Genomic DNA, 144,179 nt, shown 5'->3' with positions numbered 1-144,179 from the left:
ATAGGTAGCTGAGCGAAGGGCGCTGAGTAGGCTACGGTCAATAATGGATAACTCTGAACATCCTCTACATAGCACCATCCAGAGACAGAGAAGCAGTTTCAGTGACAGGTTACTATCAATGCAATGCTCCTCAGACAGGATGAAGAGGTCAATACTCCCCAATGCCATTAGGCTTTAGAATTCTACCTCCAGGACTTAAGAACTTTTTAAAAGCTATTAAATGCTTTTTGAGACGGTGATTTAGATGCATATCATATTTTTTTACTGAGTTAAGTATTGTATGTAATTAGTTTTGCTACAGCAAGTGTATGGGACACTGGAAAAAAGTTGAATTTCCCCATGGGGATGAAAAAAGTATCTATCTATCTATCTATCTATCTATCTATCTATCTATCTATCTATCTATCTATCTATCTATCTAATTGCATCAGCAGCTTTTTTAGACAGGGTTCGGGCTACTGCGCATGTGAGGTTCACATCAGTATCTGTGCGTGTGTCGTCAGACACAAGCTTGCTTGTTAGCTGTATTGTTGAATAAACTTCACCCTGGATAGGTGCCAACCTAATATTTACCAAACCCAGCAACATTACTAAGCTTACGAAGATCATGTTTACATTATGAAAATTCCCAAACAACCCATCCATTCCGATCTTTCGACTTTCAGCTTTACTCGTCTCCATAGTAACCCAGTCAGGTGGTCTCTCAAAACCAAAACAATCCTTTCTCTCTATATTGCAATCGTGAAAAACAACTCCACAACCTTGAAGGTGTTTACTTCCTACTGCGAAAACAAAATTCAACAGAGATTCACATAATTTACAGGCCATTGTCCTGCAAGCAGGGACAAAGGTCGCGAAACCAGTCCAAACCTCCCAAGTTCTTTATTCAAAAATCCAGAAACAGCCATTCTACATATTTCCAATAAAATTCGCATCACCAACTTTCAACTCATCACCAACTTTTAGAACACCGTCCAACACAAATAACTGAGAATCCTCAATTTCCACCGGCACCTAGGTTAACCCTTTATTCACTGAACCAAGTCCATCCGGCTGAAAAAGACGGCATTTCTTTTCCACCGAGTCAGACAAAGTCAGACACCTCAGACGGGAGGCAGCAGGTATTGACGAGGTCGGTGAGCCCGAACTTGGAATACTGCCTTTGGGTTTGGACGCCTGTTACGTACCCCCTCACGGGTTAAAGAGCCAGCAGAAATGGGCCTACACGGAGTCTGAGTCTGCCGTTATAAACTCTATTTTATTAGTAAGTACGTGAATAAAGGAATATAAAACGAGATAAATTAAACATGTTAGCAGAGCTTATGCACATATACAGGTGAGTAAATAAGCTTCCCCAGCTCAGGTGATTGGGTGATACAGTCTCACGGTGGGATGGTAAGTAATCAGTTCATTTCAGGAATTTGGTTTGAGTAGAGTTGGAGAGAGAGAGTTAGGGTGTTGGTTTGTCTTCCAATGCCGATGTCGATCCTCACGTCCTCCTGCTCCCGAAGCTTACAGTCACCGACTGTGACCGCAAGAAAGGGTTGCCGTCTTCTGTGGTGAATTTATCAACCCCAGACCAGGGTTAAACACACTGATAGCTCCCGACCCGTCACCCCTCTGTCCACACTGCGAGCAAAAACCCCACCCTTGTCGTGGGCACACAAAGCTCACCAGCGTCCTCCTTGCCTCAGGGGTCGTGTGTCTCCTGTGGTGTGTCTTGTGTGTCTCTGGTGTGTGTCTCCTGTGGTGTGTCTTGTGTGTCTCTGGTGTGTGTCTCCTGTGGTGTGTCTTGTGTGTCTCTGGTGTGTGTCTGATTAAAAAGTCATCTGACCTTGTATATATCTCCAAGTGCTGAACACGAGCTGTCCATCACATAGTTCCGCCTTTCAGTTTCCAAGGCAACTCACAGACTTTCTGTCTCCCTGCTGCTGATTTAGCACACAAGCTGTTCGCTCCCCCCTCTCTCTTTTAAAGGAACAGTCCACTTTACAATAATCTTTCGGATCTCGTCACAATCTAAACATAGCTACAAGATCTGTGATATATTCGCATATTTTTAAGAAAGCTTTATTGATTGAATCTCAGCTGATGGCGGAAATTTCAAAACCTTGCAACATTTCATGGACGTACATGCATGTGTAAGTCACGTGAACCTTTTCCCCGCTCCCATTTTACCGCAGATCTGCCTTGTTTCCGAGGCTCCGCCCCCAGCTCTGATGACATGAAATACAGTCCTGCCTTCCTTCAGTTCTGTGTTGAAGCGGGTCGGCGGCGGCGGCGGATCGTCTGTAGGATCCGGATTGGGAGACGACCATCACCCCCAGAGTCGGGAATCCGGGGGAGGGTTCACCGTCCGGGCGTGAAAACAAGTTCTCATCGGTGAGTCCCGAGTGTGGACGTCTGATGTAAGGTAATGCACCAGGTTAACTTCCCCGATCTGGTGGCCTCCCTGCGCTTGCTGGACAGAATCTGCCGGGGTCGGTCACAACGTACCGACTGAGATGATCCACCGCTCGGCCCCTCTTGCCCTGGTCCTAGGACCGTGATAGGGTGGTGATATCGAGGCTGTACTCATTCATTGAGGTTTATCCCGGGAGCTTTACCTTCATCACCCGGCCCCACATCGGGTCCAAACTTCACCTGGATCGATAGCCAGTGTCTACAATTGTTTTACATCATTCCAGGGCGCGGGAAGCGGCCCTTCCACCTGTTGTGTTCTTCCAGACATAGAAGTTAAACCGAGTAATCGCCCCTTCGGGACACTGCTCCATCTGTCTGAGTAGATCCATCTTTCGCCCATTCAGACAAGGCAGTGAGATCCAGATCTCTCACGGCCTCTCGTTTTGGGTGGCCATCGTTGTGTTTATCTTTGTTGAATCCATGCCACTGTTCCGACTTGCTGAAGCGCAGCCAATAATTCCGGTTTTATAACCCCAATAAATGCAAGAAATAAGCCTTTTCCTGTGATCTGGGTTTCTCAAACTTGTACAGCACATTACAACAGCACATTGAGGTGATAACATATTGTTACAAATCCTTATGGTTACAGATAGAGTGCAGTGTATATCGAGTTAGACTGGGAGATCAAGAGTCCAACTTATCACGTGGGGAACATTCAATGTGCTTACAACAGCAGCCTGGAAGGTTTCCTGGAGCCTGGTGCTCTGTGTTTTCAATGTTATTTTAAATCTCCGACCCGGCTGAGAAGAGAGAATAGCGAGGGTTATGAGGATCTTTGATGCTGCCTGCTTTACTGATGCAATGGGAAGTGCAGTCACAGTCCAGGGAGGGGAGTCTGGTTTCTGTCATGTCCTCAGCTGTGCCCACAGTTTTCTGCAGTTCCTTGCAGTCAAGGGTAGAGCGGTAGCCTTATGAAGGCGTTATGTATCCGGATGGGATACTTTCTGTGGCGCTTTGATAAGGTTTGGGGTGGGGCAATGTGCCTAAGCCAAAGTTATTGTTGTTTGATCTAGGCTTGTCATTTTAGAATCTTTTTATAACGTTTTGTTCAGTGCCCGTGTATTGCTGAATGACCACCAGTGACTGTCCTTGATCCCTCACCCATATGGTTCCATCTCCTCATTCACTCACATCTTGTGCAACCTCTCTCCAGCCCGTGTGTACCCACCTCAATGATGTACAGTACATCAGTAAAGTTTCCTTGTAACATTTGACATCATTGTGAGTCTTCCAGGAATCGTTTTTTTTGTTTTTGTTAGTTAGAACTACCAGAGGTTTAGTTGAATGCAGCACCTGGTGAGGTAAGAGTTACAAGCTACGAGCCCAGGGTATGACGGGAAAGATTCCAGCATGTATAGAGCAGTAGTTGGTGATGGAATGTATACCTGCTTGTATACATTTTTTTATAACAGTGCACTTGATTGTATCCGCGGAAATTTGGTAAAATGAGGGGGAACTTCGATGAGACATAAAGTATGCCGCGGAGTTTGACAGTTGACAGTTTGATAGTTCCTGTTGTGTGAGGGTCTGAAACCAAGCACCGCCAGCTGAAGACAGCCGAGATGTTTTTCTCTCTCCCTCTCTGGGTCTCGTGTGTCATGGGAATGATCGTCCTCAATATTCAGCAGAAGGAGAGTCTTTCAGTTAATATTGCAATCCTGCAGTGTAGTGATACACAAATGAGTGAGATTTTACAGGTGAGATGCAGGAGTGATGAGCCGAGATCACAGTCAGATCTGCATTGGGCACAGTGAATACGGGATGCCAATTAAATTAAATATCCGCGGATACAATCCAGTGCATTGTTATTTTTTTAAAAAAACTGTACTGTATATAAGCAGGTCTCCCCTGTTGTCAAGATCACAACAGATTCCTCATAGAAAAACTTGCAGGGGCAGATATCTGTCTGGTAAACCTTCCTCTGGTTTCCCACCTACCCACTCTTATCTGACAGAAAGGAAACAACACTGCAGGCGGTGATCCACAACAGGTCTCACCAACCAACTATATAATGGAGCCATCAACTCCTTACACCGCCTTCCCCCACGACCACCCCCCGCCCCGGCTGTAATCTCCAATGTGGGTGGTTCCATACTTCTGACCACCAACCGAAATGCCGTCTAGGATGGGCAGATAGTATCAATCCCGCCAGTGAAGGAATAAACAAAGCGAATCCTCAGTTCCCTCGGTCGGGGATCGGTAAAGCCCCGAGTGTGGGCTGATCGGCTTCCTGTTACTGCAAGCAGTAGCCCGGGGACAGTTCCGAGATGCGGGAAGCTCGCACCTCCCGAGCCTTTGCTGATGATTCGGAGCTGGGTTGAAAGTGCGGCGATTCCAATAGCACTATCAGCTGCCCCGGTTCCCCGCGGGACCTGCACAGGAAGTCGATGCGTTCAATTCGATGAAGGGAATTATTAATTCACTTAAAAGCGATTCGCTACAGTTCTAATGTCGATCAACGTTATCAATTCCATTCGTGTTCATAAAAGTGTCTGACTGCCTTTGTGATGTTTATATTTCAGTATATAGAGCTTCTTACCGTGTACCGCGGCTCCAGGTTCTGTTACCACCCTGTCCCAGTAAGGCTGTGTTACGGGTTCTGTAAGTAATGAACACACGCTGGTTAATGTTCAGTCAGCTCCTGGTGGTAATTATTAACTAAACCCACAGCGTTACCAGCGGGTCACTCCGTGACCTGTTCCTTAGCACAGGGTACGTTCTGACTCCAAACAAACATCACCATGGAGATGAAATGTGATCTCAGTGATTTTGAGAGTGGAATGTTTGTCGGTGCCAGAGGGTGCAGTTTGAATATCGCAGGAACTGCTGAACTCCTGGGATTGTCAAGTTTAACAGTCTCAGTTTATGGAGAATTATGCTGTGATTAAAATCAGGTAGCGGCAATTCTGAGAGATAAAAATCGTCTTGGTAATGAGAGAGATCGGTGGGTAAAGGCGGACTGATTCAATCTGCCAGGAAGACGACAGTAACTCAAATAATCACGAACTACTGCACTGTGCAGAGAGGTATCACTGGACGCGAAACATGTCGAACATTGGACTGAATGGGCAACGGCAGTAGAAGACCACGGACATACAATCAGAGGCCGTATTAATAGGTACCGGAGGAGCATAACACAGTGCACATCGATATTTGTTATCAACAATGAGATTTAACTCATAAAGTTTAATTTTCAATATCACTGACACATACTTGTTGTCTTTGCTAAAATAGCACACTCACTCCTGCAAAAAAAAAAATCAGTGGGATCCGCAAAACCACACAATGTTAAAATCAGTATTGAAATGGTAGAAATGTCATAAGGGGACATGGAATGGACCCAAATGCAGGACGCAGGCACTGAAGTACTAGGGGCAGGACAGGGACAACTAAAGGATAGAACAAGGTGGAGTGACCATGGCGGGAGGAACGTGGCATTCAAAGGTGCTCCTGGGGTTCAGAGATAGTTCAGGCAAAGCAGGGTCTTGGAGTTCATGGCAAGGCAGGGTCCTCCGCCAGGTAACGGCAATCTGGCCTGACTTACCTGACGGAGGCGAGGGGTAGGAAAGGAGCAGAGACCTTCAGACGGGCCGCATGACTCCTTGGCCCTTCCGCCTCCCAGGCGTGAACACAGAGGCCTGGGCAAGACGCGGTAAAACTGGGCAGGTGCGGGGTACCACCCGTCGGGAGCGAGGGGTAGGAAACAGGCAGAGTCCTCCGCCAGGTAACGGCAATCCGGCCTGACCCCGACGAGGGGTGGGAGGGGTAGGAAAAGGGGCAGAGCCCTCCGCCAGGTAACGGCAATCCGGCCTGACCCCGACGAGGGGCGGGAGGGGTAGGAAAAGGGGCAGAGCCCTCCGCCAGGTAACGGCAATCCGGCCTGACCCCGACGAGGGGTGGGAGGGGTAGGAAAAGGGGCAGAGCCCTCCGCCAGGTAACGGCAATCTGGCCTGACCTACCCGACGGAAGCAAGGGATAGGAAGGGGACTAAGTCCAGGATGACTCCGAGACTGACTCACAGAACTAGTTGATTAGCGGTGGGTACTCCAAGACAAGGCGAACAGGAACGAAGATCGGCCGAACAGCACCAGCAGGACAAACATGGCGCACGGGTCTGCACAGGGAAAACAGGGCGACCAGCGCAACACAGGACGAGGAGGTCAATACGGGATTGGCAGTCGGACAGCGCGACAGCGCCAGCTGGGCAAACCGGACGGAACCGCGGGACCAGCGCCTACCAGGGAAGCAGGACAAAACAGGTTCAGAGCAGGACGACCCCCATCTAAACTCTCCCTCTCGCTCTCTCTCTCTGTCTTCTTTTACGCGGGTTGGCACCCAACTTAATGGTGCATTGCCGCCTCCTTCTGTTCCGGAGTATGCGATGGACTCGCATTCTAAATCCCTTCACCCAATCGCACACATACACATACCCTAACCTACACTTTATCCTCCCCATCCTAGTACCCTATTTCTGTTTATCCATCATATCCTATAAAAAAACCCTGTACCCCTTAAGCTAAAATTACCCTGACCTATGTTCTCTCACCCATGCCCAGCAACACTTTAATGTGAATTCCTGCACCTGCAGTTCCCTTAGATTAATTCTCATCATCTCTCTCTGTATCGCACCCCAACTAGACTCAGTCTCACAGCCCCTTCTATCCACCAACCAGCCGATCGGCATCAGGTGCACCTCCTTGAGTCCAAACAAGCCACAATGATCCACAGGTGTGACTTATTGACTCAAAGGGTGAAAGGAAGGACGGCTACAAGACCCGGAGTCCGGAGTCCGCGGTCCAGATCAAGACCCGGAATGGGGGGCCCGGACCATAAGAAGAAACACTAGAAAACCTGCCGTCACAAATGGACGTATTAACTCATCATAACGTCGCCCACCCAGTACAGTCTCTGTGTTTACTCTGTGCTGAGCTCCTGATTCTGTTAGCAGCGAATCCGAGCACCGGAATTCCGTGGGACCAAACAGTAAGTGAACACAATCAGAGTAATGTTCAGTTGACAACACACACATAAGCCTGCACTCACACTCATCAGCACGTAACTCCAGACCCTGCTCCACAGCGCAGGAACTAAACGACACAAAAACTCCTTCGAGCCAATGGTTCTGATGTGCTGTTCGATCCAGGCTTAATTTTGTACCTCAGTAGACGGTGACAATGATTACGTACAGTATCTCACGACAAATCGATCTGCTCCAGGAAGCAACCGCGACCTGCATCCTGGTTCAGATCGTGTGATGTCATCGCATGAAATTATTTTTTACTTTGGGACCAATTTACTGTCAGACTATAAACTTCAGTGACAGCTGAGGGCGGAAATCGCTGTGGGCTTATAGGAAAGACACAGTAGCAGGATGGGACATGTGAACTCTGGTGAAAAGTTATGATTTTGGAATAATCTTTTCTTTTGAACACAGGACATTCCCTTTCGCCAGATTTAACTCCACACTGCAATCTTAAATATTTGTCCACAATTGGGCCATTACAATGAAGGACAACAACTATGTGGAGATTACAAACTGGACATAACCACGTCCAAAAGAGTACAACATATTTCACCATCAGATTCGTGTTGACTTATTGGAAATAAATAACCTTATCAATCAGATGACTTTCCTGACTAACGGGTCTATTCACGTTACTCCCGTCGGTGTGTTACTCCGCTATCACCTTTACTTTACAAATACCTGAGCTGTTTAAAGAAGAGGAAGTACTGGCTCTATTAAGGGTTATACAAGTAGATAAGTCTCCGGGAACTGACAGGTTATTCGTTAGGACCTTAAGGGAAGTTAGTGTAGAAATAGCAGGGGCTCTGACAGAAATATTTCAAATATCATTAGAATAGGTGGTGGTGCCGGAGGATTGGCGTATATCTCATGTGGTTCCATTGTTGAAAAAAGGTTCTAAGAGTAAACCTAGAAATTATAGGCCTGTAATTGTAACGTCAGTGGTGGGTAAATTAATGGAAAGTAATCTTAGATATGGTATATATAATTATGTGGATAGACAGGGTCTGATTAGGAGCAGTCAGCATGGACTTGTGCCTGGAAGCTCATGTTTGACAGAACATTCAATTTTTTGAAGAGGTTAAAGGGAATGTTGACGAGGGTAAAGCAGTGGATGTTGTCTATATGGACTTCAGTGAGGCCTTTGACAAGGTTCCACACGGAAGGTTAGTTAGGAAGGTTCAATCGTCAGGTATTAATATTGAATAGTAAAATGGATTCAACATTGGCTAGATGGGAGATGCCAGAGTGTAGTGGTGGATAACTGTCAGGGTGGAGGCCGGTGACTAGTGGTGTGCCTCAGGGATCTGTACTTGGTCCAATATTGCTTGTCATATGCATCAATGATCTGGATGATGGGGTGGTAAATTGGATTAGTAAGCATGCAGATGATACGAAGGTAGGTGGCGTTGTGGATAATGAAGTAATGAAGTAGATCTTCAAAGCTTACAGAGAGATTTAGGCCAGTTAGAAGAGTGGGCTGAACGATGGCAGATGGAGTTTAATGCTGATAAGTGTGAGGTGCTACTTTTTGGTAGGACTAATCAAAATAGAACATACATGGTAAATGGTAGGGCATTGAAGAATGCAGTAGAACAGTGTGATCTAGGAATAATGGCGCATAGTTCTCTGACGGTGGAATCTCGTGGATATGGTGGTGAACAAAGCTTTTGGTTTGCTGGCCTTTATAAATCAGAGCATTGAGTATAGGAATTGGGATGTAATGTTTAAATTGTACAAGATATTGTTGAGGCCAAATTTGGAATACCGTGTACTTTTCTGGTCACCGAATTTTAGGGAAGTTGTCAACAAAATAGAGAGGGTACAGATGAGATTTATTAGAATGTTCCCTGGGTTTCAGCTCCTAAGTTACAGAGAAAAGTTGAACAAGTTAGATCTTTATTCTTTGGAGCTTAGAAGCTTGAGTGGGGACTTAATTGAGGTATTTAAAATTACGAGGGGGATAGATAGGGTTGACGTGGATAGGCTTTTTCCATTGAGAGTATGGGAGATTCAAGGTAAAGGACATGAGTTTAGAGTTAGGGGGTAAAAGCTTAATGGTAACAGGAGGGGGAACTTCTTTACTCGGAGAGTTGTAGCTGTGTGGAACAAGGTTCCAGTAGAAGTAGTAGAGACAGGTACAACTTTATCATTTAAAGTAAAATTGGATAGGTATATGGGCAGGAAAGGAATGGAGGGTTGTGGGCTGAGTGCGGGCCCGTGGGACTAGGTGAGAGCAAGCATTCGACACGGAGTAGAAGGGCTGAGATGGCCTGTTTCCGTGCTGTAATTGTTATATGGTGATATGTGGGATGACAGACATTCAAATGGAGTAGGATTTGTACAGTGAATGGCAAGGCACGAACAAATGCATAGTTCACTGAAAAGCAAGATGGTGAAAAATAGCGTTTAGCATGCTAGCCTTCATCAGTTATGGTGTAGAGTTTAAGGGCGGGGCATTATTTGCAGTTACATAAGTTTTTGTTGAGACCACTTTTGAAATATTATCTTCAATTTTGGTTACCCTGTTATAGGAAAGACGCCGCCAAGTTGGAGAGGGTGCAGACGGGATTTACGAGGATGTTTTTTGGACTAGAGGGCGTGAGTTACAGAGAGGCTGGCCATGCTGGACCTTTATTCCTTGGAGAATGAGAGGTGACCTCAGAAGTTTAAAATCATAAGGGGTATTGATAAGGTGGATTATCATTATTGGAAAGTTGGAGAGTCCAACATGAGAGGTCACAAATAGAAGAGAAGAGGGGAAAAATTGAAAACAGACCTTGGTGATAACTTCTGCACACGGAGGACAGTGAGTACCCGGAAGTAGCTACCAGTGGAAGTGGTTGAAGTGGGTTCAACTGCAACATTTAACAGGCATTCGGACGGGTACATGGAAGGGAGAGACTTGGAGAGTTATGGGCCAAACTAGACAACTGGGACTAGCAGGGAGGATGCTGTGGTTGGTATGGACCAGTTGGGCCGAAGGACCTGTTTAGATCGCATTACTCTAGGATTCCATAATTCTAAAGTGACACAAGTTGCATCCCAGTGCAAATAGTTTTACTTGTACACATCGTTCTGCTATCAGTCACTGGCGTCTTTTCAGGGCTCCTGGCATCCAAGGTTTTACTCACACACATTGTTGATCATGCTAACTATCTGCCCTGTTCTGCTATCAGTTATCTGTGCTTTCTCTGGGCTCCTGGAGTCCAAGGTTCACTGCTCTTCATGAAGCGTAAATTCCTGCCATCGGTGATGCTGGTGCCATTTTCCTTCAATAGATGTGGGCTTGCGATGGCTTCGCTGTCTTGTCACAATTGCTTACTACTGAATATCTGAGTGGAATTAGCCTTGCCTTTGGAACTAGTTATGCCTTAGTTGCAGCCTTTCATAAAGTGGCTTGACCAATGGATGGCAGGGTGGGTGGGCCACTGCTAATTTAACTTTGAAAACAATTCTCTGGTTAAAATAGAAGCAAAAAGCCAAGGTCCTTGAGTATACTTCACTTTGTTTCTCCTATTGTAGGCATACATAGACCAGGTTGAAATGCCATGAAAATCAGATGTTTTCAGTAGCTATGCTAACACGTTACCTTCCCTGCACTGCCATACATTCAGTTACTAATCAATGGTCAATAACACATCATCTTCCATAGTATCAGTAACCTGTGAACTCAACCTGAATGGTGAGCGAGCTGGGACCTTCCTCTTTAGAGCAAAGTTGGGGGTGGGGAGGTGGGCGAGGTGATTTGATAGAGGCGTATAAGCTGGTAAGAGGCTTAGGAAGAATGGAGAGCCAACAACATTTTCCCAGGGTAGAAATGACTAATATGAGGGGGCATAATGTTAAGGTGATTAGAGAAAAGTATAGGGGTTTGTCAGAAGTAGTATTTTTTTTAAAAAAGAAAATGGTGGCTGTATGGAATGCACAGCCTGGGTAGTGATAAGGGTAGATGCATCAGTGAGATTTAAGAGGCTTTTAGATAGACACATGGATGAAAGAAAAATGGACAGCTATTTGAGAGAGTAGGGATCAATTGATCTTGGAGCAGATTAAAAGTTCGGTGCAACATCATGGGCCAAAATGTCTGCATTGTGCTATATTGCTCTTTGTCTCAGTTCAGTTTAAGCCCCGGGAGGAGTGATGAGACCTGTGAAGCGAGGTGGAATAAACCCTTTGGAATCATATACCTTTAAGGCCCAGAAAAAAAACTATGCGATTTTCAGTTTAATGACAGAGATGGTATCCTATAGGTAGATTTCTTTTTCTGCTGGGATGGAATGCTTCAGGTTAATTAAACTTTCAACAGTATGTAGGGCCCTGCCTATTCCTTACCTTATCACCATTTTGAGGTCAATATTACAAAGCATTAGTGAAACTCATTACAGTTTAAACTTCCCATTCTTCTCAAGCATCATGTAAATGTAAAGTTTTCTTTGAATTAATCCATATTGTTTTCTCTATTTCAGGTGAAAGATGGGAGGACGTTGGCGATTCAATGAGAAAGTAGTGCTGGGTGTTTTGATTACTCTGGGATTGTTCTTCATGTTCTGGGATAATGACCAACGTCGAGAGACTGATGATGTTGCAGAAACTGTTCATCGCAAAGACCTGCCCAAGGTTGTTACTGCTGATGCAACTGAATCAGTGCTCAAGCCAAAGTGCCACGCGAACAGGACATTGCTGCACCTGTCCTCATTTCATCAAGAGAAAGAGCACATAAAAAACTTCTTGATGTATAAACACTGTCGAGAATTTAACATGATTCAAAACGTCCCAGACAAATGTGGTGGTCGAGAAGGATCTCAGAATGTCTTCCTGCTCCTGGTGATCAAATCTGACCCTTTCAACCAGGATCGGCGGGAAATGGTAAGGAAGACCTGGGGCAGAGAACGTGAATTCAATGGGGTCCAAATTAAGAGAGTCTTTATCTCTGGTGTCTCTCCTGACCAAAAAGAAAGTAGGAAATTGAATCAGCTGTTAGCCATGGAAAACATAGAACACAGAGATGTCCTACAATGGGATTTCTTGGATACCTTTTTCAACCTCACCCTCAAACAATACAAGTTGCTGCAGTGGATCAGTGAATTTTGCCCCAGTGCTAAATTCATCTTCAATGGAGATGATGATGTCTTTGCCAACACCGATAACATGGTTGATTACTTGCTAGGCATGAAGGTTCACCAACACCTATTTGTGGGCCATCTCGTTTATGGGTTTGGGCCCAATCGCCAGAAGTCGAGCAAGTATTATGTGCCAGAAATAGTGACCACCATCAAGTCGTACCCACCATATGTTAGTGGAGCGGGCATACTTATGTCTGTGTATACAGCTCACATCATTTACCACATAGCCCAAGACCTTGAACTATACCCCATTGATGATGTATTTTTGGGGATGTGTCTGGCCAAGGCTGGACTAGCCCCACATTCCCATAGCGGATTCAGGACAGCTGGAATCAGGGTTCCTTCAACCCAAGATGACTCTTTCAATCCTTGCTATTACCGTGAGTTGCTGCTAGTGCACCGTTTTCGGCCTTTCGAACTGCTATTGATGTGGGATGCGGTGCATGATGCTAATCTGAATTGTGCTCATGCTTCCCAGAAGTCTGCATCCACGAAAAGGACCGCATGAGTCATGAGAGAATGTAGCAACTGTTGGAATGTAATGCAGTTTGTGCACATGTGTTAATCAGTTGTTTATGCAATGTAAGATGGTTAATTCCTAAATTATATTGGAGGATACATTAATTCATAGAGTTGGTGCCTTTCTACATTCCACAAATGTTTGAAAAGCTGTCAGGTGTCATCACTCAGCCTAATTCTTACTGCACCCATAATGACATTACAATATTGACAGGAGCATCACAATTTAAGTCAATTGTAAAGTTATTCCAAGTGAGCAGTCCTTGTTGCATTGCGTGCAGATAGGTACAGCATCTTTACTTGGCGCATTTGTATAATAAGCCACCAATAAAATTTTTACTAACAGTTATATCTGTGTATTTTCTTCTTGCCGTTTCTTACTTGTCCCTTGCAAAATATGAAAGAGACAAATGTATTTCTTGGACTGGAACTGTGAGGACAACAAAGAATCTAGATCTAGAATTGTCTAAGGGTTGGAGGAATAGAGAAACTTATGGTCATCACTTCTGTACTCAAATGTCAACCTGCAGTGTGTCTGTGTAACTACATATCAAATAGAAGCACACACGCAGGAGATGGCTTTAACTGGAGTATTCACATTGCAGAGAGGGAAAGAGATCAATGAACATGTGGGGACAACAGATCAATATGCACACATAGGCAGCAGTCCATATGTAGTGCGAAGGGGAGTGGCATTAGATTTGGCAGGTGTCTTGTCTAAGATAATGTACTCGGTTGCCAGTGTCATGTTGCTGCTATTGACACGGTCATCACTGAGAGGTAAGTCCGGTAGCTTTGACTAGTGGCCAACCTGGACATCGGAAATCTGGAGAGGAGGGGACTTCAACAAGGCTCATTGTCCGAGGGGCAGCTCACGGCAGTGCAATAGAGCAATCGGTGACCAATCAACTAGTGGCCAATCGGCATTTGGGATTGATTAGTAAGAGCAAATTAAAGGAAGGTTGGACAATCCCAGTGGCCGTCTTCTGAGTTGAATCATAGAAAACCTACAGCACAATATGGGCCTCTCGGCCCACAGAGCTGTGCCGAACATGTCCCTACCTTAGACCTACCTAGGCTTTACCCATAGCCGTCTTTTTCTAAGCTCCATGTATCCATCCAGGAGTATCTTAACAGACCGTATCGTTTCCGCCTCCACCACCTCCGCCAGCAGCACATTCCACAAACTCACCTGTCTCTGTGTAAAAAAAAAACTTACCCCTGACATCTCCTCTGTACCTACTTCCAAGCACCTTAAACTATGCCATCTCGTGCTAGCCATTTCAGCCCTGGGGAAAGCCTCTGACTGTCCACACGATCAATGCCTCTCATTATCTTGTTCACCTCTATCAGGAGACCTCTCATCCTCCATCGCTCCAAGGAGAAGAAGGCCGAGGTCACTCAACCTATTCTCATAAGGCATGCTCCCGAATTCAGACAACATCCTTGTAAATCTCCTCTGCACCCTTTCTATGGTTTCCATGTCCTTCCTGTAGTGAGGCAACTATAACTGAGCACAGTACTCCAAGTGGGATCCGACCAGTGTCCTATATAGCTGCAACATTACCTCTCAGCTCTTAAACTCAATCCCACAATTGGTGAAGGCCAATGCACTATATGCCATCTTAACCACAGAGTCAACCTGTGTAGCAGCTTTGTGTGTTCTGGGGACTCGGACCCCAAGATCCCTCTGATCCTCCGCACTGTCAAAAGTTTTGCCTTTAATGCCATATTCTGCCATTATAGTGTAGGGACTGCGGTCTGCAGTCAGGTACTCAGGATCACTCAGCATAATGTTGCACGAACATTATTAGCAAAACACTCCGACACAAGACGGGTTTCATTTTGTTACAGACAGAAATGCCAGTTTGGTACTACAAGTAAACTGCATTTCCACATTGGTGGAGAAGTGTGCTGACAGCCCTCGCTATCTGTAAAAACTGTGACGAGATGCTAAGGTGTATTCAATATGGACTGTGCCTTTAAAAAGAGAGAGAGTTGGTGTACACCGATTCAGAGAGAGAGAGCACAGAGCAGCTCATGAGTCTCCATGGTTACGGAAGGGCGGGGCTATATAATGGACAGCTGGCGTTCAACATGTTTGGGATATATACAAGGTCAGCTGGCTTTTCAGACAGACACACAGGCACACGGAAGACACGGACAGAAATGCAGAAGAAATAGACACTGGATGAACTTTCAGAGCCCACGAAAGGGGGGGGTTTTGATCCGCAGTGTGGGAAAGGGGTGACCGGTGGAATGTTATCGGTGTGTTGAACCTTTGATAGCTTTACTGCATGAAGGCGGTACTCTTTTGTGAGATCACAAAACTTTAACAGGACTTCGGAAGACAACGGAAAGATCGACGAAATCAGCTTACTTGGAAAACAAATCACCTCTCTCTCTCTCTCTCTCTCTCTCTCTCTCTCTCTCTCTCTCTCTCTCTCTCTCTCTCTCTCTCTCTCTCTCTCTCTCTCTCTCTCTCTCTCTCTCTCACTCTCTCCTCAATTTTTCTCAACTTAATATCACGAACTGAACTGACGTCATTCCTATACCATTGTAAGACTGTATCATTTACCACATAAGCTTGAAGAAGTTTGGGGTTTTATATTTACACACTTATATATGCATAAACTCTGCTAACCTGCTTGATTTATCTGGTTTTATATTACTATATTACGTAGATACTAATAGAGTTTTGTTTGTAGCAATACCAGACTCCAGGTGTGTTCCATTTATGCTGATTATTTTAACCCGTTACGGGGTACGTAACAAAACCGTTCCAAACCCTACATCACACCGCATTTCTGTAAACCCCTTCGACCCCTACAGCGCTCGGCATCTCTGCAAAACCTCCATCATCCACCCTGGTGCATTCAGACGGCAGCAGACCCGAGAAAGATACCGTCGTGTCAGATTGAATGGCTCATAAAACACTGTTGGCCAGAAGAACTTACAGTCTGATCAAGGACAGGGGAAGCAGACAAACCAGCTTTCTCTGTTTTCCCCCATTTTGTGGACTATGAATTGATTCTTGCACTGGAATAATTCAATCAGAGGAACTGAATGTGGACACAGGAAGCTTCAGGTAATGATCTGCTAAACCTGAGCCCATTCTCAAACAAGTCGCCATTTGTTATGTGAAGGGCGTGGACTCCGAACTGATTCCTGACTCTGGGACAATCTAATCAGAGCAATAAACCTGAGACCATGCTCAGGGGAGCAGCTACTTGTTGTGTAAAATGCCAGACATATCAAAGAAGCAATCTGTAGTCTCGTTAGACTCTGTCTGGGTTGCCTCATTTAACTGGTTTGGACCAGTCAGGGTGTAAAGATACGAATACACAAAGCTGGGGTTGGCAGAGCCACGTAAAATATGTTGGTTGTAGCTCTGTACAATGATCAGTAACCATGTGACCCAGGTAGCTCAGGTGACCTTGAGCCAATGGTTTGGGGATCCAGTGGTTCAACTGATGAGGAACAATATAAGATTCCGGAGTTTCAGATATGCCGGGGTGATAACTCTCCAGCGGCCAGAGACCAACCATTGTCGAAAAGTAGGACCACACGGACACGTGGAGATCGGGAACATGAGGATCGGAAGATGATGAGAGGCATTGACCGTGTGGATATTCAGAGGCTTTTTCCCAGGGCTGAAATGGTTGCCACAAGAAGACACAGGTTGAAGGTGCTGGGGAGTCGGGACAGAGGAGATGTCAGGGGTAAGTTTTTTTTTACTCAGAGAGTAGTGAGTGCGTGGAATAAGCTGCCGGCAACAGTGGTGGAGGCGGATACGATTGGGTCTTTTCAAGAGACTTTTGGATAGGTATATGCAGCTTAGAAAAATAGAGGGCTATATGTAAGCCTAGTCATTTCTAAGGTAGGGACATGTTCGGCACAACTTTGTGGGCCGAAGGCCCTGTATTGTGCTGTAGATTTTCTGTTTTCTATGTTTCTATGGAATGCTTTGCCAGCGTAGACTCTTTTCCTGGATAATACCGATTCTCTTCATTGACTGTTCATGGAGTGTCAGGGTTTCCAGTTGGGTGCACACAGGAAGACAGTGTGTAAATCTATGTGCTTTTAGTAGAAATAATAAATAATACTTGTTGGTAAATACAGATTCTCTGCATCTCATTGATCATTGTTTCAAGGGATGATTCTTGTCACAGTGGCGTCCATCATTAACGTTGCCCACTAACAGGACGTGCCCTCTACACAGTGAGTCTCAGCGTGAGTTATTGATGGTGCATCAACAGTGTTACCGTCGGGAAGGAGATACAGAAACCTGAAAGCTCAGGCTCAGCGATTCAGGAACAGCTTTTATCCCCGCTGCCACCTGTATCTCAGTTTTGCTTTGTCTATATTTATTTATCCTGTATTTCATTGTACTGCTACCGTAAAGTTAACAATTTCGCGACGTATTTCTGTGATATTAAATCTGGTTCTGATTCTTTAAATGTACCTTTGAAACCTTTGATTCTGATTCAGATGCAGGGGAGATGTGTTAAATCGAACTTAAATTAGTTGAAAGCCTATCAGAACCTCATGTACTGTGCTGTAATATTCTATGTTCTGTGCTCGATCGAGCGTACCATATCTTGATATTGTTAAGTAAATCGATTAATTATTTAAAGCTATGACGTCTTGCTTTTCCAGACTACTCTCAATGCGTCGGATAATAAAGTGCAGGAGAATTAAAAAAAAAACAAAAGGCCATAAATATCAGTGCCTACCGCTTGATGACCTCGATAGCTTTGCTTGGAAGGGACTCATCCAGTATTATGTACTGATGAATTGTCCTCGGTGTTCAGACTACGCTGGTCATGGGGTATGAAGGGAAGTATCTGGACAAACAGGAACATTAACGATAGTCATTATGGGCCAGTGCGTAGTAGGTCATGTCTAACCAATCTCACAGAGCTTTACCAGGTAGTCACCAGGAATGGTGTGGAAGGCAAGACAGTGGATATCGTCTAACAGGGACTTCAGCCAGGAATTTCTCAAGGTTCCGTATGGGAGGATGCTCGAGAAGGTTCAGTCGCTTGGCTTTCGCAATGAACTATTAAATTGTAACAGTCATGATTGGCTTTCATGATGAACTATTAAAGTGTAGTCCTCATTGTCTACGTTGGGGAAGCTGGAGTGTGATAATAAATGATTGTCTCTCAGATTGGGGACCTGTGACGAGTGAAGTGCCGCACGGATCGTTGCTGTCATCGTTGTTTGTTGTTTGTCATCTATATCAACGATCTGGATAATGATAACTTTAATTGGATCAGCAGACTGCCGATGACAGCAGCATTACCTGTGTAGTTGACAGCGAGGAAGAGTCCCAGAGCATGGTACCAGAAACGGGATCTGGAGCAGCTGGAACAATGGGCTGAAAAAAAGCGGATCGGATTTAAAGCAGTCGAGTGTTAGATGTCGCACTTTGGGAGGACCAGCCAGGGTTGGTCTGACCCAATGAGAAACAGGGCACTGTGGAGTACGATAGAACAAATGAATCTGGAAATTCAGGTCCATAATTCAATGAAAGTTGCGCCACAGTTAGACAGGGTCGTGAAAACAGCTTTTTGCACTTTGTCCTTCATAGAGCAAAGTACTGAGTACAGGAGTTGGGATGTTATGTTGATGCTATTTACAACTTTATTGAGGCCTAATTTGGAAAGAAAATGTGTACTGTTTTGCTCAACTGCCGGCTATTGCCGGGACTGGACGTTTTGAATTAGAAGGAAATATTACATATGTTAACACTTTATTCCCGAGCGGGTAGGGCACTGAGTGGAGAATTGATAGAGGTATACAACATTATGAGGCGTATAGAGAGTGTAAATGCAAGCAGGATTTATCCACTGATGCCGGGCAAGAATACAACTAGAGATCATGGGTAAATTGTGAAATGTGAAATGTTTAAGGGAATCATGAGGGGAAACTCCTTCAGCCAGAGGGTGGTCAGAGTGTAGACAGTGCTGCCAACGCAAGTGGTTATTAAAATTCCGATGTCAATGTTTAAGAGATGTTTGGAGAAGTACAGCGATTAGAGGGACATGGATGGTCAGGGTCTGGGTGCAGGTCGATGGGAGTAGGCAGTGTAAATAATTCTTCACAGACCTGACGGACTGGAGACCCTGTTTCTGTGCAGTGGTTCCCTGTACCTGAGTGACTGCATGTCCGGGTTGCAACGTTAGTGTTTTCTAGCACCGACCAATCTAGAAAGTCGTTGATACTGTTCGATCCCTCTGTCCTCGCACACACTGAAGCATGTAGACTGAGTAAAATAGATGGGTACAGCGTGAACAGATGGAAGTGCAGATGTGAGATGATAAAGGGAGTTTCACCCTACAGGAATTTACCTTCACTCCTTCAGTAAAGACAGTAGTTCCGGGCTGGAGGTGGGTGTGACAGTGGTCCGGTACAGTGAATAAATCTGTTGCTTCGGCTGTGGTAATGGGGATCATTCGTCCCGATACTATACTATACTATACAACGAAGTGGTCATTTCATCCGAATCCTATCCTTAAAGAAATTGGAGGTGGGAAATTTTGACAGTCGTTGAGTGCTTGGAGTTGTGGAGACGACATATTTCAATTGTGTCGAATATTAATTGAATACAATACATTGCTTTCGGCGTCTCTTTGTCTTGAAGTCGAAAGGCTTTATTAAATGTTGTATGGTTGCTATTACAGATGTTTGTTAACTATTGAACAAACAAGGGCATGCTATTTTCTGCGATATTTTGCAAATATGAATGCATTGCGGATTTAAATTATAGCATACGGTTTGGACATAAGTGAGTGCAATTGAAAGAGAGAGCGAAAGATTACGGCCATAAATGGCTTTATGTGAGTCGTGTGTTCTTTAGTTTGTGTTGGGGGACGATTGAATTAATCTTCTTCTTCACCATACATGTGACAAAAAGTTTGCGTCACCTTGCGGGAAGTGATTTCCACGAACTGATGCGAAATTCGAAGGCTGCGTATCTTTCCGGAATTCTATGAAGCGTTAGTGTATGTGAGCCTCAGTCCTCCACATTTCACTCTCCTAAGTTCTGTAGAATACGTGCTGAGGCCTTTTGCTTTGGAAGTTGTTTATTCTGTATTCTCCACTTGCCTGCGATGGTTTTGAAGGAAGTCAAGTGTGAGCCCAGATATTCGCTTTGCTCTCGCCGCGTTTTCAGTTTGTGTCGTTTCGTATGTTTCATTTATTATTGATTTCAGAGGAAGACTCGGATTTCATACCGGCCATGTGGATTCAGGGTTAAATAGATCGATATATGAGCGCATCTACACCTGATATGATAAAACCACGATTCAAAAGTAAACTAGTATTGGGATAATCTGGTGTGTACTTGAATTGGGAATTTGGGATTGGCAGTTTGGAAGGATGGAGATTTTAATGAGCAGCAAAAGCTGCTGCTGAACACTTTGAAATGCTGGTTATAAGTTGCAGGGACCCATTGGAAAAGATGGCTTTGCGTTCATTGTAGCATCTGTCCTATAATATGTAAATGGCAGGTCAGTTTAGATAACGTGGCTGTGCAGTCAACAGCTCAGAGAGTTGCTTGCATCCTCAGCCCTTATTCCATAAATTAGAATATGCCCTGCAATATGTAAATAGCGGGTCAATTTAGATAACGAGGCAGTGCAGTCAATAGCTCAGTGATTTGCTTACGTCATCAGCCCTAATACCATAAATTATCCAGGTGCTGCTGCGTGATCAGATTAAATCGGTTATTTCCCTCAGCCCTGTTACTCGGAAATGCAGACTCCAAATATCGTAGTAAAGTGTGCCGAAATTTTGATCCTCGGTGCGGAAAATGGCTGCCCGCTGTCTTCCATCCAGAATTCACACTATCTACATCATCTATCTTCTGTTAGGAAGACACTTCTGATTCAACGCAGCTAGGTTTCCCTCGATCCCATGCCTCCTGACTTTCTGAATGAGTCTATTATGGAGAAACGCCTGACCAAAATTAATGCACCCACATCGACCGTTCTGATACTTCTGTTTGTTTTTCACTGTTACAAATAATTAAATCTAGCTAATAAAGTACAACATGCCCCTAAAAAACACTTGTTGAATCTCCTTAACCAGTTTACGATTCTCCAAATGCTCATAAGTTCCGTCTACAATAATCTTCTCCAATAGTGTTCCTATTACTGACGGAAGACTCCCTGGTCTATAATTCAAAGGAGTATCCCTATTATCTTTCGTCAACAAAGGAATAACATTTGCCACACTCCAGTCTTCTAGTTCTACTTCCGTAGCCAGTGAAGACCCAAATATCCTGTATAAAATCTCAGTAATCTCTTCTCTCGCGTTCCGAAATCACCTGGACTATATCTCTTCCGGTATCGGGGAATCATCTATTAGCTGGACTATATCCCTTTCGGCACCAGGCAATCATCTATCATAATGTTTTCCAAGTTTCCAGCGCATCCTCTTTCTCAGCGTCGGCATGATCGAGCATATCTGCCATTTTACGCGGTGTTCACAGTGATCAATGTATTCAGTGAGCAGCTTTACCGCCTCCTTGGACTCCAGACACAAGGTTTCCTCTTTTACCTCTGATCTGCCCAATCTCTCTCCAGTCTCCTCCTGTTCTTCACAGTGCAATTCGCCAAGGACTTCTCAAGTCTCCTTCTAAGTCTTCTAAGCCCATTATTAAATTCTTTCCTGTCTACATTTTGACTATCCATGTCCCTACCTGAGCCTTTCTTCAAAAATCTTAAGTATCTTTCTTTCTTCCTCTTGACCCGTTCCAATTTTCTTGTCACTCAGGGTTACATTACACTGTCATTCTTTCCCTGCCTGACTGAGACAAGCCTATACTAAACCCCATGTCAGTGCTCCCTAAACAATCTCCACATATCTGTGGCGCATTTCCCTGAGTACATCATTTCCCAATGTACGTTCCCAAGTTCCTGCCAGTTAGCACCATAATTCGCAGAACCCCAGTTAAATACATCCCATGCTCCCTGGTTCTAACATTTTGCTAGGTAAATGTCGGAAGTTCTGCCCTATCGTTCTGAAACGCTGACCCACCGAGAGATCTGTCACCTGATCCGTTCCCTTTTCTAATATTAAATCCGGACTGGACAGTTCACCAGTCTGCCTTTCTTCATATAGTGACATTTCTTCCTGGACACAACTGAGAAATTATGCCATACCTAAACCTTTTACCCTGGTGGAGATGCAAATAACATGGTACATGTCCAAGATCCGCTCCCGATCGGTTCCTCACTGTTCCCGTTGCAGTCTCTTTGTTAAACTGGTGGGCGGGTGTACAGAGCACTCCATACAGGGTGTTCGCGCCCTTCATGTTTCTGTGTTGGTCTCACAGACTATTAACAAACGAACGCTCCACGTTGTCCTCCCTTTCTGCAGCTGCGATACTATCCCTGGTTTCCCATCACACTCACTTTACACTCTGTTACCCGACCCTGTCCATTTTGAAAAATCTAAAACCCGGGAACGCCCTGAAGCCATTCCTGCCCTTGTGACAGTCGAGTGTCTGTGATTGTTTGGAACAAACTTCAACCAAAGTGACAATCACGCCAGCAGCAATGAGCGATTGTATTGCTACCGACCTGAACTGTATGAAGTCAGCAATCTTCCGCCAATTCTGAAAATCCCGGATGACCAGGCACATGAATGTTTAAATTTATGATATATTTGCCAAACCTGTTCATTGTAAAACGGCTTTATTTGAAAACTCCGCCACTTACCATTAGACACGGGTGTTATCTACACAAATGGCCATTTAATGTAAACACATACGTCATTCCATTCCTCAGCTCTTCTCTGAATTTCCTGTGTCAGTGTATAGATACAACTATTGGTACACATGCTGAGTACTTGCAACATGAACCCAAATTGCTGCAGGATGTATACTGGGGAACTCAAATATCTGTCCTCGAAAAAATAGTTTTGAACTTGCCATTTCAGGGAATGGGCTAAATAGGGCATCCAAAATAATATGAAATTAGCTGATATAGAAAACAACAAAACAATCGATTTTCTGCGGTTTTCCACCTCGGCATCTTTCTGATTGTCGCTGCTGTGCCGAAGCCTTCTGCGGACTCTATTTGCCACAACGATATGTCTTACGGTTAACCCGTTAAATACCAGGATTAAGCCGATGGGTAGCAATGGTGTTAAGATACTGTCCAGTAATTGGTACCCTTTCCACACAGGTGAAGTAGCGTATTCATATGTGGTGGTGCACCGCCATGGCATGTTGTCAATGATGACGTAAGGTTCAAGGGCAAAGTAAACCGGGGCACATCTCCCGCAGCTCACTATAACTACGATCACGATAACCACCATTGCTGTTCTCTCGGTGCAGTATCGCTCACGCAGCCTTCGGCAACATATTGCGATGAAGCGATCGAAGGTAAAACTGACCGTAAACCAAACAGAACAGTCCGTCGTTACAGTCCGAAATATAAGTGTCAGAGCGCATACCGGAGTGATGAGCAGGGATCTGGAATAAATGTAGATATTGTTGGTCTGTTCCACTAAAGCGACAATGACAACCGCCATCAGATCCGCTGTTGCCATTCCAACCAGGTAACGGGTGATGCATTTGGAGAGTCCGCATTTTCCCCGAGATAGGATCACAATCGCCGTTAAGTTAACTGCAAGAAATTTGGAAACAAAATAGAAATTTGGTCAGCTCCCTGAATACCCACATTCTACAGATGCTATGCAGGGTATGGTTTGTTTGGAAGTGGAAAGCGGGAATCCAGTGTGTGCGGTCTCGGTCGCTGCACTCAGGCTGGAGGACAATGACGGATGTGAGTGCCAGTGGATTGGCGATATTCCCACAGTTTAGAGGGAGGCATCCGAGATCCACGACTCACGTACCGGTGAGCGGTCGATCGCTCCTGTAAACAACACCGTTTCCATTATTAGAGGCGAAATAGCTGAAGGGATTGTTTGCAGTGGAGTCAATGAGATATACATCACGAGTTCTCATTTACTGACATAGAAGAACAGACCTATGTGTTGAAAATAGACTGGGCCGTCATTTAAATAAACAGCCACGTTGTTATAAAATCGAAGTTTCTGCACTGATAGAGAATCGGACCTAGAAAAGCAGAAACCAGCATCACTTCAGAAAGCCTAGCGAGGTGAAATTATAAAACAACGACAATATCGACACCAACTTAATTGACAAAAGAAGAAAACACTGCCATCATCGTACTGAAAATGGAAATAAAACCATTAGATGCCTGAATCCTCCATTCCGGAAACACGTTTCAGTCGACGGTAGCATCTGTGCTCAGTAACAGTGCGGATACCGCAGCAGAGTAACGATGGCACCATACATAAAGTAACCAGCTCCGGCATCTTACCGGGGACACCAACCGCTACAAGTGTGGGATAGAAAATGGCCGCAATGTAGTAAATCGCCGCATATCCCATATTCCGTCAGCTGCTCAGATGGACTGGTGATCGGTTTAGCAGACTTTTATGGAGCAGAGAGCAATTCCACTGAGGCAATTAGCGTGGTTGTCACGTCAGGGACATTAGTGACAACCAATTGCACAAACAATTACGTTAAACTATTTTCACTCACTGTTCCCGTGTCATTAATTTGACTCCTCAAGGGACATTGCAATCTATTTACTTTAAAACAAAGTATGATGTGAATTTTCCATGCTATTTTCCATGATACCTGGCTTTAGCAATTAAAATTGGATATTTTTATATCTGTGTTGCTTTTAGTGTCGGCATGCATATTGAAGTCGATTTATCTTGTAACATTTGACGGAGCACATTCGCTTCTGAAATTGAGGGAAGGAGTTTGTTCTGGCGGGTGAAATGGAGAGCACTTCTTTATTAAGGGGGAATATTCATTCATTCTTTTCGTCCGTTCGTTCCAGTCATTCCGGGCGGTGTGAGTGATGGAATAGATATGACAGCTGACATGTGTTACAATAAAATACACTGCACTTACATTCCTCCAAACAATTTAGAAGATCCACAGCGATATTCCAGAGACCTGTGATCAAAAAGGGAACGTGTCCTCGGGAGATTAGCGAGGTCTGTGGGCAGTTTGAAGAACAATGTTTTCCAGCGCAAGCATGGGGTGTTTGGCGGGACCCTGACCTCTTCCAGTGAATGACTTGAACACCCCATACCCGTGACCTGCGATGCAGTCTGTTTAACTTTAAAGATATTCTCAAACCAGCTGCAATTCTACCAGTATTTCGCCATTCATTCTATGTTTGAACAAAAGTAACAAGCAGGTTTTCAGGATATTATTTGCCACGAGGTTGTCTGTTTTTCTCCTGATTTGCTTTCAGGTATATTGTCGTTCATACGAACGTAGAAACATAGAAAACCTACAGCACAATATAGGCCTTTCGGCCCACAAAGTTGTGCCGAACATGCCCCTACCTAAGCAATCACTAGCGTTACACATAGCTCTCTATTTTTCTAAGCGCCATGTACCTATCAAAAAGTCTCTTAAAAGACCCTATCGTATCCACCTCCAGCACCGTTGCTGGCAGCCCATTCCACGCACTCACCACTCTCTGCGAGGAAGACATACCCCCGACATCTCATCTGTACCTACTCCCAAGCACCTTAATCCTTCTGCCCTCTCTGGCAACCATTTCAACCATGGGAAAAAGCCTCTGACTATCCACACGATCAATGCCTCTCATCATCTTATACAACTCTATCAGGTCACCTCTCATCTTCCGTCTCTCCAAGGAGAAAAGGCCAAGTTCACTCAACTGTTTCCATAAGGCAATCGCCACTATGAGTATGTTCAGAACAGCGGATGTGTTCAAGCTCACCTGTCAATCACACTTCCTTCTGCTCCTGCAGTGCACCGCTCCGTGCCGATTGTGGTTCTCGTACCGATGAGCGGCCCTCGGCATATTGGAGAAAGTCTCACCACTCTGATTCCATTGTGGAACCTCGTACTAATGTGCGGCCCTCGGTTGACTCGAGCAAGTAATACCTCTACCTTCAAATCCATTCTCCCAAAGAGAATCACTTCGTGCCTTTCCGGGTTGAAATCCATCTGTAACTTTCCGGCGATGCTCTGCGTCCTGTCACTGTCCTGTTGTAATCTGTGACAAATCTCTATACCAGGGGTGTCAAACTCAAATACACAGTGGGCCAAAATTTAAAAAATCGGTACAAGTCGAGGGCCGGACTGGTTCAGCGTTTATTGCAAAACTTATTGAAATGAATTTATTACACATATTAACCTGGAACTAACAAAGCTTGGGTTATTGCCTACAAAAACAACATTGAACATTAAATAAATAAATAAATAAATCAGTTGCATTTATTTATTATGGCTTTATCTGCAGCTTTTCCGGAGTAATTTCTAATGTAAACATTTTTCCACAGGCCAACACTCTGTGATTCACACTAGTCTAAGCCAGATACTTGGCATCTCATCTTGGATGCAAGTTCATCAATGTTTGGAGTCAGGCTCTGAGCTGAGGAAATCCTCAGAATTGAGTGAAGGTGTTCATCAGAAAGACGACTCCTGTGTGATGTTGTGTTTATCTTCATCGAAGAGAACAGTTGTTCACACAGATATGTGCTGCCAAACATAGAGAGCATTTGAGCAGCTTGAGTACGCAGCTGGGTCATTGTGTCAAGAATGAAACGTAGAAACTGTGCAGCGCCCACCGAGTCATACTTTGCCTTGAGTATGTCACTACATTGGAGTTCAATCAGCTCCATTTGTATGTTGGTTGGTGCGCTTTCCACGTCAGCTGCAATTGGATTACTGAGCAGTTCAAACCTGCTTTTTTGGGCTTCAAAGTCGGCAAATCGCCGTGTGAAGTCGGCACCAAGTATGCTAAGTTTTTCAGCAAACTTTGCACGTGGGAACACTGCGGTAGAAACCTGCTCTTTCATAGCTTGGCAACACGGAAAATGGCTCAAGTTTTCCTGCTGCATCTGCGTCTCCCACAGGCGCAGCTTGGTTTTAAAAGCCCTCACTGCAGCGTACATGTCTGTGATCACACGACCCCGCCCCTGAAGCTGCAGGTTGAGCGCATTGAGATGGCTCGTGATGTCACACAGAAACGCCATTTCACAAAGTAACTTTTTACCCCGGAGCTCTGTTGTGTCTTTCCCTTTGCTTTCCATGAACTGACAGATCTCCTCACGCAACTCGAAACATCTTTTCAGCACTTTTCCTTGGCTTAACCATCGCACCTCTGTGTGATAGGGCAAGTCATTATATTCTGAACCCAACTCCTCCAGAAACGTCTTGAACTCGCGGTGATTCAAACCTTTGCCTCTTATGAAGTTAACTGCTCGTCTTATGGTGCTCATTATATGTTCCATTTTCAAGGCTTTGCCACACAACGACTCCTGGTGTATGATGCAGTGATAAGCTGTCAGCTCACCTGCGCCATTTTCTTCCCGCATCTTCTCCCGGATCCTGCCCACCAATCCACTCTTTTGACCGCACATCGCGGGCGCTCCATCTGTCGTCAGTCCCACAAGTTTATCCCAAGGCAGCCTCATTATATTTACACATCTGGATACCTCTTCAAAGAGATCTTTTCCAGTAGTTGTGCCATGCATTGATCTTAATCCCAAAAGTTCCTCTGTTACACACACACTTGAGTCCACTCCACGAATGAAAATTGACAATTGGGCAGTATCAGAAGTGTCCCTGCTCTCATCCACAGCAAGGGAATATGCGATGAAATCTCTTCCCTTCCCCACCAGCTGTTGTTGTAGATTGGTGGCAAGCTCACGTACACGGTCAGCAACGGTGTTTCTGCTCAGGCTCACATTTGAAAATGCTTGCCTTTTATCTGGGCACACGACGTCGCAAACTTTCATCATGCAGTTTTTAACAAATTCTCCCTCGGTAAAGGGCCGGGCTGATTTAGCGATCTCTGCTGCCACAATAAAACTAGCCTTTACAGCAGCCTCACTTTGTGTTTTGGCTTTTGTGAACATAGCCTGCTGTGAGCCAGACTTCTTTTCAACTCTTCTACCTTCTGGAGCTTCTGTTTCTTGTCCAGATGCTTGCATTTGTCGTGGTGTTTCGTTTCATAGTGTCGTCTTACGTTATATTCTTTAATTACAGCCACACCGTCTCCGCACACAAGACAAACAGGTTTGCCCTTTATATCTGCGAACATATACTCTGCCTCCCACCTGCCTTGAAAACCCCTGTTTTCAAAGTCCACCTTTCGTTCAGCCATTTTTGGGGTGAGGGATAGCTGAAAGTTGACCACACGTGACTAGCGCCATAAGGATGCTGATGAGAGAGTAAGGCAAGCGCGAGCAAAGCACTGGCAGTGCATTGTGGGATTTGTAGTATTAGTAGTGCATGCAATATACCGGCGGGCCAGCTCTAATAGAAATTTTTTTTATTCATTAATGATATTCAGGAAATAAACCAGGGAAACCGAATAAACACTAAAAACCCTGAAAACCTGGTACCTGAATAAACTCAGCATTAGCCATATCATACGCCATAGGCGCTTCGATTACTGTGGCCAGTTTTAATAGTAATTAGATATTATCTCGCGGGCAAAAGCTAATTCCACCGCGGGCCGGATTTGGCCCGCGGGCCTTGAGTTTGACATATATGCTCTAAACCTTTTCTATCCGTGTCCCTGTCCGAGTGTCGTTAATGTACCTGCCTCGACCACTTCCTCCGGCAGCTCCTTCCACAGACGGACCACTCTCTGTGTGAAAAAGTTTCTCCTCGGGTCCCAAGTAAAACTCTAAAACCTGTGCCCTCTGGTTCAAGATTCCCCGACCCTGGGGAAAAGTCTGTTCACATTCACCCTACCTGTGCCCCTCGTGGTTTTACACCCCTCTGTCAGGTCCCCCCCTACGCTCCAGGGAATGAAGTCCCTACCTGCCCGACCTCTCTTCGTAACTCAGCACCTCGAGTCCCGGCGACACCCTCGTAAATCCCCGTGAGCTCCCGCCTCCGGTACATGGTGAACTGTCCGACGATGGCGGTCATGCCAAACGCCGCCTTCACCGCCCCGTCTGCCTGTGACCCCACTTCCAGGGAACCATAAATCTAGGAAAATCCAGGAATCTAGGAATAATGGTTCATAGTTCCCTGAAGGTGGAATCTAATGTGAATAGGGCGGTGAAGAAAGCTTTTGGGATGCTGGCCATTATAAATCAGAGCACTGAGTATAGGAGTTGGGATGTAATGTTAAAATTGTACAAGGCATTGGTGAGGTCAAATTTGGAGTATTGTGTACAGTTCTGGTCACCGAATTATAGGAAAGATGTCAACAGAGTACAGAGATTTACTAGAATGTTACCTGGGTTTCATCACCTAAGTTACAGGGAAAGGTTGAACAAGTTAGGTCTTTATTCTTTGGAGCGTAGAAGGTTGAGGGGGGACTTGATAGAGATATTTAAAATTATGAGGGGGATAGATAGAGTTGACATGGATAGGCTTTTTCCATTGAGAGTAGGGGAGATTCAGACAAGAGGACATGAGTTGAGAGTTAAGGGGCAAAAGTTTAGGGGTAACACGAGGGGGAATTTCTTTACTCAGAGAGTAGTAGCTGCGTGGAAGCAGCTTCCAGTAAAAGTGGTAGAAGCTGGTTCAATTTTGTCATTATGAAAATGGAGAGGAAAGGAATAGAGGGTTATGGATTGAGTGTAGGTCGGTGGGACTCGGTGAGAGTAAGCGTTCGGCACGGACTAGAAGGGCCAAGGCCTGTTTCCGTGCTGTAATTGTTATATGGTTATAAACCAAAACTTGGCGCGTTCCGTTAATTGAAGGCTAAAGTTCCCCGTCTCTCACCCCTCTCCGTCTCTCTTCCCCGGCCAGCTCCACCCATGCCCCTCCCTCCCTCTCTCTCTTTCTCTCTGTCTCTCACCCCATTTCTCTCTCTCTCTCCCCCTCTCCACTCCTCTCTTTCCGTCTGGCTCTCTCCCCCCTCCCATGCTCCCTCCGCTCTGTCACTCCGCCAAACACCGAATCTCGCAGAGGTTTGTCAGTGGGATCACGGTGATCTTGCTGGTCAACTGCCTGGTCTCGCTGGTGATGTCCGTCCTCACGGCCATCGCCAACTGCAGGGACCTCGAGTGCTGCGCCGCACAGCCTCCAGTGGTGAGTGGGATATTCCTGTGCATGGAAGGGGTGTCTGTGGGCGGCGAGGGATGGGGCATGGGTACGAGATGGGGAGGTGAACAGCGTGGGGAGGGAGTAAGAGAGCGGGAGGGGTAGAGAGAGATGGAGGCAGAAAAGGAATAAAAGGGTGCGGAGAGGGGTGGAGAAAGGAGGATAGGGTGGAGAGAGGATGATGGGGTGGGGAGAGGAGTATAGGGTGGAGAGAGGAGGATAGGGTGGGAAGAGGGGTGGAGAGAGGAGGATAGGGTGGAGGGGTGGAGAGAGGATAGGGTGGGGAGAGGGGTGGAGAGAGGAGGATTGGGTGGGGAGAGAGAGGTGGGGGAAGAGATGGAGAGAGAAGAGGGGACAGAGAGAGACGCTGAGGGAGTGGGTCTCATCTCCTCTCCTCACCTTCTCTTTCTCCCCTCCCATCCTCAATCTGACCACTCCCTCTCCCCCACCCCCCTGCAGAAAATGGTTGAGATCCACGCCAACCAGCCTGCACCGCCAGACCTCGCCACCATCTTCTCCGGCAAGCCGGCGCCCACTCCTGCCTTTGACGGGCTCCAGTGATAACACGTCCCCCTACTCCATGGAACAGCCTGAACGATTCGGGCCGAGCAATCTGAGGCTCAGCCCGAAAGAAAAGTCAAAGCAGGACTTTCAAGATTGAGGAGAGGAGCGGGGGCGGGTAACGGTGCTAGCCTCTTCCCGTAGTCACATTCCTCCCCCGTGGGAACCTCCCAGTTCCATCTCCCTTGTTACGAGACACCCTCTCCCACCCTCGGCTCCCGTCACTCCTGAAACACTCCGCTCTCGGTCCCCTCGCTCTCCCCTCTATCACCGCCCATCTCACCCAGGTTGAAGGCCATTTTGTGATGGTTACCAATGACAACCGCTCTCCCACCATTGTAGAATGGGGCAAACCCTTTTCCTCACCTTCCACTCACTTCCCTCCCTGTTTATTCAATCTCAACTCCTCATTCCTCCTCTCCTTCTCCTCGGTGCCCGATCTCCTGACTCTCCATTTAACCTTCTGCCGACAGCCATTGTGTGACAGTGTGAGACCCTCCTTCCCACTTCCTCCACCACGAAGTGTGTCACTCCCTCTGTTACGTACTCATGACAGTGGTACCCTTGTCACGTGACTGGGGTTGAAGTTATACTGGACTTGAGGTAATGGTCTTGTGATGGTGGAGTGATGTCATTTTCCCGCCAGTAGAGATCATGTGACAGTTTTTTTTTACAGGGTATAAAAGGAAGACCCCACCCTGTCAGGTGGGGCAGTTCGTGGCTGGATTTGCCATGTTGACTTCATGCCACTGCGTGATTTAATGTGATGACGCAGTTTAGTTGAAAAATGAAGTTTTATCTAATGCCTAAAGTTTAAAAGGTCATTTTGCCAGCAGTTTCTTTACAATACTGTTGGTTAAGAATCAGTGGAGAGTGAAGATCGGAGTTCGGGAGTTAAAGATCGAGGAGAATCGATTTTCGACGGTGGAATGGGTTCGACCTTGTGTGATCCTCATTCGGAAAGATTTCGTTGACTGTTCTCGTGTTAATCTCTGCGGGATAGCAGCAAATTGAGGACAGTGTGATAAAGGAAAGGTCAGTGCCTTTAAGCCGTTACGTTTCATAAAATTCTTCGTGGGAAGAGTTCAACTTTGGAAACTGAAGGAAAACGACGTGGAAGAGAATTTAAATCACCTTAAAAAGTCTCTCCTTTTAAATGGATTGTGAGCATTTTGAACTTTTGGCATACCACTTTTAAAGAACTGTTTTTGCAACATCGCTTTAAGAACTGTTAAGCTGCCGCACAGCAGCTGTTTTCCGGTTACATTAGTGTTTGTTTACTTTTGGGGGGTTTGTTTTCAGTGTTTAATAAACGTGTTATTTGTTATAAAAACCCTTGCCTAACTCACATATATTTGTTGCCTGAATACGTAACACCTCACACTCACCATCTTGTCACCCTCCTTCCCAACCCGTCACTCGCAAACCGTTTCCCTCCCTCCCCTCGCTCTCCTCTCCCCGCCATCTCGATGCTCTGCATCGTATGCTGTTTGGGGCCAACCGTTTTACGATGCCAATCTTCACCTCTCCTCATCGCCCTCTGACTCTCTGTTACCCAGTGTCACTCCCCTACTCACCCCGTCACTCCTGACACCCTCCCCTCTCTGGCCCCTTGTCCTTTCTCCCGTCATCCACCACATCCTGGGTGGTGAACATTTTCTGATGGGAAATTCTGCTCCCGCACCCAATCCCTTCCCTCCGTCGTTGAGTGAGTCGCTCCTCTCTCCCTCTGTTGGGACACTCAACTCTCTGTCTCATCAGCCCTGGCAGCGTCCCCGACAACCCCCCCCCCCCCGCTACCCCTTGCCTCCGAGCACACCCCCTTCCTTGCAGCTTGTCTTATTTGCGAAGGCAATTGTCACCACCCATTCATCTTCCACTATTGAAAATGTCACTCCCCCACACTCCACATCCTGTCCAATCAGACCACTCCCTCCCATCCCATTACATCCTCTCCCTGCCCATTACATACCCTCCCTCTCCCTTCCTGTCGTTTCACTCCTCCTCACCCCGTCTTTGTCTTCTCCATGTCGGCCACCAGTTTGTGACAGGAACTTTCACCCCTCCCCTTTCCGTCCCCTATTGAGTCAGTGACTTTGCTACACTCACCATCTCATCAGTCCATTCCTCGTCCCGTCACTCCTCTTCCTCCCAAACCCCTCACCCTCCTCCCCAAAGCCCACATGTATATGTGTATGAGTGAATATCTGAGATATATACAATAGTTTATTCAATGACAAAATTATTGGACTTAAAACATATATACAACACCCAGGACTATATAAAACACAAATTAAAATACTGTTATTACAATCAATAACACACTCGATCCTGGGATTGTATCCATGGGCACCGCATGTTCCTTCGCCATAGATTCTGTGTGTGACAGTGGCCATTGTAAGCCAGTGTCTCACTCCATCCCTGGTGGCCACATTAACCAAGGATTCGCCCATTTTAAATCAGTGCGTCCCTCCCTCTCTTGTGCTCACTTCTACCAAAGCCGCCACTCTCTCCCCAGCGGCCATTTCAAGTGAAGCTTCGGACATCCCACCTCTCCCGGAAGTTCCCAGAGTCTCCCGCATATTGATAGTGGCTCCCTGACACCCGCAAATTATATACAATCTCCCGCAAATCGATTTTTTTGAGAGGGGGAGGGAGAGGGATGGAGCGCTCTATGGCAGAGTATTAAAAAAAAAGAAAATACAAAATGTACTTCACCCCAGACTACACTAAAGTGTACCCCTGCCTAATAGGGGTCAGGAATACTGACAGTGTTGCTCGCTGCACTGTTTGCAACAGTGACTTTTCTATTGCTCATGGTGGGTTAAATCACTGTTGAAGTGAGTTTAACGGGTGTCATTCGTTCATTAGCATAGCTAACGTTATTTAAACTAGCTGGCTGGCTGCTAAGGAGCTACACTATTGCAGACATCCCACCTCTCCCAGGAGTTCCGGGAGTCTCCCGCAAATTGATGGTGTCTGCTTCCCTGAAATGAGATTTTGCAGGGTGGGATTAATTGAGTGATGGAATGGTGCAGACGGAGCTTCACTGTGTGTTTGGCACTGCAAGTGTGTGATGGGACGGTGTGGAGGGAAATTCACTCTGTGTCTGACCCAGGGAGTGTGTGATGGGATGGTGTGGAGGGAGATTCACTCTGTGTCTGACCCCGGAAGTGTGTGATGGGACCGTGTGGACGGAGATTCACTCTGTGTCTGACCCTGGGAGTGTGTGATGGGACGATGTGGAGGGAGATTCACTCTGTGTCTGACCCCGGGAGTGTGTGATGGGACGGTGTGGAGGGAGATTCACTCTGTGTCTGACCCCGGGAGTGTGAGATGGGACGGTGTGGAGGGAGGGTCACTCTGTGTCTGACCCTGGGAGTATGTGATGGGATGGTGTGGAGGGAGATTCACTCTGTGTCTGGTCCCGGGTGTGAGTAAATTTACAAATGTAAGTTAAACAACGTGTGAGCTGCTGACGTGTGGGAATAAATAAGTTTCTCCTGACTCACTCACAGTCACACACAATTAACTGACCAGCGACAAGGAGTGACAGTTTCAATAATCAGTCCCGTTTCTCACCCTCACTCTGCATCGGGGAACCGATGATTATAAAATCACACTTCAGGGCCGTGTCCGGGATCGCTGCAGATCCAGGATCACTGCCGAGGGATTTGTCAATTTAACATCATTATATCGGCCAGGCTGCCGAATGCACAGTCCTCAGCAAAGGGAGCAAAAGGATTCTCTCCCGGGATAATCCCACCCCGGGACACCGGTGTCCCAGACTGAGCCCCGGCCCCCGGGCTCTTCCTGTCTTGGTAAATCCCCGGGGTGTCACGTGGGGGAGTCTCGAACACTCACATCCGGCGGAAGCTGCGCCGCCAGACAACAGGCGGAAACACGTCACTGCGGGACCGCTCTGAGCGACACACAGAGCGAGACCTGAGCCGGTTCCATTCAAACCGCTGGGAATCACCCCCGGTGCGCAGCCATTAAAGGTAAGGGCGGGAGTTAAAGGGGCGGGCGGGGAATCGGCCAAATGTCCCCATCCTGTGGGCGGGAATGTTCACACATTCAGATGTTCACACGGTCACTCTCAGTCCGGGTCTGGGTTCCTGCAGAGATCTCAGTTCCTTCCCCCCTGTTTCACTGAACTGATTCATCCCCAGCCTGAAAGAGATGGAAGAATAAATATGAAATAAACAGATTACACAACAGTGTCAGTAACAGGGGACTGGGGTTAATGTTTCACCAGCACTCACAGACAAATATCACCAGAAAACCCGTGGATCCACTGATATTTTATCACATTGAACATTAACACAAACACTCACTCGATCCGCTCCAGACTCGGGAGGGTCAGTATGAGGCGGCGGAGAGTGGGGACAGATTGGTCTGTCAGTGAGTTTAATCCCAGGTCCAGCTCCGTCAGTGATTGGTTTGTACTGAGAGCGGAGACGAGATCCTTGACACCAGAATCTGTGAGAACGACATTGTGCAGCCTGGAGATGAGAGAGAGTGATGGTGAAGGACACAGAGGGACAGGAGACGGTACAATTCCACAGTGTTTATCAGTAACACAATTACTGATCACATTAATGTTCAGTGTCAGACACCCAGTGACTGTAAACACAATCTCCCACAGTCTGGTACTTACCACAGTCTCTGTATTTTACACTCTGGGTTCCTCAGAGCCGCAGACACCAGTTTCACTCCTGAATCTCCCAGTTTATTAACACTCAGGTCCAGCTCCGTCAGTGATGGGTTTGTACTGAGAGCAAAGATGAGATCCTCGGCACTAGAATCTGAGAGACCGACATCCCTCAGCCTGGAGATGAGAGAGAGAGTGAGGATGAAGGACACAGAGAGACAGGAGATGGTACAAATCTCCAGTGTTTATTAGTAACACAATTACTGATTTTTTCCTTCAGCACGACTGTGCAAGTCAGCCAGTGAGAACAGCGAGATGAGTTTAAAAGGGAGACAGATTTACAGAGTGAGCGTCAGAGGAGTGGTTGACAGAGTAGGAAGGCTTTGGATCAATGGGGCTTCGGCGATAAAGGGTCCAGGCGAGGTAGGTTATCTGTTTACAATACAGACAGAGAGTATGTGTGTGAGGCTGGTTTTCTGTGCTCGGTGTCAGATGTGGGAGACGGCAACATCTGCGCCCAGTGTGTTGAGTTGCAGCTCCTTAGGGACCACATTTGGGAACTGGAGATGCAGCTCGATGACTTTGTCTGGTCAGGGAGAGCGAGGAGGTGATAGAGAGGAGTTACAGGCAGGTGGTCAGACCGGGGCCACGGGAGACTGAAGATGTGGGTCACAGTCAGGAGAGGGAAGGACAAGAGGCAGGTACTAGAGAGTGCCCCTGTGGCTGTACCCCTTGACAATAAGTACTCCTGTTTGAGTACTGCTGGAGGGGGTGACAGCCTGGGGGGTGGGGTGATGAAGCAACAGTGGCCGTGCCTCTGGCACAGAGTCTGGCCCTGTGGTTCAGAAGGGTAGGGAAAGGAAGAGGATGGCAGTAGAGATAGAGGACTCTATAGTTAGGGGGTCAGACAGGCGATTCTTTGAATGCAGGAAAGAAACACAGATGGTAGTTTGACTCCCAGGTGCCAGGGTCCGGGATGTTTCTGATCGCATCCAAGATATCCTGCAGTGGGATGGAGAACCGCCTGAGGTCGTGATACATATTGGTACCAATGACATAGGTAGGAAAAGGGAGGAGGTCCTGAAAACAGACTACAGGGCATTCGGATGTAAGTTGAGAAGCAGGACCTCAAAGGTAGTAATCTCGGGATTACTGCCTGTGCAACGCAACAGTGAGAATAGGAATAGGATGAGGTGGAGGATAAATGCATGGCTGAGGGATTGGGGCAGGAGGCAGGGATTCAAGTTTCTGGATCATTGGGACCTCTTTTGGAGCAGGTGTGACCTGTACAAAAAGGATGGGTTGTACTTGTATCCCAGGGGGACCAATATCCTGGTGGGGAGATTTGCTAAAGTTACTGGGGAGAGTTTAAACTAGAATTGCTGGGGGGGGGGGGGGGGGGAGGGAACCAAATTGATGCGACGGAGGACAGGGAGGTTGGCTCAGAAACAGAGAAAATTTGGAGACAGTGCGAGAGGGAGGATAGGCAAGTGGTAGAGAATGGAAGCACTCAGTCTGATGGTTTGAGATGTGTCTATTTTAAAGTGAGGTGTATCATGAATAAAGAGCATGAGCTTAGAGCGTGGATCAGCTCTTGGAGATATGATGTGGTGGCCATTACAGAGACTTGGATGGTGCAGGGACAGGAATGGCTACTTCAAGTGCCAAACTTTAGAAGTTTCAGAAAGGATAGGGAGGGAGGCAAAAGAGGTAGGAGCATGACGCTGTTGATCAGAGATAGTGTCACGGCTGCAGAAAAGGAGGAGGTTATGGAGGGGTTGTCTATGGAGTCTCTGTGGGTGGAAGTTAGGAACAGGACGGGGGTCAATAAATCTACTGGTTGTTTTTTTATAGACCACCCAACAGTAACAGGGACATCGAGGAGCAGATAGGGAGACAGATTCCGGCAAGGTCTAATAATAACAGGGATTATAAAGTGTGAGATTTTAATTTCCCAAATATTGACTGGCATCTCCCCAGAGTGAGGGGTTTAGATGGAGTGGAGTTTGTTAGGTGTGTTCAGGAAGGTTTCCTGACACAACATGTAGATAAGTCTACAAGAGGAGAGGCTGTACTTGATCTGGTATTGGGAAATGAACCTGGTCAGGTGTCAGGTCTCTCAGTGGGAGAACATTTTGGAGACAGTGATCAGAATTCTCTCTCTTTTACCATAGCATTAGAGAGAGATAGGAACAGGCAAGTTCGGGAAACCTTTAATTGGAGTAAGGGGAACTATGAGGCTATCAGGCTGGAACTTGTAAGCATAAATTGGAAACTAATGTTCGCAGGGAAACATACCGAAGAAATGTAGAAAATGTTCAGGGGATATTTGCGTGGGGTTCTGAGTAGGTACATTCCAATGAGACATGGAAAGGATGGTAGGGTACAAGATCCGTGGTGTACAAAGGCCGTTGTAAATCTAGTCAAGAAGAAGATCTTACGAAAGATTCAAAAAATGAGGTAATGATATGACTCTGGAAGATTATAAGGCTAGCAGAAAGGAGCTTAAGAATGAAATCAGGAGAGCTAGATGGGGCCATGAGAAGGCCTTGGCGGACAGGATTAAGGAAAACCCCAAATCATTCTGCAAGTATGTGAAGAGCAAGAGATTAAGATATGAGAGAATAGGACGAATCAAGTGTGACAATGGAAAAGAGCGTATGGAACCGGAGAAAATAGTGGAGGTATTTAATGAATCATTTGCTTCAGTATTCATGACGGTAACGGACCTTGGCAATTGTAGGGGTGACTTGCAGTGGACTGAAAAGCTTGAGAATGTAGATATTAAGAGAGAGGATGTGCTGGAGCGTTTGTAAAGCTTCAAGTTGGATAGGTCACGGGAGATGACAGGATGTACCCAGGCTACTGTGGGAAGTGAGTGAGGAGATTGCTGAGCCTCTGGCAATGATCTCTGCATCATCAATGAGGATGGGAGAGGCTCTGGAGGATTGGAGGGTCGCGGATGTTGTTCCCTTATTCAGAAAAGGGAGTAGGGATAGCCCAGAAAATTATAGGCTAGTGAGTCTTAAAGTCATCAACTAAGTAGATGGAGAAGATCCTGAGGGGTAGGATTTATGAACATCTGGAGAGGCAAAATATGATTAGGAATAGTCAACATGGCTTTGTCAATGGCAGGTCGTGCCTTACGAACTTGATTGAATTTTTTGAGAATGTGACTAAGCACATTAATGAAGGAAAAGCAGTAGATGTAGTGTATATGGGTTTTGGCAAGGCATTTGATAAGGTACCCCATGCAAGGCTTATTGAGAAAGTAAGGAGGCATGGGATCCAAGGGGACGTTGCTTTGTGGATCCAGAACTGGCTTGCCAACAGAAGGCAAAGAGTGGTTGTAGACGGGTCATATTCTGTATTGAGGTCAATGACCAGTGATGTGCCTCAGAGATCTGTTCTGGGACACTCAACCTTTGTGATTTTTATAAATGACCTGGATGAGGAAGTGGAGGGATAGGTTAGTAAATTTGCTGATGACACGAAGGTTAGTGGTGTTATGGATAGTGTGGAGGGCTGTCAGAGGTTACAGCGGGGCATTGATAGGATGCAAAACTGTGTTGAGAAGTGGCAGATGGAGTTCAACCCAAATAAGTGTGAGGTGGTTCATTTTGGTAGGTCAAATATGATGGCAGACTCTTGGCAGTGGAGGATCAGAGGGATCTTGGGTTCTGAGTCCATAGGTCACTCAAAGCTGCTACGCAGGTTGACTCTGTAGTTAAAAAGGCATACGGTATATTGGCTTTAATCAGACATGGGATTGAGTTTAAGAGCCGAGAGATAATGCTGCAGCTATATAGAACCCTGGTCAGACCCCACTTGGAGTATTGTGCTCAATTCTGGTCGCCTCACTATAGGAAGGATGTGGAAACCATAGAAAGGGTGCAGAGGAGATTTAGAAGGATTTTGCCTGGATTGGGGAGTATGCCTTATCAGGATAGTTTGAGTGAACTTGGCCTTTTCTCTTGGAGTGACAGAAGATGAGAGGTGACTCGATAGAAGTGTACAAGATAATGAGAGGCATTGATTGTGTGGATAGTCAGAGGCTTTTCCCCAGGGCTGAACTGGCTAGAATGACAGGGCATATTTTTAAGGCACTTGGAAGCAGGTGCCTTATATCAGAAGATATCAGGGGTAAGTTTCTAACAGAGAGAGTACTGAGTGCATAGAGTGGGCTCCCGGCAGCAGCAGTGGAGGTGGAAACGATAGAGTCTTTAAGAGACTCCTGGATGGCTACATGGAGCCCAGAATAATAGAGGGCTATGGTAAAGCCTAGGTAGTTCTCAGGTAGGGACATGTTCGGCACAGCTTTGTGAGCTGAAAGGCCTGTATTGTTCTGTAGGTTTTCTACGTTTCTTTGTTTCTACTGATCACATTAATGTTCAGTGTCAGACACCCAGTGACTGTAAACACCATCTCCCACAGTCTGGTACTTACCCCAGTTTCTGTATTTTACACTCCGGGTTCCTCAGAGCCACAGATACCAGTTTAACTCCTGAATCTCCCAGTTTATTACCACTCAGGTCCAGCTCCGTCAGTGATGAGTTTGTACTAAGAGCGGTCGTGATGTCCTCGGCACCAGAATCTGTGAGACCGACATTGTGCAGCCTGGAGGTGAAAGAGAGTGAGGGTGAAGGACACAGAGAGACAGGATAAGGTACAAATCCCCAGTGTTTATCAGTAACACAATTACTGATCACATTAATGTTCAGTGTCAGACACCCAGTGACTGTAAACACAATCTCCCACAGTCTGGCACTTACCACAGTTTCTGTATTTTACACTCTGGGTTCCTCAGAGCCGCAGACACCAGTTTCACTCCTGAATCTCCCAGTTTGTTCTGCCCTAGTCTAAACACAAACAGACAAATTGATGAACAAAGTGATTCCAACAGTGGTTCTGAGGGAATTTCTCTCACTCGGATATTTCTGGAAACATTAAACCCTTCAGTAAATCACTGATCGGAGTTCCCATCACTGTCAATGTCCTTCACTGCCCAACTCCAGGGGATTCACCTAACATCAGTAATTTAGTCTGTCAGTGTGACCCTGTAACCTCCACATATTCCGTCTCATTCCCCGAAGGTTAGAAAACTGTTCCTGATGTGAGAGTGTCAGAAGGAGCAGGTTTGAAGAGTGAAAGTCTCACAGTGAGGAAGATTTGTTTGTGGGAAAGTGTCGATGGGAGATGGTGGAAGTGAACTCACCTGAGGAAAAGGGATAGGAAGAGAAAATCTGCAGGAGGAAGGAGAATGGGAAAGAGACCCCAAAGGAGGAAGGAGAAGGGGTCCCACAGATGGAAGGAGGGGAGATCCCACAGGAGGAAGATGGATGGGGAGGAGAGGTCCACAGGAGGGTACCGTTGGGAAAAGATAAAACAACAAGACGAGATTTCAGAAATAGATTGTACGGGAGGGGTGTGTCTGAACTGTGGCCCACAATCGGGAGAGGAGATGCGCCCATGGGTTCTGGGTATCTGGTAGTGAGCACAGTCACACAGGTGGACTGATGGTGATAGTCACACACGGGGAAGGGCAGGGGAGGACAATCTCACAATGGTATTTCTTTCCTTCTCACTGGGACAGTCTGCTGACGGTCTCTTGTCCCACACCGGGAAGGGGGTGTGAATCTCTGACCCACCTGCCACAGTCAGTGTCGGTCTGGGTGTCAGTAACAGTGAGAAGGAACATTGTCAATGGACGTGTCACAGGCAGCGAGAAACACGGCCATTCCTGTGATTTACTACCATTAAACCAATGGCCGTTGTTCACTGATCTGATGAAGTCTCCAACATCCCTTCACAAGGAACCACAGAACCCTCCCATCCTTGGGGAATTATTGATCGATACCCTGGCATTTGTCACAATTCTTTACAATCTGATTTACTAGTTTTACCCAAATCCCTTTACAGTGAAGCAACACAATGGAACAGTTTCACAGTTCAGAGTGAGAGATAAATCAAGTTACCTCAACTCCTGGCACTTGTGCAGCCCGGGTCCCAGCCGCTGGATTCCTTCACACTGAATGTGGCAGAGAGCCAGATCGAGGTGTTTTATTGTATCACAGAGTCCGATGGCATGAGACAGGACCGCGCAGTCAATCGGGGTCAGTGTCATTCCACGGAATGAAAGTGTTTCCACAGATCCCAGTGCGGCCTGAGCCAGTCCACGATTCTGAGACTCAAACAGGTAGTGCAAAGTGTTCAGGACGCTCCTTTTACCAGCTTCACTCTCTTTGTTTCCCATCTGGCGTTTAACCTCCTCCTTCACCCAGTCAATCACCCGGCAGGTTGTTTCATGAGGAAATGGACCCAGAAACTCCTCCAAGCCCCGAGCTGTCATTGGAGAGGAGAGACCAGCAACAAAATGGAGAAATACCTCAAATCACCCATCTGTCGTGTTGTGGGCTTCAGTGAGGAATTTCAGGATATCCCCGGGATGTGGATTCAGGAATTGTGCGACTGCAGCTACAAACTCTTGGACGGTGAGGTGTGGGAATGTGTACACCACGCTCCGGGCAGAATCTTCTCTCTCCAAAAGCTCCATCAGGAACCCGGACAGGAACTGGGAAGGCTGCAGACTGAACTTGATCAAATCTCCATCTGTAAACACAATCTTCTTCTCGGACACTCCTCTGAAGGCCATCTGACCAACACTGAGTAACACATCACGGGGGTTCTCAATCTCACGGCCGTGGTTTTTCAGGATGTTGTAAATATAGTAGGAGTACAGTTGGGTGATGGTCTTGGGAACTCGCTGCGGGTCCCTGACTCTTTGTGTGAAGAAGGGGCCCAGTGCCAGAGCGAGGATCCAGCAGTAGGAGGGGTTGTAGCTCATGGTGTACAGGATCTCGTTCTCCTTCACGTGTTTGAAAACAGCTGCTGCCACCGTCTGATCTTCAAAATACCTGATGAAATACTCCTTCCGTTTCTCACCAGAAAATCCCAGGATTTCAGCCCAGACACTGATCTTTGCCTTTTCCAATAAATGTAACGCAGTGGGACGGGTGGTCACCAGCACTGAACACCCTGGGAGAAGCTTGCCCTGGATTAAACTGTACACAATGTCAGACACTTCACACCACCACTCGGGATCTGGGCACTGGTGCTTGGGTTCTGTATCTCTCCGACTATCAGCAAAATCGATTCTGTGTTTGAATTCATCCAAACCATCGAATATAAACAGCAATCCCTCTGGGTTCTTCCAGACCTCTCTCAGGATATTCCCAAAGTAAGGATACTGATCCAGAATCAGTTCCTTCAGGTTTATTCTACAGTTAATGGAGTTTAAATCTCGGAATTTGAAACTGAAGACAAACTGGAACTGTTGGTATATTTTCCCTGTGGCCCAGTCATAAACAATCTTTTGTACCATTGTTGTTTTGCCAATTCCTGGGACTCCGGCCACTGCTGCCGAACTCCCAGATTTGGATTGTGCGAAGAATCTTTTCATTTTGTCCCAAAAACTATGTGAGTAACTATTATGAAACAGATGAGCAATCTGGATTTTTTCCAGCTTTGCATGGAGATGGTTCTCTCTCCACTCCTCGTGGTCTCTGCCTCTTACTAGCAGCTCGTGTTCCACCAGTGTCCGATCTCGAACAGGATAAATGACTGTGAGCTCAGCGTATCGATCAACCAGTTGGAAAACCTTCACCTTCTCCCTCATCAGGATCGTGTTCACTCTCAGTGTGTCAGTTTGTGCCCGCAGAGTCTCCCTGTGTTTCTGTTGAACATCTTCCATGGGAACAGACAGTAGACAAACTGTTAGATGTCTCAACTCAGAACTCAGTATTTCAGTACCCAAGAATGGACAGGATGGACAGAAATTGGTTGTCAATGCCAGATCTGATGAACACGGAACATTCACGGATTTCTGCTAATAAAAAACAACTTGTTAAAGACATTGTTTGGGTGAAATTAAGAGCTCGGAGACAGAGTGTCTAAAAATGGATGATGGCACAGAAACATTTCGGATCTGATTCATATTTGCTGATAAAGGCTCAGCTCTCTCCTCTATTCATAGTTTGCAGATTCCCCAGTGTTTCTTATTCTCTGATCTGGTACGTGAACACAGGCAATACACCCCCACCACATTCACAATATCCTGAAAAGGGAGGGTGCGCAGTCAGAAGTCGTGACACATATTGTTACCAATGACATAGGGAAAAGAAAAGGAGGATGTCTGGAAAACAGAACATAGGGAGACCAGTGGGAATGACGGCAGAGCAGAGATGACTGAAGTTTCTGGGAATAGTTCACAAGGCGCAGTGTAGATGTGGCCCACAGAGGAACAAGTTCTCAAATGGCAGGTGCAGGCAACCATGGTTGACAAAAGACGTTAAGGATGGCATAAAAGCCAAGGAGGGGGCATATAAGTTAGCAAAAGTGAGTGGAAAATTGGATGAATGGAAAACTTTTAAAATCCATCACAAGACAACAAAACAAGCTATAAGAGGGAAACGATGAAATATGAGGGCAGCCCAGACAATAGTATAAAGCAGGATCATAAACACTTTTTCCAGTAATATAAAGAGTAAAAGGGAGGTGACAGTTGATATTGGACAACTGGAAAATGATGTTGGTGAGATAGTAATAGGGGACATAGATAAACGCAATTGGTTCTTCGCACATGTCTTCACTGTGGAAGATGCTAGCGGTGTGCAGTGGTCCGCGCGTGACGGGCAGTAGGAGTGCCATTGCTATTACAAAACAAAAAGTGTTAGGCATACTGAAATGTCTTAAGTGTAAAGGGGGTTTCTTCTTTTTCTTTGTTACTGTGTATGTAATCAAAATGGCGTCTTTGTTTTGTTAAAAGTAGGAATTCTGGCGCCTTTGTGAAAAGTAGGAATGCTGGCGTCTTTGTTATGATAAGTGCTGGAAGCTTGTTTGGGACTGTAAACTGATTGTTGGCGGGGATTTTGGGGAGTCGGCGCGATGGAGTGAGAGAGAGAGGACGGGATGCTGGAAGCTGGGCGACGGAACGGACCCTGAGCGGGGGTCCCCGGCCCAAGGTTTTCGGTGAGGAGAGGAGACGGAGATAGAGGAGTGTGGAGCGTCTGGTCGGCCACCGTGGGTGGTCCCAGGAGGCGGGTCGAGGAGTTCGGAGGGGATCAAATGCCAGAAGACTTCAGTAATTGAGCTCCAACGGTTGTGCACGAAGTGGTTTGGACTTTGATAAGTTTGGCACCTTTTCTTTTTTTTTCTTCTTCATATATACTGTATCGTTAGTAATCGCTTAGTTATAGTAATCTTTATAAATTGTACTCATTTAATCGCATAAGGTGTACTGTCTGTTTTTTGGGCGAGGCGGGGACATCACACAGCATCCACACCAGCTGATTACCCAGCTTGGCGGGGCCGAAGGCTGCTCCCCCAGACGAAAACGAGCTGAGCGATGCCTGAGGCGACCCAGGGGTTACATTGTGGGGTGCTGGTCCGGGATTGATTACTGTGGAAGCTGTGTGATCGCCCTCTTTAAATTATGTCTGCGGCGAAGAGCTGGTGTGCCTTTGTGGGTGTGCGATTGCCGGTTATCTCTGCATGTGTGTTGGGTGGGGTGGCTGCTGTTGGTAGCCCGAAGGTCGTTGTTCGAGTTCCGACTAGCGCTGACGAAAAGGTGGTGGGGCCATGGGCTGTCCATGCTGTTAAGAGAGCAAGGAAGGTCTGGTTGGAATGTTTCAGCAGTGGTGGGCTCCGCCCGGTTGTTGGAATAATGTCCAGCCCTAAAAGGGCAGAGCAGACCTCTCAGTTGTTGTGTGAGTGGCAGTGCTTGGCTGAGGGAACGCGACAGGGATTGGTTGAAAGTTTGAGTAGGCGGGCTGGTAGCGTTGTTAGAACTGTCAGGCGCAATTACCTCGAAGTGACAGCTGCCAGTTCTGGGAAAGTGTGGGAAAATGCGTGTGGTTCGACTGGAAGTCAAATGCCGCAGCTGGGGGGCTTACCATATCGTGGCAGGTCATTGGTGGGAAGTTTTTAGGGTATTCCTTTTGGTTAGGAAGGCAGATAAATTGCTTGCGGAGCCAGGGGGATCTGTCAAGGGGATCAGTTGTTCCGTTGATTCGAGAGGTGTTGGGAAACTTAGAGGAGGCCCAGTGGGGGAACGGCTTGGGGTCTCTGGGGGAGCACGTTCCCAGCAATGTACCAAGGAACTCCCACAAGGAACAGACCCTATTCCTGAAGGCTTAGAGGGACCACGCACTCAGGAGTTGTTACGGATGGATGGAAGTCAAGTTAAAGCCATCCTCGGCACCGGGGCACCGGTTAAGTTGCTGTACAGTTTGTTTTATAACCGTTTTTGGAATCCTTTACCCTTGACGACATTGACGGCGCTGGAGATTTGGGGTACCAGCGCCGGTGATTATAAAGACGACGGTTGTTGGTCAGTGAAAATGGAGTTCTTAGAGGCAAATGTGGAAGTGACTGAGGTTCGTGAATTGTTAATGCTGATGTGTCCGGACACTGTTGTAGAATGAGTTTGAGTGATGCCTGAGGCGACCCAGGGGTTACAGGTAAATAAGTCACCTGGGCCCGAATGACTCCATCCCAGAGTCTTGAGAGAGGTTGCCTGAGAGATTCAGGTGCATTGGTCATGATCTTTCAAGAATCACTGGAGGATTGCAAATGTCACTCCACTCTTTCAGAAGAGAGGAAGGCATAAGAAGGGAAATTGTAGGCCAGTTGGCCAAATCTCAGTGGTTGGGAAGGTGTTGGAGTCTCTTATTAAGGTTGAGTTTTCGAAGTACCTGGAGACTAATGACAAAATAAGTCAAAGTTAGCATAGCTTCTGTAAAGGGAAATTATGCCTGACAAACCTGTTCTTCGAGGAAGTGACAAGCAGGGTGGACAAAGGAGTCAGTGGATGCGATTGACTTGGATTTTCAGAAGCCATTTGGTAAAGTGCCACATATGAGACTGCTGATCAAGATAAAGCCATGTGGTGTTACAGGAACGATATTGCGGAATGGCCGTCAGGCAGCAGGGAGCGAGTGGGAATAAAAGGGGCCTTTTTTCTGGTTGGCTGTCTGTGACTAGAAGTTTTCCTGAGGGTCAGTATTGGGTCCGCTACTTCTCACATTGTTTGCCATGATTTAAATAATGGAATTTGTGGCTTTGTGGCATATATTGCAGACGATACAAAGATAGGTGGAGGGGTAGGTAGCACTGAGGAAGCAGAAAATGTAGACAAATTGGAAGAATAGGAAAAAAAGTGGCAGATTGAATACAGGGTTGGGAAATGTATGATAATGCATATTGATGAAATGAACAATAGTGTAGAGCATTATCTAAATGGGAGGAAGGTCCAAACATCAGAGGCGCAGAGGAACTTAGGATTCATCCAGCAAGTTTCCCAGATGGTTAATTTACAGGTCGAGTCTGTTCTAAAGAAGGCAGCTGCAATGTTGGCACTTATTTCAAGGGGAATCGAATATGAAAGCAAGGAGATAATGCTGAGCAATTATAAGACACTAGTCAGGCCGCTCCTGGAGTATTGTCAACAGTCTTGGGACCCATATCGCAGAACAGATGTGTTATAATTGGAGAGACTCCAGAGGCGATTCACGAGGACGATTCCAGGAATGAAGGGGTTACCATAAGCGGGGCACTTTGACAGCTTTGGGCTGTACTCACTGGAATATAGAAGAATGCGGGGGGATCTCTTTGAAACAAACTAAATGTTAAAAGACTCAGGTAGGGTGGATGTGTATAGAATGTTTTCTGTGGTGGCGGTATCCAGAACTAGAGGGCACAGCCACATAATTGAGGGTGATCCTTTAGAACAGGTAAGGAAGACCTTTTTTTAAGCTAGAGAGTAGTGAATCTCTGGAATGCTCTGTCAGAGATTGCCATGGAGGCCAAGTCCATGGGTATATTTGAGGCGGAAGATCCTATTCGGTTAGGGCATCAAAGGATATGGCGAGATGGCAGGTGTTTGGGGCTGAGTGAGATCAGGGATCAGCAATGATGGAATGGCAGACCAGACCCGATGGGCTGAATGGCCGAATGTTGCTCCTATGTCTTGTGGTCTTATCGAGGAATAACAACAAATCTCGGCTCCACTTTGGATCGGAGGTGTGAGATTTCCTTTGCTGGAGTTGGATGTTCCAATTGGAATGGTTTGGCATCACTTTTGTCAAATCTCCAGATATTCGGTTCTAGGGAAAGGGAAACATCGAGGTTTCATCTCGGATTGACGGGTATGTCTGTTCATAAGTCTCATCGAGGCCTCTGGATGCACAGCCTGAGACGCCAAAAGGTGCCAGGTGTTGTGACAAATGCATTTGGTTACCTGTCCTGCAACCACAGCAACAAGAACCTGTCTCCCAGACTCTGACAGTCTCTAAACAGTCGGCCAAAGACAAGTATTCAGACTCTCAGAGTGAAATAAAAACATTGACATTTCTGTTCCATCGCTTACCTTTCAGATGCGTGGGCACTTCAGATAAACCCCGCTCAGTGTCCATGTAGGCGATCTGGCCGTCACCTGTTCAAACAGATTAACCTGCATTAAGTCTGTTCCGTGTAATACTGTAAATTCATCAGCATTGACATCTGTAACACACAGTGTATTGTTCACCGTACCACGTTCCCGTATTTCATTCAATATTCTGCTCAGCTTCGGTAAATGGTGACGTAGTTTCACAAAGGATTCCCACATCATCCTCCCAGCCCCAGAGCCCTTCTCCATCACCAGATCCAGGAGGAGTTTGGAAGCGCCCGCTCGGTTTCCCTTCTCCGCGAGCTCAGTCACTCTCTGTAATGAACAATGGGGAATATATTGAGGAGCGGAGGGATGGGCACAAATCTACCCTGAGCATGGACTGACCCAGCACATTCTGCTCGCCACAGATCACTAAGAGACATTGAAGTGTTCATAGCGGGAGAAAGATTTTAAAAGAAGTGAGCAAGGTCAGTCATTACCTTCTGAATGCCAGAGATTGCAGGGAATCATCCACTTGGCAAGTTTTAAGCAGAGCACACCCTAGCGTGAGTGAGTCAGAGATAGAGTGGGGAGTTGAGGCTTTGTGTCAGAGAGGTTTCAGTGAGGAGAGGCGGAGGCTTGGGTAGATTTTAGATAGTATTTTCCCGTCATTTTAATGGTTAGAACAGTGAGAATACCAGGCAGGATAGTGGAATGTTCTTCATACGGGGTGTGGCAAGGCAGGGAGACCTGCAGGGTCCCTGACCTTCAGGAATTGCATCCAGCTGCAGCTTCTTACAGACTGTGCTCAGGAATTGGAGCTGGAGCTGGATGAACCCAGGATAATTCATGAGGCTGAGAGGTTGACCGACAGGCTTTACAGGGAGGGAACTACACCCAAGGCACAGGACACAGGTAACTAAGTCACCGTCAGCGGGAGGGGAGGGGGATGTGAAGGAAGGGGATAGAAGCCACTGCAGGAAACCCCTCTATAACAGGTATGCGGCTTACAGTTGCGAGGTATGACCTAGCAGAGGAAAGCCACGGCGATTATGCCTCTGGCAATGAGTTTGGTTTTGTGACTCAGAAGGGGTGAGAAGAGTGAACTGCACTAACAGGGGAATTCAGAGGTTAGAAGAACAGTCAGGAGGTTCTTTTGACGAGAACAATATTTCTGGATGGTGTGTTGTCACGGCCAGTGATACCTCGCGTCGACTCTGAAGTTTTCTTAAGGACACGGTGAGCAGCCGGTGGTCGTGGTCCACGCTGGTACCAATGACAAGAGTAGGAAGTGTGACGAGGTCCTGCAAAGTGAGTTCATGGAGTTAGATGATAAGCTGAAGCGCAGGATCTCCAGGGTTGTGTTCTCAGGATTGCTACCCTTACCACGGGTTACGAGAGAAGCGGGCTCATACTGTGAGTTTTACTTTAAGAGCACCTGAGTGAGTCGGGACTATGACATCAGTCACAAGTTGCAGCGACCTGCTGCAGACTTAAACCCATTGGGAGTGGGAGAGGGGGGAGAGAGAGAACCAACACACAGTTAACTTATGTTTAATTTGTTTAAGTTACTATAATTTGTTACTAATAAAGAGAGTGGTTTTAACAGTAAAACCCAACTCACTGTATAATCTATTGTGACTGGTATGTAACACATGTGCTAGTGAGGCCTGAAATAGGACGATAATACAGTTTAACGTGTGGCTGACGAGATGGTGCATGACCGAGGCTTCAGATGTTTGGATGTTAGGGCTCTCTTCCAAGGAAGCTGGGACTTGGTCACACGTGATCGTTTTGCACTGGAGGCGTATTGATACCCTTGCAGGAAGAGTTGTTAGCACTGCATGGGGAGGAGGAGGTGTTGAATTAAAGGGGGCAAAAAAGAACAAGAGTGGATAGTGAAGTGGCTATATGGGAAAGATGTTGTTAAGCCGACATACAAAGTCAGGAAACTAAAGGATGAGTATCGTGAAACTTTTTTTTCCAAAATGTGTATTATTTCAATGAAAGGAGTACTGTAGGAAAGACAGATCAGCCTAGCGCGTGGATCAGCACTTTGAGTTACAGCATTAATGTGATTCTGTTGGAGGAGGTGCAGGACTGGCAGCTCAGCATTCCAGGGTTCCGTTGTGTTAGTCACGGTTCGATAGAGCGGGAGGGATAACAGATGGAGGGGTGGCATAACTAGTCAGAGAAAATGTCACTGGATTGCTCAGACAGGACAAACTGGATCGCTGGTCCAATGAGACTACATAGGTGAAACTACGGAACAAGAAAGGGATGACCACGTTAGTGAGATTATATTATAGAGCACCCAATAGTCAACGGGATTTAGAGCAACAAATACGCAGGGAGATCACAGAAACAAGAAACACAAGATTCTGATGGTAGACAATTAACTTTCCATTTAGTGACTGACACACCGAGTTAAAGGGCTGGATGGGATAGTGCAGGTCAAATGTGACCAGGGAAGTTTCTGTAACCAATATATTCAGGTCACAACTGGAGAGAGCACATTCTGGGCAAGGCAGGGCAAGCGACAGAGGTGTGTGCAGAGGAACAGTTCGGATCTGGTATAGAAATTTAAAAAGTCCGATGGGGAAGTATTGGAGAATAGCTAATATTGTTCTGCTGTTTGAAAAGGCTGTAAGAATAAGCCAAGAAATTACAGGTTGTTGAGCCTAACAGCAGTAGTGGTAAAGTTATTGGCAGGTATTCTGAGGGACTGGATATGAGCATTTGGATAGGCAAGAATTCTTTAGGGATTATCAACACTGATTTGTACCTGGCTTATCCTGTCTGACCAATCTTATGGTTTCTCGAGGACGTTACCAAGCGAGTAATGAAGGCAAGTGAGTGGATGTTGTCTACATGGACTTCAGCAAGGCCTTTGACAACTTGAAGGAGAACATCTTCATTCAGAGGCTGGTGAGAGTGTGGATCGAACTGCCACTGTTAGTGGTATATGTGCATTGGATTTGAACCATTTAAAAACAATTCAGGTAAGTACGTGAGTGGGAGGGGTATAGATATCTCTAGTCGGTGTGCAGATCAATGCGACTAGGCTTATAATAGGTCAGTGTGGAGTTAATGGGCTGAAGAGCCTGTTGCTGTACTGTAGAGTTTGATGACTGTGGCCAAGTCAAACTATGACAGGGTCACGGGGATAAACTCTGGTGAATCGCAGCAGGTACACAATTAACTGCCAGGCTCCATGAGGGTCCAGTGTCAGCCTACAGCTGGGAACTGGCAGTAAGGAGCAGACAGCAATTGCAGGACTTTTGTGCATGTGCGACAGACCAAAGTCAAATGGTAGTAATGCAGAGAAGGAAGTTTGAATTAAAATTGTTAGCTGTCTTGTGTGGAATGTTAGGGTTAGGGATAATGCGTGGATCTTCACTAAAATTCAGTCTGGTGAGCAATAGGTGAATGTGTCCCAGTAACACATTAGAAATTAGAAAGACGGTTCTTGGTAATTCCGTGTTAGCTGCAGATGCTTGGACTATTTTCAATTGTATTATTTTGCAGGTCCCAGTGTTAACAGTATATGCTGTGGTAATTCCAAACTCCAAATGGAACAGTCACAAGGAATAGAAGGTAACTGAACTGTGAGGCATGTTGCAATATTTGATCAAATGCAAGCGGGTCAGTACTTGAAAAGAGAGACATTATTCAGTACTGCCTGTTCAGTTGATGATGGGGTTGATGGTAGACTCTGGAAATGAGCTGAGAATTAAGTCACTATATATTTAACTTGTGGGAAACCCAGGGGTAATCAAGAGAGTCTGATGAATGGCCATTAAGGTCGAGCATTGGGAACATGATGAGATGTCAGACTGAGTGGTGTAAAGTGGTTCCCTGTCCACTTGCAATGTCCGGCAAGAGTCACATCACTAAATTCACCTCTTAATCATTGTCTGTATCCTAACCTGTCTAAAAGTGAATGTGTTCAGAAATATGGACAGAGGCTTGTATTGGTTAATAAAAGTTCACAGTTTCTGCAAACGAAAACTCTTTTCATGATGTTGACCACAAGCATTGCAGGATTTTCATAGCCCAGAGGTACCGGTACACCGGTTCTGTTGGTCTGTGATTGATTCAGTAGAATCTACCGTCAGTCTATGTTCTTCCACTTACGTGATACTCCCGGTCATTGAAATGATGACCATGTGTTAACATGAAGCTGACTCCCTCCACACCCTCCTCAATCGCCTGCTCCAGTCGCTCCATGTAGAATCTCGTCAACCGGAACAGTTGGTGATCATCACAATTTGACAGGAAGGCAGAGATTGCGGAGTTCAGATCTGTAGTTGGTCAGAGAACATAAAATAGTAGAGTGTACCATGCGGATGCAGACACAATGCCAATTTAAACCAATCCCATCTTCAGGAACATGGTGAATATCCCTCCGTTCCCGGCCTACACATGAATTCAAACACTTCTCAGACGCTGCTGAGTATCTGTTTCCAGTCCATCCCTCGGCAGCTCATTCCAGACACCAATCACTCTCTGTGGGAAACATGCATCCTAAATCCCCTTTAAGCTTTACTCTCTAATCTTAAACCTATTAATTCCAGTGCTGATATTTGCACCGAGTCACAGACTATCAAACTTTGCTATGCCCCTGATAAATGTATGAATTCTCTGAGATTGAGGCCTCAGTCTCCGTCACTCCAGATAAAGCAATCCAAGCTTGATCGACCTCTCCCGGAAGCCAATATTCTGTAATCATGGTGAAACTCGTCTGCACCCTCGCCCGAGCCTCCGCATCATTATTGTGATGTGGTTACCAGATTTGTGCACAAAGCTGAGATTGTCTCTTAACCAGCATTCATCCAGTTACAGCACAACTTTAAAAATACAGACTCACACATCAGCTTGTCGTTAGCATGCTACCAATTGTGTTGCCACTTTCATGGAGCTATGCACATCCATCACAGGACCCGTCCGTACATCAGCCTTCCTAACAGTCCCAGCATTCACTGCACACATTGCTCACGAACTTGACCTCCCAAGGTGCAACTCCTCACATTTGCCCGAATTAACTGTACTTGGTGACTCTCTATTCATATTTCTAATTGGATGCTGAACATTTTGACAACAGTCCCAAACTTACACAACTCCGCCGACTCTGTAAATCGACGAATCACTCCACCTATGTGATTCTATGTGTGTGTGTGTGTGTGTGTATAATTATTTTGAGTAATACATAGTCTATTATTAAGTTATTTACATACACACGACACATAACGAGCCAGTGATCCTCGCAGAGACTACTGGTCACAGACCTTCACCCAGAAGAGTGATCCTCCTGTCCTGACTCTATTTTATGTGACCAAGACAACATTGAAATCAATGTACAAAGCTTCCGCTGAAGATTCCTCAACCCGCATCGTCGATTGTTGATTTCCCTCTATAGATGCTGCCTGACCTGCTGAGCTCCTCCACCATTTTGTGCGTTGCCCTCTCTACTTACCCTCTTGTTTTATTTTAACCTTATTTTCCAAGGACATTCATTGCCTCGGTAGCCCCGCCAAATTCCCTGTGTAAAATTTCTCGTGTTCACTGTCTCCCACACCCAGCCCGTTCTCCCACAATAGACCGTTCCTTAACTCTGCCATGGAAAACAAAACACCGGGAAACTCCCCTCACCTCCATTGAGCAACAATCTGGAAATCCGGGGAAAATTCACACTGCCCTTCCAAAAGCGAAAACACCATCTGTTTCTCTCACTGGCTGTAGGAGGCATTTCCCACATCAGGGCGTACCAAATACTGATGGAAACTCTGTCTGTTCCCTGGACTGTTACATTGCCCGCTGTTGTATTCCTGTCTGAGTTTCACCCATACCCACTGTACTTTCAGGAGCTTCCTCTCCTTTCACTCAGGTGAAGATTTGCACGGTGAGTGGAGTGATTCGACCATTCCCCTTGTTATGTCCCTGCGCTGGACTGGGTGAATTGTTCCATTGTTCAAGGTTGCTTTACCAGTAGGATCAATGATGGCAGTTTTGCTGTGTCCCTTTAGCTCCCAAGTTTATTCCTCTGAACTACTGATGATTTGACTACAAGTGTACCATGACAACAGTTTTAATGAGAAAGAGCCCAGTGAACATACCTGTGTCCATTTTGACTCTGACTGACGTTGGTTAATTTTCCTCTTCTTGTCTGCCGTCCGGGTGGAAGAAAGCACCACCTGCTGGCGATTATCTGCATCACACCAATAAAAAAGTATGCAAACAGGAGGAAATCTGCAGATGCTGGAAATTCAAACAACAACACACAAAATGCTGGTAGAACACAGCAGGCTAGGCAGCATCTATAGGGATGCTATAGATGCTGCCTCGCCTGCTGTGTTCTACTAATAAAAAAGTATGAGTCCGTTACTCTGCCTTTCACATTTAAAATACTTCTGTAAGGTCGCTGCTCAGACTCCCACATTCCAGGGAGTAAAGACATAAAGTGGCCATCCTCTCCCCAGAACTGAAGCCTCTGGCCCTGACAACCTACTCGCAAATCTCTCCACTCTTTCCACTTTAACCATGCATTTTCAAACATATAGCAGCTAGAACGATACTTTGCACTGCAAACACAGTCTCACCAACGACTCACCAATGGCACCATAGTGGTTAACACAACTCTTTACAGTTCAAACGACCGGGTTGCAATTCCCGCTGCTCTCAGTAAGAGTTTGCAGGCTCTCACCGGCTTTCCTCCAGGTGATCCAGCTGCCACCCGCCCCCCCACCCCCACCCCCAGTCCCAAGAAGCACCGGTAGGGTGGTTAGTTGGTCATTGCAAATTGCCCTGTGACAAGAGTAGGATCAAACTGGGAGACTCAATGGGCAGTGTAGCTTGCTGTATCTCCATAAAAAATAAATTAAATCATATCGCAACTCCTGCACTCAGTGCCCTGACTGTTAAAGGACAGTGTAGTAAACACCTCTTCACCACCACTTGTCACCGCACTGAGCGAAGTGTGCACTTAAACTCATCAATCCCTCTTGTCTCTGACAATCTCAGACCAGGAGCTACTTGTGGCAATATTCTGAATGAAACTGAAGTGCACCAGGAAAACCAAGCAAAGTTTCATGTTGACAGCATCACTCAGGAATACAGTGGCATGCATACGTTTGGGCCCCCCTGGTCAAAATTTCTGTTACTGTGAATATCTAAACGAGTAAAAGATGACCTGATTTCCAAAAGGCATAAAGTTAAAGATGACACATTTCTTTAATATTTTAAGCAAGATAATTTTTTTATTTCCATCGTTATACAGTTTCAAAATAACAAAAAAGGAATAGGGCCCGAAGCACAAGTTTGGGCACCCTGCATGGTCAGTACTTTGTAACACCCCCTTTGGCAAGTATTACAGCTTGTAAACGCTTTCTGTAGCCAGCTAAGAGTCTTTCAATTCTTGTTTGGGGTATCTTCCCGCATTCTTCCTTGCAAAAGGCTTCTAGTTCTGTGAGATTCTTGGGCTGCCTTGCATGCACTGTTCTTTTGAAGTCTATCAACAGATTTTGGATGATGTTTAGGTCAGGGGATTGTGAGGGCCATGGCAAAATCTTCAGCTTGTGCCTCTTGAGGTAGACCATTGTGGATATTCAGGAATGTTTAGGATCATTATCCTGTTGTAGAAGACATTCTCTTTTCATCTTCAGCATTTTTATAGACAGTGTGATGTTTGCTTCCAGAATTTGCTGGTATTTAAATGAATTTGTTTTTCCCTCTACCAGTGAAATGTTCCCCGTGCCACTGGCTGCAACACAAGCCCAAAGCATGATTGATCCACACCCGTGCTTAACAGTTGGAGAGGTGTTCTATTCATGGAATTCTGCACCCGTTTTTCTCCAAACATACCTTTGCTCATTGCAGCCAAGAAGTTCTATTTTAACTTCATCAGTGCACAGGACTTGTTTCCAAAATGTATCAGGCTTGTTTAGATGTTCCTTTGCAAACTTCTGATGCTGAATTTTATGGTCAGGATGCAGGAAAGGTTTTCTTCTGATGACTCTTCCATGAAGGTCATATTTGTGCAGGTGCCGCTGCACAGTAGAACAGTGCACCACCACTCCAGAGTCTGATAAATCTTCCTGAACATCTTCGGCAGTAAAACGGTGTTTTACATTTGCTTTTCTAGAAATCCTATGAGCAGTTCTCTCAGAAAGTTTTTTTTGTCTTCCAGACCTCAACTTGACCTCCACTGTTCCTGTTATCTGCCATTTCTTAATTATATTACGAACTGAGGAAATAGCTACCAGAAAACACTTTGCTATCTTCCTACAGCCTTCTCCTGCTTTATTTTGATTTTCAGAGTGCTAGGCAGCCGCTTAGAGGAACCCATGGCTGCTGATTGTTGGGACAAGGTTTGAGGAGTCAGGGTATTTATAAAGCTTTGATAGTTGCATCTCTTGGTCTTACTTAATGATGACTGTGAACAAGCCATAGCCCTAACAAGCTAATTAAGGGCTGAGACCTTGGTAAAAGTTATCTGTCAGCTCAAATCTCTTGGGATGCCCAAATGTTTGCTTGGTGCTCCTTTCCTTTTCTCACTCTAAAATTGTACAAAACAGAAATAATACACTAATCTTGCTTAAAATGTTGAAAAGAATGTTTCATCTTTAACTTGATGACTTTTGGAGATCAGTTCATCTTCTACTCAGTTAACTATTGACAGTAACAGAAATTTTGACCAGGGGTGCCCAAACTTTTGCATGTCACTCTATGAAGTGGAGGTGAAGAATAGATTGATGGATTAAAGCTGGTGGAGAGGAAGCCACAAGAGCTATCAATAGAAGTAAGGAGCATTATACAAGAGGAGCCAACAAAAGTATTGCAAACAGAAAGAAGACCAGGAAAGCAAAATGGATTTCTGCAGGAGCTGCACAGAGAAGAGAAGTGAAGGCCAATGGAAACTGGAACAAATACCTCCAAATGAACACAACGTTCATTAAGATAGAAAGGAGAGACAAGGAAACTTACTTAAAGGAGCGATGCAATGAAGCTGAAGAGAACAACCAAATTGAAAAACAAGAGATCTATTCAAGAAGATTAGAGAAACCAAAGGAACATTTCATGCAAAAATAAGTATAGTAAAAGACAAAGAAGGGGCGGCCATTACAGAAGCAAAGACATCAAAAAGAGATGGCAGGAATACACAGAAGAATTGTACAGGAAATATCTTAACAGCGAAGACAGCTGCACTGACTCCCTCGTCGATCTCGAGCCAGGCATTCTGGAAAGTGAAGTCAAATGGACGATAGAAAATATTGCCAATAATAAGGCTGCAGAATGTGACAGGATTCCAGTTGGATTGTTTAAAACTTTTAAAGGTGATGATGGAAAAGTGTTGCATGCAGTTTGACAGCAGATCTGGTAAACCTAACAATGGCCTTTAGACTGGAAAGAAAACAGTTTATATCCCAATCTCCAAGAAGGGAAATGTAAAGGAATGGTCAAATTACCAAACAATTTCACATGGTAGCAAGGTAATACTACAGATCACACAAGTAGGACTCCAGCAATATATGGAACGAGAAAAGCTGGATGTACAGGCTGATATTAGAAGAGACAGAGGCAGCAGACACAAAATTGCTGGACAATAGAGAAATCAAGAGAATTCCAGAAAAGTATGTATCTATGTTTTAATGATGACTCTAAAGCCTTCAACAGTGTGGACCACAATAAACTATGGCAAATCCTTAAAGAAATTGGGGTACTTGGACATCTGCTCTGCCTTATGAGAAACTTGTACAAAGATCAGGAAGCAACAGTTAGAACTGACCACGGAAGAACAAACTGGTTCAAGATTGGGAAAGGAGTACTGTCACCCTGCTTATTTAATCTATATGCTGAACACATCATGAGGAATGCTGGTCCAGAGAACTCAAAATGCTGCAGTCAAAATTACCAGACACAATATTAACTTCAGATATGCAGGTGATACTATTCTAATCGCTGAAAGTGAGGAGGATCTGAGGAAGCTTCTAATCAAAGTGAAAGAAGGAAGTGGAAAGCTGGCTTCCTGCTCAATATTAAGAAAACTAGCCAATCCTGTTAACTCTGTGGTAATAAATGGAAAGGAAGTGGAAGCAGTGGCGGATTTTGTCTTCTTCAATTCAAAGATTTCTATAGATGGTAAATGCAGCCACAATATTAAACAGCGCTTACTTCTGGGGAAGGCAGCAATGGGAATTTAGATAAAATACTGAAATGCAGAGATATAGCGTTGTCTACCAAGAACAGTACAGTCCAGTCTATAGTATTTCCAGTTGTGATGTACGGCTGTGGGAGCTGGATTATTAGTAAGGCTGAATATAGAAGAATCAATGTCTTTAAACTTGGATGCTGGAAGAAAGTGTTAAGAGTTCATTGGACAGCAAGAAGATCCAACAAGTCAATACTTGGGGAAATTCAGCCAGACTGCTCACCGGGAAGCTTGAAAAGCTGAAATATCTTTGGAAACGAGCAGTCAATGTTTTGGGCCGAGACCGTTCATCAGGACAGAAGAGGGAGCGGACAGGGGCCCTATAAAGAACATGGGGGGAGGGTGGGATGGAGGAGGCTGGTAGGTGCCAGCTGAAAAACCAGTAAGAGGAAAGATCAAGGGGTGGGGGAGGGGAAGCAGGGAGGGGATAGCCAGGAAAGGTGAAGGAGGAATGTGTAGGGGGAAATCACTTTGGGTAGTAGAAGGCGGCGGAATCATGAGAGAGGTGATAGGCAGCTGGAGGAGGAGGCAGAGTGAAACTGGGATGGGGGAAGGAAGAGTGAGGGAATTACCAGAAGTTGGAGAATTCAATGTTCATGCCAAGGGGCTGGAGACTACCCAGACGGTATATGAGGTGTTGCTCCTCCAGCCTGGACCTGTATTCCTTTGACTAGCACTGATCATTGTTTTTGTGTAATGTTTTTGTGGGTTTATGATGGGAAATTCCAGTCATTTATTGTTACATTTTAGCTCGGGCTACACAATTATCTGCTTGTGTATTTTTGGGTCACACTAACTGTAACTGGGGTGTGTGATGGTCACCTCCCTCTGTCTGTACGATCAATGTTTTTAAACTATCATACTTTATGTATTGTGTTTGGTTTATTATTGTGGTCTCTAACATCTTGTTCTCCTTTACACTTGTTACTGGAATGACATCAAACAATTCTGAATCTTGAATCCTGGGTAAAAACCACGACCAACCACATATCTAAAGTCCTTCTTGATTTCACGAACTCCTACAATGTCACCCTAATTCTCCTCTGGATTAAAGATCCAGCTTAGCCAAACGCTTCCTTAGACTCGGCCCTCTAGCCCAGGCAACATCTTCAGCAATCTCTTCTGCGCCCTCTCCGGCTTGATAATATATTTTCTACAGTAGGTTGAACACAACTGTACATAATACTGTGTAGCCACACCGACAATATAATGCCCATAATCCAGAACTCAATGCCCAGTCTGATGAAGGCTAGCATGATTAAAGCCTTCTTCTTCACCCTCTATATTTGCACATCCACTTTCAGTGACTGTACTCTTGTACTCCCAGGTTGCTCTGTTCCGCAACAATCGGTGCCCTCCCCTTCACTATACCAGTCCCACCCCACCTAGTTTGACTGTCCAAAATGCACCATCTCTCACTTGTCCAAGTAGAAAACCATTTGCCATTCCTCAGCCCCTCTCCAAAACTGACCAAGATGTCTTTGAAATTCATTGACACCTGTTGCCTTATAAGCCAGTTCCATATCCTCAGAGTCACCAGCCCAATATCATCACCCATACAAAGACGCTTTGGTGCCGGCAATTTGCCGTGGTGTTCCTGCCATTTCCGATTCACAGACTAAGGTGGAACTGGAACCTAATGACCCTCTGCCGGGGCCAGTGCTCAGGCTGGTTTCCCGGTCTGTATAGAGGATGCGGATACACTTCAGCCTGACTCCAGCTGCTAAACCGAGCACAGTTGATCAAAATCTTCCTGCTGTGTGGGATCTTGCCCAGCACAGCTGGCTGCCATGTCTCCTGCAGTGCAGCAGGAACAAAATGTAAAACTATAAAGTAGAAAATGCTGGGAACCCAGTACATCAGATTACATCTCTGAAAGGACAAATGGTGGAAGACCCAGTTCCAGAACTGAGATTGTCAAAGATGTGGCCAATCTGCTGAGCGTTTCCAGTATTTTCTCCTCCTTACTTTAAATTTCCTGCAGCTGTAGTATTTTCTCCCTCTTCATTTTAATGCACAGATAGTAACTGATTGCCACCCTAAACTGTAAATACCATCCCACCCCAACCACTCTGTTAGATCTGAGTTCATTCTCACCCTGTTGTAATACATCCCATACAGTCAATGTACACAGCATCTTTTCCTCCCACTATCTTTCTGTTACATTTGCCCGAGGCTGCGGTCTTTTCGTTGAGAGGCAGTGACCACAGAGCGATAAAAATCTGCAACTCTTCCTGGTGGGTTGTTACCCTGGAAACAAGAGGCTCACCAAAAATAACCGAAAAAGGAAATAACAAACTTAACATCAGATGCTATGAGTTCCATTATGATGACAATTAACACTGCAGCCATTTTGTAACGGTGAAACTAAGATTGAAATGGCTGATTTTACCCTGCCACATGCTGTGTTCAATTAAACCTCTGGCAGCCCTAGCTATTAAAAAAAAACAATTCTGGAAAAGATGCAAAACAAAATTTCACAATGAAGACAAAGTTTGTAGGAGAGATTGTTGAAATATATCATTGCAGCAATGGGATACAGGCTGGGCGGAAGTTTATCAAGATGGCTGATACATATCATTGAGTTGGCGGTATAGAGTCTGGACAGAGGTTGAACAAGATGGTTGATATATATCATTGAGGTGGTGGGATACAGACTGGACAGAGGTTGAACAAGATGGTTGAAATATATCATTGAGGTATTGGGATACAGACTGGACAGGCTGAACAAGATGGTTGATATATATCATTGAGGTAGTGGGATACAGGCTGGACAGAGGTTGAACAAGATGGTTGATATATATGGATACTGGCAGGACAGAGATTCAACAAGATGGTTGATATATATCATTGAGGTGGTGGGATACAGACTGGACAGACATTGAACAAGATGGTTGATATATATCATTGAGGTGGTGTGATACAGACTGGACAGAGGTTGAACAAGATGGTTGATATATATCATTGAGGGAGTGGGATACAGCCTGGACAGAGATTCAACAAGATGGTTGATATATATCATTGAGGGAGTGGGATACAGCCTGGACAGAGATTCAACAAGATGGTTGATATATATCATTGAGGTGGTGGGATACAGACTGGACAGAGGTTGAACAAGGTGGTTGATATATATCATTGAGGTGATGGGATACAGGCTGGACAGAGGTTGGACAAGATGGTTGATATATATCATTGAGGTGGTGGGATACAGACTGGACAGAGGTGGAACAAGATGGTTGATATATATCATTGAGGTGATGGGATACAGACTGGACAGAGGTTGAACAAGATGGTTGATATATATCATTGAGGGAGTGGGATACAGCCTGGACAGAGGTTGAACAAGATGGTTGATATATATCATTGAGGTGATGGGATACAGACTGGACAGAGGTTGAACAAGATGGTTGATATATATCATTGAGGTGGTGGGATACAGACTGGACAGAAGTTGAACAAGATGGTTGATATATATCATTGAGGTGATGGGATGCAGGCTGGACAGAGGCCGACCCAGATGAGCTGGGAATGAACAGATGGAACCAGGTGGGAGAAGGGATCAAGGACAATCACTGATGGTCCTCCAGCAATACAAGATACTGAATTAAAGATACATACTGTGCTGCTCCAGGGGGCACGGTGATTGTGGTGGACAGCTTGGCTCTGCATTCCTTTGACTAGCACTGTTCATTGTTCTTGTGTTAAAATGCTTTTGTGGGTTTATGATGGGAAATTCCAGTCATTTATTGTTACATTTTAGCTCGGGCTACACAATTATCTGATTGTGTATTTTTGGGTCACACTAACTGTAACCGGGGTGTGTGATGGTCACCTCCCCCTGTCTGTACGAGACTGGTTGGGTTCACTCTCCGGGTCACGGTGCCCAGTATGTTTATGTTTATCACAGTAAAACCGTTGAGTTTAACGAGCTCCTTTGTCTATCATTATGGACCAAATGCTCGCCACCATACCACTATGTAAAAGATCTCGAAATGACAAAGCTAGAACAAACCATAACTTTGCCATTCACCAAATGTTATCAATGCACCATAAAAAGTTTCCCATCCGGATACTTCACGCCTTGGTATGGTCACTGCTTTACCCGTGACTGCAAGGAACTGCAGAGTTACGGACACAGATCAGCTCATCACAGAAACCAGTCTCCCCTACATGAACACTTTCTGGACTTCCCGCTCCCTCGGTGAAATCGAAGATCCCCACAACCCGAGACATTCTCCTTTCTCACCCACCCCAATTAGGGCGAAGATACAACGGTCATTAAGCACGTATCACCAGGCTCAGAAACGGCTTGTCTGAAGTAAACAAACTTTGGAGGATTTCCAGGAAGCGAGGCAAAGCCACCAGTTCGGGAAGTTAACGGGACTCACTGGCCAACAACCGATTTCCCCAACAAGAGAGAATATGCCGCTGCTGCAAATCAATATCGACGCAAACTGGTGAATGAACTCAGCGGGCTAAAAATCACTGCAGACGGTGAGCATGCGCAATGTGATTCTCACGTCACCAGACCCGGGGGGTGGGGGGGGGGTGGGGTCTCGGAAAAACCGCACTGCAGTAGCTCTGCGGCAAAGTGAGAGTGGAGAACGGGATCACGTAACCGTGGGTGGGTCTCCCCGACAATAAACCGATTCAGACATACGAGCCTAATTAGGCCGTTTGGCCCATCGAGTCTGCTCCGGCATTCAATCATGCCTGACCCTTTTTCACTCCTGAGCCCCACTCCCCGGCCTTCTCACCGTAACCAATCAACAACCTATCAAACACGAGGAAATCTGCAGATGCTGGAAATTCAAACAACAACACACACAAAATGTTGGTAGAACACAGCAGGCCAGGCGGCATCTAGAAGGAGAAGCACTGTCGACGTTTCAGGCCGAGACCCTTCGTCAGGACTAACTGAAAGGAAAGATAGTAAGAGATTTGAAAGTAGTGGGGGGAGGGGGGAATGCAAAAACAACCTATCAATCTCCGTCTTACATACCCCAAACCTGGCCTCCACAGATGCCTCTGCTAATTCCACAAATTCACCACACTCTGGTTAAAGAAATTTCTCTGAGTTTAGTGAAGCGTATCCCTCTGATCAGCAACACTGTTCAGGGTTTTGCATTTAACAGTGTACTGTCTCATACATTCGACCTACCGAGCTGCCAAGATAATCATCACTAATCAAATCTCACTGAGATTTCTCAGGTCCTGTTGAATTTATTGCTAAGTGGACAAGTACGGGAAGGTACAGGGATAGAGAAACACTGACTTGTGGCAACATCACAGGCAAGTACATTCAGATAACACACGGAACACAAATTATACCATTCTCTGTCAGTAACAAGATAGAAACATGTTTTACTTCATCCTGCTAATAGGACCAGAACAACAGGGACTGAGCAGCGGCTCATCTCAGACGGTTCGGTGTGAAGGTCTCACAACCCGGACCGACCCCGGCAGATTCTGTGAAGGAAGCGAGGCGAGGCCGTCAGTTCGGGAAAGTTCATCCCCTCCCCCTTCAGGTTTCACCGATCACCTTGTGTTTCTCTCTCCCTTCCCACCCCCACCTTTTATTCTCCAGTCCTGCCGAAGGGTTTCGGCCGCTAATGTAGACTGTACTCTTTTCCTGGATTCTGCCCGGTCTGCTGAGTCCCTCCAGCATTTTGTGCTCGTTGCTCGCATTTCCAACATCTGCAGATTTTCTCTTGTTTGAGTTCGGGAAAGTTAAAGGGACTCACTGCCCAACATCAGACCTCTCCGCTCCGGATCGGCTTCAATACTCACCGAAAGGATAATCCTTTCCCAGCTCTTCGACCCGGGGGGCGAGGACCTGCTCTCGATCCCGATCCCACCGCAGAAATCTTCAACAAAGAACTGGAAACAACACAGGCAATCCGGGACTGAGCATGCGCGATGTGAATTTCGCGTCATCAGGGCGGTGGGCGGGGCCTCGGAAACGAAACTGCAAATGCTGCAGCTCTGCGGCAAAATGGGATCACGTGACGGTGGATGGTCTCCCACGTGACCCGGTGACAGTTCCTCGCCCCTGCCGACCGACCGCCGTTTCCCCCACATTATTTCATACTTACACCAGCAACATTTTCAATTTTCCCTCCGTACTTTTCCCGTCCAATTCCTCCATGCCCCCCCCCCCGGGTCAAAGAGTTACGGGTTGAATTCCCAACCCGGTCTGACAGAGAACGCAGGCACAAATAGGAATTGTGCAGGGTTCATTTAAATCATTTTATGTTCATAAACACTAATTCGGTCACCAGTGGTGTGCTTCAGGGATCTGTTCTGGGACTCCTACTCTTCGTGATTTTTATAAATGACCGTCAGTTCACCGGAGAGGAACAGCGGGTGAGTGGGAGGGAGAATGTGTTTAAATGTTCACACATTACAGGACTGATGGGTGTCAGATCTCTGTTTCATCAGGATGTCAAAGCATAAAAACAAATCACAAATAAATAGATATAATTCTTAAAAATGTGAATCTCAACCAATGTTTGAAAAAGTTGTAAATACCCCTGCTGGTGGCTCAATGTTCAGAGCGAGGGGAGTAGGCAACAGTTCTATGATGTTGCAATAAACGAGCTTAAATGGAAATAGGGCAGAAAATTTTATTTCGTGAAGACCGTGCAGGGTGACGGCAGGATGTCAGTGAGAACCGGGGCATAATCAGTGGGTTCCACAGGAGCACGAGTGTGTTCTGTTCTGGGTGAAGATGATTGTGTTACAATCTGTAATTGCAAGGCTTATTGAGAAAGTAAGGAGGCATGGGATCCAAGAACTGGCTTGCCCAACAGAAGGCAAAGAGTGGTTGTAGACGGGTCTTATTCTACATGGAGGCCGGTGACCCGTGGAGTGCCTCAGGAATCTGTTCTAGGACATTACCATTCGTGATTTTTATAAATGACCTTGATGAGGAGTTGGAGGGATGGGCTAGAAAGTTTGCTGATGACACAAAGGTTGGGGGTGTTGTGGATAGTGTGGAGGGCTGTCAGAGGCTACAGTGGGAAATTGATAGAATGCAAAACTGGGCTGAGAAGTAGCAGATGGAGTTCAACCCAGATAAGTGTGAAGTAGGTTAAATATGATGGCGGAATATAGTATTAATGGTAAGACTCTTGGCAGCGTGGAGGATCAGAGGGATCTTGGGGTCCGGGAACATAGGACCCTCAAAGCAGCTGCTCAGGTTGATGCTGTAGATAAGAAGGCGTACGGTGTATTGGCATTCATCAATTGAGGAATTGAATTTAGGAGCCGAGGGGTAATGTTGCAACTATATAGGACCCTGGTCAGACCAAGCTTGGAGTGCTGTGCTCACCTCTGGTCGCCTCACTACAGAAAGGATGTGGAAGCCATAGAAAGGGTGCAGAAGAGATTTTCAAAGATGTTGTCTGGATTGGGGAGCATGTCTTATGAGAGTTGGTAGAGTGAACTCTGCCTTTTCTTCTAGGAGTGATGGAGGATGAGAGGTGACCTGATAGAGGTGTATCATGTGATGTGAGGCATTGATCGTGTGGACTGACAGAGGCTTTCTCCCACAGTTTGAAGATGCATTGATCGTGTGGACTGACAGAGGCTTTCTCCCACAGTTTGAAGAGGCATTGATCTTGTGGACTGACAGAGGTTTTCTCCCACAGTTTGAAGATGCATTGATCGTGTGGACTGACAGAGGCTCTCCCACAGTTTGAAGATGCATTGATCGTGTGGACTGACAGAGGCTTTCTCCCACAGTTTGAAGGTGTTTGGAAGTAGGTACAGAGGAGATGTCAGAGGTAAGATTTTTAAGCAGAGAGTGGTGAGTGTGTGGAATGGGATGCCGGCGACAGTGGAAGAGGCGGGGACGATGGGGTCTTTTAAGAGACTCCTGGACATGGACATAGAGCTTAGAAAAATAGAGAGCTATGTGTAACCCAAGGTAATTTGTAAAGTGAAGACATACTCAGCACAGCATTGTGGGCCGAAGGGCCATTATACTGCTGTAGTTTTTCTATGTTTCCAATTTCCATTCACATTCCTCTGGCTTCACTGGACAGGAACACTGAAACTTCCGGTGAGAAACAGCAGGAGCAGGCCATTCAGCCCCTCTAACCATCAACAAGATGACAGCTGCTCTTCCATCTCAGCGGCTTTTTCTGCCCGATCCTTATTTCCTCGACCCCTTTGGTCTCCACACATCTGCCGGCCTCAGTTTTATGTGAGGACGATCACCGAGTCTTCACTGCCCTCTGTGGTGGGGATTTACAAACATTCACCACCCTCGGAGTGGAGACATTTCCCCTCATCTCAGTCCCGGACAGTCCACCCCCCTTTTTCAGAGACTGGGATCCCTGGTTCAACCGGTAATGATGTTGTGCATTTCAATGTGTTCACCTCTCAGTCCTCGATTCTCCAAATGAAAGGGTTATCGCATTTGATCTTTCTCCATATGATGACCCCACCACCTTAGGGATCAGTCAGGTGAATCTTCATTGCACTCTCTGTAACAAATACACTCTAACCTCTTTGTTTATCCTCTATGGAATTAATTTCCATCTTCTGCAGTCCCGTGTTGCCCCAACCACTCACCTCCCACCCCTGTCACTATTTCCACCTTCCACCTCCCCCCACACCTGGATCCACCTCTCACTCCCCAGCTCTTGCCCCATCCCCACCCCTCACCTCTGTTCTCTGACTATTTCCCGTCCACTCTCAGTCCAGAGGGTGGGTCTCGGCCCGAAATGTTGACGGTCCATTTCCGTCCACAGATGCTGCCCGACCCACTGAGTTCCTCCGGCAGTTTGTCCTTTGGTCTGTATAACCCGTGTTAGTATGGGGAACGGGATTTTACACCATATTCCGGGTACAATCTCAACAAACCACAAGTAATTGTCACTCTTCCCGGACCATTGACCCCGCTTGCAGGGCAACAGTCTGCCGGTGTTTGCCCCCAATGTGGTGAATCCCTCTGCTCGACACCACCGTGGGCTCAGACATTTCCACAGATGAGCCCCTCCTGTCCCCACCGGGACAAACATCCTGTCCGCCCCCTCTCTCACCATCTTCATCCTTTCAATAAAATCCCCCCTCTCCCTCCCTCCCCGGGGAGCCGGCATCAAACCGGCGGGCCGAGCGGTCTCCTCCTACCTCTCAGCGATACATCAGACTCCGGCCGCAGGAGACGCTTCACAAACGCCCCAACTTCCCTCGGAGGGAAATGGAAATAAATCAGAAAGCGGACATTTACTTTGAGGTTTTCTCCGCTCTGATGAGGCGGTCGGCGCTCGAGCGGGAGACGGACTCAGCGGGGTAACGCCCACTCGGCTTGTCCGCCTCCGCGACTGGTTGTAACCAGTGATTGACATCGCTTCGCACCAATGAGAATAGCGCAGCTCCTGAATCCCCTGTTGACAGCGGTGGGGGAGGGGCTGGTCACGTGATTATTAGCCCAGCCGTTAAACCGATAAAGCTCGAGCACAGCAGCGCGTGGGTGACGTAAGACACCGCGCACGTGAGGGCAGGTGTGACGTCAGGCGCGTGGAGGGGGAGCTGTGTGACGTCACCTGTGGGAGAGGCTGGCATTGAAAAGCACCTTAATGGACTTTTCGGTGGGACAACAACATTAATCACGGGTTTCATCACTGAATCCAGTGTTGTGGGATGTAAAGTCCCCTGTTATGTGTCCGGCTGTGCCGTGTTGTTGGTGGAGTGGGCAGCGTGGTGTTTGTCTCGATTCGGGTCACAACACCAGAATTGCCAGCGGGGTCCACACACAGTGTATTAGTCAACAGAAAACCTCTCGTCCCTGCAGTCTTTGTCTCCTGGTAAACTCAACACCCTGACAGTGTGGACCATAGATACCCCTTCCTCTCAGAATCAGGGAATCATTCAGACAGCTGATCGCTGAGAGGAATTATATTTATTGGTCATTAAAGTTCACCCAGATTCGTTTGGACGGATTTGATGTGGAGTTCGGGGTGTCACAGTGAAAGGGCCGGAGGGCCGAACTCTCTCCGTTGTCCAAACATCCTTCCAGGTGAGGCGACACTTCACCTGTGAATCTTCCGGGGTCGCCTGTTGTGTCCGCTGCTCCCGATGCGGCCGCCTCCACACTGGTGACACCGGCTCCTCCGCAGTTGTGCGGGGTAGGGTTTTTTTTTTTGGGGGGGGGGGCTGTCGATGATATTGTTCCCTTTGTGCGGGAGGGGTGGGTTTTGGGGGTTTGATGATCGGGATGCTGTCTTTTTGATGCGGGGGTTGAGGTGGGAGTTTGATTTTTCTGTGTGAACGACTTTCATGCTCTTTCTTTGTTTCGTGGTTTTCTGGAGAAGAAAAAAAGCTCAAGAATTGTTTACGGACACCTGCTTTGATAATAAATTAACCTTTGGACTATCCGCTCCAAGCGGGACTTCCTGGTGTCCAAACATTTTCATTCCGATTCCCTTTCTCGTTCCGACGTGTCAGCCCATCTTGTGCCAAGATGAGTCCACCCTGAGTGTCCAGCAACTTATATTCCGTCTGCGTAACCCCCACCAAAAACTTGATGGCATAAATATCTATTTCTCCTTCCTCTGGGGAATCTATTGATGTTGAAAATTATCATAACCCTCTGATTGCATTGTTTTATGCGGGGGGTGGGGTGGGAGTGTGATTTTTCTCTCTAATAGATGCTGCCCGGCCGGCTGAGTCCCGCCAGCATTTTGTTTGTGGTGCTCTGAATTTCCAGCATCTGCCGACTTTGTCGTGTTTGTGATTTACCTCTCCGTTGTCCCTCCCGCCTCCGTCCACTGGTCCCTCTGTAGGGACCTCCGGCCACGGCTGGTGCAGCCCAGAACCTCCGGCTGCCGTGGAATCACAACTTTGTGGGCCGAAGGGCCTGTATCGTGCTGTAGGTTTTCTATGTTTCTATGAAAAGTGACGGGAACGAGCTCTGCCGGACGGCTGGAGGCTCCGGGCTCTCCGGTCCCGCAGCCCCGGTTTTAGCTTTGTGCCCGAACCCGGGCTGTGGGATCAGTTAGTTGTGGTTCCCAGGCTGGGAGGGGTTTGGGGTGAGGGGGATCTGTCTGTGTGTGTGTGGGTAGAGGTTATGGGTGGACTGTAGTCGGGGGGGGGGGATGGGGGATGGGGTTGGGGTTGCTGTTGTGAGGAAGTGGGATGATCGAATGTTCCGTGACCCGGGTAAAATAAAGTTGTGAACAGGGAAGGATCTGCTCCGTTGTATCGGACGCTCGCGTGTCCTTTCAGGGAGCAGCAATTCTCTCTTCAAATGAATTACTGTTTAATCTTGCTGTTAACATTGTGTTTGTTACAAAGCCCCAGTGTCTGGAAGAGCTGTCACCGTCATGGGCTGTTGGTGCAGATTGTGATGGCGGTGGGGTGTCACGGGTTTCCACATCCTCCTGTGAGATATAAATGTCCTCACAGTGGATTCGGATCAGCTGGCATAGCTGGAGTTTGCAGAGGGAAAGGGAATTGGGAAGGGGCTGAGGAGAGAGAGTTTTAACCAGAAAACCATCGTCCGGGGTGGAGGGGTACCGGAGCTGTCTGACAGATCGTTTTACAGTGATTGTATTTTTATATACTCTCACAGACGGTGACTAAGGAAGAGGCTTGTTGAGGGAGGAGACCCGGGGGTGAGCAGGTCAGACACGGTATCAGGAGAGTGACAGAGATGTGATTTCCGTGTCACAGGTACAGACAGTCGTCTCAAGTGAGGAGTTTGTGTGGAAATGCAGCTTCCCTGGAGGTGGAGGAAAGAGGACACACCAACAGGTGGAACCAGCTGTGGGAGGACATGGTTTGTCAGGTCTGACGACGAGCTGAAAGTACCATAACCTTCAGACTGAATCAAAAAACCATTCTGAGAGTATTTGAAATGTCAGAAGCAGGGGAGATGTGATCCCATGTCTCCATCAGACCCTCAGTGAGATGGTTCCAGTTATAACGTGCAGGGATGAAATCACAGTGTTTGGGGTCTGATTTAATCACTGATTCTGACATAGTGAGAGGGTTAGTTTTGCTGTAAGGCAGCAACATTAATGGAAGAAGACACAGGAACTTCATCAATTGCCAGTTGTTTAGCAGAAGTGACCAATCTCTATGTTACCTTGACAGAAACTGATACTCACAGTGGTGACAAAGGGGTACAGTCTGGTTTATTTCAGGTTGGAGAGGGGTGTGGAGTTTTGATAGCATGTCCGGAGTGGAGGATCACACAGCACGGAAACAGGCCTTTGGCCAGCCATACCTGTTCTGACCATCCACTCACTGTCTACACTGGTCCCATTTATCAGAACTTGGTTCACAGCCGACTGTATCTCGGCAGTTTCAATGCTCATCCTCTTCGTAAATGTTGTGAAGGGACCTGCCTCCACCACCACCTCGGGCAGTGTGTTCCAGTTTTCAGCTACGCTCTGAGTGAGAAATCTCTTCCTCAGATCCCTCTAAACCTCTTCATCCTCTGCTTAAATCCATGCCCTCTGATCGGTGACACCTCTGTCCCAGGATCGGGGCCGATATGGGCATCAGTGAGGCCTTTGATAAGGTTCACATGGTAAGTTGCTGTGGAAAGTCAGATCACACGGGATCCAGAGAGAGCTGGCTCACTGGATGCACAGTTGTCTTGATGGTAGGAAGCAGAGAGTGATGGTGGGAGGCTGTTTATTGGACTTGAGGCCCGGGCCTAGTGAGGTTCCCCAGGGTTACACCCCATTGCTCTCATTATTCATTGATATTTAATTATATTTGCATTTGCACAGTTGGTTGAATTCTGTGCTCTACTTGATCTTTCATTGATCCTGTTATTATTCGAAAGATTTGCTAAGTGTTCCTGTAGGAAAAACTATGTCAGGGTTTTATGTGGTATGTGACTATATAAAATTTATGTACTCTAATAATAAAATTTACTTTGAACATCAACCATTGCTACTTGTCATCTCGATCAATAATCTGGTTAAGAATGTACAGGATATGGAGAGTAGGTTTGCAGCAAGTTCAAACAATTAGTTTTTCTCAAAAATATTATGTATAATCTCTCTGCTCTGTTTCCCTCTCCACACTCGACCACCCCTCCCTTTACTTTCTTCCCTCTCTGCCCCGTCCTCCTTCTCACCCTAACATTGGACAAAAGTTCAGGGTGAAAGTGAATTATTTTCAGGGAATCTGAAGGGGAATTCTTCACTGGGAGGTTGGTGAGAGGGTGGAATGAGCTGCCAGTGGAACTGGAGGATGTGGGTTTGATTTAGACACTAAAGAGGAATTTGGGTGAGGACGTGGATGGGAGGTGTATGGGGGCTCTGGTGCAGGTAGCTGGAAATGGGCAGTAACAACAAAAACTGGTCGGCATTGACTAGAAGGGCTGATAGGCCTGTTTCATTGCTGCTTGGCTCTGTGATTCTAATAATATTGTGATTTGTAATTTCCACAGTAAGTACATTGCTACTAATATCTGAACCCAGAAATTTGCCCAAACAGGAATTGAAAGACTCTTGGCTGGCTACAAAAAGTGTCTACAAGCTGTGATACTTGCCAAAGGGGGTGCTACTGAACATGTAGGGCGCCCAACCATTTGCTTCTGGCCCTTTTCCTTTTGTTGTTATTTTCAAACTGTAATAGATTGAAATAAAAATGTAATCTTCCTTAAATATTAAAGAAATGTGTCATCTCTAACTTTATGTCTTTTGGAAATCAGGTCGTCTTTTACTCGCTGATCTATTGACAGTAGCAGAAATTTTGACAAGGGGTCAAAATCAAGGAAAATCATTGGGAAAATCAGATCGCTACTGGAAGAGTGGATTGGGAAAATCAGGTCGGCAATGGATCTCAAGAGAGAGAATTTCTAGAATGTCTACGAGACGGCTTTTTAGAACAGCTTGTTGTTGAGCCCACTAGGGGATCGTCTGTACTGGATTTGGTATTGTGTAATGAACCAGAGGTAATTAGAGAGATGGAAGTGAAGGAACCCTTAGTGATGACAACATGATTGAGTTCACTGTGAAATTTGAGAACGAGAAGCCGAAATCAGATGTGTCGGTATTTCAGTGGAGTAAAGGAAATTACAGTGGCATGAGAGAGGAACTGGCCAAGGTTGACTGGAAAGGGACACTAGCAGGAAGGACGGCAGAGCAACAGTGGCTGGAGTTTATGCGAGAAGTGAGGAAAGTGCAAGACAGATATATTCCAAAGAAAAAGAAGTTTTCGAATGGATAAAGGATGTAACCGTGGCTGACAAGAGAAGTCAAAGCCAAAGTAAAAGCAAAGCAGAGGGCATACAAGGAAGCAAAACTTAGTGTGAAGACAGAGGATTGGGAAGTTTTTTTAAAAACTTATGAAAGGAAAGTATGAAGGTCATTAATAGAGAAAAGAAGAACTATGAAAGAAAGATAGCAAATAATATCAAAAAGGATACTAAAAGCTTTTTCAAGTATATAAAGAGTAAAAGACAGGTGAGAGTAGATATAGGACCAAAAGAAAATGATGCAGGAGAAATTGTAAATAGAGATAAGGATATGGCGGAGGAACTGAACAGACTCCATGTGTGTATATGCAATTATGATAAGAAATACAGACCAGAAAACTTAAATGAGAAGCTGGCTCAGAAAAATAAATCATCACTCTGGAAGAAAACATTAACCAGTGAAATGAGTATGACCCTCCATGGGAGACATCCCAATGATCTGAGCAGATAAGATGGTGACAAGGAAGCATCAAGCACCTAACTGAGTGTTGGAGACCTCTTCCCAAAAACAGAGGAGTTCCTTGCGGAAATACAGGACGAGGTGGGTAACAAAAGTAAAACAAATCAAAACTTCATGAAATACAAACAAACAAGGCAGTAAGTGCAGAAAAAGCCAAGAGAAACCAGACACAATCCAACACATTCCAGGATCCTGCAGCAGTTTAACTCAATCTGATTACTTACAAAGGTACAATCAAGTGGCAAATATCATTCACCAAAATCTTGCTTTAAAATACAAATGGATGAATGACCATGGTAACTTCATTAAGGCACCCTAAATTCAAGCCTGATTCAGTTAAGGATATAATCCACCAATTTATATGATAATCAATACATTATTTCAGATAGGATCATCTCAAATAACCATTTGGATATAATATTACAGGATAAACAAGCAGGAATAACTCCCTCAATAGGTATAACCATTCTCAACACACACATGTGCCTCCACCACAGGCATTGTTCGTCAGCCAGATAACCAAATTATTTCGTCTGCCAATTAGCGTCCAAATACAGGACAGAGTAGTTAACAAAAGAAAAAAAATGCAGAATACTTGAAATATAAACAAACAAGGCAGTAAGTGCAGAAAAGGCCAAGTGAAACCAGACACAGTCCAACACTTTCCAGGATCCTGCAGCAGTTTAACTCAATCTGATCACTTACAAAGGTACAATCAACTGGCAAATATCATTCACCAAAATCTTGCTTTAAAACACAAACTCACGAATGCCCTCCATCACCTCATGAAGGCACCATAAATTCAAGCCTGACCCAGTTTTAGAGTCAAAATCTTACAAATTATATGATCATCAATACATTATTTCAGATAGGTCAATCCATCTGGTTATATTACAGGATAAACAAGCAGGAACAACTCCCCCAATATATAAAACCATTCCCAACACACGTGTTCCTCAACCAATGGAGCACCTCACCACAGGTAGTGTTTGTGTCATCAGTCAGATAACCTAATTATTTTCTCTGTTAATCTGCTTCCAAATGTCATTCGTTGCCATGCCCCGCTGCTGAATCCCTTCTCCTCATCATACGTTCTTACCTCGACCATCGTTTAGAGCCCCAAACTCTGCTCTGTGCAGACTCGCCTCTGGTTTCTGACCCAGCTTCGTTGAAAATCCAATTGATGGTTTCCCACTCTGCTTTCAGTCTTTAGAGGACAGTGATGTTCGCTAACAACACTTTAGAAGTGGGGAAAGTGACCCATAATGTGGACATGAGTCATGATTGAGGAGGTTAACTCCCAATGTCATTCTTCCTCAGCCCAGAGATTTGAGGGGCAAAGAACATCTCAGACAATGTGCAGTCAGCTCCACTTCTTCAGTCTGCAGAAAATTCAAGGGAAACCTCTTCGCCCACAGAGTGGTGACTGTTTGGACCTCATCCCAGGGAGAGTGAGAGGTGAACAACATGGGAGGATTTGAAAGATCTGTTATGGAACAGAATCACTGGCAGGGTTCAGCTGGCCTGAGTTGACTCTCTACTGTACACTAGGTGTGTTATAAATTCACTAAGTACCGGAGACAGTGTTTAAGATAGAACTGATTCATTTGTCACAGATCTAGTCCCATTAAAGGTGAATATGCAGCAGAAGAAACTCCTCCCATGCCTCGGGAGCAGCAGCAATTACTGCAGAGTTCAACACCTACAGTCACTCTCAAAATTGCATTCAGCAACGGTGATGGACAAATATCCAGCATGCAGCTTATTGAAACTTTCTCTCCTGTGTGAACCCGGTAGTGTGTCGTAAGTGTAACACGCTGTAAGGTTTCACTGTTGATTGAATGGCCTCTCTGTAATGTTTCACTGCTGAGGTAGTGGTTTCTCTGTAGCAGCAATGTCGAGGTTACAATTAGAGATAACAGGGTTTTGGAGTGCTGGGCTATCCAATGACAGAAATGTTCTTTCCTGTGAGTCTGGATGAGAGAATTTCATGGGCTTTTTCTGGGGAGAGATGAGAAGCCACAAATGGGGAGAGTGGGCCCTGTTTTTTCTTACTTCACTAACCCTACAGTCAAAGTAAGAATTATTAATCACATATTGTGTATTGTTTGTCATTTTGGGGTACTGATTTGTAACAGGGGACACGGCACAGCATCCACCCACATTTGGCCGAGGTAGGGGGCTATCACCCCAGGCAACAATAAATATAGATGAGTTAGGCAAGGGTTTTTATAACAAATAACACGTTTATTAAACACTGAAAACAAACCCCCTCAAATGTAAACAAACTCAAACATGACCGGAATTCAGCTGCTGGGCAGCTGCTCAAACAGTTCTTAATAGCTTTGCAGTCCCAAACAGACTTTAAAGCGGTATTGAAAAAAACAGTTGTTTAAAGCGGTATGCCGAAAGAAAACAGTTCTTTAGAGCGATATGCCGAAAGTCCACGTCGATGTCCTTCGATTCCCCGGCGACGAACTTTCCCACGTCGAATTTTATTAAATATAACGGTTTAAAGGTACTGACCTCCCTTCCACACTATTCTCAATCTCCCGCTATTACCAGCGGAGACTAACACGAGAATAGTCAACGAAATCCTTCCGAATGAGGATCAAATAAGGTCGAAATCAATCCACCGTCGAAAATCGATTCTCCTCGATCTCCACCTTCCAAACTTTTCTTCACTCTCCATCAGCAAAGAAACCGCTGGCTATGACCTTTTAAACTTTAGGCATTATATAAAACTTCATCTTTTAACTAAACTGCGTCATCACATTAAATCACGCAGTGACATGAAGTCATCTTGGCAAATCCAGCCACGAACTGCCCCACCTAACAGGGTGGGTCTTCCTTTTATACCCTGTAGAAAAAAACCTGTCACATGACCTCTACTGGCGGGAAAATGACATCACTCCACCATCACAAGACCATTACCTCAAGTCCAGTATAACTTCAACCCCAGTCACGTGACAAGGGTACCACTGTCACGTGTCATGGGTACGTAACACCTCCCTCCAAAAAAAACATTTTTCGTCTGACAAGAACAAAAATTTTTAACAATTACTTACAACAAAAACAAATGTATAAATCATATAACATACACAATATACAATACAGTAGGAGTGTTACAACAAAAAAAAACCACTCCAAAAAAAAATTACATTGTACATTCAACATCGAGATAGACAATCAGCAACCACATTATCTTTACCTTTAATATGAGTTATCACAATATTGTACTTTGTAACATCAAACTCCAATTTAACAATCTTCTGTTTTTGTTTTTCATCTTACTCAGAAAAACTAACGGATTATGATCAGTGTAAACAATAAGTGGTTTTTGAGTTGAACCAACATATACCTCAAAATATTCCAAAGCTAAAACAAGAGATAACAATTCTTTCTCTATTGTTGAATAGTTTCTTTGATGCTTATTAAATTTCTTAGAAAAGTATGCTACTGGATGATCAACCTCATCATCCTCATTCCTTTGCATCAACACTGCTCCCGCAGCTTCATCACTAGCATCTACAGCTAATGAAAAAGGTTTTTCAAAGTCAGGTGCCTTAAGCACAGGTTGTTGACATATCATTGTTTTCAACTTTTCAAATGCTTCCTGACAAGACACTGTCCACACAAACTTCACATTCTTCTGCAGAAGGTTAGTTAATGGAAGGGCAACATTAGCAAAATTCTTACAAAATTTTCGATAATATCCTACCATTCCCAAAAATCTTCTGAGAGTTTTTTTCCCCGTCGGAGTGGGAATCTCTAAAATTGCCTGAACTTTTGCCTGAACAGAAGCTACCTTACCTTGACCTACAACATAACCAAGGTAAGTCACAGTGGCATGTCCAAATTCACTCTTGGCTAAATTAATAGTTAAGTTAGCTTTTGAAAGCTTTTCAAACAATTTCTCCACCGCAATTATGTGTGCTTCCCAAGTATCATTTCCTGTCACTAAATCATCAATATAAGCATCAGTATCTTTCAAACCCTGAATCACAGAATTAATCATCCTCTGGAAAGTACCTGGGGCATTCTTCATCCCAAATGGAAGAACATTATACTCATATAACCCAGATGGAGTTACAAATGCAGAAATCTCTCTACCTCTGTCCGTTAATGGAACACACCAATACCCTTTCAATAAATCAATCTTTGTAAGGAACTTTGCTTTTCCAACCTTATGTACACAATCATCTACTCTAGAAATTGGATATGCATCTGTTTTCGTTACAGCATTCACCTTCCTATAGTCCGTACAAAACCTAATACTACCATCAGGTTTTGGCACCATAACACATGGCGAACTCCAATTCGAGTTAGAATGTCTAATAATATCATTCTCTAACATGTATTCAATTTCTTTCTCAGCAAGTTCACATTTTTCCATGTTCATCCTATATGGATGTTGTTTAATAGGTTTGGCATCTCCAACATCTACATCATGTGAAGCTATAGTAGTCCTTCTCGGAACATCTGGAAACAAATCCCTATACTTAAAAATCAATTCCTTCATCTGTTGTTTCTGCTCTAGCTGTAAATGTGCTAATTTCTCATCCATATTTTCCAGAATGGTCGAATTAGGTAACCTAACAGAAACAATGTTAGACTTAGAATGAAAGTCAGATGAATCATCTATCATGTTCCCAGTTAAATCAAACTCATTCTCACTAACCACAACAGTCACAGTATCAGATTGTTTCTCAAAATATGGTTTAATCATATTTATGTGGCAAAGTTGTGTTGACCTTCTGCGATCTGGAGTTTTTATTACGTAATCCACATCATTGATTCTAGACACAATTTCATAAGGTCCATGAAATCTAGCTTGTAAAGGATTTGTCTGCACTGGGAAAAGAACCAACACCTTATCTCCAGGCTTAAACATCCTCATCCTAGCTTCCTTATCATGCCAAGTTTTCATTTTCTCCTGAGCCAACTTTAAATTTTCCTTGGCTAAGCTACAAGCTTTATGTAACCTGTCCTTAAATTTCAAAACATAGTCCAACAAATTAGTTTGCACTTCCTTACTAATCCACTGTTCCTTCAATAAAGCTAAAGGTCCTCTAACTCTATGCCCAAACACAAGTTCAAATGGACTAAAACCTAAAGATTCCTGTACCGATTCCCTTACTGCAAATAAAAGTAAGTTTATACTCTCATCCTAGTCACTTTCATTCTCCACACAATATGTCCTAATCATATAGTTGAGAGTAGAATGAAACCTCTCCAAGGCCCCTTGCGATTCTGGATGGTATGCAGACGAAGTGATTTGCTTAGCTCCCAATTTATAAACTATCTGTTGAAACAATCCAGACATAAAATTACTGCCTTGATCAGTTTGTATTTCCTTAGGCAATCCAAAATAAGTAAAGAATTTTATAAGAGCCTTCGTCACAGTTTTAGTTTTTATATTCCTAAGTGGTACTGCCTCTGGAAACCTAGACGAAGTACACATGATAGTCAACAAATACTGATAACCAGTTTTTGTCTTTGGTAATGGACCAACACAATCTACAATAACTTTAGAAAACGGTTCACCAAATGCTGGAATAGGTTGTAATGGAGCTACTGGTGTAACCTGATTTGGTTTACCCACAATTTGACAAGTATGGCACGTCTTACAAAACATCGCCACATCTTTTCTTAGACCAGGCCAGTAAAAATGTTTTAAAATCTTGTCCACAGTTTTCCTTACCCCTTGATGTCCACCTAAAGGCACACTATGAGCTAAAGTCAAAATCTCATTCCGATAAACTTTAGGAACAACCACCTGGTAAACAACATACCATTCCTCACTTGCAGGAATTGTAGGCGACCTCCACTTCCTCATCAACACTCCTTTTTCCAAATAATATCCTACTGACACCTTCTCAATTTCACTACCTAGTAAAGCTTGTTCCCTTAATTTTATAATCTCAGGATCTCTATTCTGCCCTGCTATCATCTCCTTCCGAGACAGAGATAAATCTTCATAGTCAGACTTACTCCCAGAACCTTGTTCAAACAACGAAGGTAAGAAGGTCTCTGACACATCCTCAAAACTCAAATCCTGAGTTGAACAGTCATGAGTAACAACCTCATTCTGCACATCAATTGTTTTAGCCATAGCTCTAGTCACAACACAGGAAGAATCTGTGTTAGAATTCACCTCTGGTTCCTCTGACTCCATTGTCAAATGCACTTCAGGAAAAACTTGTCCACCTGCTAAGTCATTACCTAACAATAAAGAAATACCCTTCACAGGTAAGCTATGCTGTAATCCTACTTTAACAAATCCTGTAACTAACCCTGACTTTAAATTTACTTTTTGTAAATGTACAGGCATAAAATCACTTCCAACACCTCTTATGTAATTTACCTCACCAGTATCACTCTCTTCATTAAACTTCAACACACTATCTAACATCAGTGATTGAGAAGCTCCAGTATCCCTAAGAATTTTTATTGGCACCAGAGTAGATCCTTCTTTCAAGGATACAAACCCTTCAGTTATAAAGTGATCATATCCCTTTCTAACTTGGTCAGACTCTAACAAATCCTCATTTGTTTTTACCAAACCCTGTAACTTTACAGGTGCTTCAGTATGTTGCACACAAGCATCTGGAACTGCTTCCTTCTCTTTCTTTATCAATTTGAAACAGTTAGCTATTACATGGCCAGGCTTCTGACGATAGTTACAAATAAGACCAAACTGTCTTTCCTTCACAGGTTTTCCTTCCTCCTTAACCTCTGATTTAATTTCTGATTTACCTTGAGTCTCCATATTATTTTTCCTCTTAAAAATTCTACCCTGAGGAAATTTATTCTTATGGATTAAAACATACTCATCAGCGAATCTAGCACAGTCCTGCAATTTATCAGTATCCCTCTCATTTAAGTAGGTCCTTACTTCAACAGGAATGCTTCTTTTAAATTCCTCCATCAAAATCAGCTCTTTCAATGTATCATAGTCCTCATTTACATTTTTAGAAGAAACCCATCTCTCAAAACACATAGCTTTATCATAGGCAAATTCCACATAAGTCTTTTCCACAGACTTTTTCAAACTCCTGAATCTTTACCTATATGCTTCTGGGACTAATTCGTATGATTTGAGAATATTTGTTTTCACAATATCATAATCTAATGCTTGCGCAGCAGTTAAAGCTGTGTAAACTTGCTGTGCCTTGCCTTTAATCACACTCTGTAACAGTGACCATTTATCTTTCGGCCAGTCTGACATCCGAGCAATAGTTTCAAAATGTTGAAAATATCTTTCCACTTCTGTTTCACTAAATGGAGGGACCAATTTAATTTCTTGGCTAGCAACAAACGGTTTTCTAGAATCAGAAGACTGATTCTCAGACCTTAATTTCGCCATTGCATATTCAAAATCTCTCTGCTTTTGCTCAGATTCCAATTTATAACGCTCCAACTCTGCTTTACTTTGTTCCAACCTCATTTGTTCAATTTGCAACTGTATCTCCAGATTACTTATTGGAAACGATTCTAAAATCGATTCATCAAAATCACCCGAAGCCACAAAATGTGATGCGATTTTTCTCTGTATTACAGCTTTTGATGCAGTCGCCAAAATACCTTTAAGTTGCAATCTCTTAGCAATCTCAGATACTTCAGTTTTTTTCGCCTTCGCTAACAAATCCGCGACTGGCGAATCCAGAAACTCATCAATATTCATCGTTGCCGAATACCACTCACAAGCCAATCAAACAAAAAGAATCGAGCAATCCCCGTTACCAAAACACCGACTCAAAATTCAAAAAGCATTTTAAACTCAAACGATTGAATTCCGGACGTAGCCCCCATAATTATGTTACGTATTCAGGCAACAATAAATATAGATGAGTTAGGCAAGGGTTTTTATAACAAATAACACGTTTATTAAACACTGAAAACAAACCCCCTCAAAAGTAAACAAACTCAAACATGACTGGAATTCAGCTGCTGGGCAGCTGCTCAAACAGTTCTTAATAGCTTTGCAGTCCCAAACAGTCTTTAAAGCGGTATTGAAAAAAAAAACAGTTCTTTAGAGCGATATGCCGAAAGTTCAAAAGCGCACAGTACTTTTAAAAGGAGAGACTTTTTAAAGAGATGTAAATTCTCTTCCACGTCGATGTCCTTCGATTCCCCGGCGTCGAACTTTCCCACATCGAATTTTATTAAATATAACGGTTTAAAGGTACTGACCTCCCTTCCACACTATTCTCAATCTCCCGCTATTTCCAGCGGAGACTAACACGAGAATAGTCAACGAAATCCTTCCGAATGAGGATCAAATAAGGTCGAAATCAATCCACCGTCGAAAATCGATTCTGCTCGATCTTCACCTTCCAAACTTTTCTTCACTCTCCATCAGCAAAGAAACCGCTGGCTATGACCTTTTAAACTTTAGGCATTATATAAAACTTCATCTTTTAACTAAACTGCGTCATCACATTAAATCACGCAGTGACATGAAGTCATCTTGGCAAATCTAGCCACGAACTGCCCCACCTAACAGGTGGGTCTTCCTTTTATACCCTGTAGAAAAAAACCTGTCACTTGACCTCTACTGGCGGGAAAATGACATCACTCCACCATCACAAGACCATTACCTCAAGTCCAGTATAACTTCAACCCCAGTCACGTGACAAGGGTACCACTGTCACGTGTCACGGGTATGTAACATAAGCTGCTAGCCGGAGTGAGAGTTACATAAGGTTAGATGACTGAGTGAATACATTCGCATATTAACAGGAAGTGAATGGCCTCTGCCCAGTGTGAATTCGCTCATGTTCCTTCAATTGTGATGATTGAGTGAATCCCTTCCCACAGTGTGAGCAGGTGAACGGCCTCTCCCCAGCGTGAACTGACTGGTGTGCTTGTAGGACAGATAACTGTGTGAATCCCTTCCCACAGTCTGAGCAGGTGAACGGCCTCTCCCCAGTGTGAACTCGCTGGTGTCTCTGTAGGTTGCATGACAGAGTGAATCTCTTCCCACAGACTGAGCAGGTGAATGGCCTCTCCCCAGTGTGAATTCGCTCATGTACCTTCAATTGAGATGATTGAGTGAATCCCTTCCCACAGAATGTGCAGGTGAACGGCCTCTCCCCAGCGTGAACTGACTGGTGTGCTTGTAGGACAGATAACTGTGTGAATCCCTTCCCACAGTCTGAGCAGGTGAACGGCCTCTCCCCAGTGTGAACTCGCTGGTGTCTCTGTAGGTTGCATGACAGAGTGAATCTCTTCCCACAGACTGAGCAGGTGAATGGCCTCTCCCCAGTGTGAATTCGCTCATGTACCTTCAATTGAGATGATTGAGTGAATCCCTTCCCACAGAATATGCAGGTGAACGGCCTCTCCCCAGTGTGAACTGACTGGTGTGCTTGTAGGACAGATAACTGTGTGAATCCCTTCCCACAGTCTGAGCAGGTGAACGGCCTCTCCCCAGTGTGAACTCGCTGGTGTCTCTGTAGGTTGCATGACAGAGTGAATCTCTTCCCACAGTCTGTGCAGGTGAATGGCCTCTCCCCAGTGTGAATTCGCTCATGTACCTTCAATTGAGATGATTGAGTGAATCCCTTCCCACAGAATATGCAGGTGAACGGCTTCTCCCCAGTGTGAACTCGCTGGTGTCTCTGTAGGTTGCATGACAGAGTGAATCTCTTCCCACAGACTGAGCAGGTGAATGGCCTCTCCCCAGTGTGAATTCGCTCATGTACCTTCAATTGAGATGATTGAGTGAATCCCTTCCCAGTGAATATGCAGGTGAACGGCCTCTCCCCAGTGTGAACTGACTGGTGTGCTTGTAGGGTAGCTAACTGTGTGAATCCCTTCCCACAGACTGAGCAGATGAACGGCCTCTCCCCAGTGTGAACTCGCTGATGTACCTTCAGTTGAGATGACGAAGTGAATCCCTTCCCACAGTCTGAGTAGGTGAACGGCCTCTCCCCCGTGTGAACTCGCTGATGTACCTTCAGTTGAGATGACCGAGTGAATCCCTTCCCACAGTCTGAGCAGGTGAACGGCCTCTTGCCGGTGTGAACTGACTGGTGTGCTTGCAGGCCAGACAACTGTGTGAATCCCTTCCCACAGTCCGAGCAGGTGAACGGCCTCTCTCCGGTGTGAACTCGCTGATGTACCTTCAGTTGAGATGACGAAGTGAATCCCTTCCCACAGTCTGAGCAGGTGAATGGCCTCTCCCCAGTGTGAACTCGCTGATGTACCTTCAGTTGAGATGACCGAGTGAATCCCTTCCCACACTCCGAGCAGGTGAATGGCCACTCTCCAGTGTGAACTGACTGGTGTGTCAGTAGGTAAGATGACAGAGTGAATCCCTTCCCACAGTCTGAGCAGGTGAACGGCCTCTCTCCGGTGTGAACTCGCTGATGTACCTTCAGTTGAGATGACGAAGTGAATCCCTTCCCACAGTCTGAGCAGGTGAATGGCCTCTCGCCAGTGTGAACTCGCTGATGTACCTTCAGTTGAGATGACCGAGTGAATCCCTTCCCACACTCCGAGCAGGTGAATGGCCACTCTCCAGTGTGAACTGACTGGTGTGTCAGTAGGTAAGATGACAGAGTGAATCCCTTCCCACAGTCTGAGCAGGTGAATGGCCTCTCCCCAGTGTGAACTCGCTGATGTACCTTCAGTTGAGATGACCGAGTGAATCCCTTCCCACAATCCGAGCAGGTGAATGGCCACTCTCCAGTGTAAACTGACTGGTGTGTCAGTAGGTAAGATGTCAGAGTGAATCCCTTCCCACAGTCTGAGCAGTTGAACGGCCTTTCCCCAGTGTGAACTGACTGGTGTGCTTGCAGGCCAGAGAACTGTGTGAATCCCTCCCCACAGTCTGAGCAGGTGAATGGCCTCTCTCCGGTGTGAACTCGCTGATGTACCATCAGTTGGGATGAGTAAGTGAATCCTTTCCCACAGTCCGAGCAGGTGAACGGCTGCTCCCCGTTGTGAACTCGCTGGTGAGCCATTACGTCAGAAGACCGAGTGAATCCTGCCCCACAACTTCAGCAGATGAGCAGCCTCTGCCCAGTGTGAACTGACTGGTTTGTCCACAGGTGGGAAGACGACTGAATCCCTTCCCACACACAGAGCAGGTGAATGGCCTTGTCCAGTGTGAACTTGCTGATGTACCTTCAGTTGAGAAGACCCACTGAATCCATTCTCACAGTCACAGCAGATGAACGGCCTCTCCCCTGTGTAAAATGACCGCTGTGCCAGTCGGTCAGTTGACTAAATGAATCCCTCCCCACAGTCTGAGCAGGAAGGATGATCGAGTGTATCCCTTGCTTCACTTACTACATATCTGGACAGAGACAGCAAAATTGGCGCGTTGTGTTCGAGATTCCCGTAGATAAATTCCTTGTTGTTTTTAGCCTGTAAAAAGATTTACAAAATCTATCAATTTGTGTAGGACAACTTTTCATATGAGATCACTTGAGTTGTCAAGGTGTGATCTGGCAACACACTCTTACAGTGAAGTTCATCCCAAGTTGGAGAGGGAAATCATCTTCTAACTGGGCAGAGTGCTGGTATCTGGAATGACCATCAAACTCTCTGATGCTCTTCCTCTCTTCCTCTCTCTATAAGAATGGGGCATTTCTGCCATCTCCAATCTGTGACCTGACTCAGTTTGACTCTTTCCATTGGTATTATTCCCTGTTCCCACTGAGCTGCATGGGCTCCTGGCCCCACAGTAACTGAAACACTCTCACACAAATAGCCTGCAGTGCATTCTACGCACCCACCACTCTCTGTGTAAAAAACTTGCCCCTGACATCCCCTCGGTATCTATTTCCAAGTACCATAAAACTATGCGCCCTCATGTTAGCCATTTCAGTCCTGGGAATAAACCTCTGGCTATCCACACAATCAATGCCCCTCATCATCTTATACACCTAAAAAAGGCTCTAAACATAAACAAGGAAATTGTACATTGCTTTGGGAAACTGTTAGAAGTATACAAGATTATGAGGGTATAGATAAGGTAAATGTAAACAGCTTTTTCCACCAAGGTTGTGTGGGATGACAACCAGAGGTCATGGGTAAGTGGGGAAGATGAAAATTTAATGGGAACATTTGGAAAAGCTCTTTACTGAAATGGTCGTGAGAGTGTGGAATGAGAAGTCAGCATGTGGTGAATATGAGCTCGGTTTCACCATTTCAAAGAGGTTTTGAAGGAAGCCTGGATGGTAGGGGTATGGAGGGCGATGGTCTCGGTGCAGGTACTTGCAATAGACAGCTTAAGTGTTTTTTTGGCATTGACTAGATGGGCCAAATGGCCTGTTTCCATATTGAACGTCTCCATGATTCTATGACAGAGAAGCTGGACAAACTTGTTTGGAAGGGAAAAGGTTGGAGTGACAATGAAGCAGCAATGGCTGGAGTTTCTGGGAGCAATTCGGGAGCTGAGCGATCGATACATCCCAAAGAAATGGAAGCATTGGAAAGGCAGGAGGACACAATCGTGGCTGTAATGAGGAGCCAAAGCCAACATAAAAGCCAAAGAGAGGGCAAACAAACATGCAAAAGCTATTGGGAAGCTAGAAACCAACAGACAACAAAGAAAGAAAAAGTTCAGATGAGCTCAGAGCATGGATGATGATTAATGAGTCTTGGTAGCACTCAAATGTCTGAGGCATTTAAAAGAACAAAATATCCAGGGCTTCAATATCTCCTGAAAGCCAAGGTTCCCTGCACCAGTTACATTTCAACTTTTACATTGTTAGGCACATAGAAACTCTACACCCTCAAAATTTCACTTTTGAAGGCCTCCCACTTACAAAGTACTCCTTTATCAGAAAACAGCCTGTCCCAAACCACACCTATCAGATCCTTTCTGACACCATCAAAATTGACCTCTCTCCAATTTAGAATCTAAACTCATGGTCCAGACCTCTCTTTTTCCATCTTTATTTTGAATTTCTTGGCATTATGATCACTAATTTCTGTCGCCAGCCCTGATCATTGCCTAACAGCTTATTGCACACTTCTACATCGGGAATTTTACGTACCGATTAAGGGCACATTTGACAAACTCTACCCCATCTAGTCCTTTTACAGTATGGGAGTCCCAGTCAACACATGGAAAGTTAAAATCACTTACTGAATCAACTTTTGTTTCTTGGGATGGTCTGCAATCTCTCTACAAATTTGTTCCCCTGAATCCCTCAGACTGTTGGGTGCCACCACATCCCAATGATGTCTACAAATTCCCTTTCCTGAACTCATCTGGCTTTCCTACGATGCTTCTTGCATTGTGACATATGGAGCTCAGCACATTCATCGCACAATGCTCAACCATTTGATTGCTGACTCTGTCTGAAGTCTGAACAACATCTGACTGGTATGTGTAGAGATAACATCTGAAGTTTGTGTAGAGATAGCAGGAGCTCTGACGGAGATCTTTCAGATGTCATTAGAAACGTGGATTGTGCCGGAGGATTGGCGTATTGCTCATGTGGTTCCATTGTTTAAAAAGGGTTCTAGAAGTAAGCCTAGCAATTATAGACCTGTCAGTTTGACATCAGTGGTGGGTAAATCAATGGAAAGTATTCTTAGAGATAGTATTTATAATTATCTGGATAGACGGGATCTGATTAGGAGTAGCCAGCATGGATTTGTGCGTGGAAGGTCATGTTTGACAAACCTTATTGAATTTTTTGAAGAAGTTACGAGGAATGTTGATGAGGGTAAGGCAGTGGATTATAGATAGATAGATAGATACTTTATTCATCCCCATGGGGAAATTCAACATTTTTTCCAATGTCCCATACACTTGTTGTAGCAAAACTAATTACATACAATACTTAACTCAGTAAAAATATGATATGCATCTAAAGACACCCTCTCAATAAGCATTAATAAATAGCTTTTAAAAAGTTCTTAAGTAGTTTACTTAAATACATTGAGTCCTAACCCCGGCACTTTAACATATCTTACTCCTGGTGGTTGAATTGTAAAGCCAAATGGCATTGGGGAGTAATGATCTCTTCATCCTGTCTGAGGAGCATTGCATTGATAGCAACCTGTCGCTGAAACTGCTTCTCTGTCTCTGGATGGTGCTATGTAGAGGATGTTCAGGGTTTTCCATGATTGACCGTAGCCTACTCAGCGCCCTTCGCTCAGCTACCGATGTTATACTCTCCAGTACTTTGCCCACGACAGAGCCCGCCTTCCTTACCAGCTTATTAAGATGTGAGGCGTCCCTCTTCTTAATGCTGCCTCCCCAACATGCCACCACAAAGAAGAGGGCGCTCTCCACAACTGACCTATAGAACATCTTCAGCATCTCACTACAAACATTGAATGACGCCAACCTTCTAAGGAAGTACAGTCGACCCTGTGCCTTCCTGCACAAGGCATCTGTGTTGGCAGTCCAGTCTAGCTTCTCGTCTAACTGCACTCCCAGATACTTGTAGGTCTTAACCTGCTCCACACATTCTCCATTAATAATCACTGGCTCCATATGAGGCCTAGATCTCCTAAAGTCCACCACCATCTCCTTGGTCTATATATGTAGTCTATATGGACTTCAGCAAGGCCTTTGACAAAGTTCCACATGGAAGGTTAGTTAAGAAGGTTCAGTCGTTAGGTATTAATGCTGGAGTAATAAAATGGATTCAACAGTGGCTAGATGGGAGATGCCAGAGAGTAGTCGTGGATAATTGTTTATCGGGATGGAGGCCGGTGACTAGCGGGGTGCCTCAGGGATCTGTTTTGGTCCCAATGTTGTTTGTAATATAAATAAATGATTGGATGATGGGGTGGTAAATTGGATTAGTAAGTATGCTGATGATACTAAGGTAGGAGGTGTTGTGGATAATGAGGTGGGTTTTCAAAGCTTGCAGGGAGATTTATGCCAGCTAGAAGAATGGGCTGAACGTTGGCAGATGGAGTTTAATGCTGAGGAGTGTGAGGTTCTACATTTTGGCAGGAATAATCCAAATAGAACATACAGGGTAAATGGTAGGGCATTGAGGAATGCAGTGGAACAGAGAGATCTAGGAGTAACAGTGCATAGTTCCCTGTAGGTGGAGTCTCATGTAGACAGGGTGGTGAAGAAGGCTATTGGAAGGCTGGCCTTTATAAATCAGAGCATTGAGTACAGAAGTTGGGATGTAATGTTAAAATTGTACAAGGCATTGGTAAGGCCAAATTTGGAATATTGTGTACAGTTCTGGTCACTGAATTATAGGAAAGATATCAATAAATTAGAGAGAGTGCAGAGACGATTTACTTGGATGTTACCTGGGTTTCAGCACTTAAGTTACAGAGAAAGGTTGAATGTTAGGTCTCTATTCATTGGAGCGTAGAAGGTTGAGGGGGGATTTGATCGAGGTATTTAAAATTTTGAGAGGGATAAATAGAGTTGACCTGAATAGGCTGTTTCCATTGAGAGGAGGGGAGATTCAAACGAGAGGACATGATTTGAGAGTTAGGGGGCAAAAGTTTAGGGGAAACACGAGGGGGTATTTCTTTACTCAGAGAGTGATAGCTGTGTGGAATGAGCTTCCTGTAGAAGTAGTAGAGGCCAGTTCAGTTGTGTCATTTAAGGTAAAATTGGATAGGTATATGGACAGGAAAGGAGTGGAGGGTTATGGGCTGAGTGCGGGTAGGTGGGACTAGGTGAGATTAAGAGTTCGGCATGGACTAGGAGGGCCGAGATGGCCTGTTTCTGTGCTGTGATTGTTATATGGTATCAAGAAAACAAACTCTCCCTCATTGTCACAAAAACAAAGGAGCTGATTGTGGAGGACAGGGGGAAAGGAGAGACAGACAATGCTGTCACCCTGTGACAGGTGAACAACCGACAGCTTCCCCAGTTTCCGAATCCCCAGTGGTGGGCACTTAATCTGGACTCCACCGCGTTTGAATCCCTTCTGCCAGCTGTGACTCTTTGCTATGACCCTATGGGGTGCTCAACTGAGGAAAGCCAATATCATGCACCCCACGAGGGACAGAAGTTCCCAGTCATGGTGATTGGACAGGATTAAGGAAAAGAGGGCAGTGCATTACGGGCCGAAGTTCCGCATTTCCCTTGGCGACAGACAGGACTGGTGGCTCCCCATACCATCGTTAGGGTTTGCCCTGGGTTCAAGTCCAAGAGCCTAGGGTTCCTTGCCTACATCCTGACGAAACAAGCCTCCAGCAACAAGGGAGACTGGCAAGACTTGGCCGCGGGCCAACTCCGATACTGGAAGGAGTCTGAGGTGAAGACAGGACATCTGGTAAGACAATCTTTTAATATTAACAGAACCCAAGACATTGCACATAATCTCTGCTTAATTTCAGACAATGAAGTTGACAGCACCAACTGCCCCCCATCCAGATCACCATGAAAGAAGGACAGACTCTCCCATCCCTTCCTCAATATGCCCTCAAGCCCGAGGCAACATTTTCTGAGGATGGAAGCTCTTTTGTGGATCCAGCAGGGAAACGATGTGATAGTGACGGACAGTGGCCTCTTTTGAAGCAGCTGTCTCCGCCCAGAAGGCTGAGCTGTTTGTTCTGACTTGTGCCTATATCCCAGCAACAGACTAAAGTGGGAACGTTTACACAGACTCCCGTTATGCATTTGGAATTGTACATGACTACGGGGATCTCTGGGAACATGGGGATTCCTGACTTCCTCTGGCTACTCCATTAGTAATGCCACCTTTGTAAACAACTTACTCACCGCTCTACAGCTACCTCGCATTTTGGTTGTTATTAAATGAGCAGCCCACACCCACATGTCCGACTGAGTCACTAAATACAATGCTTTAGCGGATGAAATAGCGAAAAGTGCGGCACAATCCTCGGTAGTTGTAGTCCCCTCGGGTTCCCGTCAAGCATCCCTCTGTGACTTAAGCAGAACAGGTTTGCCAGACATGAGGGAGGTACGTACTTTTCAGGGGGATGTCTCTGAGGAGGAGCGCAAATTGTGGTCCCAGATGGGATGCCTGAAAGAACCCAACCTAGCTTTTTGGATTACCCAGCGGGACAGGTTTGTGTTCCTACACAATTTTTACCAATATTGGTCGATCATATACACAATTGTACACACCTGGGAAAGGAGGGAATGGTTGGTAACCAGTACCCTGCACACCGGGTACATCTCCCTTGCCAGGTGGACCTTTTTGTGTCTACAAGTTGAATTGCCTAGAGTACATTGCTATAGATACTGCTTAGTTATTATCTGCTTAGTAGGTGGATTGAAGCTATTCCAACTACCAATAATACTGCTATGACAGCTATGAAGATATTATTACGGGAAATAATTCCCAGGTACGGCCTGCCAAAGATGCTGAGCTCTCACAATGGCCCACACTTTGTGGTGAAAGTAAACAAAGGGGTACGTAACGAACTAGCTATCCAGCAACAATTCCGCTGTGTACACCACCCACAGGCCGCTGGCAGAGTGGAAAGAGCCAATGGCACTCTGAAGAGTAAACTAGCCAGACTAACAGTGGAGACTGGACTCACTTGGCTGAAGGTCCGACCATTAGCCCGATTCCACATGAGGGTTACCCCACAGGGGAAAACAGGGTTGTCACCAGCTGAAATCATTTATAGATGGCCCATGAGGACACCCTGGTGACTAAGACCTTGTGTACCATTGCTCCCAGAAAGTCTACCAGCAAAATTGGATGCATAACCCATATATGTCAAACTCAAGGCACGCGGGCCAAATCCGGCCCACGGTGGAATTATCTGTGGCCCGCGAGATAATATCTAATTACTATTAAAGCTGGCCCCAGTAATCGAAGCGCCTATGGCGTATGATATGGCTAGTGCTGAGTTTATTCAGGCACCAGGTTTTCAGGATTTTTAGTGTTTATTCAGCAGTCTTGCTCGGCAGTCTTCATCATAAGAAACGGAATTTGTAAAGCGAAACACTTTGTAGTTATAGCAGAGACTGAGACACATGAGAGCAGGCTGAAAAAACGGAGGCAACGAAAGCTGCGTTTGCACGCGTCCAACTGATCCGGCCCGCATGAAGCTGCATTTTGCTCAATCCGGCCCGTGACCTAAAATGAGTTTGACACCCCTGGCATAACTGAAGGGAAGAGATTGGGAAATATGTATGCCAACTAACCAAAATTTTCCAAGCATCACATTCACAGGTACGATAGGCTTACAAGGAAGAGAACTACCCCGCAGAGAGGAGTGACAATCCCACAATAGAACCTGGCAATTTTGTCCTAATCATGAACTGGGATTGAGGGAAACTCGGACCTCGGTGGGAAGGACCATATCAGGTGTTACTGACCACTCCCACGGCTGTTTGTTACAGAAGGAACTGCGTAGAAGGGCTCTCTCAGACTTAAGGAAAATGTATTCGTTGCTAGTGGTGTTTGTGTTTTGTCTTATTGCTCAAACAACATCCGTGGGCCCCCATGTTAACAACTTTCTGTCTCTCTGTCACACCTATGCCAAACAGGCAGAACTAAGGGCCTGCTGGGTTTGTGCTGAAATTCCACAGCATGGTAAAACTATGATTCCAATGTCAGTAATCCTGCTCAACCAGAGTGAGGAACTCTCAGCTTGGGCTTTCTCAAATAACATCCGGGGAAGAGAGTGAGGAACTGTGGTCCAGTCAGAGATGACTGTGGCTGTCAGTGTTTTGAGGGATGGTATCTCAAGTTCCCATCAAATGGAACTTCCTACACTGGGAACATGCATCCTGGCCTTACTTGCAGGTGCCCAGCAGCCGAGACGAATAACTGAGACTGAGCGATTTTGGATGATCGCTTTTCTCTCCTATGGAGTAGCCAGGAATTCACGAGAGATAACCAAGTTACCTACAGCACTTGAGGAGCTGGCCACAACACTGCAGGAGCTCTGACAGAAACACAGGCCTAAGTAACAGAAATATCTACTGAAATGATTGCAATCTGGCAAACAGTCCTACAGAATTGTATGGCTTTAGATTTTATCCCAGCTGTGAAAGGGGGAACCTGTGCTATTATTGACACAGAATGCTGCACCTATATCCCTGATGAATCTAATAACATTACATCCCTTCCGAGCACACTGCCAAGGAGATTGACAGCATCAAGAAACTAGGGCAGGATTTACACCGGTTCACTGAAGGGTCAAAATGGTGGTCTTTGAAGGTCTGTTCAGTAATACGCGGAGCAGGATATTGCATTCTGGCCTAATAGTTGTCCATATCATTGTTATAAATACTGCTGTACGCTGCTTTTTCCCACTGATAAGTCAATGTTCACTGCTATCCCAATAATAAGCCCTGGATCACTAGTCACATCAAAGACCTCCTAAACCAGAAGAAGAGGGCCTTTAAAGATGGTGATCGGTTGGAGCTTAAAAGAGTTCAGAAGGAACTCAGAGTACAGATAAGGGGGGCAAAGGAGCAGTATAGGAGGAAGCTAGAACAAAAGCTGCAGAAAAAAAGCATGAAGGAGGTGTGGGATGGGATGAAGATCATCACCGGATGCGGTGCAAAGCAGGGGGCAAACATAAGTGGAGATGTGGAGAAAGCAAACCAGCTGAACAACTTCTTCAATAGGTTCGACAGCACAATCTCATCCTCACCGCAGAACTCCACACCAGGCTTACTTCCCTCACAGGAAAATAGCCACTCACAGGAGACCTTGCCCACGCCCAGGATTACGGCTGCAACAGGTGGAAGGTCAACTGAGGAAGATCTGTACCAGCAAGGCGGCTGGACCGGATGGAGTTTCCCCACGATTACTGAGGGCCTGTGCGACTGAACTGGGAGAAACACTACAGCGCATCTTCAACATGAGTCTAGATCAGAGAAGAGTACCCAGACAGTGGAAAACATCCTGTATTGTCCTGGTACCAAAGAAACCACAACCAAAGGAGTTGAATGACTTCAGACCTGTTGCCTTGACGTCGCACGTGATGAAGACCATGGAGCGGCTGATAATACAGAATCTGAGGCCACAAACCAAGCACGCCCGGGATCCGCTTCAGTTTGCGTATAAGGAGAAGGTGGGAGTGGAGGATGCTATCATGTATTTGCTGCACAAATCACTCTCTCACCTAGATGGGGTCAGTTGTGCTGTGAAGATTACATTCCTTGACTTCTCTAGTGCCTTTAACACCATCCAGCCCAAGATCTTAAGGCACAAACTAACGGAGATGGGAGTAGACTCTCACATGGTGGATTGGATAGTGGACTACTTGACAGATAGACCTCAGTATGTGCGGTTGGGAGACTGTAGGTCTGACACGGTGGTCAGCAGCACAGGAGCGCCGCAGGGAACCGTACTCTCTCCGGTCCTGTTCACCCTGTACACATCAGACTTCCAATATAACTCGGAGTCCTGCCATGTGCCGAAGTTCGCTGATGACACGGCCATAGTGGGGTGTGTCAGGAATGGACAGGAGGAGGAGTATAGGAAACTGATACAGGACTTTGTGATATGGTGCAACTCAAACTACCTGCGTCTCAATATCACCAAGACCAAGGAGATGGTGGTGGACTTTAGGAGATCTAGGCCTCATATGGAGCCAGTGATCATTAATGGAGAATGTGTGGAGCAGGTTAAGACCTACAAGTATCTGGGAGTACAGTTAGACGAGAAGCTAGACTGGACTGCCAACACAGATGCCTTGTGCAGGAAGGCACAGAGTCGACATTACTTCCTTAGAAGGTTGGCGTCTTTCAATGTCTGCAGTGAGATGCTGAAGATGTTCTATAGGTCAGTTGTTGAGAGCGCCCTCTTCTTTGTGGTGGCGTGTTGGGGAGGAAGCATTAAGAAGAGGGACGCCTCACGTCTTAATAAGCTGGTAAGGAAGGCGGGCTCTGTCGTGGGCAAAGTACTGGAGAGTTTAACATCGGTAGCTGAGCGAAGGGCGCTGAGTAGGCTACGGTCAATTATGGAAAACCCTGAACATCCTCTACATCGTACCATCCAGAGACAGAGAAGCAGTTTCAGCGACAGGTTACTATCGATGCAATGCTCCTCAGACAGGATGAAGAGGTCAATACTCCCCAATGCCATTAGGCTTTACAATTCAACTGCCAGGACTTAAGACCTTTTTTTTTAAATCTATTATTAATGCTTTTTGAGTTAGTGATTTAAATGCATATCATATTATTACTGAGTTAAGTATTGTATGTAATTAGTTTTTGCTACAACAAGTGTATGGGACATTGGAAAAAAGGTTGAATTTCCCCATGGGGATGAATAAAGTATCTATCTATCTATCTATCTATCTATCTATCTATCATGTTGTACCCGATTACTTTCCCTGCAAAAAATTACTGCTCTGTTGATCATGTAATGATCAAAAGGAGGGAATGATAAAGTGTGTAAAAGGGTTAACACTTTATTAAAAAATAGCAGCCTGTTTTTCTGCAAGAAACTGCTGATGATCAACAGATTGGCTCAACCGATGTGCTGAGCCATATTTCTTCTTGAGGGTAGCTAGTTAGGGTTTCAGGATGCCTATCTCCTTGCACATTCACATGTAGAGATAGGACAGCTTCAGTCTGTTCTGTGTGTGCAAGCCATTATGACTGTTTTGTAATCTGTCTTTAGGGGCTCCAGCCTGTCATGTAGTAAATAACGTTGGCTCCAACCTGTCTTGTGTGGGGGGTATCTGAACGGATATATCTGTGGTGTAAGGGGAATTGTTAGTCAGTTAGTGGATTGGGCGGGAACAGTCATCGACTGTGCCTGTTTGAGCGACTAACTGAGTAAGCCCGATGCTTGAAATAAAGAGTTTGTACTTATACAGTCTCTCAGTGACTTTATCCAGATTCGACTTCCACAGAATGGGAGTGGTTTTAAAGGGCTGGGCTGCTGGAAGCACATTACCAGACCTGGACTGATTGCAACTGGGTCTGACAGAGGCATAACTGGTACTTCTGGGCATGTTCAGTCTCACTCCAGCTAATTCCTACCTTCCACTGTACAGGTATGTAATGTCTAAAGAACAGTGTTTCAGTAAATGAGACTCACCAAACTTTCTCCTGACAGAATCACTGGAATCTCTGAGCCAGTTGGGTTCTCTCCAGTTGATGCTCCCAGTCCTCGGGTTGGTTCACTTGTTGCTGTTCCCTCGTCATCAGTCGTGGTTTGCTTCCAGTTGGGGTTTTTCTTCCAATAAATCTCTCACTGCAGGTCTAACTTTAAATTGAAAGATAATGATGCACATTAACAACAAAAAAAAGAACCAAACATTTCTGCTTAATGTTATTAAGAACGAAACTCACTGAAATTTAAATATTGAAGGCAAATATACAGTAATGATCTCAGTGAGTAATCTTTTATTGTCCCAAACACATCACAAAACGATATCAGAATCAGAATCAGAATCAGACTTTAATCGCCAAGTACCTATGCACATACAAGGAATTTACTTCTGGCAGATGTTGTCTCTCTGCTCATAACAATAATAATGATAAATATAAATGAAAATATAGATTATACATACAGGTAGTGCAATCCAAGTAATAGTTAGCCGACAGTTAACCGGCAGTTAACCGTTCAGCAAAGTGACCGCAGTAGGGCCTGGTGTTCAGGAGCTCATCCCTGCTGAATATGACTGGATCCGCTTGAACAAAAACAATAAAAAGACACAAAAATACACAAAAAGCCAGAGAGCTCGGCACCGAGGCCGCCAGCTGCGGCGCCATTTTGAACATGATAAGAAGGAGCCATCATTCAATCATGGTAAGACATAAGGAACAGAATCAGATGATTCAATCCATCTGATCTGCTCCATCATTCAACTATGGTTGATTTTTATTCCAACACCATATTCTTGCCTTCCTCCTGTAACCCTGTAGCTACTTAGCAATCTTGAATGTATTAATCTCCGTCATAAATATATCCAAACGGCAGCCTCAACCAAACTCTGCGGCAACAAATTCCACACTTCAGACACCTTTTGGCCAAAAGATTTTTCTCAACTGAATTTTAACAGGAAGCATTTTTATTCTGAGACCATGCTGTCAGATCACAGACTCTCCGTCTAATGGAAACATCCTCTCCATGTCCACTGTATCCAGGCTTTTCAGTATTCGGTAGGTTTACTTAACCATACAACCCTCCACCACCCCCACCGTCCCTCTGAACTCCATCGAGCACAGGTCCGGAACCATCAAATGCTCCTCATACATAAAGCCGATCGTTCCTGATATTATTCATGTCAACCTTGTTATCAACACGCCACGTGATCTTGCGTCACAAAGCGGAGGGCGGGGCAGATCTCCGGCACACAGCCTCACGTGACCTGTTCGTGGGTCTCCTATTTCAACTCTGCGGAAACAGACAGCCTGGGCTCCTAGTTTGAATCGTTCAATGCAGATTAAGTGAAGTCGACACATTTATGCCGAGCCCATATAACTGGAAAATAAATGAGTAACTGGCCCTCAGTTCGGGGCTCACGGCCAACATCGGATTTCCCCGCTCGGGATCGGTCTCAATACTCACAAATAGGAAAGTGATATCTTCAGCCTGGAGACAGTAATCCGGATCCCCGGCTCCCCAATATAGGAGACGCGAAACCTTTCTCGATCCCGCAGACTTCAGCACTGAGCGTTAGAGAAAACACCACACACCCGGAAACAGTGAGCATGCGCGAAGTTTGCGGTACGTCATCAAGAGGGCGGGGCCTCAGAAATGGATGCGCGATGTTGCCCTCCTGCGGTTTAATGCGGGGGGGGGGGGGTAAACTTCATCACGTGACCCCCAGACAGATGTCCAGTTACCCACCACTCTGTGGAAAGAAGCAAACGCCGCTCACATCTCTTCTCACCTTAAATGTATTAGACATTTCAACCCCCAGGAAAAATATATCGTCTGTCCACTCTATCTATTCCTCTCGTAATCTTATAAACGTCCATCCAGTCTCACCCCAGCCTGCGCCGCTCTGGAGAAAACAACACAAGTCTGTCCAACCAGGACGGGCAGCATCCGTCGAAACGAGCAGTCAACGTTTCGGGCCGAGACCCTTCGTCAGTCCTGAGTTCCTCCAGCGTGTGTGTACGTGTTGATTTGACCACAGCATCAGCAGTGTACTTTGTGTGCGTCCAACCTCTCGTTATAGCTCTTGCTCTCTAACCCACGCAATATCCTGGTAAACCTCTTCCCCGCCCTCTCCAAAGCCCCGACATCCTTCCGAGAATGGGGGCGACCAGAACTGTATGAGACACTCCAGATGTGGTCTAACTAGTTTTATAAAACTGTGTTACGAACCGTAACGTTTTAGAAACGAACCAGCAGCAATAGAGTTCACACTGGAGTCTGGTTTTGATGTTAATACCACTCTCTTTATTGGTCTCTACTTATAACATAGTAACTTAACGAAATAAAGGAAAGTTAGCGTGTTAACTGTATATATGTGTAAATATTGCTCCCAGACTATCGAGCCTGACGGAACAAAGCTCAGAGTCTTGAGATGGTAAAGTAGGAAAGTTCAGTAATCCACGGAATAAATGATGGGAGAGAGATATTTGTAATCCAGGGTGAAATGTAGAGAAAAGGCCGTTACATCAAAATAACCGTCGACGACGTTCTTATCCTTTGAATCCGTCCACATACGAGTTATCAGCGAAAGTGACCTGTCACAGGAATACCGTCTTCCAGGGGTTACCACACAACATACCCAGGCAATGGTTAACACAAGATATTCCAAAATCCACTCCTATGGATTATACGAAGTGACAGCCACACACATTCGTTGTGGTTCCGTGTCCCGATGATCAACCCACTCTTGTGGGCATAGGAGAGTTCCAAGCCTCAACTGCGACTAACTGAAGCGATCAGCTTTTACAGTCTCTCTCTCTCTATCTATCTTTAGACTGGCCGACTGCCTGTCTGCAGATCGCTCTCTCTCTCTCTTATGGTTCGGTCCACAGTCAGCGCTGTCAGCCTGTGACTGACGTCATAGTCCCGCCTCCTGACGCCGGCGCTCTTAAAGAAACAGTCACAGTACGACCGCAGGCTCGTAACAGCCGCAACACAACTTCCCGACTTTTGAACTCAATGCTTCAACTAATAAAGACAACCATGCCATTTGCCTTCTTAACCACCCGATCAATCTGTGCAGACACTTTCAGGGAGCGATGAACTTGGAATCTAAGATCCATCTGATCATGAACACAGTTCAGAGTTTTGCATTTAACAGTGTACTGTCTCATACATTCGACCTACCGAGCTGCCAGGATGATCATCACTAATCAAATCTCACTGAGATTTCTCAGGTCCTGTTGAATTTATTGCCAAGTGCACAAGTACGGGAAGGTACAGGTACAGAGAAACACTGACTTGTGGCAGCATCACAGGCAAGTACATTCAGTTAACACACGGAACACAAATTATACGATTCTCTGTCAGTAGCAATATATAAATATGTTTTATGTCATTAACAATATATAAAATACATTGTGTTATGATCAATATTAAAAAGTGCATTTTGTGTCAATAACAGACTTGGAAATGTTGAATTTGGTCCCTGTCTCCATTCCTCCTGTAATCCACAACCAGCTCCTTTGTTTTTGTCACAATGAGGGAGAGGTTGTTTTCTTGACACCACTGTGTCGGGGTGATGACTTCTTCTCTGTCGGCTGCCTCGTTATTATTTGAGATTAAGCCAGTCAGTGTAGTGTCGTCAGCAAATTTAATTAGCAGATTGAAGCTGTGGGTGGCAACAGGTCATGGGTGCACAGAGAGTGACACCCCTGTGGGGTATGTGTGCTGAGGGTCAGAGAGACAGAGGTGAGGGAGCCCACTCTTACCACCTGCCGGCGATCGGACAGGAAGTCCAGGATTCAGCTACACAAGGCAGGGTGAAGGCCGAGGTCTCTGAGCTTCTTGTCGATACTTCACTCCTTCGTATGGCTACTGCTCTGCCCATGACTGCAAGGAACTACAGAGAACTTTGGAGAGCAGAGAACATCAGAGAAACAGGCCTCCCCTCCATGGACTCTTCCTACACTTCCCCTGCCTCGGAAAAGCAGGCCATGTACTCAAAGACCCTCACAACCTGGACATTCTTGCGGCAAACCCGCTCCCCCAACGGGGAAGAGATACAAAAGCCTTAAAGCGCGTACCACCCGGCTCAAGGACGGCTTCCTGTCTGTGGTTATAATCCAAATGAATGATAAAATGGACTCGGCCTCACAATGTAACTGGACGTGACCCTGCACCATATGTCTATCTGCACTACACTTTCTCTGCAGCTGTAATGTTTTGTTACAGTTATTGTTCTGTCGTATATCAGCTCAATGTACTGTTGTAATATATCGATCTGTGTGGATGGTACGTCAGACAAGATTTTCACTGTTTCTCAGTTTGTGATAAGAATAAACAAATTCCCCATTTTAATTGTGTGGAAATATTAGACAGACTGAGCTTCTGCTCTGGAACCTCAGAAGGAAACTGAACTGTTGTCATTTCTGTGGAAAGCAAATATCTGGAAAATGCTTCAATCTCGCATTACGATCTGTGGTAACTGGGATCAGGTGACCGGTGGTGGGTCTCCCATATCAATATCAGAATCAGGTTTAATAGCACCGGCATATGTCATGAAATTCGTTGTCCCTGCGGCAGCGGTAGAACCTAATCAATAACAATAGATTTTAACAATTGTGGTTTAAAATAAGAATATACATATTAAATAGTTAAATTACATAAATAGTGCAAGAATATTTATTTTTTAAAAAACGTAATAAACTATTTCAATTGTGTGGAACAATCTGACTGACCTGGTTGTTGCTTTGGAAATTGTGGAGTGAAGCTTAACTAAACTGTACACATTTATGAGAAGCTCAGATAAATAGAAAAGGCTAAATTCTCATATGAATGGGTCATATACCCAGAAATATTGGCTGCACTTTGGCAGGTCGAAACAGTGGAATAGACCATAAGACTATAAAATATTGGAGCGGAAGTAGACCATTCGGTCCATCGAGTCATGGGCTGATCCAATTCTTCCAGTCATCCCCACTGCCCTTCCTTCACCCCATACCCTTTGATGCGCTGGCTAATCAAACACCTATCTATCCCTGCCTTAAATGCACCCAATGACTTGGCCTCCACAGCCGCTCATGGCAACAAGTTCCACCGATTTACCACCCACTGACTAAAGTAATTTCTCCCCATCTCTGTTCGAAATGGACGTCCTTCAATTCTGAAGTCAAGCCCTCTTGTCCTAGTATCCCCTATCATGGGAAATTCACTTTGACATATCTAATCTGTTCAGGCCTTTTAACATTCAGAATGTTTCTATGAGATCCCCATTATTCCCCTGAACTCCAGGGAATACAGCCCAAGAGCGGCCAGACGTTCCTCTTATGGTAAACCTTTCATTCCTGGAATCATTCTCGTGAATCTTCTCTGAACCCTCTCCAACGTCAGTATATCATTTCTAAAATAATTATCACAAAACTGCACACAATAGTCTGTGTGACCTCAGGAGTGCCTTATAGAGCCTCACCATGGCAACCCTGCTCTTTCTATTCCATACCTCTAGAAATTAAAGCCAACATTGCATTTGCCTTCTTCACCACAGACCCATCCTGGAAGTTAACCTTTAGAGTATCTGACACAAGGACTCCCAAGTCCATTTGCATCTCTGCATTTTGAATTCTCTCTCCATCTAAACAATAGTCTGCCCTTTTATTTCTTCCACCAAAGTGCAAGACCATACACTTTACAACTTTGTATTTCATTTGCCACTTCTTTGCCCATTCCCCTGATCTGAAGCCCTACCCACTACTCAAGTCTCTCAGCCACATATGAATACGCCTGATCATGCTATTCTTCCAGCGATAGTACGTGGCACAGGCAGCAATCCCGAGATCCACAGGGGCTGTGTTGGCAACGTTTTTTTAATGCTCAATGTCAATGCATTGGATGACAGTATTGATGGCCCTGTGGCCAAATTTACAAATGAAGTCGAATATTGAAAGGACTGGATAGAGAGGTCGTGGAGGGTTTTTGTATCTGGATATCACAATGCCAAAAATACAACTGAAATATAGAATCGATAGGCTTGCTCCGCAGCTTGAGATTCTAATTTGGAGAATGGCGCTTTATTCACAAAATCCTCACAGCCCACAGTGACTGTGCACTGATCCCAGTAATGGAACCCGCCACTGCAGCCCCAAAATGCACTATGTACTGATTGCAAAGCTACGAAATTGCATGTGAATGGCCTCCCCTCCCCCAACTCCACTCTCTGCGTCACCAGCAGACTGGGACATCTCACATCTCGCTGCCTCCGCCAGGACATTAAACTGTGAACAACTGTGGTCAGGGACTGATCTCTGGGGTACTCCAAACGCTACCTCCTTCCAGTCTGAAAACGACCCACTCATCCAGCCACACACTACCGGCAGTTTATCGATCTCCAACGAAAAAGCCTAATCACCTACTCCTGAGGTTCAATACCATTGCTGACTCTGAGTTTACCACCGTCAAATGCCGGGAGGGACATAATAATCATAAAGTCTCTAGTCACAGCCGTGTAAATAAAATGTGATCTCAGTAGGTGTGTGGCGCATGCTCAGAATGCGAAGGAGACAGACAAACTGAGCCAAGTCACAGACTGATGAAGGGGAGGAATGATCCATTTTGATACAGAGAAGGAAGCAAAGAGTTTGATGGTGTGCCTGATGCCGGAACTGTGGCCAGTTAGAAGATGAAGTCTTGTTCCTTCAAATTGCTTTGAGCTGTGACTTTTTTTTTCTCAGAAGGCACCATTATCTGAGTTGAAATGTTGTCCTTCACCCACTGACGTGGTTTGTAAACTTTTAACAGTGTAGAAAAGTCAGAGGATTTGTGTATGGGAATCACAAACACAACAACACGTTAGTTCCGCTGTATCTGTCAGTTCACCAGCGCTTGAATGCCGCCAATCCTTGAATGTGGAGGCGGAGATGGCGGAGAACACCGAGCCCCTCTCGCGACAAGGAGAACCCGAACACATGTCCATGTCCGTGATGTGATTGGATACATCGCCATGACGTTGTAGCACTGTGACGTCATTCACAGGCTCTCATTTTGGAAGGGGTTCATCCGGCCATCGCAGATGCACCAACAGCTTCGCACTGGGATGCGGCCGTTCACCTGCTCCGTGTGTGCGAAGAGACTCATTCAGTTAACCCACCTTGTGATGCTCCGGTGAGTTCACAATAAATAGAGGCCACATTTCTGTCCGGAGTGAGCAAAGAGTTTTACTCAATCATCCCAGCTGCTGCAACACCAGCAACTTCACATCAGGGAGGAAGTTCAAATCAGCTCCGTGTTAAATGTTTAACCATCACGGTGACTGAAGGCAGCTGCAGGTTCATGAGGGACTGTTACTGTCAGATTCTGCAGTTCTTGCGGCTGCTCATCACACCCAGGACTGAACCCTGGTCACTGAGCATTGGAGGAGTCTGTTCTGCTGATGTTTGCCGTAAACTAGACTGGTGTTTAATATTGTGAAGCTGTGACAGATAAATCAGTCTGTATCAAATCCCGTGTGTCAGGTACTTACAGTCTCTACCACGCTCACTGTGTACACTAGAGAGGCCACTCGGCCCATCTGGTCCTGGCCCATGTTTCTGTTCCATATCAGAATATCAAAATCTATCCCTGCCATTCCCCTCTCACTCTCCCTGAGATGACAGGTTGCAACTAGTCACCACTCCGTGGGATAGGAGATTTCCCTTGAATTTCATAGAATCATAGAAATCTACAACACATTACAAACGCTTTGGCCCACAATGTTGTGCCGACCATGTAACTTACTCTAGAAATTGCTTAGAATTACCCTACTGCATCGCCCTCTATTTCCCTAAGCTCCATGTACCTGTCTAAGAGTCTCTTAAAAGACTCTATTGTATCCGCCTCTACCACCGTCGCTGGCAGTGCGTTCCACACACATACCACTCTTTGCTTAAAAACCTTAGCTCTGACATCTCCTCTGTACCTGCTTCCAAACGGCTTAAACCTATTCCCCCTCGTGTTAGCCGTTTCAGCCCTGGGAAAAAGCCTCTGGCTATCCACACGACCAATGCCTCATCATTTTATACACCTACATGAATTCCCTGCATGATTTTCTCCAGGCTGAATAAGACAATGAGCTCACTGTGGTTGTGACGTTCTTCAGGGCTCCGGACGAAGATGGTTAAACTCCTTCTTCCTTGCTCTTTTCAATGTTTTAGGTCATTTTCACCAATTTTAAAGGACTGTGCCTCAGACAGCACAATTGTTACGTACCAGCAGCAATAGATCACTAATGGAGTCTGGTTTCGATGTGAAAACCACTATCTTTATCTGTATCTACTCCAAATGTAAAAGATTAAACGAAATAAACAGAAGTTAACAGTGTTGTGCGTATATATAGCTCCCAAACTATCAAGCTTGGGAAACAATGTTTAAAGTCGTAAGATGGTAAAGTGGAAAAGTTCAGTAATCCACGGAATAAGTGAGTGAGAGGAGAGGTTTGTAAATCCACTCGAAAATGTAGCATTTTGAGTGTGTGCGTCTCTGTATTCCCAGCAACTGCAGAATCCCCTGTGTTTTATATCTGCATTTTACTTTGGCATTGGATACACGTTGATATTGAGTATATTGTTTATGGGAGCTTTCTGCGTTAAAACAGCTGCAGATTTTTCAATACGCACACGAAAAAAATGAGGTATGAATATTGAACCAGAGCCTGCAGAAATATTTAATGGCACCGTGATTACCCATAAGGCGGTGCGTTTAAAATTTCGCTGGCGCTGAAGCACCGAACAGATGCGCAGGCGTCAGGGCTGATGACGTCACCAAGTATCACGCATGCGCACGGTACACAGAAGGCCTTGGAAATACCGTCTGCGGGTAAGATCGATTCTCTGTGTTTTTATCCTAAACAGCGACTGAGGGACGATTCCTGTGAAATCCGGACACCGTGACCCGCAATCCCGGGATACTCCTGCTCTCTCCCCTCTCTCTCAGCCCCACGATCCGTACATGGGTCCCGGGGAGCTTCCGGCCGACGAGGGAATGGGAACCGATAGATCTCTCAGACAGAGCTGAGCTCCAGCTATCTAAATGCAAGTATTAGGAACTCGGAGAAAGGGAACAAAATCTTTTATATCACCAGTTGAGAAAATCACCTTTGTTCTATCTCCAATCACAAACAAGAGAACATCTGCAGATGCTGGAAATCCAAGCAACACAAATTGCTGGATGAACTCAGCTTTAGTACACGTTTCCATAGATCCTGGCTGGTCTGCTGAGTTCCTCCAGCATTTTGTGTGTGTTCTTGCTCTGGACTTTTCTACCGGTGAGGACATGTTTTGTCCCATTCTCTCTGGGTACATAATGATATCAAACACCTTTGTCCTGAGCAACAAGTAGCTTTCACATCACAAATGTGCCAGACTCCAATGGGACAGACTACTCCCTTCATATTCATTGGCATTGCCATCACTGAGTTCACCACCGTTAGTCACTTGGGGGAGACTTCAGGGGAAATATTTATGTACAATACAGAAACTGGTGTTACCTGTGTTCATTGTGGTGATGCTAAAGTTGCTGGAGAATTTGCAAGTGGGAAGAAATGGAGTGCTATTTGGAAATCTGACTTTTTAAAGCATAATTTAGCAAGCAAATCACATATGGACAATGTGCAAAATCTTTGGTGAGAAAATCCTTCATTACCCGTTCCAGGCCTGGTACATAGGTTGTGTGAGAGTGCAGATGAACTGGATCAAACCCAGAGGAGATCAAAGTTCCTATTGACAGTGATTTGCTAGCTGTGAAAATGAATACCTCTCTATATAAAATTCACTGTGCACATCTTGTCACTGGGTAAAAAAAATGCACAGTGCAAGATTTATCTGCACATCAGTTATTACAAATTAGAGGGAATATTGGAGGGAAGGAGGGGAGACCTCCAGTGACCCTGATGCCCTCACCTACAAGATGTACATCCAGCTGCAGCTTGTAATCCTGCACTTTAAGGAGTTGGATTTTGAAATGGGTGAATTGCAGATCATCCAGCAGTTGGAGGGGGTGATAGATATGACATGAAGAGAGGTGAGTTACACCCAAGGTGCCGGACACAGGAAACTGGGAGAGAGTCAGGCAGGTGAATGAGGTTAAATAGCCATCGCAGAGTACTTTGTTGCTATCCCGCACAACAGCAGGTGGACCACTTTAGACACTGTTGGGGGTAATTGCCTGACAGAGGGAAGTCAAAGGGGTGATAGGAGATTTGTTAGTTAGGGGAACAGACCAAGAGGCAACTAATATCCTAGTGATAAGGCTTGCTAGAGGTAGTGTGGGGGTGGGGGGGGGGGGTTGATGTGGCTTAAATAAGTTGTAGGGGGAATGGGAGCTAGATTGACAGAACAGATAGTGGAGAGGGTGAATTGAATTGAATTGACTTTATTACAAATATCCTTCATATAGATGAGGAGTAGAAATATTTACATTACTGTCTAAATGTGCAATGTGTAATTTAAATTAACTTATGATATTTAGTTTGTATATAGGACAGTCAAGAAAACAGAAATCAATTATTCAGTCTGATGGCCTGGTGGAAGATGATGTCCCGGAGCCTGTTGGTCCTTTTGCTGTGGTACCGTTTCCTGGATGGTAGCAGCAGGAACAGTTTGTGGTTGTGGTGAATTTGGTCCCCGATATCCTTTGGGCCATTTTTACACAAATCCATACCTCTACCATCCAGGCTCCCATCCAAACTGCTTTTAAATGGTGAAACCGAGCTCATATTCACCACTTGTGCTGGCATCTCATTCCACACTCTCACAACCATTTCAGTAAAGACCTTTTCCAAATGTTCCCATGAAATATTCACCTTCCCCACTTACCCATGACCTCTGATTGTCATCCCACCCAACCTCGGTGGAAAAAGCTGCTTGCATTTATTTACCCAATCTTCTCCCTCATCATCTTGTATACTTCCAACAAATCCTCAAAGCAGTGTGTAATTTCTTTGTTTATGTTTAGAGCCTTTTTTACGTGCATAAGATGATGAGGGGCATTGATCGTGTGCACAGCCAGAGGTTTGTTTTCCCAGGGCTGAAATGTCTAACATGAGGGAGCAGAGTTTTAAGGTGCTTGGAAATAGATACCGAGGAGATGTCAGGGGTAAGTTTTTTACACAGAGTGGTGGGTGTGTGGAATGCACTGCTGGCTTTTTCAGTGAGAGTATTTCAGTTACTGTGGGGCCAGGCAGCTCAGTGGGAACAGGGATAATTCCAATGGAGAGAGTCAAACTGAGCCAGGTCACAGATTGGAGATGGCAGAAATGCCCTATTCTTATAGAGACAGGAAGAGCATCAGAGTGTTTGATGCTCATTCCAGATACCAGCACTGTGCCCAGTTAGATGATGATTTCTCTCTACAACTTGTGTTGAACCTCACTGTAACTGTGTGATGTCAGTTTACAGCTTGACAACTCAAATGATCTCATCTGAAATGTTGTCCTACACCCACTGATGGATTTTGTAAATCTTTTTACAGGTTACAAATCACAAGGAATTTCTCTACGGAAATCTAAAGCACAACAGACCAGTTTTGCTGTCTCTGTCCAGATATTTAAGAAGTGGAGCAAGCGATTCACTCGATCAGCATTCCTGCTCAGACTGTGGAGAGGGATTCACTCTATCATCTGACCGACTGGCACGCCTGTCATTTTAAATGGGTAGGGGTGCCCATTCATCTGCTCAGACAGTGGAAATGGATTCAGATGGACATTTCAACTGAAGGGACATCAATAAGTTCACACTGGGACAAGGCCATCCACCTGTTCTGTATGTGAGAAAGGATTCAGTTGGTCTTCCCACCTGTGGACACACCAGTTAGTTCACACTGGGGCAGAGGCTGGTCATTTACTGAATTTGTGTGGAAGGTTTCACTCGGTCATCTGACCAAATGGTTCACCAGCAAGTCCACACTGAGGAGTGGCTGTTCACCTGCTCAGACTGTGGGAAAGGATTCACTAAGTCATCTAAACTGAAGCTACATCAGAGAGTTCACACTGGGGAGAGACCATTTACCTGCTTGGACTGTGGAAAAGGATTCACTGGCTCATACCAACTGAAAGTACATCAAAGAATTCACGCTGGAGAGAGGACGTTCACCTGCTCAGACTGTGGGAAGGGATTCACTTGCTCATCTAAACTGAAGGTACATCAGCGAGTTCACACTGGGGAGAGGCCATTCACCTGCTCAGACTGTGGGAAGGGATTCACTCAGTCATCCCACCTGCATGCACACAGGTCAGTTCACACGGGGGAGAGGCCGTTCACCTGCTCAGTGTGTGGGAAGGGATTCACTCAGTCATCCACCCTAATGGCTCACCAGCGAGTTCACACTGTGGAGCGGCCGTTCGCCTGCTCCGTCTGTGGGAAGGGATTCACTTGTTCACCTGACCTGAAGGTACATCAGAGAATTCACACTGGGGAACGGCCATTCAGATGCTCAGACTGTGGGAAGGGATTCACCTGCTCATCCCAACTGAAGATACATCAGAGAGTTCACACTGGGGAGAGGCCATTCACCTGCTCAGACTGTGGGAAGGGATTCACTCAGTCATCTCACCTAACGGTTCATCAGCGAGTTCACACAGGGGAGCGGCCATTCACCTGCTCAGTCTGTGGGAAAGGATTCACTTCGTCATCCCACCTATTGGCACACCAGCGAGTTCACACAGGGGAGCGGCCATTCACCTGCTCCGACTGTGGTAAGGGATTCACTCGGTCATCTGACCTATTGGCACACCAGCGAGTTCACACCGGGGAGCGGCCATTCACCTGCTTAGACTGTGGGAAGGGATTCACTCAGTCATCTGAACTGAAGGTACATCAGAGAGTTCACACTGGGGAACGGCCGTTCACCTGCTCAGACTGTGGGAAGGGATTCACACGGTCATCTAAACTGAAGGTACATCAGCGAGCTCACACTGGAGAGAAGCCGTTCACCTGCTCAGACTGTGGGAAGGGATTCACTCAGTCATACCACCTACAAGCACACAGGTCAGTTCACACGGGAGAGTGGCCATTCATCTGCTCATACTGTGGGGAGGGATTCACTTCGTCATCGCAGCTGCTGAGACACCAGTCTATTCACACTGGGGAGAGGCCGTTCACCTGCTCAGTGTGTGGGAAGTGATTCACTCAGTCATCCACCCTAATGGCTCACCAACGAGTTCACACTGGGGAGCGGCCGTTCACCTGCTCCGTCTGTGGGAAGGGATTCACTTCTTCACCTGAAGTGAAGGTACATCAGAGAGTTCACACTGGGGAACGGCCGTTCAGATGCTCAGACTGTGGGAAGGGATTCACTTTGTCATCTCACCTAATGGTTCATCAGCGAGTTCACACAGGGGAGCGGCCATTCACATGCTCAGACTGTGGGAAGGGATTCACTCAGTCATCCAACCTATTGGCACACCAGCGAGTTCACACAGGGGAGCGGCCATTCACCTGTTCAGACTGTGGTAAGGGATTCACTCGGTCATCTCACCTATTGGCACACCAGCGAGTTCACACTGGGGAGCGGCCATTCACCTGTTCAGACTGTGGTAAGGGATTCACTCGGTCATCTCACCTATTGGCACACCAGCGAGTTCACACTGGGGAGCGGCCATTCACCTGTTCAGACTGTGGTAAGGGATTCACTCGGTCATTTGAACTGAAGGTACACCAGCGAGTTCACACTGGGGAACGGCCGTTCACCTGCTCAGACTGTGGGAAGAGATTCACTCAGTCATCTCAACTGAAGGTACATCAGCGAGTTCACACTGGAGAGAGGCCGTTCACCTGCTCAGACTGTGGGAAGGGATTCACTCAGTCATCCCAACTGAAGGTACATCAGCGAGTTCACACTGGGCAAGGCCATTCACCTGCTCAGACTGTGGGAAGGGATTCACTCAGTCAGCCCACCTACAAGCACACTGGTCAGTTCACACTGGGGAGAGACCGTTCACAGACTCAAGCCTGAATTATCCCTCTGTGTAGACGCTACAGTGTAGCATACACAGTAGCCCACGCAAGTGGCCTACGCCGTTGTGTGCATTTTTACTTGTGAGTTCGTGTGTCTGCGTTGCTCTGGCAAAACGCTAGTTGGTGTTGAGGTTCTATGGCACTGTGTTGAATTGACTCGAGTGGAGTTGGGAACGATGGCGACTGCTGAGTTCATCTTGTTGGAGTTGGAGCTAATAGATGTTGAACAAGAGTTACTTTTATTGAAATTACTGCAGCGCAGAAAAGAGAGAAGTTTTTCCATTTCTTAGTGCAGTTCGTGACGTCCAAACCGATGTTTGTGGAAATTTATTTGCATGAATTTCATGTCATTTGCCATTCTTTATAATATACCAATGAAGAGTCGTACAAATGTAAATATTTTCTGACTTCCTCACTTAACCTCTCCTTGATTTGGCTCATTTTCCAACTTTGAAGCAACAGGAAATCCCTAGGAGGAACTGTGCTGCTACCAAGCAGACAGATCACAGTTCTCACGGTCTGTGACGCACAGTTACAATTTTGTAAGGTGCGCATTAGGCTACGGCGTACGGTATGGCCTAGGGTGCCGCATCAGGTACATGGCTATGCGGTGCGTATGGCGTAGCTTACACGGTGAAGCATAATTCAGGCTTCAGTGTGTGGGAAGTGATTCACTCGGACATCTCAACTGCAGAGACACCAGCGAGTTCACACTGGTGAGAGGCCGATCTGATGCTCAGACTTTGGGAAGAGATTCTCTCAGCGAAATCAACCTGATGTGCATGACTGAGTTCACACTGGGGAGAGACCGTTCACCTGCTGTGTATTTCGGAAGCGATTCACTCAGTAATCTAACCCTATGCAACTCTTGCTTCAGCTCGCAGCTAAATATAGGGGGTGATAAACCCCCAGCCCAGCCAAACTTAGGAAATCTTGTTTGGGTGGATGTTGTGTGATGTGTCCCCTGTTACAAATCAGTACCCTGAAATAACAAACAGTACACAATATGTGATTAAATGACTGAGATGTATAATTCTTACTTTGACTACATGGTTAGTGAAGTAATCAAAAAGAAAGAAAAAGGGCCCACTCTCTCTTCTTCTCATCTCTCCCCAGCAGAAGACCATGAAAATCTCTCTTCCAGACTCACAAGGAAGAACATTTCTGTCCTTGGACAGTCCCACACTCCAAAACTCTGTTATCTCTAGTCTTACCCTAAACATTGCTGCTGCAGAGAAGCCATTACCTCAGCAGTGAAACATTGCAGAGAGTCCACTGCATCAGCAGTGAAACCTTACAGTGCGGTACACTTGTGACACACTACCGGGTTCACACTGGGGAGGAAATTTCAATAAGCTGCATGCTGGATATTTGTCCATCACCATTGCTGAATTCTATTTCAAGACTGACTGTCGGTGCTGAACTCTGCAATTATTGCTGCTGCTCACCACACCCAGTCCTGCACCCTGGTCACTGGGCATAGAAGGAGTTTCTTCTGCTACACATTCACCTTTAATGGGACTGGAGTTTAATATTCTGGATCTGTGACAAATAAATCAGCTCCATTTTAATCACTGTCTCTGGTACTTAGTGAATTTATAACACACCTAGTGTACAGTAGAGAGTCAACTCAGGCAGGCTGCACCTGATTCTGTTCCACAACAGATCTTTCAAATCCTCCCCTGTTGTTCACCTCTTACTCTCCCTGTGGTGATGGGTTCCAAATTGTCATCACTCTGGAAGAAGAGGTTTCCCTTGAATTTCCTGCAGACTGAAGAAGTCGAGCTGACCGCAGTTCCGTCTGAGATGTTCTTCGCCCCTCAAATCTCTGGCTGAGGAAGAATGACATTGGGAGTGAACGTCCTTATTCAGGGCTCATTTGTCACCGACTCGTCTGCGCAGATCGTTGGGATGTCTCCCATGGAGGGTCATACTCATTCCACTGGTTAATGTTTTCTTCCAGAGTGGTGATTCATTTTTCTGAGTTGGCCTCTCACGTACGTGTTCTGGTCTGTATTTCTCATCACGATTGCATATACACACATGGAGTGCTGAATCCTCTTCATTTTTGATGAAAATATGTATGAGGGGTGATTGATATATTCATGGCCTCAGGTGGAAGGAGTCAATTTTGGAAAACCTAGCACATTTATTTTTCAACGTAGCCCGTCCTGCATTTACACACTTAGTCCAGTAGTGGATTGCAAAGGTTTGGGCACCCCTGGTCAAAATTTCTGTTACTGTGAATAGCTCAGCAAGTAAAAGATGACCTGATTTCCAAAAGGCATAAAGTCAAAGATGACACATTTCTTTAATATTTTAAGCAAGATTACATTTTAATTTCCATCTTTTAAGTTTCAAAATAACAAAAAAGGAAAAGGGCCCAAAGCAAAAGTTTGGGCGCCCTGCATGGTCGGTACTTAGTAACAACCCCTTTGGCAAGAAACACAGATTGTAAATGCTTTCTGTAGCCAGCCAAGAGTCTTACAATTGTTGTTTGGGTAAATGTCTGGGTTCAGTCATAAACAGCAACGTACTGATGTGGAAGTTACAAATCACTATATTACTAGAGTCAAAGAGAGCAGCAGCAATGTAACAGGCCCTTCGGCCCTTCCAGGCAATGCTGACCTGTTTTTTTTGTTACTGCCTAGTTTCAGCTACCTGCACCAGAGCCTCCAAACACCTCCCAACCACGTCCTCACCCAAATTCCTCTTTAGTGTCTAAATCAAACCCACATCCTCCACTTCCACTGGCAGCTCATTCCACACTCTCACCAACCTCTGAGTGAAGTATTCCCCTTCCGATTCCCCGAAAATAATTCACTTTCACCCTGAACATATGTCCAATGTTAGGGTGAGAGGGAGGACGAGGCAGAGAAGGAAGACAGTAATGTGAGGGGTGGTCGAGTGCGGAGAGGGAAACAGAGTGGAGTGTTTATACATAATATCTTTCAGAAAAACTAATTGTTTGAACTTGCTGCAAACCTACTCTCCATACCCTGTACATTCTTAATCAAATTATTGATCTAGATGACAAGTAGCAATGTTTGATGTTCAAAGTAAATTTTATTATCAGAGTACATATATGTCACCACATGCAACCCTGAGATTGTTTTTCCTACAGGAACACTTAGCAAATCTATAGAATAGTAACAGGATCAATGAAAGATCAAGTGAAGCATCAAATTCAACTGTGCAAATGCAAATATCATTAAACATCAATGAATAATGAGCGCAATGGGGTGTAACCCTGGGGAACCTCACTAGGCCCGGGCCTCGAATCCAATAAACAGTCTCCCACCATCACTCTCTGCTTCCTACCATCAAGACAACTGTGCATCCAATGAGCCAGCTCTCCCTGGATCCCGTGTGATCTGACTTTCCACAGCAACTTACCATGTGAACCTTATCAAAGGCCTCACTGATGCCCATATCGGCCACGATCCTGGGACAGAGGTGTCACCGATCAGACGGCATGGATTTAAGCAGAGGATGAAGAGGTTTAGAGGGATCTGAGGAGGTGATTTGTCACTCAGAGGGTAGCTGAAATCTGGAGCTCAATGCTCGAGGTGGCGGTGGAGGCAGGTTCCTTCACAACATTTACGAAATGGATGGGAATGGAAACTGCCGGGATAGAGTCAGCTACGAACCAAGTGCTGATAAATGGGACGAGTGTAGACAGTGAGTGGATGGTCAGAACAGGTATGGCCGACCAAAGGCCTGTTTCCGTCCTGTGTGATCCACCACTCTGGACATGCTAAATTAACGATAGGAATTCAAGGCATTGATTTCAAAACTCCACACCCCTCTCCAACCTGAAATAAACCAGACTGAACCCCTTTGTCACCATTGCGAATATATGTTTCTGTCAAAGTAATATACAAATTGATCACTTCTGCTAAACAACTGGCAATTGATGAAGTTCCTGTGTCTTCTTCCATTAATGTTGCTGCCTTACAGCTAAACTAACCCTCTCACTGTATCAGAATGAATGATTAAAGCCGGCCCCAAACACTGTGATTTCATCCCAGCACATTGTAACATGAAGCATCTCACTGAGGGTCTGATGGAGACACAACCCATGCCCTCTGCACATGTGATCACATCTCCCCAGCTTCTGACATTTCAAATACTCTCGGAATGGTTTTCTGATTCAGTCTTAAAGTTATTGTATATTCAGCTCGTCGTCAGACCTGACAAACCGTGTCTTCCCACAGCTGGTTCCACCTGTTGGTGTGTCCTCTTTCCTTCACCTCCAGGGAAGCTGCATCTCCACACAAACTCCTCACTTGAGACGACTGTCTGTACCCGTGATACAGGAAATCACATCTCTCTCACTCTCCTGATACCGTGTCTGACCTGCTCACCTCCGGGTATCCTCCCTCAACAAGCTTCCTCCTCAGTCACCGTCTGTGAGATTATATAAAAATACAATTACTGTAAAGCGATCTATCAGGCAGCCCCTGTACCCCTCCACCCCAGAGCATGTTTCGCTGGTTAAAACTCTCTCTCTCCTCACCCCTTCTCTGTTCCATTCGCCTTTGCAAACTCCAGATATGCCAGCTGATCCGAATACACTGTGAGGACATTTATATCTCACAGGAGGATGTAGAAACCCGTGTTGTTCTCTGATACAGAGGTCACTGACACCCCACCGCCATCCCAATCTGCACCAACAGCCCATGACGTTGACAGCTCTTCCAGACACTTGGGCTTTGTAACAAACACCATGTTAACAGCAAGATTAGACAGTAATTCATTTGAAGAGAGAATTGCTGCTTCCTGAAAGGACAGTCGAGCGTTCGACACAACGGAGCAGATCCTCCCCCGTTCACAACTTTATTTGACCCAGGTCACGGAACGTCCGATCATCCAACTTTCTCACAACAGCAACCCCAACCCCCAACCCCCCCCCCCCCCGACTACGGCCCCGCAACCTTCCCTCCTCACCCCACACCCACAGTCCACCCATAACCTCTACCCACACACACACAGACAGATCCCCTTTACCCCAAACCCCTCCCAGCCTGGGAACCACAACTAACTGATCCCACAGCCCGGGCTCGGGCGCAAAGCTAAAACCGGGGCTGCGGGACCGGAGAGCCCGGAACCTCCAGCCGTCCGGCAGAGCTCGTTCCCGGCACTTTTCATAGAAACATAGAAAACCTACAGCACGATACAGGCCCTTCGGCCCACAAAGTTGTGATTCGACGGCAACCGGCCCCCGATTTCCACAAACCCGAGATCAGACCCTTCTTCACGGACGCCTGAACAGAAGAACCGCCGGCGACAGCTCCAGTGTTTAGCAGGAGGTTCTGGGCTGCACCAGCCGTGGCCGGAGGTCCCTACAGAGGGACCAGTGACCGGAGGCGGGAGGGACAACGGAGAGGTAAATCACAAACACGACAAAGTCTGCAGATACTGGAAATCCAAAGCAACACAAACAAAACGCTGGCCGAACTCAGCCGGCCGGGCATCATCTATCAGAGAGAAAAATCACACTCCCACTCCACCTCCCGCATAAAACAATGCAATCAGAGGTTTATGATCATTTTCAACATCAAAAGATTGCCCTGACACAAACTGATGAAATGCCTCACAAGGAAACAGAATGCTGAGCAATTCTTTTTCAATCTGGACAGAACGTGTTTCTGGATCAGATAATGAACGAGTTGCATGTGCCACTTGTAGCCATTCCTTATCATGTTATGATCATTTTCAACATCAGTAGATTCCCCAGAGAGAATCGGAATGAAAATGTTTGGACACCAGGAAGTCCCGCTCGGAGCGGATAGTTCAAAGGTTAATTTATTATCAAAGCTGGTATCCGTAAACAATTCTTGAGCTTTTTCTCTTCTCCAGAAAACCACGAAACAAAGAAAGAGCATGAAAGTCGTTCAGAGAGAAAAATCAAACTTCCACCTCAACCCCCGCATCAAAAAAACAGCATCCCGATCATCAAACCCCCAAAATCCACCCCTCCCGCACAAAAGGGAACAATATCATCGACCGCCCCCCCCCCCCGAAAAAAAACAACCCTACCCCGCACAACTGCGGAGGAGCCGGTGTCACCAGTGTAGAGGCAGCCGCATCGGGAGCAGCGGACACAATGGGCGACCCCGGAAGATTCACAGGTGAAGTGTCGCCTTACCAGGAAGGGTGTTTGGACAACGGAGAGAGTTCGGCCGTTCGGCCCTTTCACTGTGACACCCCGAACTCCACATCGAATCCGTCCAAACGAATCTGGGCGAAATTTAATGACCAATAAATATAATTCCTCTCAGCGGTCAGCTGTCTGAATGATTCCCTGACTCTGAGAGGAAGGGGTATCTATGGTCCACACTGTCAGGGTGTTGAGTTTACCTTTACAAGCTTTACAATTCTACCGCCAGGACTTAAGAACTTTTTAAAGCTATTATTAATGCTTTTTGAGATGGTGATTTAGATGCATATCATATTTTTTACTGAGTTAAGTATTGTATGTAATTAGTTTTGCTACAACAAGTGTATGGGACATTGGAAAAAAGTTGAATTTCCCCATGGGGATGAATAAAGTATCTATCTATCTAGACGAGAGGTTTTCTGTTGACTAATACACTGTGTGTGTGTGTGTGTGTGTGTGTGTGTGTGTGTGTGTGTGTGTGTGTGTGTGTGTGTGTGTGTGTGTGGTGAACTAGATATACCTGTCTGACTGCTCCTGTGGCTCCTCCCACAGACCCTGCTGACTGCTCCTGTGGCTCCTCCCACAGACCCCTGTATAAAGGCGACTGTGGGCTGCTGCTCTCCCTCATTTTCCCCAGGATGTAGTGTTGTTTATTCTTCCAGTCAATAAAAGCCGATATCTCGTTTCCTAAGTCTCAGCGTGAGTTATTGATGGTGCATCAGTGTGGACCCCGCTGGCAATTCTGGTGTTGTGACCCGAATCGAGACAAACACTACGCTGCCCACTCCACCAACAACACGGCACAGCCGGACACCTAACAGGGGACTTTACATCTCACAACACTGGATTCAGTGATGAAACCCGTGATTAATGTTGTTGTCCCACCGAAAAATCCATTAAAGTGATTTTAAATACGAGCGCTCCCCCACAGGTGACGTCACACAGCTCCCCCCCCACTCGCCTGACGTCACACATGGGCTCCCCACACCGGGATCTGCCCTGACGGGCGCGGTGTCTTACGTCACCCACGTGCTGCTGTACTCGAGCTTTATCGGTTTAACGGCTGGGCTAATAATTAAGTGTTTATAAACATAGACTGATTTAACTGAAACCCGCACATTTCCTGTGTGGGTCTGAATTGTGTGTCCGGATGGGATGGGATGGGATGGGAATCGAAATTATAACGCTGAGAACTCTGTGATCTGGGGCTGGAGGGAAAGGGATCGGGGAAGATATGGAGGGAAAAACTAAATACGAGTCTGGTGTAAATATGGAAATAATATAGGGAAATAATGAAATAATTTGGGAAATGCGGCGGTGGGTCGGGCAATATGTGAAGGGGGAGGAACAGTCACCGAGTCACGTGATCCTGTTTTGCCGCGGATCGTCAGCATTTTCCGAGGCTCCGCCCAACGCCCGTGACGCAATAAGCAGATTGCGCATGCTCACATTCCCGGGAAAGGCTGTGTTTTTTCGTTCTTTGTGAAAGCAGGTCGGCGGTGAGATCGGGATCGGGAGGGGCTTCTCGCCCCCTTGGACGTGGAGCCGGAGACGGATTATTCTCTGCGGGGCAACACCAACAATTTCCCTTCGGTAAGTATTGAAGCCGGTCCCGAGCGGGGAGGTCTGACGTTGGGTAGTGAGTTAACTTTCCCGAACTCAAACAAGAGAAAATCTGCAGTTGCTGGAAATGCGAGCAACGCGCACAAAATGCTGGAGGAACTCAGCAGTCCGGGCAGCATCTAGGGGAAGAATACAGTCGACATTACCCGCCGAAACCCTTCGGCAAGACTGGAGAATACAAGGTGGGGGTGGGGAGGGAGAGAGAAACACAAGGTGATCGGTGAAACCTGAAGGGGGAGGGGATGAACTTTCCCGAACTGGCGGCCTCGCCTCGCTTCCTTCACAGAATCTGCCGGGGTCGGTCCGGGTTGTGAGACCTTCACACCGAACCGTCTGAGATGAGCCGCCGCTCAGCCCCTGTTGTTCTGGTCCTATTAGCAGGATGACGTAAACATGTTTCTAAATTGTTACTGACGGAAAATTGTACAATTTGTGTTCCGTGTGTTATCTGAATGTACTTGCCTGTGATGCTGCCACAAGTCAGTGTTTCTCTGTACCTGTACCTTCCGGTATTTGTGCACTTGGCAATAAATTCAACAGGACCTGAGAAATCTCAGTGAGATTTGATTAGTGATGATCATCTTGGCAGCTCGGTAGGTCGAATGTATGCGACAGTACACTGTTAAATGCAAAACCCTGAACAGTGTTAATGATCAGAGGGATCTTTGACTCCAAGTTCATCGCTCCCTGAAAGAGACTGCAGAGATTGATCGGGTGGTTAAGAAGGCAAATGGTATGGTTGTCTTTATTAGTTGAAGCATTGAGTTCAAAAGTCGGGAAGTTGTGATGCAGCTTTATAAAACTAGTTAGACCACATCTGGAGTGTTTCATACAGTTCTGGTCGCCCCCATTCTCGGAAGGATATCGGGGCTTTGGAGTGGGCGCAGAAAAGGTTTACCAGGATATTGCCTGGATTAGAGGGCCTGAGCTTTAACGGGAGGTTGGACAAAATTGTGTTGTTTTCTCCGGAGCTGTGCCGTCTGGGGTGAGACTGGATAGACGTTTATAAGATTACCCGAGGATTAGAAGCCATGTCTCAGAAAGGCAGCGTCCATTATCAAGGACCTCCAGCACCCAGGGCATGTGGTTTTCTCAATGTTACCAGCAGGTAAGGAGGTACAGAAGTCTGAAGGCTCACACTCAGTGATTCAGGAACAGTTTCTTCCACTCTGCCATCCGATTGCTAAATGGATATTGAACCCTTGAACACTACCTCACATTTAAAATATATAGTATTTCTGTTTGTTGCACGATTTTTAATGTATTCACAGAAACAAAGAAAACCTACAGCACAATACAAGCCCTTCGGCCCACAAAGTTGTGCCAACATGTCCCTACCTTAGGAATTACTATGGTTACCCATAGCCTTCTATTTTTCTAAGCTAGTATTTCTTTATTTTTCTCCAGTGTCTCCAGGTACCTATCCAAAAGACCATATTCTACCCTCCTCCACCACCGTTGCCGGTAGCCAATTCCACACACTCTGAGTAAAAAAACTTATCCGTAACATTTCCTCTGCAACTACTCCCCAGCACCTTAAACCTGTGCTGTCTTTTCATAACCATTTCAGACCTGGGAAAAAGTCTCTGACCATCCACACGATCAATGCCTCTCATCATCTTATACACCTCTATCAGGTCACCTCTCATCCTCCGTTGCTCCAAGTAGAAAAGGCCGAGTTCACTCAAACTATTCTAATAAGGCATGCTCCCCAATCCAGGCAACATCTGTGTAAATATCCTCTGCACCATTTCTGTGGTTTCCACATGCTTTGTGTAGTGAGGCAGCCAGAATTGTGCACATTGGGGTGTGACCAGCATCACATATAGCTGCAACATTACCTCTCGGCTCCTAAATTCAATCCTATGATTGATGAAGGTCAATGTATCATATGCCTTCTTAACCACAGAGTCAACCTGCGTAGCAACTTTGAGTGTCCTATGGACTGGGACCCCAGGATCCCTCTGATCCTCCACACTGCCAAGAGTCTTACCATTAATGTTATATTCTGCCATCATGTTTGACCTAACAAAATGAACCACTTCACACTTATCTTAGTTGAACTCCATCTGCCACTTTTCAGCCCATTTTTGCATCCTATCAATGTCCCACTGTAACCTCTGACACTATCCACAACTCCCCCAACCTTTGTGTCATCAGCAAACTTGCTAACCCATCCCTCCACTTCCTCATCCAGGTCATTTATCAAAATCACAAAGAGTAAGGGTCCCAGATATGCTGTAAATAATTTAGTTGTTTATTTTTATTATTTTACTTTGGGTTTTTTTCCTTCTATAATATGTATTGCATTGAACTGCTGCTGCATGGTTTTCAAATTTCATGACACACACCGGTGATAATAAACCTGATTCTGATTCTGAGTGGACAGACAATCTATTTTTCCTGGGGGTTGAAATGTCTAATATATTTATGGTGAGAGGAGATGTAAGCAGCAAGTTTGTTTCTTTACACAGAATGGTGGGTAGCTGGAAAACTCTGCCTGGGGTGGGAGACCCGACTGGTCACGTGATCCCGTTTGCCCCTCCCATTTAACAGCAGATGGGCGGCACCTGTGCATCTGTTTCCGAGGCCCTGCCCTCCGGATGATGTGACACTCACTTCGCACATGTTCACTGTCTCCGGCCGGGCGGTGTTTTCTTTTCCGCTCAGTGCTGAAGTGCATCATCTGTGGGATCGAGGGAAGGGTCCTCACCTCCTGGGTGGGGGAGCCAGGGGTCGGGATCACTGTCTGTGGGCTGAAGATATTGCGTTCCCATCGGTGAGTATTGAGACCGATCCCAAGCAGGGAGATCTGATGTTGGCCGTGAGCCCCGAACTGAGGACCAATTACTCATTTATTTTTTCGATTATCTGGTCTGGTCAAAAATGTGTAGACTTCACTTAATCTGCATTGAACGATCCAAACCTGGAGCCCAGGCTGTCTATTTCTGCAGAGTTGAAACGGGAGACCCACCAACAGGTCACGTGAGGCTGTTTACTGTCAATCTGCCCTACCCTTCACTTTGTGATGATAGATAGATAGATACTTTATTCATCCCCATGGGGAAATTCAACCTTTTTTTCCAATGTCCCATACACTTGTTGTAGCAAAAACTAATTACATACAATACTTGTATCATAAAAATATGATATGCATCTAAATCAAAAAGCATTAATAATAGCTTTAAAAAAAAAGTTCTTAAGTCCTGGCGGTTGAATTGTAAAGCCTAATGGCATTGGGGAGTATTGACTTCTTCATCCTGTCTGAGGAGCATTGCATCGATAGTAACCTGTTGCTGAAACTGCTTCTCTGTCTCTGGATGGTGCTATGTAGAGGATGTTCAGGGTTTTCCATAATTGACCGTAGCCTACTCAGCGCCCTTCGCTCAGCTACCGATGTTAAACTCTCCAGTACTTTGCCCACGACAGAGCCCGCCTTCCTTACCAGCTTATTAAGACATGAGGCGTCCCTGTTCTTAATGCTTCCTCCCCAACACGCCACCACAAAGAAGAGGGCGCTCTCCACAACTGACCTATAGAACATCTTCAGCATCTCACTGCAGACATTGAATGACGCCAAACTTCTAAGGAAGTACAGTCGACTCTGTGCCTTCCTGCACAAGGCATCTGTGTTGGCAGTCCAGTCTAGCTTCTCGTCTAACTGTACTCCCAGATACTTGTAGGTCTTAACCTGCTCCACACATTCTCCATTAATGATCACTGGCTCCATATGAGGCCTAGATCTCCTAAAGTCCACCACCATCTCCTTGGTCTTGGTGATATTGAGACGCAGGTAGTTTGAGTTGCACCATATCACAAAGTCCTGTATCAATTTCCTATACTCCTCCTCCTGTCCATTCCTGACACACCCCACTATGGCTGTGTCATCAGCGAACTTCTGCACATGGCAGGACTCCGAGTTATATTGGAAGTCTGATGTGTACAGGGTGAACAGGACCGGAGAGAGTATGGTTCCCTGCGGCGCTCCTGTGCTGCTGACCACTGTGTCAGACCTACAGTCTCCCAACCGCACATACTGAGGTCTATCTGTCAAGTAGTCCACTATCCAATCCACCATGTGAGAGTCTACTCCCATCTCCGTTAGTTTGTGCCTTAAGATCTTGGGCTGGATGGTGTTAAAGGCACTAGAGAAGTCAAGGAATGTAATCCTCACAGCACAACTGACCCCATCTAGGTGAGAGAGTGATTTGTGCAGCAAATACGTGATGCAAGATGACATGGTGTGTGCTTAGAGTCCCTGGCTGGGTCAGGATGCTTCCTCTATGTTGTGTTGGGGGATCTGACATTGGTCACTGAGTCTCGTTAACTTCCCCCAACTCGCCTCGTTTCCTGAGGCTGGTCACATTTGCAGTTGAGCTTTCTGGCTGTTGTGTCTTCTCCCAGACTGGGGTGGGTGAGAAAGGAGAACGTCCCAGGTTGTGGGGATCTTTGATTTCACTGCCTGCTTTACCGAGGGACTGGGAAGTCTAGGGGGGAGAGTGATGTGCACGTGGCCGAGTGGTTAAGCCATCTGAAGGTCATGAGTTTGAGCCTCGGGCCAGGCAGTGCGTTGTATCCTTGAGCATGGCACTTAACCACACATTGCTCCTGCACGTTTATAGCCCAGATGGATCAAATCACCTAATCCTGTTCCTGTGTCTTATGCATTACCATGACAGAATGATGGCTCCTTCTTATCCCATATTGTTTTGTGATGTGTGAGGGACAATAAAAGATTGTTCACTGAGATTATTATATTTGGCTTCAACGTTTAAATTTCAGTGAGTTTTGTTCTTAGTAACATTAAGCAGAAATGTTTGCTTCTCCTTTTCATTGTTAATGTGCTTCATTATCTCTCTGGTTAATGTTAGACCTGCGGTGAGAGGTTTATTGGAAGAAAAACCCCAACTAGAAGCCAACCATGGCTGAAGATGTGGGAATAGCAACAAGTGAACCAGCCCGAGGACTGAGAGCATCAACTGGAGAGAACAACTCTGAATCAGCTGACTTGGAGTTCCCAGTGAGTCCGTGAGGAGGAAGTTTGGTGAGTCTCACTTACTCAAACACTGGTCCTTTATACATTACATACCTGTACAATAGAAGGTGGGAAATAGTTGGTGAGACTGAATGTACCCAGAAGAACCATTTATGCCTCTGTCAGACACAGTTGCAATCACACCAGGTCTGGTAATGTGCTTCCAGCAGCCCAGCCCTTTAAAATCACTCGCATTTTGTGGAAGTCAAAGCTGGATAAAGCGGTGGAAATCGGGCAGAATCTCAAGTTGCTGGAGATCTGCACTAAAAACTGAAAATGAAGTCATCCTGACAAAATGTAATTGACCTGAATTGTAAAGATTGTTCCTCTCCCCACAGCTGTTCCTTACATACTGAGCAGTTTGGTAATACCAATTTCTTTTTATTACATTCACTCTGGATTGGTTTATGTTTCCTGAAATGTACCGTTTTTAATGTGGAAGTGGAAATGGCTCACTCTGTGATAGTTGAACAATAAAGTAACCACAACTTTTCCCTGCAAATTACCCTGGTACCAATTAGCTTGTTATTCCTAGAAATGTGTTCAGTACAGTTGTTGCGAACAAGGTTTACAAGAATAATCTCAGGAATGTTCGGCGTTATGTTTGAGGAACATTTGATGGTTCTGGACCTGTGCTCAATGGAGTTCAGGGGGACAGTGGGGGTGGTGGGGGATGTTTGGTTAAGTAAACCTACCAAATGCTGAAAAGCCTGGATACAGTGGACATGGAGAGGATGTTTCCATTAGACTGTGATCTGATGGCACAGTATTGGAATAAAGAAGCTTCCGTTTAAAACTGAGAGGAGAAATAAAATTTGGCCAAATGATGTCTGATCTGTGGAATTTGTTGCCACAGAGGTTGGTTGAGGCTGCCATTTGGGTATATTTATGACAGAGATTAATATATTCATGATTGCTGAGTAGCTTCAGGGTTACAGGAGGAAGGCAGGAATATGGTGTTGGAATAAACATCAGCCATGGTTGAGTGGTGGGCAGACCAGATGGATCGAATCACCTAATTCTGTTCCTGTGTCTTATGTCTTACCATGACTGAATGATGGCTCCTTCTTATCCCATATCATTCTGTGACATGTGAGGGACAATAAAAGATTGTTCACTGAGATCATTAAATCTGCCTTCAGTGTTTAAATTTCAGTGAGTTTTGTTCTTAGTAACATTAAGCAGAAATGTTTAGTTCTCCTTTTCATTATTAATGTGCTTCATTGTCTCTCTGGTTAAAGTTAGACCTGTGGTGAGAGGTTTATTGGAAGAAAGATCACGACTGAAGACGAGGGAACAGCAACAAGTGAAGCAGCCCGAGGATTGAGAACATCAACTGGAGAGAACACATCTGACTCGGAGATTCCAGTGATTCAGTCAGGAGAAAGTTTGGTGAGTCTCATTTACTCAAACACTGGTCCTTTAGACATTACGTACCTGTACAAAGGAAAGTAGGAAATATTTGGGAGTGAGACAGAATGTGCCCAGAAGAACCTGTTATGCCAGTATCAGTCTGACCCAGTTGTGAAGAAGCCCCCCCTTATATTCCCTTTAAACTTTTCGCCCTTCACCCTTAATCCATGTCCTCTGTTTTTTTTTTCTCCCCTAGCCTCAGTGGATAAAGCCTGCTTGCATTCACTCTATCTGTACCCATCATAATTTTATATACCTCTATCAAGTCTCCCCTCATTCTTCTACACTCCTAGGAATGAAGTCCTAAACTATTCAACCTTTCTCTGTAACTCAGTTTCTCAAGTCCCGGCAACATCCTCATTATCCTTCTCTGCACTCTTTCAGCCTTATTAATATCCTTCCTGTAATTCGGTGACCACAGCTGCACACGATACTCCAAATTCGGCTTCACCAATGCCTTATACAACCTCACCATAACATTCCAATTCTTATACTCAATACTTTGATTTACAAAGGTCAATGTATCAAAAGCTCTCTTTACTACCCTATCTACCCGTGATGCCACTTTTGGGGAATTTTGTATCAGTATTCCTAGATCCCTCTGTTCTACTGCACTCCTCAGTGCCCCACCATCTACCTTATATGTTCTACATTGGTTTTTCCTTCCAAAGTGCAACACCTCACACTTGTCTGTATTAAACTCCATCTGCCATTTTTCAGCCCATTTTTCTAGCTGGTCCAGATCCCTTTGCAAGCTTTGAAAACCTTCCTCACTGACCACTACACCTCCAGTCTTTGTATCATCAGCAAATTTGCTGATCCAATTTACCAAATTATCATCCAGATCATTGATAAAGATGACAAATAACAATGGACCCAGCATTGATCCCTGTGGCACACCACTAGTCAGAGGCCTCCACTCAGAGAAACAATCCTCCACTACCAATCTCTGGCTTCTCCCATTGAGCCAATGTCTAATCCAATTTACTACCTAATCTCCCATGCGGGACCTTGCCAAAAGCCTTACTGAAGTCCATGTAGACAACATCCGCTGCCTTGCCTTCATCCACTTTCCTTGTAACCTCCTCAAAACACTCTAATAGATTTGTTAAACTTGACCTACCACACACAAAGCCATGATGACTCTCCCTAATGTCCCTGTCTATCTAAATAATTGTCGATCCTGTCTCTCAGTACTCCTTCCAATATTTTACCCACTACCAACATCAAACTTACCAGCCTATAATTTCGAGAATTACTTTTAGAGCCTTTTTTAAGCAATGGAACAACATGAGCTATCCTCCAATCCTCTGGCACCTCACCCGTAGATAATGACATTTAAATATATCTGCCAGGGCCCCTGCAATTTCAACACTCGTCTCCTTCATGGTCCGAGGGAATACCCTGTCAGGTCCTGGAGATTTATCTACTCGCCTCAAGGTAGCAAGGCCCTCCTCCTCTTCTCTCTGTATAGGTTCCATGACCTAAATACTTGTTTGCCTTATTTCCATTGACTCCATGCCAGTTTCCTTAGTAAATTCAGACACAAAAAAACCATTTAACATCTCCCCAATTTCTTTTGGTTCCATACATAGCCCACCACTCTGATCTTCAAGATGACCAATTTTATCCCTTAACTATCCTTTTGCTATTACTATACCTGTGGAAGCTCTTACTATCCTTCACCTTGACTGCCAACGCTACCTCATGTCTTCTTTCAGCCCTCCTGATTTCTCCCTTAAGTATTTGTTTGCACTTTTTATACTCCTCAAGTACCTTCTTTGCTCCCTGTTTCTTATACATGTCATACATCTCTGTCTTCTTTATCAGAGTTACAATATCCATCGAGAACCAAGGTTCCTTATTCTTATTCACTTTGCCTTTAATCCTGAGACTTTGTTCCCAGGGTGGCCTCATGGGCCGTCCAGAAATGATTTCAGCTGGTGACAGCCCTGTTTTCCCCTGTGGGGTAACCCTCATGTGGAATCAGGCTAATGGTCGGACCTTCAACCAAGTGAGTCCAGTCTCCGCTGTTAATCTGGCCAATTTACTCTTCAGAATGCCATTGGCTCTTTCCACTATACCGGCGGTCCATGGGTGGTATACACAGTGGAATTGTTGCTTGATAGCTAGTTTGTTACATACCCCTTCGTTTGCTTTCACCATAAAGTGTGGGCCATTGTCAGAGCTCAGCATCTCTGGCAGGCCGTACCTGGGAATTATTTCCCGTAATAATACATTCACAACAGTCACAGCAGTATTGATGGCAGATGGAATAGCTTCAATCCATCTACTAAACACATCTATAATAACCTAAGCAACATCTGTAGCAATGTGCTCTGGGAAATTCAATAAAATCAAATTGTAGACACGAAAAAGATCCACCTGTCTAGGGAGTCGTACCTGGTGTGCAGGGTACAGGTTACCAACCATTCCCTCCTTTCCCAGGTGTGTAAAATCATGTTTCTTATTGACTGATATTGGTAAAAACTATGTAGGAACACAAACCTGTCCTGCTGGGTGATCCGAAAACTTAGGCCAGGGACTTTCTGGCACCTCATATGGGACTACAGTTTGCACTCCTCCACAGAGGTGTTTCCCTGAAAAGAAATAACTTGAGGTAGCTGTAGAGTGGTGTGTAAGTTCATTACAAAGGTGGCATTACTAATGGGGTGGCCAGAGGAAGTCAGGAATCCCCTTGTTCCTAGAGAGCCCTGTAATCATGTACAATTCCAAATGCATAATGGGAGTCTGTGTAAATGTTCCCACTTTAGTCTGTTGCTTGGATACATGCACGAGTCAGAGCAAACAGCTCAGCCTTCTGGGCGGAGACAGCTGCTTCAAAAGATGCCTGCTCAATTACTTCACTGTCCGTCACTATCACATAGCCAGAATATCATTTTCCTGCTGGATCCACAAAAGAGCTTCCATCCTCATAAAACGTTGCCTCAGGCTAGAGGGGGTATTACAGAATGGATGGGAGAGTCTGTCCTTCTTTCACAGTGATCCGGATGGGCTAGAGGGGGTATTGCAGAATGGATGGGAGAGTCTGTCCTTCTTTCACAGTGATCCGGACAGGCTAGAGGGGGTATTGCAGAATGGATGGGAGAGTCTGTCCTTCTTTCACAGTGATCCGGACAGGCTAGAGGGGGTATTACAGAATGGATGGGAGAGTCTGTCCTTCTTTCACAGTGATCCGGATGGGCTAGAGGGGGTATTGCAGAATGGATGGGAGAGTCTGTCCTTCTTTCACTGTGATCCAGATGGGCTAGAGGGAGTATTGCAGAATGGATGGGAGAGTCTGTCCTTCTTTCACAGTGATCCGGATGGGCTAGAGGGGGTATTGCAGAATGGATGGGAGAGTCTGTCCTCCTTTCACTGTGATCCGGACGGGCTAGAGGGGGTATTACAGAATGGATGGGAGAGTCTGTCCTTCTTTCACAGTGATCCGGATGGGCTAGAGGGGTTATTGCAGAATGGATGGGAGAGTCTGTCCTTCTTTCACAGTGATCCGGACAGGCTAGAGGGGGTATTACAGAATGGATGGGAGAGTCTGTCCTTCTTTCACAGTGATCCGGATGGGCTAGAGGGGTTATTGCAGAATGGATGGGAGAGTCTGTCCTTCTTTCACTGTGATCCAGACGGGCTAGAGGGGGTATTGCGGAATGGATGGGAGAGTCTGTCCTTCTTTCACTGTGATCCGGACAGGAGGGCTGACTTCATGAACTGAAATTGCCCAGAGATGGTGTACAACGTCTTGGGTTCGGTCACTATTAAAAGAATGTCTTACCAGATGTCCTGTCTTCACCTCAGACTCCTTCCAGTATCGGAGTTGGCCCGCGGCCAAGTCTTGCCAGTTTCCCTTGGTGCTGGAGGCCTGTTTTGTCAGGTTGTGGGCAAGGAGCCCTAGGCTCTTTGGCTTGAACCCAGGGCAAACCCTAACGGTGGTATGGGGAACCACCAGTCCTGTCTGTCATCAAAAGAAATCTGGAACTTCGACCAGAAATGCAATGTCGTCTCTTCCTTTAACCTCTCCAATCACCGTGACTGGGAATTTCTGTCCCTCGAGGGGTGCATAATATTGGCTTTCCTCAGTTGAGCACCATGTAGGGCCATAGCACAGAGTCACATGGGAGCTGGCCACTGGCAGACGGGATTCAAATGCAGTAGAGTCCAGAAAAAGTGCCCACCACTGGGTGATCAGAGGAAGCTATCAGTTGTTCGCAGTTCCAGCGTGCTATCCTTGTCCCTGCATAGAATCTCGACTTCCAACGGACAGAGCAAGTCTCTCGCTATGAGATTACTCCCCTGTCTGGTGGTGACTGTAAATGAAACCTCACACTGGTTCCCCTAGAATTCCACCTGCAGTGGCTGGGTACGTGAATACGTACGTTCCGTGCCTCTGAACCCTGACAGAGTGATTGTAGCGTCTGATAGCTGGAATCCCTTTTCCGATACTATTTCCTGATCGAGAGTGGTTGTGGTTGCCCCATATCAATCATAAACGGAATTGAAACTCCAGCAACTGTCAATATTACACTGGGCTCTTCCTGAGGGATGGTACTCACGGTAGGAAGCATCCTTGCTTGTCAATTTCTAAACGGGTTGTTGTCCCCACCTGTCCCTTGGTAGGTTTTTGTTCCCATTTCTGATCCACAGATATAGCCCATTCACATCCTTCTTCCTGCTGAACATGTTCACTTTAAATATTAGTTCCTTTTGGGGTTGATCAGGAATCGAAAATCAGGTCCCAGTAATATGTCAAAGCTCGTCACATTCGATTTCGGTCATTGTCAGGCCAATCCATATTATCTGTTTTAATCATGTTGGCTTAGTTGGTAAGTTTTGGAGCAGTAGGGCATTAAACTGGGGGGACAGGCTTGGTCTCCTGTGAAAGTGCCATAGAAGGCCACAAATCACTCCCAATAGTCTGGTCCCGATTCCCCAGGGTTGGGTTTGCATTCAAGTACTTTAGTGATGTTTACAGGTTGCTGGAGAGCCCTTTCCAAGGCTTGAATGATCTGGTCTGTCTGTTCATTCTCATTATGGTTTCCCGCCTGTAACTCCTGATAGGTTTGGTCTCTCAAATCTGCCTTCCATTTCCGCCCCTCATCAGCTGAGAGAATCATGCAGCAGAGACGGAATAAATCTTGCAGGGTCATGTTAAACGTTTGTGTAGTACTGTGGACACACTGAGCAAACTGTGCTGCTTTTTCTTTTCTATCTGGGGTCTGATTCATGATCATTATCATTTCCTGAGGCTTCCAGGGTGCATACACAGGAATCACTGAGCGCTGTCCCTCCTCCTGCTCGTGGATTGGGCAGCATTTGGGTGGGCAGTTGTCTTTGTGGAGTCACTAACTCTGGGGATTTATTGGATTCTTCCCTCCCTGTCTCGGAATAATCCTGGGTATTCCCTTTCTGGATCTCAGGATATAGTGACATCCCTTCCCTATGCCGCTGTTTTACCTGAGTGGCCACCGTATCTGGGTACTGGGAGGATTGGGGTTCGGGAGCACTGGGTGAACTTGGCCCCTGGTAAGGTAGGAGAGGTACGGTGAGTGCCCACTCCTCATCACGGTCACTGTCCTCAAACAGGGTCGGTATGACAGACATGGGTTTGGGATCCCTTGTGTCCCTATCAGTTCGAACTTCAGACTGATATTCCTGCCCTTCTCTCCTATCTGGGCCGGCCTTGGTTTGCTTACGTTGTTTTTCCTGCTCTCGTTTTTTAGTGCCCATCCACCCATTCACGCTCCGCTTTTAGTGGCTCCCAACCTTTGGCGTTCCTTCTGCAGTACAGACCTCTATCCCTTTGTCACATGTATTATTCCTCCAACTTGCTGATAATATACTGTTCCACTTTACATCTTCATTTAGCCCATCTGCTCAGCACTCCCTATATTGGGATCGTGTTTGTGACTCCAAATGTTGAAGTTGAATAAAACTCGGGAGACCAGCTTCTTATCGTCACCACAGTTCATTTTCCTGTAGGAGTTTGAGACCCATTTGTCAAAGGAAAGGCACGTAAGCACTGCCACCATCTGACAAGTGGACTGATTTAGTCAGGTTACAGCCATATATTTATACATAGTAAGCCCCATACATTCCTATTGCAAGATGTTATTTGAACTGGTACGCGCACTAAGTCTGTTGGCTCCAAACTTAATTAAATAAGAGAGTTTGCTGACTGAAGGTTTTAATTACAGATGGATATACTATCCAGTCCTTATCAGTTATTCCCTTTGCAAGGCCCTGACTTAATTACAAACAGATGTTTATTCCTGTCCTTATCAGAGAGTCCTCCACCCTTTACTCAAAAGAGGGTACAATGTATAATGTTATCAACTAATGAGGGTACAGTGTATATTATCATCGCTCAGTATGTCACTCTGCAAGCCACAGAGAACTGATAATGAGCCTGTCTTAGCTAACCACTGAAGACAGTGTTTACTTTGGTTCAAATATTCCTATTCAGTCCCAATTATTCTTTTAGCCAGAGGTTACATAGGTTCAAAATGATTTTATTTAATATATCCTTAATTCATCAGGAGGGTTCGGGGGAAATGTTTTTGTCTAATCTAGAAACTGGTGTCACCTGTGTGTATTGTGGCGATGCAAAAGTTGCTGTAGAACTTACAAGTGGGAAGAAGTGGAGTGATATTTGGAAATCTGACTTTTTAAAGCGTAATTTAGCAAGTAAACCATATATGCACAATGTGCAAAAGCTCTGGTAAGAAAGTCCTTCATTACCTGTTACAGTCCTGCTACATAGTTTGTGTGAGAAAGCAGATGAACTCGATCAAACCCAGAGGAGATCATAGCTCTTATCAACAGTGATTTCCTAGCTCTTAAAATGAATACCTCACTATATAAAAATCACTGTGCACATGTTGTCACTGGGTAAAATTAAGCACAGTACATGATTTATGTGCACACTGGTCATTAGAAATTAGAGGGGGTATTGGAGGGAAGGTGCAGAGACTTCCAGTGTCCCTGATGCCCTCACCTACAAGATGTGCATCCAGCTGCAGCTTGTAGCCCTGCACTTGAAGGAGCTCGGACTTGAAATTGTTGAATTCTGGATCAGCTGGGAGTCAGAGGGGGTGATAGATGTGACATGAAGAGAGGTGAGTTACACCCAAGGTGCAGGACGCAGGAAACTGGGTGACAGGCAGGTGAATGAGGTTAAACAGCCATCGAAGAGTACTCTTGCGGACATCCCACACAACAGCAGGTGGACCACTTTAGAAACTGTTGGGGGGATTACCTGGCAGTGGAAAGTCAAATAAGTGTTAGGGGATTCATTAGTTATGGGAATGGAACAAGGAGGGGACTAATATCCTGGTATTAAGGCTTGCTGGAGCTAGTGTGGTGAGAGGGTGAAGTGGTTAAAATAAGTTGTAGGGGGAATGGGAGCCAGAGTGACTGAACAGATAGTGGAGAGGGTAAATTGAGTCAAATTGAATTGACTTTATTACATACATACTTCATACACATGAGGAGTAAAAGTCTTTACGTTACTCTCCATCTAAATGTGCAATGTGTAATTTATAGTAATTTATAATATATTGTTTATACATAGAACAGTCAATATAACATCAACATGCAATTATATCAGCATGAATTAATCAGTCTGATGACCTGGTAGAAGATGATGTCCTGGAGCCTGTTGGTCCTTTTGCTGTGGTACCGTTTCCTGGATGGTGGCAGTAGGGACAGTTTGTGGTTGTGGTGAATTGGGTCCCCAATATCCTTTGGGCCCTCTTTACACATCTGTCTCTGTACATCTCCTGAATAGTGAGAAGTTCACATCTACAGATGCACTGGGCAGTCTGCACCACTCTCTGCAGGGTCCTGCGATTGAGGGAAGTACAGTTCCCATACCAGGCAGTGCTGCACCCAGTCAGCATGCTCTCTATTGTCTTGCTGTAGAAAGTTCTTAGGATTTGGGGCCCACAACAAGCAACTTCAACCATCTGAGCTGAAAGAGGTGCTGCTGTGCTCTTTTCACAACACAGCCGGTATGTACGGAGCATTTGAGATCCTTGGTGATGTTTATGCTGAGGATCTTAAAGCTGTTCACCCTCTCAACCCCAGATCCATTGATGCCAATAGGGGTTCGCCTGTCTCCATTCCTCCTGTAGTACACAATCAGCTCCTTTGTTTTTGTGACAATGAGGGAGAGTTTGTTTTCTTGACACCAGTCAGATGTTGTTCAGACCTCAGATATCGATCACTCCTACCTTTTCCTTTCCAAACAAGTTTGGCCAGCTTCTCTGTCACAGAAACATGGAGGAGTTCAGTATGGAAACAGGCTATTTGGCCCATCTAGTCAATGCTAAAAAAAACATTTAAGGTATCTATTGCAACTACCTGACTGGGACCATCGCCCTCCATACCCCTACCATCCAGGCTCCCATCCAAACTTCTTTCAAATGGTGAAACTGAGCCCACATGAACCCCTTGTGCTGATATCTCATTCCACACTCTCACGACCATTTCAGTAAAGAGCTTTTCCACATGTTCCCGTTAAATTTTCACCTTCCCCGCTTACCCATGACCTCGGTTTTATCCCACACAACCTCAATGGAAAAAGCTGCTTGCCTTTACGCTATCTGTACCCTCATAATTCTCTATACTTCCAACAAATCCTCATGCAATGTTTAATTACCTTGTCTATGTTTAGTGCATTTTTTAGGTGTATAAGATGATGAGGGGCATTGATCATGTGGATAGCCAGAGGTTTTATTTGCAGGACTGAAATGTCTAACACGAGAGGACATAGTTTTAAGGTGCTTGGAAATAGATACCGAGGGGATGCCAGGGGTAAGTTTTTTACCCAGAGAGTGGTGGGTGCATGCACTACACTGCCAGCTATTTGTGTGAGAGTGTTTCAGTTACTGTGTGGTCATGAACCCATGCAGCTCAGTGGGAACAGGGAATAATATCAATGGAGAGAGTCAAACTGAGCCAGGTCACAGGTTGGAGATGGCAGAAATGCCCCATTCTTATAGAGACAGGAAGAGCATCAGAGAGTTTGATGGTCATTCCAGATACCAGCACTGTGCCCAGTTAGAAGGTGATTTCTCTCTCCAACTTGGGTTGAACTTCACTGTAACAGTGTGATGCCAGATCACACCTTGACAACTTATGTGAACTCATCTGAAATGTTGTCCTGCACCCATTGACAGATATTGTAAATCTTTTTACAGGTCAAAAATGACAAGGAATTTGTGTACAGGAATCTGGAGCTCAACACACCAGTTTTGCTGTCTCTGTCCAGATATTTAAGAAGTGGAGCAAGGGATTCACTCGATCATCCTTCCTGTTCAGACTGTGGGGAAGGATTCACTGAATCATCTGACCGACTGGCGCACCCGTCATTTTGCACAGGGTGGAACGATTCATCTGCTCAGACAGTGGAAATGGAATCACTCGGTCTTCTCAACTGAAGGTACATCAGCAAGTTCACACTGGGAAAGGCCATTCACCTGTTTTGTGGGTGAGAAGGGATTCAGTCAGTCTTCCCACTTGTGGACACGCAAGTCAGTTCATAGTGGGCAGAGGCTGGTCATCTGTTGAATTTTGGGGAAGCATTCACTAGGTCATCTGACCTAATGGCTCACCAGCGAGTTCACACCGGTGAGAGGCCGTTCACCTGCTCGGACTGTGGGAAAGGATTCACTTGCTCATCTAAACTGAAATTACATCAGCGTGTTCACACTGGGGAGAAGCCGTTCACCTGCTCAGACTGTGGGAAGGGATTCAGCTGGTCATCTCACCTGAAGGTACATCAGCGATTTCACACTGGAGAGAGGCCATTCACCTGCTCAGACTGTGGGAAGGGATTCACTATGTCATCTAATCTGAAGATACATCAGAGAGTTCATACTGGAGAGAGGCCGTTCACCTGCTCAGACTGTGGGAGGGGATTTACTTGCTCATCCCAACTAAAGGCACACCAGCGAGTTCACACTGGGGAGCGGCCATTCACCTGCTCGGACTGTGGGAAAGGATTCACTTGCTCATCCGAACTGAAGGTCCATCAGCGAGTTCACACTAGAGAAAGGCCATTCATCTGCTCAGACTGTGGGAAGGGATTCACTCAGTCAGCAAAGCTAAAGATTCACCAGCGAGTTCACACTGGGGAGAGGCCATTCATTTGCTCGGACTGTGGGAAGGAATTCACTTGCTCATCCGAACTGAAGGTTCATCAGCGAGTTCACACCGGGGAGTGGCCGTTCACCTGTTCATACTGTGGGAAGGGATTCAACTGGTCTTCTGAATTGAAAGCACATCAGAGATTTCACACTGGAGAGAGGCCATTTACCTGCTCAGACTGTGGGAAGGGATTCACTATGTCATCTAATCTGAAGATACATCAGAGAGTTCATACTGGTGAAAGGCCATTCATTTGCTCAGTCTGTGGGAGGGGATTTACTTGCTCATCCAACCTAATGGCTCACCAGCGAGTTCACACTGTGGAGCGGCCGTTCACCTGCTTAGACTGTGGGAAGGGATTCACTCGCTCATCCGAACTGAAGTTACATCAGCGAGTTCACACTGGGGAGCGGCCGTTTGCCTGCTCAGACTGTGGGAAGGGATTCACACTGTCATCCCAGCTACTGAGTCACCAGTCAGTTCATACTGGGGAGTGGCCATTCACCTGCTCGGACTGTGGGAAGGGATTCACTCAGTCAGTTCAACTGAAGGTACATCAGCGAGTTCACACCGGGGAGAGGCCATTCACCTGCTCTGTCTGTGGGAAGGGATTCAATTGGTCATCTCACCTGCAGAGACACCAGTCAGCCCACACAGGGAAATGGCCATTCACCTGCTCAGTCTGTGGGAAGGGATTCACTTGGTCATCTAAACTGAGTAGACATCAGCAAATTCACACTGGAGAGAGGCCATTCACTTGCTCTGTCTGTGGGAAGGGATTCACTGAGTCATCCGAACTGAAGGTACATCAGCGAGTTCACACTGGGGAGAGGCCGTTCACCTGCTCAGTGTGTGGGAAGGGATTCATTCGGTCATCTACACTGAAAGTACATCAGCGAAATCACACTGGGGAGAGGCCGTTCACCTGCTCAGACTGTGGGAAGGGATTCACTCGGTCATCCACCCTACAAACACACCGTTCAGTTCACACTAGGGAGAGGCGAATCACCTGTTCAGACTGTGGGAAGGGATTCACTTCGTCATCTCAACTGGAGAGACACCAGCAAGTTCACACTGGATAGAGGATGATCTCCTGCTCAGAGTTTTGCATAAGATTCTCTCAACCAAATCAACTGAATGTGCATCATTGAGTTCACACTGGGGAGAGGCTGTTCACCTGCTCAGACTGTGGGAAGCGATTCACTCAGTCATCTAACCTTATGCAACTCTCACTTCGGCTAGCAGCTGAACTTTTGGAGTGATAGCTCCCCAGCCCAGCTAACTTAAGAAATCTCATTTGGGTGGATGCTTCATGATGTGTCCCGTTCCAAATCAGTACACTGAAATAACAAACTGTACACAATATGTGATTAAACAATTGAGATTTATAATTCTTACTTTGACTATAGGGTTAGTAAAGAAAACAAAAAGAAAGAAAAAGGGCCCACTCTCTCCATTCACGTCTTCTCATCTCTCCCCAGCAAATGGTGGTGAAATTCTCTCTTCCAGACTCACAGGAAAGAACAACATTTCTGCCATTGGATAGCCCCACATTCCCAAACCCTGTTATCTCTAGTCATAACCTAAATATTGCTGCTACAGAGAAACAATTACCTCAGCAGTGAAACATTGCATAGAGGCCATTACGTTAGCAGTGAAATCTTACAGCATGTTATGCTTGTGACTCACCGCCGGGTTCACACTGGGGAGAAAGTTTCAATAAGCTGCATGCTGGATATTTCTCCATCACCATTGCTGAATTCTACTTCAAGACTGACTGTTGGTGCTGAACTCTGCAATTATTGCTGCTGCTCACCACACCCAGTTCTGCACCCTGGTCACTGGGCATGGGAGGAGTTTCTTCTGCTGCATATTTACCCTTAATGGGACTGGAGTTTAATATTCTGGGTCTGAGACAAATAAATCAGTTCTATTTTAAACTCTGTCTTTGGAACTCTGTGAGTTTACAACACAACTAGTGTACTCAGGCCGGCTGGACCCTGCCAGTGATTCTGTTCCTTGACAGTCCTTTTAAATCCTCCCCTGTTGTTCATCACCTGCTGTCCAAACAGTCACCATGCTGTGGGTGAAGAGGTTTCCCTTAATTTTTCTACTGACTGAAGAAGTCGCAGGGATTGCAGTTCTGTCCAAGATGTTCTTCACCCCTCAAATCTCTGGGCTGACGAAGAATGACATTGGGTGTTAACCTCCTTAATCAGGGCTCATTTCCATATTTTGGGCCATTTTCCCTGCTTCTAAAGGGTTGTTAGAAAACACCACTGTCCTCTAAAGACTGAAAGCAGAATGGGAAACCATCCGTTGGATGTTCAACGAAGCAGGGTCAGAAACCAGAGGCAGGTCCGCACAGAGCAGAGTTTGGGGCTCTGGACAATGGTCGGGATAAGAATGTATGATGAGGAGAAGGGAATCAGCAGCGGGGCGTGGCAACGAATGACAGAATAGCAAGATTTGGAAGCTCATTTGACGGAAAATAATTCAGTTGTCTGACTGCCTACACAGACAATGCCTGTTGTGAGATTCCCCATTTGTTGAGGCACGTGTGTGTTGAGAATGGTGATATCTATTGAAGCAGTTGTTCCTGCTTGTTTATCCTGTAATATTATATCCGGATAGTTATTTTAGATTAACCTGTCTGTTATAATGTATTGATTATAATATAACTTGTGAGATTCTGTCCCTAACTGGATATGGCTTCAATTTATGGTGCCTTAATGAGGTGATGGAGGTCATTCATGAGTATGTGTTTTAAAGCAAGATTTTGGTAAATGATATTTGCCACTTGATTGTACCTGCATAAGTAATCAGATTGAGTTAAACTGCTGCAGGATCCTGGAATGTGTTGGATTGTGTCTGGTTTCTCTTGGCATTTTCTGCATTTATTGCCTTGTTTGTTTGTATTGTATGTATTTGTGAGTTTTTTTGTTAACCAGCTTGTCCTGTATTTCTGCAAGGAATCCCTCTGTTTCTGGGAAGAGGTGTCCAACTCTCAGTCAGGTGCTCGATGCTTCCTTGTCACCATCTAGTCTGCTCAGATCGTTGGGATGTCTCCCATGGAGGGTCATACTCATTCCACTGGTTAATGTTTTCTTCCATATTGATTATTCATTTTTCTGAGTTGGCCTCTCATTTAAGTTTTCTGGTCTTCTTAGCACAATTGCATATACACACTTGGAGTGCTGAATCCTGTTTACTTTTGAAGAAAATATATACTTAAAAGTTTTATCTGACTGTTGTGTGATTTTTTTCTCATTCGTGTTATTCCTCTTCCTCCTGTCTAAGGTGCTGTTTGAGTGTAAGTAATGTTTTCTGAAGTTTTCTAAAGTTCTTATTTATCTTTGTAAATTTTACTGATTGAAGTGGGACGAAGATTTTTTATTTTTAAAAAGTCAATGTCTGTATTGATGAAAGTATTGCCTTTGTTGTATTTGTTAATTATTGAGCTCTGTTTGGCAGGTTTTCTTAAGCCTCAAACTAAATTTTGTCAAAGGTTCTCCCTATTTCACACTATTTTCTATTTTCTTTGCTTGTTGATATTCCAGGTATGTGGGTATCAAGAGTCCCGGTGAAGGGTCTTGGCCTGAAATGTTGATTCCCATCCATAGATGCTGCCTGACATGCTGAGCTCCTCCAGCACTTTGTGTGTAGCTCTCTAGATTTCTAGCAACTGCAGGTCCTCTTGTTTCCCAGATACTTATTTTTCTTGAAATAACAAGCCGGTTGTAGTGTCGTGTAGCTCTGTTGGTAAAATATTAAATAAAAACATGAGAAAGAGGTGGCACAGGGTTGGAAGATGTAGAATATCAGTGGGTAGAATTAAGGAAGAGCAAATGTAAAACAAAATCCCTGATGGGAATTGTTTCGAGATTCTCAAACAGTAGTATGTGGTCCACAAATTACAATGGGAGATAGAAAACTCTTGCCAAAAGTGTAATGTTAGGACAGTCATGGGGATTGTCATGCAGGTGATTCAGAAAATTAGGATGGTGTTGGTCTCAAGAGGAGGAATTTCCTAGAAAGCCTACAAGATGCTTTTTTAGAGCAGCTCGTGGTTGAGCCCAGTTGGGGATCAGCTATTCTGGATTGGGTGTTGTAATGAACCGGAATTAATAAGGTCACTTAAGTCCGAAGAACACTTAGGGGCAAGTGAATTTAATATGTTCAAATTCACCCTGACATTAGTGAAGGAGAAGCTAAAGTCGATGTGGAACAAAGAGAATTAGAGAGGCCTGAGAGAAAAATTGGTCAAAATTGATCTAAAAAAAACATGGGCAGGGATGAAAACAGAGCAGCAATGGCTGGAATTTTTGGAAGCAATCTGGAAGGCACAGGATATATACAGTGGCATGCAAAAGTTTAGGCACCCCTGGTCAAAATTTCTGTTACTGTGAATAGCTAAGTGATTAAAAGATGACCTGATTACAAAAGGCATAAAGTTAACGATGACACATTTCTTTAATATTTTAAGCAAGATTACATTTTTATTTCCATCTTTTACAATTTCAAAATAACCAAAAAGGAAAAGGGCCAGAAACAAAAGTTTGGGCACCCTGCTTGGTCAGTACTGAGTAACACCCCCTTTGGCAAGTATCACAGCTTATGAACACTTTTTGTAGCCAGCCAAGAGTCTTTCAGTTCTTGTTTGAGTAAATTTTGGGGTTCAATCAGAAGTAGCAAAGTACTGATTGTGGAAATTACAAATGAGAATATTGTTAGAGGCACAGAGAGCAGCAGCAGCACTGAAGCAGGCCTTTTGGCCCTTCTAGTCCATGCTGATCTGTTTTTGTTGTTACTGCTTAGTTCCAACTAACTGCACCCGAGCCTCCATACACCTCCCATCCATGTCCTCACCCAAATTCCTCTTTAGTGTCTAAATCGAACCCAAATTCTCCACTTCCACTGGCAGCTCATTCCACACTCTCACCAACCTCTGAGTGAAGAATCCCCCTTCAGATTCCCCAGAAATAATTCACTTTCACCCTGAACGTATGTCCAATGTCAGGGTGAGAGCGAGGACGGGGCAGAGAGGGAAGACAGTAAGGGGGAGGGGGTGGTTGAGTGTGGAGAGGGAAACAAAGTGGAGTGTTTATACTTAATATCTTTCAGAAAAAGTAATTGTTTGAACTTGCTGCAAACCTACTTTCCTTACCCTGTACATTCTTAACCAAATTACTGATCCAGATGACAAGTAGCAGTGGTTGATGTTCAAAGTAAATGTTATTATCAGAGTACATATATGTCACCACATGCAACCCTGAGATAGTTTTTCCTACAGGAACACTTAGCAAATCTATAGAATAGTAACAGGATCAATGAAAGATCAAGTGGAGCATAGAATTCAACGAACTGTGCAAATGCAAATATAATTAAATATCAATGGGTAATGAGAGCAATGGGGTGTAACCCTGGGGAACCTCACTAGGCCCGGGCCTCGAGTCCAATAAACAGCCTCCCACCATCACTCTCTGCTTCCTACCATCAAGACAACTGTGCATCCAGTGAGCCAGCTCTCCCTGGATCCCGTGTGATCTGACTTTCCACAGCAACTTACCATGCTGAACCTTATCAAAGGCCTCACTGATGTCCAACTAGGCCACGATCCTAGGACAGAGGTGTCTCCGATCAGAGGGCATAGATTTAAGCAGAGGATGAAGAGGTTTAGAGGGATCTGAGGAAGAGATTTCTCACTCAGAGGGTAGCTGAAATCTGGAACACACTGCCCGAGGCGGTGGTGGAGGCTGGTCCCTTCACAACATTGATGAAGAGGATGAGCATTGAAACTGCCGAGATACAGTCAGGTATGAACCAAGTGCTGATAAATGGGACAAGTGTAGACAGTGAGTGGATGGTCAGAACAGGTATGGCCGGCCAAAGGCCTGTTTCCGTGCTGTGTGATCCACCACTCCGGACATGCTAAATTAACGATGGTGGCACCGCAAGGCATTGATTTCAAAACTCCACACCCCTCACCAACCTGAAATAAACCAGACTGAACCCTTTTGTCACCACTGGGAATATCTGTTTCTGTCAAGGTAATATACCAATTGATCACGTCTGCTGAACAACTGGCAATTGGTGAAGTTCCTGTGTTTTCTTCCGTTAATGTTGCCACCCTACAGCAAAACTAGATAGATAGATAGATACTTTATTCATCCCCATGGGGAAATTCAGACTCCAAACACTGTGCTTTCATCCCTGCACGTTATAACTGGAACCATCTCACTGAGGGTCTGTAGACATAACCCCTGCCCTCTGCACATATGATCACATCTCCCCTGCTTCTGACATTTCAAATACCCTCAGAATGGTTTTCTGATTCAGTCTGAAGGTTATGGTACATTCAGCTCGTCGTCAGACCTGACAAACCATGTCTTCCCACAGCTGGTTCCACCTTTTTGTGTGCATCTCCACACAAACTCCTCACTTGAGACGACTGTCTGTACCCGTGACACAGGAAATCACATCACTGTCACTCTCCTAATACCGTGTCTGACCTGCTCACCTCCGGGTACCCTCCATCAACAAGCCTCTTCCTCAGTCACCGTCTGTGAGATTATATAAAAATACAATTACTGTAAAACGATCTATCAGACAGCTCCTGTACCCCTCCACCTCTGACCATGCTTCGCTGGTTAAAACTCTCTCTCCCTTTGCAAACACCGGATGTCCCACTAGATCCAAACCATCTGTGCAACCCCGTGTCCTTCTCTGACCTCCCCCCCCCCCTCCCAATCTGCAGTCGCAGCCCATGGGCTCCCAAACTCTGGGGCTTTGTAACAAACACAATGTTAACAGCAAGATTGCACAGTAATTAATATGAACAGAGAATTGCTGCTTCCTGGAAGGACACGCCAACAGACTCATCCAATTGCCCAGATTCTCCCCAGTTAACAACATATTTTGTCCCGGGACCTCTCTTCCCCGGGTTACAGAACGTCCGATCACCACTCTGCTCCCACATCCCTCATCCGCTCACTCACCCCACACCTATACATCCACCTATCAGCTCTATCCACACAAACAGACAGATCCCCTTCGTTCCAAGCATCCTTCCGGCTCGGGGAACCACAACTTACCGATCCCACAGGGTTCGGGCCCAAAGCTAAAACCGGAGCTGCGGGACCGGAGAGCCCCGAGCTTCCAGCCGTCCGGCCGAGCTCGATCCCGGGCCTTTCCCTCTGCAGTCGGCCCCGATTTACACAACCCCGGGATCAGCCCCTTACTCACCGCTGCCCGAATAGGAGATACGCCGCGCCTGCGTTTAGCAGGAGGTTCTCCGTAGCCACACTGGTGGACAGAGGTCTGCACAGCGCCACCAGTGGTCGGAGGCCAGAGGGACAACGGAGAGGGAAATCACAAACACGACGAAGTCCGCAGATGCTGGAAATTCAGAGCAACACAAATAAAATGCTGGCGGAACTCAGCAGGCCGGGCAGCCTCTATCGAAAAGAGTTTCCAGTTGAACCCCCCTTCAGGACTGAGATGGGATGGGAGAAATATCTGAATAAAATCGGGGCGGGCGAGGAAATGTCTTGCGGGAAGGTGACAGTTGAAGCCAGGTAGGTGGGAAAGCTCAAGATCAGAAGAAAATAGAGTCTAATAGGAGAGGAGAGTGGAGAATAGGAGAAAGGGTTGGAGCAGTGGACCCAGAGAGAAATGATAAGCAGGTGAGAGGACGTGAAATTCGTATTGGAAATCACATGAGAGGCCAGAGGAGGAGGTGTTGCATTGCTTGTCCGAGAAAATCTTATTGCGGTGTTTTGGTAGGATAGATTAGAGAGCTCCTCTAGGGAGGCTATTTGGGTGGAATTGAGGAATGGGAAAGGTGTAGTAACACTGATGGGAGTGTATTATAGGCCACCTAATGGGGAGCGTGAGTTGGAAGAGCAAATGTGTAAGGAGATAGCAGATATTTGTAGTAAACACAAGGTGGTGATTGTGGGAGATTTTAATTTTCCACACATAGATTGGGAAGCTCATTCTGTAAAAGGGCTGGATGGTTTAGAGTTTGTGAAATGTGTGCAGGATAGTTTTTTGCAACAATACATAGAAGTACCGACTAGAGATGGGGCAGTGTTAGATCTCCTGTCAGGGAATGCGATAGGTCAGCTGACAGATGTATGTGTTGGGGAGCACTTCGGGTCCAGTGATCACAATAGCATTAGCTTCAATATAATTATGGAGAAGGACAGGACTGGACCGACAGTTGAGATTTTTGATTGGAGAAAGGCTAACTTTGAGGAGATGCGCAGGGACTTACAGAGAGTGGATTGGGTCAAGTTGTTTTATGGGAAGGATGTAATTGAGAAATGGAGGTCACTTAAGGGTGAAATTATGAGGGTACAGAATCTTTATGTTCCTGTTCGGTTGAAAGGAAAGGTTAAATGTTTGAAAGCGCCATGGTTTTCAATGGATATTAGAAACTTGGTTCGAAAAAAGAGGGATGTCTACAATAGATATAGGCAGCATGGAGTAAAGGAATTGCTCGAGGAATATAAAGAATGTAAAAGGAAACTTAAGGAAGAGATTAGAAAAGCTAAAAGAAGTTACGAGTTTGGTTTGGCAAATAAGGTGGAAGTAAATCCGAAAGGCTTCTACAGTTATATTAAAAGCAAGAGGATAGTGAGGGATAAAATTGGTCCCTTAGAGAATCAGGGTGGTCAGCTATGTGAGGAGCCGAGGGAGATGGGAGAGATTTTGAACGATTTCTTCTCTTCGGTATTCACTAAGGAGAAGGATATTGAATGGTGTAAGGTGTGGGTAACAAGTAAGGAAGTTATGGAACCTATGACAATTAAAGAGGTGGAAGTACTGGCGCTTTTAAGAAATTTAAAAGTGGATAAATCTCCGGGTCCTGACAGGATAATCCCCAGGACCTTGAGGGAAGTTTGTGTAGAGATAGCAGGAGCTCTGACGGAGATCTTTCAGATGACATTAGAAACGGGGATTGTGCTGGAGGATTGGCGTATTGCTCATGTGGTTCTATTGTTTAAAAGGGGTTCTAGAAGTAAGCCTGGCAATTATAGACCTGTCAGTTTGACATCAGTGGTGGGTAAATTAATGGAAAGTATTCTTAGAGATAGTATTTATAATTATCTGGATAGACAGGATCTGATTAGGAGTAGCCAGCATGGATTTGTGCGTGGAAGGTCATGTTTGACAATCCTTATTGAATTTTTTGAAGTAGATACGAGGAATGTTGACGAGGTTAAGGCAGTGGATGTAGTCTATATGGACTTCAGCAAGGCCTTTGACAAAGTTCGACATGGAAGGTTAATTAAGAAGGTTCAGTCGTTAGGTATTAATGCTGGAGTAATAAAATGGATTCAACAGTGGCTAGATGGGAGATGCCAGAGAGTAGTGGTGGATAATTGTTTATCGGGATGGAGGCCGGTGACTAGCGGGGTGCCTCAGGGATCTGTTTTGGGCCCAATGTTGTTTGTAATATACATAAATGATCTGGATGATGGGGTGGTAAATTGGATTAGTAAGTATGCTGATGATACTAAGGTAGGAGGTGTTGTGGATAATGAGGTGGGTTTTCAAAGCTTGCAGGAAGATTTATGCCGGTTAAAGAATGGGCTGAACGTTGGCAGATGGAGTTTAATGTTGAGAAGTGTGAGGTTCTACATTTTGGCAGGAATAGTCCAAATAGAACATACAGGGTAAATGGTAGGGCATTGAGGAATGCAGTGAAACAGAGAGATCTAGGAATAACAGTGCATAGTTCCCTGAAGGTGGAGTCTCATGTGGATAGGGTGGTGAAGAAGGCTTTTGGAACGCTGGCCTTTATAAATCAGACCATTGAGTATAGAAGTTGGGATGTAATGTTAAAATTGTACAAGGCATTGGTAAGGCCAAATTTGGAATATTGTGTACAGTTCTGGTCACCGAATTATAGGAAAGATATCAATAAATTAGAGAGAGTGCAGAGACGATTTACTAGGATGTTACCTGGGTTTCAGCACTTAAGTTACAGAGAAAGGTTGAACAAGTTAGATCTCTATTCATTTGATCGAGGTATTTAAAATGTTGAGAGGGATAGATAGAGTTGACGTGAACAGGCTGTTTCCATTGAGAGTAGGGGAGATTCAAACGAGAGGACATGATTTGACAGTTAGGGGGCAAAAGTTTAAGGGAAACACGAGGGGGTATTTCTTTACTCAGAGAGTGATAGCTGTGTGGAATGAGCTTCATGTAGAAGTAGTAGAGGCCAGTTCAGTTGTGTAATTTAAGGTAAAATTGGATAGGTATATGGACAGGAAAGGAGTGGAGGGTTATGGGCTGAGTGCGGGTAGGTGGGACTAGGAGAGATTAAGAGTTCGGCACGGACTAGGAGGGCCGGAATGGCCTGCTTCCGTGCTGTGATTGTTATATGGTTATATGGAAAAGTCAGAGAAAAGAGGTGAGGGGTGGGGATGGGGCAAGAGCTGGGGAGTGAGAGGTGGATCCAGGTGAGGGGGAGGTGGGAAGGTGGAAATAGTGACAAGGGTGGGAGGTGAGTGGTTGGGGCAACACGGGGCTGCAGAAGATGGAAATTAATTCCACAGAGGATGAACAAAGAGGTTAGAGAGTATTTGTTATCGAGAGTGCAATGAAGCTTCACCTAACTGATCCCTGGGGTGGTCTGTCATCATATGAAGAAAGATCAAATGCGATAAGCCTTTCATTTAGAGAATCGAGGACTGAGAGGTGAACTCATTGAAATGCACAACATTATTACCGGTTGAACTAGGGATCCCAGTCTTTGAAACAGGGATGGACTGTCCGGGACTGAGATGAGGGGAAATGTCTCCACTCCGAGGGTGGTGAATGTCTGTACATCCCCACCACAGAGGGCGGTGAAGTCTCAGTGATCTTCTTCACATAAAACAGAGGCTGGCAGATGTGTGGAGACCGAAAGGATCGAGGAAATGCGGATCGGGCAAAAACATCTGGCTGAGATGGGAGGGCAGCCGCCATCTTGTTGATAGTTAGAGGGGCTGAATGGCCCCCTGCTGCTGTTTTTCAGTTGATGTTTAAGTGTTCCCGTCCAGTAAGGCCGGGGG

At 45.5% G+C, this 144,179-nt stretch overlaps 6 protein-coding genes and 1 pseudogene across 10 annotated transcripts; 3 read left to right on the top strand and 4 right to left on the bottom strand.

The window, feature by feature from the left end:
- Window positions 1-11,962: 11,962 nt before the first annotated feature.
- Window positions 11,963-13,120, top strand: LOC140720598 (N-acetyllactosaminide beta-1,3-N-acetylglucosaminyltransferase 3-like). Its single transcript, XM_073035431.1, has 2 exons — window positions 11,963-12,355; window positions 12,563-13,120. Exons 1-2 carry the CDS (start codon window positions 11,963-11,965, stop codon window positions 13,118-13,120), a joined length of 951 nt encoding a protein of 316 aa, XP_072891532.1.
- Window positions 13,121-26,524: 13,404 nt separating this feature from the next.
- Window positions 26,525-28,379, bottom strand: LOC140720637 (general transcription factor II-I repeat domain-containing protein 2-like; annotated as a pseudogene).
- A 4,631-nt stretch (window positions 28,380-33,010) lies between these two features.
- Window positions 33,011-41,805, bottom strand: LOC140720635 (NACHT, LRR and PYD domains-containing protein 12-like). Of its 2 annotated transcripts, XM_073035468.1 has the most exons (6): window positions 41,432-41,805; window positions 40,229-40,315; window positions 39,903-40,073; window positions 35,463-35,633; window positions 35,140-35,307; window positions 33,011-34,975 (listed from the first exon to the last, which is right to left on the bottom strand). In XM_073035468.1, the coding sequence occupies exons 1-6, from the start codon at window positions 41,803-41,805 to the stop codon at window positions 34,888-34,890; spliced, it is 1,059 nt and encodes a 352-aa protein (XP_072891569.1). In that variant the 3' UTR covers window positions 33,011-34,887. The 2 variants fall into 2 exon arrangements, with proteins under 2 accessions (XP_072891569.1, XP_072891570.1); XM_073035469.1 differs by lacking the exon at window positions 39,903-40,073.
- Window positions 41,806-41,847: 42 nt separating this feature from the next.
- Window positions 41,848-63,997, bottom strand: LOC140720634 (NACHT, LRR and PYD domains-containing protein 3-like). Of its 3 annotated transcripts, XM_073035464.1 has the most exons (6): window positions 63,881-63,997; window positions 54,000-54,091; window positions 52,021-52,187; window positions 48,045-48,216; window positions 47,881-47,946; window positions 41,848-43,199 (listed from the first exon to the last, which is right to left on the bottom strand). In XM_073035464.1, exons 2-6 carry the CDS (start codon window positions 54,007-54,009, stop codon window positions 41,848-41,850), a joined length of 1,767 nt encoding a protein of 588 aa, XP_072891565.1. In that variant the 5' UTR covers window positions 54,010-54,091; window positions 63,881-63,997. The 3 variants fall into 3 exon arrangements, with proteins under 3 accessions (XP_072891565.1, XP_072891567.1, XP_072891568.1); XM_073035466.1 differs by lacking the exon at window positions 54,000-54,091 and having other exon boundaries at window positions 63,881-63,981; XM_073035467.1 differs by lacking the exons at window positions 48,045-48,216; window positions 52,021-52,187.
- An 11,034-nt stretch (window positions 63,998-75,031) lies between these two features.
- Window positions 75,032-96,316, bottom strand: LOC140720670 (uncharacterized). Its single transcript, XM_073035521.1, has 3 exons — window positions 96,198-96,316; window positions 94,722-94,889; window positions 75,032-84,156 (listed from the first exon to the last, which is right to left on the bottom strand). The coding sequence occupies exon 3, from the start codon at window positions 83,748-83,750 to the stop codon at window positions 81,516-81,518; it is 2,235 nt and encodes a 744-aa protein (XP_072891622.1). The 5' UTR covers window positions 83,751-84,156; window positions 94,722-94,889; window positions 96,198-96,316; the 3' UTR covers window positions 75,032-81,515.
- Window positions 96,317-103,535: 7,219 nt separating this feature from the next.
- Window positions 103,536-110,227, top strand: LOC140720550 (uncharacterized). Its single transcript, XM_073035387.1, is given in 2 exon segments — window positions 103,536-103,580; window positions 106,233-110,227. A coding segment is annotated over 1 exon segment (2,070 nt). The 5' UTR covers window positions 103,536-103,580; window positions 106,233-106,643; the 3' UTR covers window positions 108,714-110,227.
- A 6,127-nt stretch (window positions 110,228-116,354) lies between these two features.
- Window positions 116,355-136,354, top strand: LOC140720638 (uncharacterized). Of its 2 annotated transcripts, none has more exons than XM_073035472.1 (4): window positions 116,355-116,471; window positions 121,373-121,545; window positions 122,782-122,928; window positions 132,165-136,354. In XM_073035472.1, exon 4 carries the CDS (start codon window positions 132,570-132,572, stop codon window positions 134,193-134,195), a length of 1,626 nt encoding a protein of 541 aa, XP_072891573.1. In that variant the 5' UTR covers window positions 116,355-116,471; window positions 121,373-121,545; window positions 122,782-122,928; window positions 132,165-132,569; the 3' UTR covers window positions 134,196-136,354. The 2 variants fall into 2 exon arrangements, with proteins under 2 accessions (XP_072891573.1, XP_072891572.1); XM_073035471.1 differs by having other exon boundaries at window positions 122,778-122,928.
- Window positions 136,355-144,179: the final 7,825 nt, after the last annotated feature.

The sequence above is a fragment of the Hemitrygon akajei genome, unplaced genomic scaffold (assembly GCF_048418815.1).
Source record: "Hemitrygon akajei unplaced genomic scaffold, sHemAka1.3 Scf000045, whole genome shotgun sequence".
Classification (NCBI taxonomy): Eukaryota; Metazoa; Chordata; class Chondrichthyes; order Myliobatiformes; family Dasyatidae; genus Hemitrygon; species Hemitrygon akajei.
The sequence above is the reverse complement of the archived record's forward strand: the minus strand, read 5'-3'. Positions and strand labels throughout refer to the sequence as shown.

What these genes read in the sequence shown, in the direction of transcription:
- LOC140720598 (XM_073035431.1), top strand. Translation starts at nt 11,963, where the DNA reads ATGGGAGGACGTTGGCGATTCAATGAGAAAGTAGTGCTGGGTGTTTTG. An exon ending in ACCAGGATCGGCGGGAAATG is followed by an intron (nt 12,356 to 12,562) that starts GTAAGGAAGACC and finishes AAGTTGCTGCAG; the next exon opens with TGGATCAGTGAATTTTGCCC.
- LOC140720635 (XM_073035468.1), bottom strand. Translation starts at nt 41,805, where the DNA reads ATGACAGCTCGGGGCTTGGAGGAGTTTCTGGGTCCATTTCCTCATGAA. An exon ending in CACAAGTGCCAGGAGTTGAG is followed by an intron (nt 40,316 to 41,431) that starts GTAACTTGATTT and finishes GTTTGTGTTTAG; the next exon opens with ACTAGGGCAGAACAAACTGG. An exon ending in TGTAAAATACAGAAACTGTG is followed by an intron (nt 40,074 to 40,228) that starts GTAAGTGCCAGA and finishes TTTCACCTCCAG; the next exon opens with GCTGCACAATGTCGGTCTCA.
- LOC140720634 (XM_073035464.1), bottom strand. An exon ending in TCAATGACCGGGAGTATCAC is followed by an intron (nt 48,217 to 52,020) that starts GTAAGTGGAAGA and finishes TGTTCATTACAG; the next exon opens with AGAGTGACTGAGCTCGCGGA. An exon ending in GAATGAAATACGGGAACGTG is followed by an intron (nt 47,947 to 48,044) that starts GTACGGTGAACA and finishes CTGTTTGAACAG; the next exon opens with GTGACGGCCAGATCGCCTAC.
- LOC140720670 (XM_073035521.1), bottom strand. Translation starts at nt 83,750, where the DNA reads ATGGCTCACCAGCGAGTTCACAACGGGGAGCAGCCGTTCACCTGCTCG.
- LOC140720638 (XM_073035472.1), top strand. Translation starts at nt 132,570, where the DNA reads ATGGCTCACCAGCGAGTTCACACCGGTGAGAGGCCGTTCACCTGCTCG.